This window comes from Psittacula echo, assembly GCF_963264785.1.
Source record: "Psittacula echo genome assembly, chromosome: Z".
Taxonomy (NCBI): Eukaryota; Metazoa; Chordata; class Aves; order Psittaciformes; family Psittacidae; genus Psittacula; species Psittacula echo.
The window spans coordinates 67,258,472-67,402,650 of NC_137742.1; the positions used below are offsets into that span (position 1 = coordinate 67,258,472).

The window sequence follows — 144,179 nt, forward strand, 5'->3', positions numbered from 1 at the left end:
GGAAAGGGCATAGTTCCAACATGAATACAAATATTAGTAAAGGCTGAGGTTATAGAGTTAAAGGATTTTTTAACAAAGGGAATATTGTCCTGAGGATTTAAATGTCAGAAGTTTATGTGAGAAAATACCATTTCACTCAGTGAAAAAAAATCAAGTTTTCATACAACTAGATGCAAAGATTATGAAGTAAGGAATCCAGAGGAAGGCAGAACGGATGCTGCAAGAGTCAGAATTGGAAGAGAAACATCAGAGGCTCCAGAATGGAGAAAGTGACTAGAAAGGAGAAATCTGATAATGAAGAAAAAGGGCTTATCAGACATGGTATATGAGTCTGGCTATCCAGATTTCAAGGCTAGTATAAAATTTGGCCCAGGACTGGCCTGACTTGCCAAGGCGCACTACTAGTTCATGCTCACCTTGCTTCCCACCAGGAACCTCAGGGCACCTTCTAGTCAGACCCCAGGGTGTGCCTTTGCTTTTAATTACTGTGTCCCAAGAGCAGGAATTCATGTTTGCATTTGTTAAACCTCACGCAATTCTTTACAACCCAATCTTTACATGTGTCAATGGATCTCTATACAGTGGTCATCCTTTCCTGTATATGCACAGGTCTTCCCATTTTGGTGTTATACACAAACTTGGAGCAAATGCATTCAGTCCTATCATCTTGGTCAGTTATAAGGATATTGGGTACCACTGGTCCCTGTATTCACCCTGAAGAGCTCTTCTTGTGAGTCTTAAACAGTTTGACTTTGAGCCACTAACCACCATATTCAATTCAGAGAGTTTTCCATACATCTTGTCTGTATCTCAATAGCTTGTCAGCAAGGACATTGTGGGAGGTTGTGTCAAACACCCTGCTAAAATCAAGCTAAGTGATGTCCTCAGCTCTCCACTCATCACTGAGCAAGTTGTTTCACCATAGAAGGTGACCAGATTAGTCACGCACCATTTATCCTTGGTAAATCTTGCTGGCTTTTCCCATTCAAATTCTTATCCTCCACCTGCTTGGGTATAATAGCTTACAAAAGAACCTGTACTACAATTTTGCCAAGGACAGTCTTAAAACTTGTAGCATCCTGAATTTGTACATGTTTTGATCTAATTGCGACTTCCTGTAACTGGTTTCAGTTTAACACCATATATATTGGGCACAAAGGAAGTGCCTCCAAAGTCTGTGATTAGCACTTGAGGGCAGGTCATGCAAAATGGTACAGTAGAGGTAGATGCTCCAATAACTCATTTCGTCCCTAAGCAGCTCTTTGGTGGTTTATTTGGGTTTTAGAACATCCTATAGTATAGCTCATGAAAAAATGAAAGGGAAAAAGATCAGAAAAAACTTATCTAGATTGCGAAGAATGGCGTCATTACGTATGTCAGGGCAAGTACCAAACCTCTTCCATTTTCCCAGTGACCCCATATGTGTCCAATACTGTTGCCCACACACACATGCATACAGAATCTGAGCACAGTGATGTCCTGCGTGACTGTAGTGTCAATATTTTCACCAGTCTGCCCTTTAAGGTGAACATACATATATTCTTTGGGGGTTTTGTTTGTGAAAATGTTCAGCTGTGTGTGTTTATTTACGTAGGCCATGATGTTTTGATTTGCACCTTAAGATTTCTCTGTTGATGAGCTGTATCTTTGCCTGAACACCCTAAAACGCCAAGAGATAAGAGAAATATTTGTTTGATAAATTCAATGGAACACATACTTTAGTGCATTTCTCATAGGGCAACACTAAAGAGGTCTTACAAAATACCAAAACCTTTGCTAAAAGAAGAAATAGGTTTTGTAGAATAATAAAATAGTGAAGGAATAAAGTTGTCACTCATATATATCTACTGTAGTATATCCCTGCCTTTACTTAGAGGCAAGGTAATTTAATCTTTTACACCATATATTTGAAACACATAAAGTAACAGAAAGGTTGCATTCTTTTTCAGAGGAATGTGAGTATTAGCTGTTCAACAGACAGACAGATTCAAGACGCATGTTGGCACAATCAATATTATTTTATGAATACTTAGTTTATTAGTGTCACAAATAATTAATTCAATCCAGGTAGACTCCTTTAAAAAGCAATTTACTAAGCTGTCCAACAATACAGCAATAGAATAGTGGGAATACACTTTGCTAATAGGCATAATTTAAAAAACTTTAGTTATTAGATTAAAAATAAGATACTTTTCTTCTGAACCTGCAGATCAGTTGTAGCAGTCTTCATAAAAATTCACAACTATTTAATGCAGAAGAACAAACATAAGATGTTATTTTAAATAATGAAGATTTTTAAAGTGTAACATACTAGAAGAGATATTTCCTATCTAAAGGAGGTGGCAAATGAATGTAATACTTGCTTCAGAATGATTTAAACATTGCTCAATAATTGATGTGCTTCTGGACTAACATGGCATTACAGAGAAGAACTAATTCAAAGGCAATTAGTAGTATTAGATGCAAGTTTTGCTTTGGGGACTTTTATTATTTAGAAGCTAATTTTTATCATTAATTTAAACTCAACAACTTAAGCTTTGGTGGCTGTGACTGCCTGCTACATACAGACTCTTGTGGACATGCATATTCTCAAGTCAGTCAGTCCTTGCAGCTCACAGACACCAAAGCCAGAACAGCTTTGTACATTCAAGCTGTCTCATGAGTGTGCAAACACATTTAACCCTGACACCTCCTCACTATTGTAGTTAAGATAGAAGGGAAGAATGCAGAGTCCCAGCTTTGTCTTGCACTTCAGTCCCACAGAGAGGCAAAGGTTAAGAATGAGAAAAATTACGCAGACAGCCCTGTGTGGCCCAGAGAAAAACATGCTATTCTGTGGGGTTCAACACCCCTTACATAAATGGGAGAAAGCTCTATGAATGAGATCATTTTGACTTCCTTTACTCACACGTTAATGTGGGTTTTCTTTCCTTTAGTTAAAGCAGGTCAGCCATGCAGCAAGGTTCAGCGGCACATTGTGAACTGCTTCCGAACCCCTGGTGCCTGCACTGCAGCTCAGGTCTGAAGGACGTGATTTGGGCAGGCTTTTCCTGTGTTGCAGCCAGTGTGCAAGGGTCCAGCACTCCACAGATGGCTCACAGAGTCATCCCTTCAGCGAAGCCCTCCACTGAACAGCCAGGGAAACTGGCTGGGGTTTAGACCACCTTTCAGGAGCTTATTAAAATCAGATATGTGCATGCCCAGCTTTCACCAATAGCACATTAAATTTTCATATGGAAGCTCCCCAGCATTTACAATTAAGTGCTGGTGATCACATGCTAGTGAAAGTGATAAGCTATCAGACAGATGCTCTTTCTGCTGCTGTTTGTTCAGTGGCTCTTTTTTAATGCTTGGATTACTTTGCCCTCACTTTTTATCTATAGTTTGCTCACAGAATTGTGTACACTCCAGAGAACTGAATCCAGTTTCTTCTGTTCCCACAGTAATCATCAATTCAAGCTGAAGCAAAAGGGTTAAATTAAGAAGCAAGTAAATGGTGGTGTAAATTTCTCATTAGCAAATCAATGCAAATCTGTGAAATTCAGTGTCACTGAACCACAGTCAGCCCTGCATTAAGTAAAAACAATTTCCATTAATTTCTGTGGAAACAGTACGTTTTTTACTCTGTGTTTGATCCACTGGGCCAAATTACCTCTATACTCTTGACATCACTGTGAATTTGAATTAATTAGGGAGGTCAGCATCTCTGACACAGTGAATGTAAATCTGTATAATTCACCTGCTGAGAAGGTAATAGAACTAAAGTAGCAAAAAAAAACAAAACGGACATACCAACAAAATAAACTTGGCTACCATAACATTTTTGTCATTCCACTGAACCTTGCTGGTGGTGGCAGCTACCTTCTCAAAATGTGTGCTGCATTAACAGATTCATACACCCAATGGATGTGATGAGAGGCTGGGAGGTGGGAGACAAAGTGCCCAAAGCTGCTGGGCACACAAAAGAAAATCCCACCTTTGCCACCCTGGAGCGTGCCCTTAGCTGGCACTGCTTCAGGCCAAATAACACTGCTTAGGGAAGAAAAGTGGCAGGACCTCTCTGGAATATTGAGTAAATATGTGCTGAAAGACAGCAGGTTATCCTATGCATATTAAAATATTTTAAAACAAATTAGAAATAGCTAGGAATGAGAAGAACCAAACACACTCCCCAAAACCTGTAAATGTCCTTCAACCAACTAAAGAGCTATCCCACAGCTCTCCACCTGATGCTCTTGTATGCCCTCTCCTTGTATGCCAGGGAAGATGGTTTCTCTCAATGCTCTGATAACAGTGGTGCAATTTATTGTTTCTGGTGCAAGAAGGAAAACCTGACACAGGCATCAGCTGGTGCCGGGGTGCATTCTCAAACAGCAGTCAACAGCAGCTTGCCACTTCTGCATCCACAGTACCTGCATATGCTGATGAGAGTCCTGAATCCTCTACAGTTTAGTTAAAAAATAGCCTTTACTCAGTTTTCTTCACTTACAGAACAGTTAACTGATTATTTTACTTTTTCCTTTGAGAAATAAAATGCATGTTTAACTGTCTGAAAATCTGTAACGTTTTACACATACATGTGCACATATACACATACTTACACATACATATATATCACAGAATCATTAGTGTTGGAAGGGACCTCTGGATATCCCAAACACCCTGCTAAAGCAGGATCACCCAGAGCAGGTTACACAGAAACATGTCCAGTGGGTTTTGAATGTCTCCAGTGAGGGAGACTGCACAACCTCCTTGGGCAGCCTGTTCCAGTGCTCTGCCACCCTCAGCATAAAGAGCTCTTCCTCATGTTGAGGTGAAACTTCTTGTTTTACTTTATGGCCATTCCTCCTTGTCTTGTTACTGGGCACCACTGAAAAGTCTGGCACCATCCTCTTGGCACCCACTTTTGAGATATTGATCTGCGTTGGTGAGATTCTTTCTCAGTCTCTCTTCTCTAGACTAATTGACTGTAGAATGCAGGCCCAGCTCCTGCAATCTCTCCTCAATAAGAGAGATGCTCTAGACTCCTGGTCATCCTTGTGGCCTCCATTGTCCCCTCTCCAGTAAAATTAGGTCTAGCTATAAGCTTTTTAATGAGCCTTTATTCCATTAAATTTTGCATCAGGTCCAATTTTCTCCTTTCAAAAGACACCTTACAGATATTCTATCACATTGCAAACCCACTGTAAGAGACTTAAATTCTCATTAAATGGATGCATTACTCAGTTTAGGTCACTTTCAGCAGTAATGTTGTAAAAAAAACCCATCATCTGCTCTTTTTTTAATTATTTATCTTTCACATTGTCCAGATTTGCTTGATATTGTTTTGTGTTTTTAGCACTGTTGTCTCTGAAAGCCAAATGAAGTATTATACCAGAGTCCTAATATTGTCTCTGAAAACCCTATGAACAAAGGCATATGTGAGATGTAAGCACTTTGAAAAAAATACTATATTCAACGTTGGAATTATATAATGGATCAGATTCCAGTTGGTCTCTTTACGCAGAACTATTTCTTACACACACACGTGCAAGTAATACTAACATACTTTTAAAGGAGATTTGTGGATACGATACTTACCTCTGTGTACTTGCCTGCACAAAAGCCTTACAGAACTCCTATAGCAGCTAAAATAAATTTGTGAACAAGCCAAAACAGGAAGATGGCACCTACACCTACAGGTGTAAATGCCACTGAACTGTCTGCTAAACACATGAGGACTCACTCACTTTTCCTGCAGGTGACATCAGTACATGTTCAGGCAGTGTTATCTGGAGTTAGCGCTGTGGTCTGAATTGCTGTCATGTAACTGTCTGAAAGAAAAGCTGGAACTGCAGCACTGTTCCTCATCTGACACTCACTAAACACACTTTTTGGAAATGGTAGAGAAGTGCAACAAATTTCAGGACTGCAGACGTGAGGACACACAATCTGGATTCAAATTCCTGGCTCTGAAAGTTTTAGATTTCAGATCTGGATCGCAATCTAAGCAGAGAGTGTTGTATTTGCTGTGGCCAAAGTCTCATGTGAGCTGCCAATTTTATTTCCTATTAAAATAGCAGCAATTTTATGAAAGCAGCTGTTCTGGAGAGGGCCTGCGTTTTTGGGGGTTGGTTTGTCTGTTTGTTTGTATTGTTGGCTGGTTTGGGTTTTTTTTGCTGTTCTCCACAGTTACTTCAGCTGATTTGCCTTTATCTACCTTGCACCATACTCAAACTCTGCGAAATGTACTTCAGTGTGCTCTATGTAGTGATTGAGAGAGGAATCTGTGTATCACCAGCAGCCTGAAAAAACTCATCTCACCTTCCCACTTTACTCACTGGTAGGCCTATACATCTGAAATAGCGAAATGGCAGAGAACTGTGTGGTGTAGTGTCTACACTGGCAGAGAGAGGAACAAATATCCTCTGCCTCCCTCATGAGAAACCACATCCCTTCAGCCGGGAGCCACAGGAATATCAAGAGCAACACACACCTGCTGGAGGCTGTAAGACCTCAAGTGTGCAAACCAGCAGTTAAAACCTCAGCAAGTCTTTGCAGATCCACTCTGATGGATGATGCTATTGAAATAATTTCAGTCTAAGTTACAGCATTCTGAATTGCTTTAATTTCTACTAGCTTTTGATGGTCCCCTCTGGGGTCATTATTCTATTAGGATTGAACTTTGTAGTGCACATGGTCTCTACCCTGGTATGTATTGTACATATTACATCATTCAGCAATGCTTCAGAAATTAATTAGTCGCTGACTTCTAGTGAAGTTCTTTAAATCTAACCACCTATTTTTGAGTAACTTAATTAAAAACTTGTTAAGAATTTCTTCCAATACTATGTGGAAAACAGTCACATCTTGGCCCTGTCCCATTCATTACTAAGAACAAGAACTGAAACATGCTGCTGCCGCTGTGAAACCAATGCATCACTTCTTTTTTGGTTAAAAAGAACTGGGTTTGTTGAGCCGTGAGAAAGGAAGGCTGAAGGGAGATTTGACTGCTGTCTATGGCTACCTAATGAAAGGATGTAGAGAAAATGGAGCCAGACCCTTTCAAAGCTAGACAGGGGTAAGAGAAAAGATGAAAGTATACAAGCTGAAACATGAGAAATTTCAGCTAGGTATAATAGAGACAATTTTCACTGTGAAGATGGTAAAATACTGGAACAGGGGCCTAGGGAGGTATGGGATTTCCATCTTGAAGACAAGTATCTTCAGCCCTGAGCAACCTCATTTAATCAAACCTTCTTAGAGCTGGATGTTGGAGTTCAGACCTCCACAGGTCTCTTCCAGCAGAAGACAATATACAAGACAATACGCAGAACTAGATTAAAATGTCAAAATATCCATAACTCTAAATGACTTTACTTCCCCTTCATGCTGGATACAAACACAAAATTCATTTCCAGGCTTGGCTTCTGTATGCCTTTCCTGGCAAGGGAAGTCTTGTCTTACAAACCTCTTGACAATCAGATCAGTGAGAAAAGGGTGATTAAACCAGATTGCCCTTGTGGTATTGTCTGCTTGGCTTTCCAAAAGGCTTTTGACAGGGAACTTCACCATGCCTTTTAAAGAATCTCACCAGCATAAAAATAAATATAGAAAAATCACTGGCTAAAATACAGGAAGTTTAAGGAAGGAATAAATGGGCTGTTGTACAATGGAAAGCTAGCTATGAGTCTCAACAACAATCTAGAAATAGAAAAGGTTCAGAGAAAAACAACAAGGATAATTAATAGTTTCCATACAGGGGAAAAAAAAAAAAAAAGTAGGCTGGGAGTTTTTCACTAGTGTGGAAAAAAGATTATTTACAGTGGAATATGTTAAAGCCTATAAAATCATGAGAGTTATAGGGGAAAGATGACTAGGGAAGAAATTGGTTGTTGTTGTACCCAGTACAAGAAGCCAGAGTCATCAAATAAAGAGGCATTGAATCCAGGAGATGCAGAGGGTCTTAATGGAATGGACAATGCATGTGTGAGATTCCCTAGTAAAGGAGGACATTGTGGATACAAAATGTTTATATTGAATTCAAGAGGAGATTGAACAAGCACTTTGCAAAAAAAAAGTTTGTAAATGATTGCATATTAAAAACATGATAGAAAATTCCTTGGCTGCAAATTGTCAGAAGATGGGGGGAGTATTAGCATAAGTATGTTCCCACTTTTGCTTTTCTCTAGGCAGTTGCCTGTGGCTCCTGCTGATGGCTGAGCTAGCTGGAAAGTGGTTGGGTTTATGTTCTTTGACCTTCCTTTATGCAGGGCACAGAGAGGAGTTTTGAATGAGTAGATCTCCACACTGTGCCTGAGTGCAGCTTGCTCACCCATGGCCACTGGCTTTCCTGGCTCCTGATCGATTCCCCGGTGCTTTGAACTCCCAGGATTGACAATGTACATATGTCCTCCTGGGCAACATAAGCACATCCGAAGGTTGCTGCATGAATCCTGGCCATGAAGCTAAATCTCAACAGACTTGAGATAGCACGGGTGGGAATGTGAAACTACTGGTGGCCTCTGCTATGCGGCCTGAACCCTCCTATGGCAGGAGCAGCTGGATTTCCACGAGTGCTCAGGAAAACTTTGCAGGAAGCTTAAAATGTGTTTCACAAGACAGTTGTCAGATAGTTATCAGATGCCTAACTCCTGCCTAACTATGCCTAACTATGGCTGCAGTGTGATAGCACTTCTGAAAATACATAAGACACATATCTACATCTTTAGGTGCTTAAATCTCCCTCGTGTGCTGATCCCATGCCCTCCAGAACTTAAAAATAACTTTGCCTAATTGTTCTCTCCTATTTGACCCTGTGTGGTTTGCGTCCTGCTCCATCTGCATAAGCTGACAGGGCAAATGAATATATATTAATCTGAAGTGAAAAGCACTTACTGCAGATGGAGCAGGATCCTTTGAGGTACGTTCTGATCTCAAAGTTATGGAAAGACACAGCAATTTTCATATTAATACTATGTTTTAAATAACAGAGAAGCTGTGAGATTATCAATTCATGGCCTAACAAAATACGAATCACACTGTTATATGCCAGATTAAAGGACTGCAATCTGTAATTTTTCATGGTTCTTTATTACAACTATACTCTAGTGCTAAATACTATTAAACAGGAAATTGCTGGGGGGCGAGGGGAAGGGTGTTCCTCAGCACAATAAAAGAGAAAGAAAGGAAGAAGGCAAAGTATGGGGAGGCACATCTCTGTGTTTTTGTGCAGCATCAAGCTAAGCAGGCTAGAATTTTTGGTGGGCAGGGTAAAATAATTTAAACTCCAAACAAAAGAGCTCAGAAAGACAAAAGACAGAGCAGGAGGCATGTCAGACAACAGTATTGCCCTCACTGTGTGTGCATGTGCTGAAGGTACATCTGATCACCAGACGATCTTGCACGCATACATATATATTTAAGCATTCCACTATTTTTTCCTCTCAGATAGCAATATTGTTATCAGACACAGGCATTTCCACATTTGGCACATTCAGGATTCATTCCCATGTCCTTGCTATCTTTTTCCTCTGTTTTTTTCCATTGCAATATGCGGTACTGTAAGCTCAATTGTTTTGCTTTCCGATGAGGCAGAGAGATATTCTTGCCCAATTCAAGGGCACATTCACTCACATTTTCAAAGCAGGTGATTAGCTGTCCCAGGCTTCGCAAAGACAGTGGGAGTTGCACAGCTAACTCCTTGTGCAGGTCCTTGAAATTATTCTGTCTTGATAAAACTAATTGCAGCAGCTGACCTTCCTTCCCAGTGTCCCATCCATCCAGTTACCAGGCATCAGCACAATGCACCACCTGCCATGCCAGTTATCCGGTGGCCATTATTTGCAAAACTGCCCAATTTTTTTTTTTCCCCCTGTACTTAGAACACAGCTTCAAACTCAAAAGCTGGTAAATGAGTTATGTTATGACCTTGGGTCTGATCCTGCTCATCTGCCTCAGTGGTAGCCCACAGCTTTAAAGCTTTAAAAGAGGTAAGAAGGGCCCCAGATGCCCTCCTTACCTTTTCGCCCTTGTGAGAAGCAGCCAGCCAGGCAGTACAGCTGCGTCTCCATTTCCTTTGCTGGGGCTGAGGTCAATGCAGCCCAGGGCAGACATGAGGCAGCTCTGTGCTATGCTGCAGTATGGAGCAAGCTGGGCACATGTAGCAACAGCATCCTAAAGCCCTGGAATTAAATTTGCCAAAGCTCTTCCCTCTGCCTCCTGAGGTTACAGCTCAGAAGGAGCAGAAGGTGTGGAGGAAACTCTCCTGTTGCTCTCTCGGTCAGATGCAGTCTGCAGCACTCTTTCAAGGCTACTTTGGGATACAGTAGTTATTAGCTGAATGTTTACTGGATCACTTCAGATGGAAACAGAATGTTTTCAGAGACACTACAAAGGGCACTTGAGTAGCAGTGCAGATCAGCCTGTACCAAATACTCAGATTCAGAATGTTTGTGTTCAGCCTTTGTGGCTTGACTTGACCCTGCTCAAGTCAGGATGTACTCTTCCCCCAGCTATTTATATAGCTGAAACACATAAAGCTTGTTAGTGCAGAGAGGGCTGGATATTTCCTTTTTCTCTTTTCCAAGAGAAGCATTGTTCTAAAAGAAGAAACAGCTTGTGTCTGAAAGTAAGTAGGTTAGCAAAATAGCTGGTGTCAATGGGCAACAGTAGCACTCTCACCATAGCTCATTCATTTGGGTGGATAAGTAAGAAAATAGCAGTCTGACTTGAGGTGCCCAAGCTTGAAAGTATTGGCTTATGTTCCTCAACTGAGTCCTCTCATGCCCTAATCCAATTCATATTGACCTTTCTACACAGCAGACTGGTGAATCTTTAAACTGGATGTTTGCTGTAACAAACAAATAAAAAAAATCACCACTGCAACTTCAGTGATGGTTTTCTGAGCTCAGGACTGTGGTGCTTGGTATTTCCTAACACTAAATGTATATGTGCATGAAAGGAGAAAAAGATCCTCAGCAACCACACCAATCTCATTTGAACATTAGATTATTCACTTTCCCAACCAATCAATAATTGTTATAATTAAAATTGATAGCTGCAAATAACATGACAGAGGGCTGCTGCCAGAATACTGATTGTGTATTTGGCTTGGAAAGATAGGCAGTAGCATGGAACACTTATTTTCCAATTTGTTTTAGCTGTTTGCAAATTGCTTTAGCTGTATCCAGCTGATTTAGACCTTGCCTGGAGGCACACTAGATTAATTGGGAGCCACACATTCATTGCTTACAGAATGGACTCTGTAATTGGTGAAATTTGTTAGTGCCAGTTATAAAATAACTATATAGTTCTGCTTTTTAGTTGTCCTTTCATTACTCTTTCAGGAAAGAGGAAAAACAATTAGAACCTTTCAGACAATCAAGATTGCTTTTAAGTCTTTATGTAAAACCGCCAGTATGACTACAGTCAATATTTTATGCAAGCAAACGTTAGTGTGAATATGGTATTGATTTTTTATGAAACTGAAAAGCTCTTCAGCATACACAAGGAGGATTGGTTTGGTTTTTTTTTTGTCCTTGTTGTGGCTGAATTTTAGATAATGAAGCCATTATGTTGTTACTACCCAAATCTTTCAAAAATGACTCTTTGCTCTTTTTTGTATCTTAACTAGCTTACTTATAAAAGGTAGAAAGAAATCGTTGTTTGTTGGCACCCAAAAGCATTTAAAAAAAACTATGGCCATAGCTTTTCTTATATCCAGGCTCCTTTTTTGCCTATGTGCAAGAGGGACACGTAAATCCTACAGCTAAATACATAAATATAATGGACTACTTCAGAGTTTTACATTCTTGTGATTATTGGTGGATTTAGGAGTGAAAAGCCATGACCTAAGATTATTTGAGTTTTCCTTGTTCATAGGTTTACCCGAAACCCAAACAAATTATGAATCAGTTACTTGCTATTCTTTATAACAGCTATGACGCCAGAAATGTTCTGCATCGTACTTATGGTGCAGAGCATGGTACAAGAGGCTGGACTATTCAGAAAGAGGGCCCATGCCTCTCACCCCATCTTTGTGAGAGGAAAAGATACTGTTCTGTTCACTGCCATCTTTAAGGTTTTTGACTGCTCTGGGTACACACACAATAGGGCCATGCAGAGGAGATTCTTGCAGATACACACCATGCATATAACCTTTGTCTTGCACATAATGTCTGAGTCCATTGACCAGTTGCAATAAAACCAGATACTCCAATGACACTAATTTCACAAGTATTGGTAACCAGGCAAAGGAGAGAAAGCCTGTTAGTGGGCTCATGTAGGAAAAAAATAAGAAGTTCAAACTTTATGGAATATCTGTGATTCTAAACAGGCAAGAAAGCCATTGAAAATTGGTCTATATTAGCTACGCTGGTCACAGAACTATTTGCTGTTCTTCAAGTCTCTCTTCCTTATTGATTAGCTAGCAATTTGTTTTTGATGGTGTCAGAAGATAGGAGTAATTCAGCTGTTGATTCAAGTGGAGCATCCAACCTTGAAGCTATCACTGGGGACTAATGGATAGTAACATAACATAGTAAAATAAGAAGCAAGCCAGGGGCAAAGCATAATCTGAAAAACAGGGTGTGTGTGTGTGTGTGAAAGGACAATGGTGAAGTGGTCTGTGTCCCTCACTGCCCTGACAAAACCTTCTCCTGAAACCAACGTCATGTGTTTGCTTTACAGATTTTCATATAGAGATATTTTTTATTCTCTTCCTACTGACCACTGTAAACTAGTCAAATGAGCTTTAGTGTGAGTTAGAGGGGTAATCATATTGTTGATAAATGTTGTCTCCATTAAATCAATGACTTGCTGTGAAATTTGCTTTCTTTTGGATCTGCTACCAGATGCTGCCAAGAATCTGAATCATCTCTGAATGAATTTTGTTCTTTTAAAGCAATAGGGGGAAAGAAAAGAAAAAAAAAAATCCCCAAGCTGTCAAAGTTGAATTCCTGGAAGCTTATTTTTCCCTTTCAAATGAGCAGCATTTGGGGGGGGGGGGGGGGGAAGTAAAACACGAACCCCCACCCCAAGAATGTTACTAAATGTATATAGCACTTAATATGTGTCGTGAATTAAGCCCTGCTGTAGCTCAGAACCACGCAGATGCTCTTCCCACTCCTTCCTCCCCCCGGCTCCCGGAGGGATGGAGAAGAATAGAAAGAATGTGACTCCCATTGGTTGAGATAAGAACAGTCCAGTAACTAAGGTACAACACAAAACCACTACTGCTACCACCAGTAATAATAATGATAAGGGAAATAACAAGGGAAGAGAATATAACCACTCACCACCCACCAACTGATACCCAGCCTGACCCAAGCAGTGATCTCACTCTTCCGGGTAACTGCCCCCAGCTTATATAGTGGGCATGACGTGCTGTGGTATGGAATACCTCTTTGTCTAGTTTGGGTCAGGTGTCCTGTCTCTGCTTCCTCCCGGCTTCCTCTCCTCCCTGGCAGAGCATGAGACTCAGAAAGTCCTTGGTCAGAGTAAAGATTACTGAGCAGCAACTAAAAAGATCGGTGTTATCAGCGCTGTTCCCAGTCTGAAAGTCAAAAGCACAGCCCTGCACCAGCTACTAAGAAGGAGAAAAATGACTGCTACTGCTGAACCCATGACAATATGAAAGTCTAGTAACAACTTTTAACTTAGGAACATATGAAATACTGCCTCCTGAAGATTCAGATGAGAGCACATCTAAGCTGCCTGCTGAAGTATAATGCCTAAAAATATAGCTGTCGAAGCAAAAAAATCTAGAAAGGACAGAACTAACATGTCACATGATGGAAATATCCTCCTCACAGAGAAAAATATTCAAGATGGCTTCTTAAACATGTATCGAACAATTAATTAGGAGATACGGCTGGTGGCTAGTAATCTAATACTGCCATGTAATGGGCCTGGAAAGAATGTCAGAGCTGATCTACTTAACTACAGCAAACAATGATAGAGAACAGGACCAAAGGTTTCAACTTGCTGACATGAGAAGAAGTCCAAATGGAGCCACGTACTTCTGGTTTGCTGCATACAGTCTTCTGGCTGGTAATTTTCTACTCCGCAATAAAGTTCTCTTTCTCTGTAAAAGAGGGACTCTTCTTTACTCCTGTCTTCACATGCAGACAGAAAAGACTGGCTGTTAGTGTACAGCAGTTGGAAGCTAGTGAAATCATTTTCCTTTGGGGCAGCAGATCTGCATGTGAGTAGAGGACATTACAATGGCTTCTATAGAAAAAGTTGTCACAGCCATGCTTGGACTTTATTGCTGTCTCACGCTTTCTCCTGTCTCATCTTCTGTAAATTGCTCAGATGTAATAACTCTCACTATCCTTTGGATCATGAACACCCCATCTCTTGAAGCTGCAGACCTGTGCCACTGAAGAAAGCAGAGCATGCCGAGATGGCAGCTCATAAGCTGGCAGCATGTGAGCCTGTAGCAAGCACTCAAGTGCTTTAGGACAGCCAGACTGGCTCCCAGGACATGTACTCCATGTTAGATGCGCAAAGAAAATCTGCTTGTCTAGTGCCGGAGCTTTATTTACCAGGAGCCATTGCAGCTCCCAATGTCAGTGCCTGGGGGCTCACCTTCACTTGCACACTGACTTATGAAATGCCACTGCTCCTTATTCGGCTTGTGTGACCTTGCTAGACCTATGACTCTCCAAATGCTCAGTACTGAGCTCATCCTTGGGGTCTTTAGAGCAGACTCAGATGTTTTCAGCTAGGTCACTTTTATGTCAAAAGCCTCCTGTCCTCCCTAGCCATCAGGACCAGCTTTTATCATTCCCTCACCTTTCTGTATAAATCTTGAATGATTTGCCAGGCCCATATACATACTGCTCTTTTAGCATATCCACAACTTAGAAGAAATAACCCTTTTACAAGTGGGATGGGTTTTAAAAGCTTGTGTTCAAAGTGTCAGGTGCAGAGATAAAACTCAAAATCTGAGCAGTCATCAGTATCCAAATAGCTATTTTATCACCAGTGGGTTACAAAACAACCCCCTAACCAAATTAGTATCAAATCATTCATATAGCATTTATGTGTGAACCTCTAACAAAGGAGAGAGTGGGTACACGAACATCAGAGAGAGAGTTCTGTGTGCATGTATTCACGGAAAAAATAAGGAGCTATGCTGAACAGCAATTACTGCTCAGCCCCAAGGGACTCAATTCTTATCTGAGTTGCAGAATCAGCCAAGCCTAATGGGAAGTGTTCCAGCACCAAAAATAAATAAATAAATAAATGGGGGGGGGGGGGGGGGAAGTGGATTCTGTTTTGCTATTTTTAGTGATTTCTTTCTGTAGCAGTTTATTCTGCACCTTAGTTCTTTAGCGAAGGCACTTCTGAAATGGGGACAGAATTTTGGCAGATAAAAGAGAAAGCGGTCAGCTGGTTTTAGCAAAGCCACAGACCACTTACAGAGGCTGAGGATTTGGCAGATTCTCTGTTAAAGGAAGCCAGCTTCTTTCTGAGCAGGAAGATCATGAATTAGCACAGAAGATATGTGTGGCAAAGCTTAGTATTAAATTGCTATGTTTGGTGTATGGCATGGGGAGACATATTGTGTCATTGACATTTTAATGACCTTTTCTGTCTGGAGCTCTGTTTAAAAAAGCAGTGGCTTGATGAGGCTCATTCCTACACACACGTAAGCTGACTTAGTGACAGAGCTGGGAAAAGGTGTGGACAAAATGAGATTGTAAAAGCCTTGTTCTGGCATGTGTAAACAATGGGAAAGTAGAAACTTCAAATGTCCCTGCTGTTCACCCACCCCATGATCTGGTTCCTCCCACTCTCTTCTGGGGAACATGGAGCCCGAAAGGAAGGAGGCTGAGTCGTGTTTCTGAAGCAAGTGTCAGAGAAGACCACTGTTGAATAGGGACCTTACCAAGGACAAACGTTCTGTGTAAGGAAGGTGCTTACTTTGAGCACATGTATTAAGGGCCAACTCCTTTTAAAGCTAATTGCAAATCTCCTCCCTTTCAGTTACCCGTATAGGATGTAAAGAACTAAAAATTCCTCCCTCCCCTCAAGTTATTTCTAGTGTCACTGTCATTTCTAGTCTCAAAACACCAGTTTATACTACTGAGAATAAAGGGGGGAAAAATAAGGAAAAAAAGGACAGGGTTTTTTTTGTATGGCAGCCTGTTAACTATGCAAGAGGTTTTCCAATCAGTCAAGTCCAGAGCTTTTTATTCTTCATCTCATTTCCACTATTCTGGTAGCATTTGCTTTGAAACATAAAGACAAAATTCCTCTTTCACCTTTCATTTGTCTAATTAAGAAGATATCAGTAAGGGTCTTACTAAAGCCCGTTCCCCGCATACTATTCTATTAGAAACAAAATAACCAAGTTCTGTAAGAGCAGAAACTGCACATCCTTCCTTCACAACCGTAAGAGCACTACCAGGGCTGGGGAATGCTAGGGGCTGGCAAGCCCCATCCCACCAATCCCAGCCAGGGAGCAAGGCAGCTGGAGTACAGCCCCAGCCCAGGGCGTCAGGTGGCCCTGGGGTGGATGGACAGCCATGGGCTGAGCTGAAACAGGGTCCTAGACCCTTAAGCTGGGGTTGGGGAGGCTCTACGGGAGCCTGGGCAGAGCGGAAAAGGCTTAGTAGTGCCCTCAGGGCCCTGAAAACAATTGAGAGAACTGCAGTCATTTACTCTTCCTGTCAAGATGCATGCTTTAAAATTAGTCTTCTGAATTAAGGGTTTAAACAGGCTTTCAGAGAACCTTTGCTTCCTGATTTAGTGCTTTTTTTTTTTTTTTTTTTTTTTTTTAAACCAGGTATTGCTGTACCATTCAGCTTCATTAAGAAATCCTGGAGCATTATGCTCAAAGCAATAAGCACTATTCCACCATCAGCAAACTCAAATGATGGAAATCATGTAATTCACATGCACCATTATACCATCCAAAATGGCTGCAGAACGCTGCTGAAACGACTATGAAGCTACTGGAACTGAACTACAGGTACTAGCATGGTCTGTAGGAGTTCATTTGTCTGCAACAAAATCTGCTTTCAAAGCTCCGAGAGCATCTCTCTACAATATTATAGTGGAGAATAACAAGCTTTCTGCATGATAAATATTGTCAGGCTGCAAGTAAGAATTACCTTTGTTAAATCCTTAAGTTTGCTAATTTATCAGTCCAGACAAGAAGTCTCAGAGTTACTCTTGAGGTTGAAAAGCACATTTTAGCATGTTTTATTTAGCACATGCTGCACAAAAATTACTAGCAGCCAGTAATTCATTGAGGATTTTAATGGTGTCTGCCTTCCCACCACCGCAACATGCATAACATCAGCTGATGTCCCCTCTCGTGAATGAAAACCTCTAGCATGTCTTGGTAATAATAACATTCCTTAAAAGAAAACTTACAGAAAAGACTGAAGCTATGACGGGGAAAAAAAAAAATCCCCCAAAAAACCCCACCCAAATAAAACCCCTACATCAAATAGAGCTGTAATTCACCTTCAGTAATGTTAAGAGTGTTTAGTACAGAAAACTAGGTGAAGGGCTAAAATGGAAACAAATGGAGAAAATAGAGCTCTCTTTCTGAGGGAGAACAAAGCTGGTCTGTTAATTAATGACTGCATGTCTCCAGGTTATTCTGATACAAGGAGATACAGCTTCAGACTTCCTGTGTCTGGGCTTGGTATCATTCCTAGTTTTTGATGCATTAGGTGGTTTCAAAATACCTTTTAAAACAGTTTTTTACCATTTACCTTAAGCTCCTTGTTAATAATGGTTTGCTCTAGCTACTCATAGCATCTTGTCCTATCATCAATGTGACGCTATAGCTATTACTCAGAGGGAACTATAAATATGAACTAATCTATATGAATTTAAAGTGAGACATGTTTTCTGTCCCAGACACTTCAGGCTGAAGAGAGACAGGATACATACATCATAAGATACAGAAAAAAACACAGGTCAAAGGAGAAGCATGATAAAATGAAAGAGAAGGAAAAGAAAAACAGGGATGAAAATCTGAGATCACAAATATTTGCAGGCTTTTAGCTGCATAGAGTGAGTTTTGATGATATCGAATGTGAGAAGGCTTATTAAGTGGGCAAGTGGGGTACAGAGGGGAGAGAAGAAAGGAGGACTGAGAGAGTGTGGCAAGCAAACACTAGAGTGAAATTTGGAGGCAGAAAGATGAGGATAGTTACATTTGCCAGTTGTGATAAAGATAGTGACAAGACTATGACGCCAGAAGGAAATACGAACTAGATTCCCTGTTTGACTATTTTGCTGGTTCCTTCAGAAGAGCCAGGGTGGAGAGCTGCAGGAGGGCATTGTGCTTTTCTTTATGTCAGTGTTTGTGCTATCAACAGTCTCTGGTGTGTTTCAGGAGATTCAGGGGCTCTCTTAATTTCATGTCCTCTGGGGACACTTGCCCTGCCAGCATTTGTGAGAGTGACAAGTGGGACTAGCTCAACCAGTGCACCTTTCAGAAGTGACGGGGCAATTACATGGCACAGAATTAGCTCTGTGAGTTCTCAGGTGTTCCCTAAAGCCACCACGGAATCTAAAATTAGAAAACTGGAGAAATATTATTCCTAGCTCCCATTTTCCCAGCTCTAGTCCAGCTCTGGTAGCCAGCCAGCTCAGTCACTTAGACCCCTGTCCTGCTTCAGGACAAAAACCTCCAACCCCTTCTCTGTTCATGTCCAATTTTTCCCAATGCAAGCACCACAGGCAGTAACTCCCTGGCTGTTTCTTTGGGTTTGTGTGGTAGGCTGCTGCTGAACGACCTTTCATTTCTGTAGCTGCATTCCACAGACAGGCTAGAAACTCAAGTAAGTGCAATGCATAAGCCTTGTTTCACTTTTGCAAGATATCCAGTAACATCTGGATGAAATATAGGAGCAGGGTCACAGATTACTGCTGCCAGAAGAGCAGCGCTAGAAGTGTCAGCTGGAGGTGTCAACAAGAAGCATAAGCCCTCCTGTGGAAAAGAATGCAAATATATTTGTACTATGCTGCTTCAGCTGCCCCTTTGCAAGGACCAGCCTCTGCAGCTCTTAGTTTCCAGGTTTGTAAATTGTCATCGTATTACTGCTTCAGTTTCATCATCCTTTGGATGATTAGAGCTGAAAATGATCATAGCAGCTGCACGTCAGTGCTTGGAGATATGTGTGGATCTCTTTTGGCTTTGGCGAGTGTTGAACCAGGGAGTCATGCTCACTGTTGCACAGCCTCTAAGGAGGTTGCACGGCAAGTGTTAAACCAAAACAAAAGCTATAACAATAAAAGGAAGACAGTAACCTTAGGAAGACAATAAATGTCAATGGATGTTAGTTGCTCTTACAGACTTCAAGGATGTAAGAAACCTATACCGTTAATTGCAATTTTAACTGTTGCTTATGCTGTATCAGAGTAATTCCTTCCAGTTACTTACAACACTCAACCTTAAACCACACTAAAGCAAAGTCACCAACAGTGTGAATTTGTAAGATCTGTTTGCTGCAGAAGCATTAATGGCCGAGGCTGGAAAAAAGAAAATAAATGGTACATTTCAATACAAAAGTCATCTGAGCCTTTACTATAGAAGTAATAAGGCATTTATTATTTCAAGAGCCCTGCATTCACAATATCCCCTTTCGAAAGAAAACACCCCTTCGTTCCCATTTTTTATGAGGCTAATTTGTAGTATGCCACCACTGTGAGACTTCCGAATGTGTTCAGAACAAGACAATAAGTGTAAGCCACAGATGAATGATGTGTAGTAAAAATCAATAAACCTTATAACTCGTCACTAAGGGAACTGATTTTATGCCTATAAAAATAAAACAATTATAGCAATATTAATGACAGATTCATCATAGTAATATAAAAAGTCCAACTGTGCTTGTCTGTTGGGAATCTTTAATTCATCCTTCTGTATTATGTATTCACAAGGTAGAAGAAATGGAACCAACTTCAAGAACAAGCTTTAACTTGCAGTAATTCACCCTGTCAAAAAAACAAACCCAAACCCAAACACAACAGTAAAACTTTAAAAAACTGTTTTGACAATCAGTATAACAAGGACAAGAAGGAAAGGATAAAAGTTAAAGCCTTGGAAACCTGACCAGCAAATCTAATTTTTTTTCCATATCATGATTAGTGATTTCATATTACTGTGCACGGTGTTAACCGCACTGTAACAAAACAGGTGGCATAGCCACATAAAATACGTACTCTGTGCTAATGCAGGTTAAACACAGCAAAGGACTTTTTTTTTTTTTTAATTGCCAGGTCCTCCGTTTTTAGGCATCTATTCATTTTGGAGGTGGGATAATACAGATAATAGGAAAAAAATTGTCTATAATTTACAGCACACAGAGCTGCCCTAAACCAGTCATTAGATATTTAAGAAAGTTTCTAATAGCATCCAAGGTGTTACTATGGGCCTTACTCAAGCCTGTCAGGGTCAACTTAAACAGGCCCATTGTTATCTGGATTGGGCCCCACTGTGCCCACTGGTAGAGGCCAGGCCAGGTGGGGAGGCAGGGATGGCTGCAGGTCCACACCAGTAAGTGAGCCCCACGGAGGGCCTCAGGGTACACACACACTAGTACCTGTGTGGCAGTTGCAGCCTCTGCTGTCTTTGCCTGTGACACATCTTTCAAAGTGGGCCATAGGCACCACGGAAGTATAAAACCAACCTTTTATTTATTATGATTGCCAAATTGTTTAAGGCAGGTATAAAAATGAAAGCATTCAATATATGTTTTACATAAAATAAACTAGATTACAGCATAAAACAAGTAACCAGACAATGGCATTAAAGTCTCTCTTCTAAAACTGGGTAATTGTAAACATTAAAAAAAAGACTGCAGGACTATTCAAGTAATAGAACAATCACAGGTGTCTTCTGGTATGCAGGCTATTAGGTTATCCACCATTCAAGATTATCAAAAATGACATTTCATTATTCACAGATGCTCTTAATCTCCATTTAAAATCTATACATTATATACAACACAGTTTTTGTGGTACTAGAATCCCCATGCCTTCCAAAGGTATATTTTTCACAATACACAATTACAATGAAACAGTGAATACAGTAACATTTTACACTGATGCATCTTAATAGGAGCCACCAAATAGACGTCTACGTTGTACCAAAGTGTCATCACAGTTAGCCTCTCTGAGAGCTTATGGGAAATACCAGAAGGGTATGCAAGGTTCAGGCACACTGATACATAACATTATTTATTTACAATTGGAAAGAAAAGAAAAAAAAAAAAAAAAAAGAGAAAAAAAGAAGGAAGAAGAAAAGAAACAAACAGCCTTTTGTGGTTTCTAAACGCTTTCTAAACATCACAAATACATATCTCCTTTTACTGTGTGGTTCGCAACTTAGCAGCAGACCCTGTGTGTGAGCCTTGGTACTGATACAAAAAAAGTAAAGAATATATATATTTTATATATATGTATATATATATGCATATATATATATATATATAGAAAAACAGAAGTCTAATTACAGCAACATTTGTTACTCTGTGATAAAATCTGCAATTTACAAAAATGAAATGACTGGTTTTTGCCTGCCATTAAGGCATTTCAAATTAACACCATGGAACTGATGTCTGTAATAAAGCGCTTCCTCATGTGATCCAGTCACATGACAATGTACATTTCCAAACTCATCATTCTCTGAAAAAAGAAAAAAGAATGTTTTAGTATGCAGTATCCTTCCCTCCTAGGTTTTTTTCTGCACCTTGGATACACCACAAAATGAAATCTGCACAGTACTCTCAATCCCAAGAAGGAAAGACAGCAAGCCATGTCCTCATCCCTCCCCTGCCAGGAACAACACACTAATTTGTGCCAGAATTTATCTTCTGGGTTCTGACACCATCAGCTTCCCCAGGGCTTCAAACCTTTCTCTCACAAATAATTCTAGCTACAAGCCTCAAACACTTGCTTATTTTCAGAGTCAGCTTTAGAAAGACAGCCATAACCATGGAAAGTATTAAACTCAGGCTTAACATGGCAGTGATGAAAGAAGCCCTCTGTTAAGGATATCGTGGCTTTTTCATTCAATATGGGATCACTGTAATACAGAAGAGTCTTTCCTCTTGAAGACGGCTGGTTGGAATAGTAAATTCTACTGAAAAGCTAATAAATAATTTAAAGGTAAATGTGTGGAATGGGCATGTAACTTAAATATGATGTCGCCTCTAGTGGTCTCCCAAGCAAACTGCTCTGAAAGCAAAATCAGCAAACCAGGCAGACTTGCAGGATAGATAAAATCCTAAGTTTTCCTGGTAGTACATAGAGCTAACTGAACATTAACTTTAAACCCCTCTAATTAAAAAATTGTATCTTAAATTATATTTCATAATAATTTGTTTTCTCTTAATACCATCCTTAAAACATAGTCTATGGAAAATCTCAGAAGACAGACTACTTGTTCCTTGTTAATGATCTATGTTACAGTTAAAGGCTACAACTAAGGACAAAGTGTCACCTTAAAGAAAATAAAACTACAATTAATCCAAAGTCCCAGGTTTTAATTCACCCTTAAAAACTGTGTCATACTGCAGACCATCAGGCTATAAAATCTATGATTTGCCTCTTCGTCTCTATATCTGGCAAAGATATATAGTGTAAGATTTACTGGCTATTTACCTTCTTTGTGCAGGAAACATACCAGATGCAGATGCCTGCGCAGCCACCTGCTGAGTGGCAACAAGGGCAGCAGAGGTCAGTCCTGAGTGAAAGAAGAAATGAAGGAATGTTGACGTATTTCTGGTTTTAATGGATTTTTATGCTCGGAAGTATTAGGAAGCATCTCTTAAGGCAAATAGACAAAAAATCCCACCATCAGAAAATGGTGGAGTTTTAACACTACATAAATGGCAAATATTTCAGGCAACAGTGTTAAAACACAGTTTGCCCAGTATGATCAATATGCATTCACACATTAAACTGAATTTTCCTTGACATATATTTTACACGAAAATACAGCATTGCTACTTCTTGTATTCCTTTCCAAGTACTGCACTGCATGATGTTAAGTGGTTTGTGTGAGTTCCTGAATAGGAAGCTCAGCAGAAATAATAGGTACCAGGAAACAACAAGAATAAAAAGTCACAGTGAATTATAGAAATGACATGCCAGCTGCTCAGAATACAATACTTTCATAATAATTTACCATTTTTACAGTTTTCCTACTGAACAAGCATTATGCCTCCCAAAAGGCATACAGAATCACTGAACTAAACTGAGAAATGTCAAGGCTTTTACACAGGAAAAGTAACTGCCGGGGTACCAAGTGAAAGTAATGAATTAATGTCATTTAGCCACCAATTGTGATAGCATGTACCTTGCTGCATGGGAGCAAATCTCTTTTTAATTCAGCTAGAGTCCAGAGTTAGAGAAAACCAGTCAAAGACTGGTATAAAACCTAGGGAGAATGAATCGTATCTTACTGTGCTACTTCTTCTCTGACTGCAGCTTTGTGCACTGCATTTGCCAAAATACAAAGAGTCTTCTTTCAGGCAGTCAAATTATAACAAGCTGAAAGCCTTGTGACTGCAACGCCTTGTACATAAAATATGTTCAGTATAAAAAGCCTTTGTCTTTGCTACACTTCTTCCATTGCTTACACAACCCTAATTATACAAAAAGGGGGTTGTTTGGTTTGCTTTTTTTACTGCCTTTCAGCCAGTTAATGTCAGTTTGAAGTAGGAATCAAAACATTCACATGAATGACAGCCTAACTGGTGCATCTGTAATAATGCTCTAACACTCAGTTTCGGAAATAAAGCTTGGTATTTCTCAGGCATAAGGCTATTCATTTAGTCATGTTAGTCAACTCTGTGAACTTTCAAGCCTTGTTCCTAAATGTAAAGCACTTCTGATTAACAAGGGGATCTCTATCCAAAATGCTTCACATTGTCATGATTTCCAATGTCAAGGTAATAAGTTGATGAGGCAAGCTAATCCCACCACTGGAAATCATCTGCTCACCTTGAAATGGGTCATACTGTCCAGGCATAAGGGGGTAACCCATTCCAACATGTGTGTGATGGTGCGTATGGAGATGCCGCTGGCTAAAAGGAGAGTGACGGTCTCGTTCCCTTTCTGCTTCCCGTTCTCGCTCAGCTGCTGACTTTTCCACAGGCTTGTAAAAGAAAGTGTAAGAAAACTGATGTAGGATTTAGAAGGGATGAAACAACAGTCAAACCACACTTGCTTTTGCCTGGCATCAACCTTATGAATTCATATGATGAAGCAGATCTTCTCTGAGTAAGTATTTTCTCTGCTATATTATTTGCATTTGATTCTAATCTAAAGCTGGTGTATCTGGCTAATGAAAGATATTCCAAGGCACAGTGATTTTGAGGCAACAGGCTGCAGCCTGAAGCCACCATGATGACTTCTAGTTTTGGGCTTCCTTAAGCTTATCTGACTTGCCAATACAGGAACAACCAAGCTGAGCTGCTGAAAGCTGACGTAAATGAATCCTCAGACCTCTAATGCACCCTGGGGATCAAGCCAGCCTGAATAGCAAGAAAGCCCTTTTAAAAATAGAATCAGTCAGTGACTTGCTCGCAATTAAAACTAGCACCAGCTTATCTGAAAGCGAAATTACAGTATTCACTCCAGTAAGAAAATCTTCAGAAATAGGGGCTGGTAGTCTGCATTTGGAAGATACAGCTTCTTGGGAAATATATGGAGGGGATACTATCACCGCCCAACCTGTCATTTCATTATCTGTTTCCAAACAGGAGCTTCCTGTTTAACTGCAATAAACTGCACCAGGAGGTATCTCTGAATCTATGTTTCTGTATGAATCCATTCAAGATAGAAAGATTCTGAGCAAAGAACTGTGTTCGATGTGTCACTTCCAGTTTATGCCACAGAAGCACCCTGACTATGAACTGCTTTTATTTTAAGCCGTACTATAAAGAAGAATCATGCACTCAGAGCTTGATGCCAGATTGTGTGCTTCTTAAAATTATGTTCTCTATCCCTTCCCATATGTACGACTCTTCAGTAACAACAGATAAAGTCTTACAACAGGGGACTTGCTGCGGTATTGGCTGGCATGCTGCTGGAGCAAATCCAGTGCTTTGGACTCAGTGGCTGATTTTGCATTGATGCTTGGACTGGTATTGACTTTCTCCATCTCTTCTCTCCCTGACATCTTCCCATAAACTGGATAATGAAATCCTGGGGAGAGATAGGCCCCTGCAGGTAAACAATCAATACCACACTGAGTTATTGGTTTTATATATTGGTTATATCAAGGTGGGAGGAGGGGATGCCAGGATAGAGGATAACATCAAAAATAGATCACATGACTATCAAATGGCATCTTTGCTCTTCAATTTCTTCACCCTAATTTACCCTGATGAATGGAGGTTATAAAGAGGGTTGAGCTGATAGCCACTTCAGACATTTATGAGTCCTCTTTAAGTGAAAGGAATAGTAACTGTAATGGTTCTGACAGTAAATGCTTAGAATATTTTTATAGGCAATAAACTATCTGTCAGTCTAACAGCAATAGCAGACTGTCAAGGGCTAAGAAAAACTGTAGCTGCTAACTGTGACAGTTCATAAAAGGAACATCTTGTATTAAACAGTTTCATCTACAGAACTTTCTCTAGTGGAAGCACAAGCAAAACAAATGTCACCCATGAAGCTTCTAATTTACCCTAGCTACTAACAGAAACATTAAAATGCAGGCTTTACTGCAGTTTGAGGGTGTAAATCTTAACTAGCATGCATGGGAAATTTCAGAATACGTACCAGGATAGCTGTGCATTAGGACAGGAGAGACTGCACGGTAGGCTGGATGGCTGGGATCGTACATCTGTGGATAAGGATAAGCATGCAAGTACTGGATATAGGACTGATGCTGACTCATTGGTGAGGAAACTGCTACTCTAGCACCCCGAGAGTCCTTCCAATTTACAGGAGTCTTACGATCATCGTTTTTTATCTTGCTCTCATCCACTGATTGAGAATCAGAACGCTTGACCTCTTTAGGCTCCTCTTTAATGCTTGCTAATGAGACAGGAAGGTTAGGTAGGGAACTTTCTTTGTTAGGTGTTTTTCTAGGGCTGTCTTCTTTTAATTTTTTCTCACGATCAAGTTCTTCAGATTTTTGCTGATCAAGGTATTTGGGCTGATAGACATAATGATGCCATGTTCGTGAATCTGGATCCTAATATGGAGGAGAAAAAGCAATTTTGTTCTGAACTTAGATGTTGAAATAAGATCATTATCGATATTTCCCCTACTTCAGCTAATATTTTTTAATAGCTGTTTTAATAACATATCCCTGTTACATACAGGAAAGTTTTCCTTGCTACAGAGTGCCTTGAGCTCAAAGCCAAAAAATATTCCTGTGAAGGAGCAAGAGACGATTAACAAAATTTAATTCAATTGCTTCATCTTATATCCCTCTTCATGTCTTTAACTACATATAAATACATATACATTGTATCAAAGTTCTGAGACCACACTATTCATAGAACATTTTAATTAAATCCCACAGAGAGATTTTTCCCACTAGAGAGAAAAAAATATCTGTGAACCACAAAATTAAAGCTGGCTAATGATATGCCAAAGCACTTAGATTACCTGAAATAATGAACCTGAAAAACTGATCTAGCTGGAAAGATGCTAATGCGGCCTTTGATATTAAAAACATTCAGGAATCAGTGGAAGTCATATATTAAGGCAGACTTCTTCAGCTGACAGTCTTATTCCAAGTTTGTAGAATTACACATGGATCAGTTTTTACACGATCAGGACCACATGGTTTAAAGAACATGTACAAGGTATCATAAATATATTTTTGCATAATATATTACATACACTAGTGTATAAACATCTTCTAGAACTAAGTAGGTGAGTTCTTTTACAAGACTACACCAAATCAGTACTGAGCTATAACTAGAACACTTTTTTTTTCTAATACAGAATATGCAAGAGCTAATTGTAAACACTGTCTCAGATTTATGGCACATGCAACAGAAACATAAGCATAAAACTGGACATTTGGGCAGTCTGGTTCAAATGCCCATTTGAATCAGCAGAAATCTTCTATTTGAGGCTGTACCATCCCACCTCCTTTACATGTCCCTAAGAGTGAAGTCTGGGATGTCCTGTACACTGGAACATGCAAGTATCAAGCACTAAGGCTCAGGTTCAGAGCATGAAGGTGGTTGCATTGCCTCAAATGAAGGCAATGTGACATCTAGGAAGGCCAGCATGAAGCCACTGGATGAAATTCTGGTGCCACTGAAGTCAATGGCAAAACTATCACTGACTTCAATGGACAAGAGGATTTCATCCATTATATAGGTCTGTAGGGGCTTGAGGTTGGTTGAGGAGAGATGGGGAACTTAACTGCTTCAAAAAGGTCACCTTGGGTTAAGATAAAGAGCTGAGTTTCAAGCCAACTCTTCAAAGAACCAGTTCACCCATCTTTAGTAAATGCCAACTGCCATTTAACAAAAAAAAAACCCACTTCAAAACATCTTTCAAATCTACTTTAACTCCCCTCACAATGAAAGCCGATTATTTTGCTTGAAATTTCACATTTCTGAACTAAGCAAATTGCTTTACAATTTACATCTAAAAGAGAAATCTAATTCTATTTTATTCATGCATGTAATTTAATATAGTCTATTCAGCCTGGGTTCTTTCACCACCTTGCTAGATTTTTTTTTTTCTTTTCAAATAGCTCAACTGAAAGGTCTGTTGGTCTATTCAGAGACTGCAGTACTATGAAAAAAGGATGGTGGATCTTTCTTGGCTGCAAAGGTAGAACATAGCAGATTCAGGGACAAAACCTCAACTTAAGGATAAATCAAGACACTCTTGTTGCCTTTCCAGTAATCTCACCTGTTTAAATCTTGTAGTTGGATCTACTCCCGTTTGCTTCATGGAGTCCATAACAGATTTCATCTCCACAGCCTCTTTTATAAGCTGGTGGTTTTCCATTTGTTTGGCTTTGAAGCTGTCAGCCTGAAGCTGCTGCTGGTGATTGGAAAGGATCTGTGATTTGCTTGTCTCCTCACCTTTGTTAGGAACCGATGACCCTATTTTAGTGTTATTTTTGCTGGACTCCGGAGTTGAAGGGGCCTTTGAAATAGTGGCAGACGGAATATTCTTCTGCTTGTTGTCATCCTTCCCAATCTCCTTCAAGGGGGGGTCATTCTTTCTTTCACAGTCCCTCCCAGTTTGTGCCATTTTCTGTTCTGCTAGTCTCTGGTCCTCATAGTATTTTTCATACTGCTGCCTGTAAGCAGGGTTAGAGGCCATTAAGGACTTTTGGTCCATATAGAGCCCATAGGCATACTGTCCATAGTAAAGTGACTGAGCAAGTGCAGGGTGTCTTTGCGTTATCACTGACTGATGTTGTGGCTGCAAATTAGAGGAAGTGCTTTCACTTTTCTTGGCATCTGACAGTTCTGCCTTCTCTTTCTTTTCAGCCTCTTCCTCAGCCTCTTTTTTGATCTTCAGTCCCTGTGGGGTACTGCTGTTCCCAGCTGCTGGGGCATTGACCTGTCCAGAGTGCAGATAACTTGGGGAATAATAAGGATCGTAGCCATGGTAATAGGGAGAATGGGACTCTTTTGCCTGAGCCGGTTGTGCTGTGGTTGAAGAATGTCCTTTTACAATACCGTCCTTATTAGAAATAATATCCGACGGAGAGCTGGCCTTTGACCTCATGCCCTCTGACCTGCTGTCAGAGCCACCATCATCAGCTGCATCAGAAATATCTGAGTAAGCGGGGCTGTTGGTTTTAGTGGCCGTGCTTTCTGCACCATTTTGTGTCAACACATGCAGTGACGCCATGGCAGACTGTCCATTCACCAAAGTGCTGCATTCCATCCTGGAGGCACTCCCTATGGAAGGGCTGGGTGCATTGTCTGTGAACGTGTAAACCTTATCAGCTTCAGCCTTAATACTTGCCATTCTGCTCTCCTGAGACTCTGAGAGTCCATTAGCTAGCACTTCATTCTTGTTGAGATGGTCCTTTAAAAAATGTCCAGATAAGTCTTTCCCAGACCCTTTTGAATCTTCCAGCTTTCCCAGCTTAGAATCCATCTTGGGGCTTCCCATCTCTTTGCTTTCTTTGTCCTTCAGCTTTCGCTTCTCCTTTTTCTTTTTGTCTTTGAGTGATGTGAGAGCTGGGTTTACAGTGCTTGGCTCTCCCATAATTGTGGGCTTTGGTTGAATAGGCTTTAGTGGAGGGCTCTTTGGTGTAGCCTGAACAATAGTAGTTGTTAGAGACGGCAGTCCCGGTACTGTCCCCGTGGTGGTGGTTGTAAAGGCTGTAGTAGGTATAGCTATTAACTGGGGAGGAGTCGGTGCTGGTGCTGGAGCAATGGGTCTGGTTGTTTTCAGTTTGGAAAGGTTTTTATCCACTTTGCAATTGTTTGCTTTCTTGCCTTTATCACCCAAACTCTTCTTGTCAATTAACCCTTCAGCCTCCAGTTTTGGCATTTCGGTTTGCAAGCTGCCATCAACCACCGAGCAATTATCCAGTGTGGCTACCATGTTAGAAATTACCGGAAGGCTGTTCAATTCACTGTTGAGACCTTTCTTTTTGCCAGAATTCTTGCCGGTTTTGGAACTGATAACTGAACCGGGGCCGTTGCTGGTCAGTTCCCTTTTTCCCCTGGGGGTCCCTGGGGTAATGATGGAGGAAGGAGATGTCGGTGCTTTCAGTGGATCAAAGCCTGGCAAATCTGTGCTTGGTTCACTGCATTCAAGGGCCACATTAGTCAGTGCTTCCTCGCAGTCTGAAATTTTGTCTTCACTTTCAGGCTCAAACTCCAGTTTGTTTTCTGGGTCTAAATGTGCGTGAGCCTGATGGTATCGTAGTCCATTAATGTGCTTGTACTTTTTGTTGCAGTTGGGGTGAGGACAGTCTATCAGCACGGGAGAAGAGCAGCCTTGATCCAAAAAAGTAGTCTCAGGTTTCCCCTGCGGGGTGGTGGGAGTGCTTCTAGAGTTAGTACGAACACGTTTTCCAGATTTATTGTCCTCAGAACTGGAGTTTAAATCTAGCTCCATTGGAGGCTTAGTTTTCCTCTTATTGGTGGCTGAGGGGCTGGCTTTGACTTCATCCATGGCGCAGTTTGGGGGTGTCCTGCGCCCGCTTGAGTTAAGGCTGCCCCTCCTGCCCTTCCCATTGGCACCACCGCGGTTCTTATTCTGAAGCCCTCTGGACTCCGCAAACATGCCATCATTGCCAGGTACTGCTGCAGCTGCAGCGGACCTTGCGCGCTTCCCCCTGCCACGCCCTCCGCGCATCTCTAGGTCACTTGTTGGCGACTCACAGAACCTGAATGAACAAGAGCAGATTTTATCAGCTGTGGACTGAATAAATATCAAAACACCACCACTTCCCACAACAGAATATTTGTACTTGTTAAAGGAAAGATACCCTTCTGCCAAACTAAAATATTACAGTCTCAAAGGGAAAGTAATCTAAAAAGCACAAAAATGGTAAGAACAAGACCACCTAATTAGAACAATGGAAAGAAAATTTTTCCAAGCTTACTGAAATGCATTTTTAAATTAAGTGCCCTCTGACTCAATCCCATGTATTTCCCCTTCCCTCACAAAAACACAAACAAAAAAACTCCAACAAACAAACCAAACTTCCACTCCACATTTCAGTGTAGGCAAGGGGCAACTGGCTCATACTTGAACAGGGGAAGCTCAGGATAGATACAAGGAAGTTCTTTACTGTGAGAGTGGTGAGGCGCTGGAACAGGCTGCCCAGAGAAGCCATAAATGATCTGTCCCTGGCAGTTCAAGGCCAGGTTGGACAGAGTCATGGATGACATGGTGTGAGATGACCCTGCCCATTGCAGGGGGTTGGAACTAGATGATCTTAAGGTCCTTTCCAACCCTAACTATTCTATGATTCTAATTACTCCTTTCACTGGTGCATGTTTCTAATTATAAGCAGTTGTTTTTTATTAATCTCTGTGCAGTGTCTTGACAGAAACTGAGGACTAAAATACAGCCAAGAAAAAAGAGGACGATTTCCCACCTAGGAGGGGCCCAGTCATGCTTTGTGCAGTCCAGCAGTGTTCCCACGTAAGTCTTGTTCCTCCATGTAACATTTACCACCAGGACACCTGCCAGCAGAAGTAAAACAAAGTATCACAGTCAGAGCAATAATTGGGGTAGGCTTTTTTGTTTGTTTGTTTGTTTTTTTTTTTTTCATTATTTCTCTCCTTCCCTGTAAAGCGAGAGCTTTTTTCTCATTTGCTTTCAAACACTGTGGTCTATATTCTGCCTTTTTTCTGGTTTCAGTTACCTCAAGTTAAAAACCACAGGGAAGACAGCAAACGTCAAGTAACAAGGAGAATGAGTGTGCATGTGTATGTGTGTAAGAGAGAGTGTGTGCCTGTGTGACTGTGTGTGTAATCAAGATACAGCCGACAGAAGGAAATGGGTTTTGCCATGTCCTGCTGTAAAACAGCAACACTCACCTCTTAATTTTGCTGTTATTGAACATAATTGCTCTCGTTTGGCAGCCAGCCAGCATAAACTAAGCACCAGTTACAGTGTTTAAATCAGTAGGTGACTGAGAAGAATCTGTTTTGAACAGTATGATAATGATGCTTCTATTTATTTGAAATTGCATATATCCAAACACACAAACATACACACGTATGCATTGCAGGCTGCATTCAGCAGATTTAGATGGAAATGTGTATTATTTGCTTTGTTTCTTCTTCTATGGAAAGCAAGGGAACTACTCATGAAACAGTCACCACACAGTAAATCTAACTGGAACTGCAATACAGCTACATAGAAAGAGAGATCTTTTAAACAAATACACTGTAAGTTAATTGTTTTTCCACTTGTGACTGTTATTAAATCTAAATTCATCTGCTCACCTAGAGAAGACCTTGAATTTTGATTTATTAGAATTCTACATATAAAATGTGTGCATGGTAACAATATCATATGTAACAATAAAATACACATGGGGGATGTCGTTCAAATGTTTTCAGGTTGCCATCGAACACTTCTTCACATAATTTTTCATAGGGTTTACAGACTAGATGGCATAATTACCCCTTTAATGCTTTCGCTTCTACAGATAAACATAAGGTAGTATTATTGAACCAGCCATCTCATTAGAACGTACACTGAAATCATAGAAACACAGAATGGTTAGGGTTGGAAAGGACCTCAAGATCATCTAGTTCTAACCCCCTCACCATGGGCTAAACACATGAAGAAAACACATTTCATTTAGCAAAGACAAGCACTGTGCAAAACGTTTCCAGTTCATGAGAGGTGTGAAGACACTACCTCACAGCTGCCAGCCTTGTGACTTGATTTTCCCCCAAGCTTTCCTTGTTGAAACTGTAGCATTTCTACAGCAGATATAATGATGGCGTGGTGCCAGAATGCTTCCATCCCGTCTTTTCACTTTAATTTACCAGCGCCATTCCTAATTTCCCGCTAAAGAGATCCCCCCTCCGCCACACAAAGGTAAACATGCAACCAGCCACTGATTTCCTCAGGGGCCTTTTAACAGCGGGGAAGCATTTGTGTTGTTAGTGGAGGTATCGGGGAAGAAGGGATTTCCTTGAAAACGCTCTGTAGCAGATTTGAAAATTACTCCCCATATGGTTATATTGCCATTATGATAAGGCGAATGGAACTCCGTGCGCTGGGGCGAACTGGTTTGAAGGGTGAACGACAATCAGCTCCCACAGCCAGGGTCACAGCCAGACGCCGAACACCTGGAAGGATCACGGTTAAATAGCTGTGCCGTATTTTTATGACCTATCCAGCTTGGCAGCCTGGAAAACAAAGCAAACACGTTTTACCCTCGCCCCTTCGACCGAGACCTACGCCGGAAAGGCCGGGGAGGCAGGCGCCGAGGAGGGCCCGCTGAAAGAACCCAACCCCACTCCCACCACCGCTGAGGGGCCCTCTCGCCCTTAACCCCGCGGGGCGCTTCGGCCCCCGCCGCCATTGGCCCGCGCAGCTCCGGCTGCTGATTGGCCCGCCCTGCGCTGAGGTGTCGTCGCCGCCAATCCATTGGTGGCCGAGGCTAAGCGAACTGTGGGCGGGCTGGGCTCTGTCGAGGAGCGGAGCGGAGCCGAGCCGAGCCGAGCCGAGCCAAGCCAACCCAAGCCAACCCAAGCCTAGCCAGACTGGCGCCGGGCACGGCAACGCTGAAGCCGCCCTCTGCCGCCTGCCAAGCCCGGACGGTGCCTGCGGAGTGCTGAACGGGCGGAGAAGTCAGGCCGCCGGCACGGCAAGTTCAGCAAAACCGTCCCCGGTCTGAGAGGGGAGAGGTCGGGCTCGGTACAGCAAATGCCGTGCCACATCTCCCGAGTGACGGCACGTCTGGAAACCGCTACACCAGCTCGGAAGTGTGGGACTGACCCTCGGGGAAGAGCGCACGGCAACGAGTTGCGTTTCTCGCAATAAGCAGCTCCAGGCTTTGTTCCCACCTGCCGCTCCACACCAGAGGAGAAGGAAGAAGGTTACCAGTTTCTCTGGTAACCTTGAAGCGTTCCTTCCACCTAACAGCTTGTCAGCTGACTCCATAGCTCTCCGAGTGAAAACCACGGGTATTTCCCATCGAATGTACCCACCTCCCGGCACCAGTACCATTGCTCCCTCCTGTCCATTTACCCACTCATGGTCCAATCTCCTCCTCAATGTACGACCGAAGGAGGGCTCTCTGGCTTCCTATGAGTATTAACTGTGCCATTCATTTTTCCTCAGCCCGTTCACTTTTATCTTCCTGTTAAAAATGTAATTAGGGTTCTTCTAGGTTTGGAGTTCTTTTTTTTAACTCAGGGTGGATTCCTAAATAAAACTCCATCTTCCTCAGTATTTGTAGGCTTGTCTATCTACCTGCTTTAGTTATTTATTAATTTAGATAACAAGCCTAGGGATAGTCTGTTACCTATTAATAGAGGGCAGAAGGTAGAAGGTGTAGAGCACATAATAATAACCCCTGAAATCAGTACATATTTCAGCAATTCTTAGAAGACATTCAAATGACCTTTCAGCCTAAGAAAGTCAATACTTCAAAAGCAAACACAAGTGAGTTCCTCCCTTAAAGACAGTAACATTTAGCATCTCATTAAGTTTGTTAGCCTTAGCAAAGGCCACACTATGCAATTAGAAGGGAAGATTAATCTCCATGCTGTGTTACAATAACTGGCAAGGAATAGATTTCATTTCCCTAATTAACAGCTTACACTCAGCCACTGGTAAGATGGCACGAATGGCCAGCAAAGGTAGCTCATTTAATCTTATGCAATTATCACAGAAATGGGTTAAAAAAACCTAAGTAGCATGGGAGGTAAAACTGACCCCTAAGGAAACATGCAACTGAAGGCTTATTAGACCACAGCATTGGAAAATTAAAATGGAGATGAGAAATCCACACTATATACCAGTTGCAGTACTGAAAAGATTATTCTTGCTGCATCCAGTCATTTATTTGATTCAAAACATTTGTTCTGGCACAGAGTTCAAGCTCAGAACAAGAACCTTTGCTGGGACTTCTCTGCGCTGTCTCAGAGGCTGTACACAAATAGTACTACAGCAGCCTTCAGCTCACCTCCGAGTATTGCATCTGAGTACACTGGACAGACAGTCATAGGTGCACTAACCCTCTCAAATTTGTTCCAACGCCTCTTTTGAGCTTGTATGTCTGAGGCATAGCTCTCCACGTACTGCCTCCATCTGATAAAAGCAAGTAATGTATCACACACAGGATCAAACCTCACTAAGGCTGTGTCAAGTTGTAAGAAGTCCCTGTAATGAGACTTCCCATTACATGTAACAATCAATCATTTAGCATTGCCTGAACAGGAGTGAAAATGCGAAGACAGTCTGAGGAACCCACAAGTTTCATACTGTCTGAATAAAGAGATGTATTTTTACCTAAAAAAAAAAAAAAAGCCTAAGAAACTAAACTCTTTAAAGTAACCATTACTGAAGAACTGGAGAAGAAATCAGATGCTTGTAATGCAATGAGGGTGAGGGTATCACTATTGTGAATTTCCAGTTCAGGACATCTGGCCAAATACCTATTCCTATTCTTGGGAGGTCAGATCAAACAATAATGAATACATTCAGAATACATGCACATGTTTCTTCCAACAAGTCAGGGTGTCAACTCCAGAGTTTCACCAGTTACCATAGCAAAGTTCACAAGAGCTGGATGTAATAAAGGAAAACATCCCAAATGATGGTGTAAATTTCTTATTTTGGTTTATCATTCCATTTGCAAATTAGAGAATAGAATCATAGAATAGTTACGGTTGGAAAGGACCTTAAGATCATCAAGTTCCAACCCTCCTGCCATGGACAGGGACATCTCACACGAGACCATGTCTCCCCCAAGGCTCTATCTAACCTGGCCTTGAACACTGCCAGGCATGCAGCATTTGCCACTTCTTTGGGCAACCTGTTCCAGTGTGTAAATGATACAAATTAGGGTAACTATTTACAGTTACAGTATATCTGAAATTAGCAATAACTTCCACCATCCTATCCTAAATTAAAGCAGACAAGAATAATAAACAAAAATTTCAGACGTTTCTATGCATGGTACTTGTATCATTAAGAAGCAAACACAGTAAAGTGGTGCACGTTACATGTAGGAATTACAAAATGGTGTCTAACAAAAGAAAATGGGGTTGTGTTCCCAGGAAGTTTCACAGTTCACTTACACTAGTCAATTATCTTTTCTGCCAAAATCCATACCACTAGCCATATGGTGAAAGTTGATGTTAACTAGTGCCCACCACAATGAGGTCCTCCCTTAACATCAAGGGGAATTGCTTTAGCCTGTTAGGAGCAAGAAAATATTCCATATTTTGGTGTTTCCTTCACAGTGCTTGTAACATAACATTATGTCATCACAAATTGGAAATTAACTACTTAAACTTGTTGTTCACTATTTGAAAAAAGGAGCCATGCTCTTTTAAAGTCAGCCTAATGAATGCAGATGTGCTATATAAAAGTATTGTAATCACAAGGCATTTTCAGTACCAAGCCAGGGCACTATTCATGTTGACTGCCTTAAAACCACACTTATAGCACTCACATCAAGCTCATAAAGATCTACACAAATCTAACACGACACATTCTTGCAGGTGTTCCAACTAAAGAACAAAAGAGTGAATGATCTATTCCAAACCAGACAGTAATATTGAGTCTTTTGCTTTCTCAATTCTGTTTTCTGCAATGAAGATCAGCCAAGAATTTTTATTTTGTATTCAAAACTTTGAGAATGAGATCATGTGGTTAGGAATCAAATTATCACATTAATATTTTAAACACAGGCCCCAGTTTTTAAAAATACTGCCTTTAGAAAACAAATATATTCAAATTCCAATATAAGTAGACATTACACAATTAATCAGACTGGAAAGCCTGACTCAATGTTTACAGCATAGGCTGCTTTTGTGTTCAGCTCACAGCAACTGCTACAAAATTCTGCTTTAGTTCAAGTCAATTAATTACCCAGAAAACTCAAAAGACCAGTTATCTGAATGGGTGAATGGATATGCCTTCATTTTTGTAAAAGTTGCTGCTCCTGCTGTTCTTAGCAGAGAATCTGCTCAAAAGCATCAGCAAAATTCTGGAAAAAGCGGATCTGCACATAGTCTTTCTGAACACTTCTGTAACTGACTTGTTGAAGAATATTTAAATGATTTTGCGAAACCAGGAATCATTTGTTTGCTTTTCAGTCACCAAACATCACTTATGTTTAAAAATCCACATAAGTCACTTGGAGTCCCACTTGCTCAAAATTCCCATTTGTTTAACAGTTCTGCCTACTGCCTTTACAATTCTGAGTATAATTTTAAGGCAAATCTTGCTGATGCCAGGGGAAGATCTACCAAAGTATACTGTGTTTTGTAGTAACTTTTATAAAATTATTTCTTAAAAAGTTTAATATGACAAGTTCTTATAGCAATATTCCTGTGGCATAGAAGCTCTTCAAGGATCAGATGCAATTCTCAGTATTGAGAAGGCATCACATCATCACTTGATGTAACGTTACAACAAAATCAATTCCTCATATCTTTATAATTATTAGATTCACAATTTGTTTGCAAACCTAATTCCATCTGCCTTTTGTCACAGCCTTGCCAAGTACAAATAATAGAGACATGCCCGCGATAGCTAAACCACAGTAAGTCTGTCATAAGTGAGTACACCACCACTACGGATTAAACACACTTCATTCTGCATCTGGCATACCAGAATTTTTAATCCCACATATATCTGTTTGATATCATTATTCTAACAGCAACTAAAGTGTACGAAGTGCAAGATGAAAATATGTAATTTTAGGATTATCTCAAGCTTTTTCACTGCCGTTGGTTTAGTAAGAGCAGTGTAACTCGTTTGGCTCACAATATCCACCACATCATCATCAATCCCAGATCCACATAAACACCTGCAGCTCATCCAGCCTGTAAAAAACACAGAACAATGTTTATATTAGACTTGAAATGCAAATGGCTTATTTCTCCCTGATTGCTTCCATCAAGAAAGTAATCTAAAATTAGCAGTAAACATTCTACCTATAAAGTCTAGTCTTCTACATTGAATACTTATCTTGTAGACATACAATTTATGTACTACTTTAATCACCCTCTCTGTCTAGCACAGCACAAGAACTTAACTGTATGTACAGCAGGTGCACATGTAACAGACATCAAGATCAGCAAGCCTGAGAATATAATGACTGTCAGGTGGCCTGGAAATAAATGCAAGACTATGAGGTGAGGTTTTTTTATTTTGTTGGTTTTCTTCTTTGAGAGCCCTACTGCTGTGCTAAATGTTTGAAAAGTCACTTTAACCACATCCTCTAATCAAATCATCTGGAGCACAGACCTGCAATTAGTCATGCTGGACACCGCACTTTATCTGAACAAATACTGTATATAGCAATGAAGTTGAGAAGCTTGGATAGCATTAAGGAAAAGCAGCATAATGAAATACTGCTGGTACAGTCATAAACCTTTGAGAATTTTAGCTGTGGTGTTAATTTAGTACTTTATGAAAGCATAGTAAGCTTAAAGGTTAAAGGGCTGAGAGGTTAAAACCTGCTGTTTGAGGTAATTTTGCCCTGTTGGTGGCTAAAGCAGGTTGGGATTGTTTTAACAGCATAAACTACAGCAGGTTCTTCGACAGCATAATAAACTCAGTTCATACACATGTGATTTTCCTAAGAGTTCTAAGTAATGTTAAATTTAATGGATACTTTATTCTAATGGCACGCCCTTTTTGTCCTTCTTCATTATGAAGTCATCGGTACAATGTATTTAGAGTATCAGCCACCACCTTGCTTGAAAAAGCTGTTATCTTACACCTTCAGTGATACACAAACAAAACATAACATTCCTGGACTTGCATTACATATTCTCATTTGCATTCAGGCAAGAAGCAGCAATTAGTATCGCTTAAAGCCAGGGAGCTGGAGACACCTTTTTTGTCCCACTCAATAATCACTGTAATATATTTTCTTAATCTAGAGATTTATCTCAGAGCATATAGAAGAATAAAGACTGAAATAACTGAAGGCCTGTTTCCCTAGAAGCCCATGTGGTTAATACAAAAAAAAAAACAAAACCAAAAAACCCCACACAGCCACTTCAATCACTGTCGTGTCTCCTGCAGCCTTTGTTCTGAAGCCTGATGAGCTGTATTGATTTGGGAAAATCATTCAGCTTCTTGGAAAACTAGACTCTAGCTTATTCACCACCATCTATTTTGCTCTCATGAAGACAGCTGGTCAATATTCAGTGGAACAGTCAGCTAAAAGAAGCTCTAGTTTCTTCTATTTCTCTTCCATCCCTAGTAACATTATCCTTTTCCAGCTTTAGTGTAAAACAGAACAGCACATTAGGAACACTTGTTCCTGAGGGTGAGCTGAAATGGTAGTGCCTCTGGACAAAGCTGTGACTGAAATGATAAAGGCAGGCTGGCTCTGGAAAACAGGGCAGCTTCTAATCAGAGAGCTTATGTCCCTTATCAGTCATAATAATAATGTCACTATGATTTTTTCAGTGTATGTTTCTTCTAAAGACAGTCTGCCTAGCAGATAACCAGTAAGCAAGACCTAGATACAAATGGAGAGCTGAAAGAAAAACAAATGGTCCTAATCAAATACAAGGCTAACTATTACATTCATTAACAGAGCAATAAAAGTCTCAATGAAAACTGGGTAATACCCCAGAAAGTACATCAGATTGGGTCCCCAACGGCTTGTAGGTTTATCCATAACTGAATAGTTCTACTAAAATATGAGCTACTTAAAATGGTGATTTTGAAAACTATGAAGCCACAGTGACCAACATAATTTTCTCCTGTCAAATTTATATCAAAGTGATTAGACTTTGGCAGGACTAGGGAAACTTTTGGATAAATTGCTGTTACACCTCCTGAATCACAGACCACATGTTTGCAGTGTTTACCAAAAAATGTGCAGTCAATGTTATTATAAGCTAACCGTAGATTTCTAACCTCCGGAGTACAACTAAAGATTTGTTTTTGTACAAATCTTACCTTTTCTTTGGCCAGAGTAACTGAACCACTTCACTGTTCTATTGAAGCTCAAGAATAAAACAATCTTACTTTATTTCAGCTGACACTAAAAATGCAAGTTGAAAATAACATCTGTGTGTTCTGAAGAAAACCAAATCTGTTTCAGAAATATTTTGTTTTGAGCAGATTTTTTTCTCTTCTACTTCAGTAATCATAACTGTGATTCATATAGCCTGACACTGAAAAATGTCATATAGTCTCAATTTTAGAAGAAGGAAATGCTGTTCTGTAATCCCCTTAATTTCCCACTTGCTTCTCAGGAAGTGTTATTTCAGCTTCTGTATTCCTGCCGTGTGGAACACATAGATGCTCTTCTGCCTTCTACTACACTGGAAGAAAAAGAAGACTCACAATCCACTGCCTCTCCTTGTACTCTAGGACGATATGTCACTTGAGATAAGCAACCAAACATAGGGCTTTTCAACTCGTCTGTCACACTCACTTCCTGCAGTTCATATTAATTATAAGATCTCTTCAGCTAGTATTTCTCTCCCAAACTCTTTCTCCCTCAAAAGCAAGTAAATGGCAAAGGAAAACAAGACTGGAGTGTAGGGATTGCTTAAATACAAGAACTAAGAGAAAAAAGGGAAAACCAAAACCATTATTTTTCACCCTGACAAGCATTTAGGAGTTCCTTTAATACTTATCTGCCTCATCTCTATTCTTCATCTCAAACACCAGACCACAGAAATACTGTTTTCATCAGCAAACTGTTGAGAAACAGCTTCCAAAATAGAGAAGCTGGTACATATTTATGTGTGTATGCATGTGTATCTATTAAAAAAAAAAAAAAAAAAAGGAAATAAAAAAACCAACTTAAGGAACGCATACATTTTTGGCTATCAGGACATCTCACTAGAAGCTTGCGTCCCAGCTCTGAACTCTGCCACTGCAGGAAAAATTCACTTAGAGAGTAAAAGCCAAGCAAATAACAGATGATAAAATGCACCTATAAACCTTCAGGTGTCTTTGGTGATTAGCTCCCCAGTGCTCTACATCATGATAAAGAGCTGCCAGGTGCAAATTGTGGTACAATTATTTATCAAACAGTAAAGCAGCTAATGAAACATAAAGGAATGAAGACAGAAGAGGGATAATTAGTAGAAAAGAAACAGCATGGATAAAGAAACAATTCCAAGCTGAAACCATGAAAATGCTTCCAAATCTGTACACTGCAGATACCAGAATTGCAGTCGAGCCAGGCAGACAATTCTTTCAACCTCAAAGAGCTGCTGCTGATCCATGCACCTCACTGGGATTGAGAAGCAGAATCTCTTATAAATTATGATGCTTTATTTAAAGTCAAAGCATTTATTTGCTTTTGTGCCAACTTTGGATCCTTTTCATCTCTAGCTACCAGGCCCAAGACAGAACACACTCCTGTAGCTCTGCTGGCAGCCAGCTGTGGCCTCAGTAAATCATAAAGCCTCCTAACAAGCCATTCTTTACACAGGCCAACTGTAGTTACTAGACATGGTAACTTCTCTATTATTCCACTCACTGGAATTTAAAATAGCAATTTAAAGCAGTGGCTGAAAACACTGAAATCTACTGAACTGAATTTACATTTCTCTCTGCATTAAGCTTCCTTTATTATATGAAGACTTCATTGTCCTCAGCTTGGGAAAAAGGTAAGTAAACACCTGAGACAGAGACATCAAAGACACAGGGGAGGAGAAAAAGACCTAGCATTTGGGATTTCTTTTACAGAACTCCCTCAGGCTTTCTTACTACAGCTAATAGGAGACAAGTACCTCTTCTTATTTTGCTGAGTTCGTGAGACAAGGACACATCTTCTATGTTTCTGAAGGTAATTAATTTATAAATTATTAATTAATAAAGATTAATTAATAAAGATCTTAATACAGTAATACCCCACTATAAAACGTCACAGTAAAATAAACAGCTGAAAGTGGTGTATAGTCAAGCATGGGATCTACATTAGAGTGCTATGAATACTGTAACTGTGAATAACAAGGAACCAGTTCAGTACAGTATGGTGCGGTCCACCATTCCACTTCTTTCTCGATCTAAGAAAATCAGGCCAAGGACCTTACACATACTGAGGCTCTTCTTCCTATACAACTGCATTTCACATTTGGAGTTATCTTATTGTAAAGTCTTTTGTTGCTATAGTTAGCAGATTAAAAACAAAACTATGCTTGAAAGTCCAATTTCTAGATTTGAAAACCACAAACCAAATACTATAGCTAAATGCTACATCATTTTTACAGTTCTCATCCCACAAATTAGTTTCTTTCCTTCAAAGAACAGTAGATAGTGCTGTCCTTCCTGTTACAAAATTCTTCTAATTTTGTGAAGGAAAAGATGCCCAGAACATTTTACAAATATTTCAGTAACACACTTAAGATACCAGTTCTGTTTTGTAAACAAGCCTAATGAACTGACTAATAGTTCTCCTTGAGTAGAAGAAAGGTAAAACAGCTTTTGTTAGCATCTAATGAAGCAAAGTAGTCATTTTCCTGGGACAGAACAAAACTGAACTACTTCTCAACTAACCAACTTCAACAGATGTCAGTTCTGCAGAGCCCATTCACTGTGATTTTCCATCCTTTGTTTTAAATTCTCTCCCAAGTGCTTAAACTAGTGTCCTCGGTTTAGCAGTAGCAGTCATATTTTTCTCCTTCTTAGTAGCTGGTGCAGTGCTGTGGTTTTGACTTTCAGCCTGGGAACAGTGCTGATAACACCGATGTTTTTAGCTGTTGCTACGTAATGTTTGCTCTGACCAAGGACTTTCTGAGTCTCATGCTCTGCCAGGGAGGAGGGGAAGCTGGGAGGAAGCAGAGACAGGACACCTGACCCAAACTAGCCAAAGAGGTATTCCATACCACAGCACGTCATGCCCACTATATAAGCTGGGAGCAGTTACCCGGAAGGGTGAGATCACTGCTCGGGTCAGGCTGGGTATCAGTTGGTGGGTGGTGAGCAGTTGTATTATCTTCACTTGTTATTTCCCTTATCATTATTATTATTGGTGGTAGCAGTGATGGTTTTGTGTTATACCTTAGTTACTGGACTGTTCTTATCTCAACCCATGGGAGTTACATTCTTTCGATTCTCCTCCCCATCCCGCCGGGAGTGGGGGGGAGGAAGGCAGGGAGTGAGCGAACGGCTACGTGGTTCTGAGTTACTGGCTGGGTTTAAACCATGACAGTTCTTTTCGGAGCCCAACGTGGGGCTCGAAGGGTTGAGATAACAACAGATCTGACCAGAGTGTGTCTAATCATATTTGTGATAAGCATTCATTGTTTTGGATTAATAGTCACCCACCACAATGCTGATTTATTGGCTTTCAAATTTGTTGCTCTTGATCTCACAGTTTCAGCATGTCGTACCTTACTTACAGCCGGTATTGGCTGTGTTAGTGTTTATCGGCTGGGGGACTTGGGCTAAGCTTCTTGTTTCATTGTACTTTATGGTAATGGCTTGTAATACAACAGACTCATTGATCATGAAACTGATCTGGCTTGTGTTCCCGGTGTGGTCACCACCTCTATACTTTGGGAGGTATATAATAGAAGTCTTAAGTAATTACACATCTTTTTTCCTCTCCTTGGGTGGTCAGCCTATGAGGGAGACATTCCCACACACCCTAGTGACAAGTACAGCAGCTACTCAAACTCTGACTTCAACAGGTAACGCAGCTACTCCAACTCCAAGCACAGCACCTACACCAACCCCAGCGACAAGTACAGCAGCTACTCAAACTCCAACTGCAGCAGACAGCACAGCTACTCCAGCTCCAAGCACAGCAGCTACACCAGCACCATTGACAAGTACAGCAGCATCATTTGAGAGTTCTGAGGGTTTTGAATGGCCTTTGGGTACCCTTGAAACCTGCCTGCTGATTGTGATGGGGATCACCATGTTGGCACACATACAGAGTGTGGTTTATCCATGACCATTTCATCTGATCTCGAAAGTTAAGCGGAGTCGTGTTTGGGCCTTATCTAGGATTAGATGACGATATAGGAGCACCAAGAGATTTTCCTCAATGCTGGACAGTCATGAGTGGCAGGGTGTGTGGGACAGTATGGGCAAGTATCTAGTCCACTGGGCCCCTCCAGTGCTTTGGAATCGTCGGAGATGGAAGGCAGCTGTATGGAGTCCCCAACGACAAGATACAGAAACTGCTGAAGGGGAGGGTGAATTATTTTGAGCCTGGTGGGTACATGACACCTCAGGCCATCAGGGCAGAGATGCAACATACAGATGGACTTATGATCGATGGGTGGACTTAGCAATGGACACTATTGCCCAAGTTATTCACGAGTGTGAAATGTGACGCAATTAAGCAAGCCAAGCGGTTAAAGCCTCTTTGGTATGGAGCATGATGGCTGCAGTATAAATATGGGGAGGCCTGGCAGATTGACTACATCACACTCTCTCTCTCCTGCTCTGAAAGACTCTTAAAAGAGATGGAGCCCAACATCATGGACAGAATGGACTCAGCAGCTTTACAGGGATTGGTCCATGCACTAAGGAATGATCTCTCTCTCTCTCTGTATATATATATATGTATATATATGAGATAAGAGTGATGATATATTGAAAATGTGGGATCTGAGCATGACGTGAATGGTGTGAAATAAGGGGTGGATACTGTCCTGGGTTCAGCAGTAGCAGTCATATTTTTCTCCTTCTTAGTAGCTGGTGCAGTGCTGTGCTTTTGACTTTCAGACTGGGAACAGCGCTGATAACACTGATGTTTTTAGTTGCTGCTCAGTAATGTCTGCTCTGACCAAGGACTTTCTGAGTCTCATGCTTTGCCAGGGAGGAGGGGAAGCTGGGAGGAAGCAGAGACAGGACACCTGACCCAAACTAGTCAAAGAGGTATTCCATACCACAGCACGTCATGCCCACTATATAAGTATGGGGCCGTTACCCGGAAGGGTGAGATTGCTGCTCGGGTCTGGCTGGGTTTCAGTGGGTGCGTGGTGAGAGGTTGTATTCTCTTCCCTTGTTATTTCCCTTATCATTATTATTACTGGTGGTAGCAGCAGTGGTTTTGTGTTATACCTTAGTTACTGGACTGTTCTTATCTCAACTCGTGGGAGTTACATTCTTTTGATTCTCCTCCCCATCCCTTGCGGGGGGAGCTGGGGGGAGGAAGTCGGGCGGAGTGAGCGAGCGGATACGTGGTTCTGAGTTACTGACTGTACTTAAACCATGGCAACTAGTAAAACATCTAGTTAACCAGCTGGCCTATTCCAGCTGTTCATGAATACTGATGCAATGCAAAAGCAAGCTACTGGCAAACTGATCGTCCACTAGCAATCAGTACACTTTCTGGTAGGCTTCACTTCTGCCAGGAACTGGTTGGAATATTTTCTTGTAAGCCTCTTTTTCTGCAGGCTGTCTTAATTTCTCCACTTACTAAGAAGAGCCTGGACTGCTGTGATCTGTGCTGCTACTACAACTTCTCTTGGCTTTTTCATGCACTAGAGCTGATCAACTTTTGACCCTCATGGGTTTAGAAACAAAACTATTTAGGCTCTTGAGGACAAACCACTGTTGCATAAAATGTGTAAAATCTTCGGGTTCTAGGAATCCTAATGCAATCAGTTAAAATTCTCTACATTTCTCTTGGCAGTGAAACATCACTCAAAGGATCATTATAGGTATGCTCTCCCTCGTTAAAGTACAACCAGCATGATGACAGAAACACATTTCTGTATTTTAGGAGACTACTTTCCCATGTCACTAAAAGACAAAAGAAAAGAAAAAAAAAAAAAAAAAAGAAAAGAAGAGGCTGGACTTTCAGATATGATTTAATTCTTTCCTTGGTCAGACAAACAATACCAAGATAAAGCTTGCTTTACGCCAAAATCTACACACAAATTTCTGCATAAAGTGCTGACTGCACTTTGGCCTTATCTAAAACGTTGGCCCCTGAGGCTGATAAGCTCTGATCCCAGGTGGCACATCCAGTCCCCTCAAAAGAGGCAGGAACATTATTGCTTTGCACTGAGGACAACAGCCTGAAAGCCAATTAATCAAGCTCCCTGACAGCTTCTACAGCCCCCCCACATTAGGCCTAAGTTAAACTTCATGGCTCCTATTGTTCACATTATTCTCTTTTTCTCTGATGAAGTTAGAGCAAGTCCAAGGCTTCAATGACAAAGAATGGCTATTATGAGCAGCTCAGAGTTTATTGACTCTGAGCTGTACAACAATGGCCCCAAAGCCTTTTCCGTAAAAGTAACATATTTCTACTTGCTCATAATAATCGGTAACAAAGATCAGCCCCTAGACACATACTTATGTGAAAGAAAGGTATAACATTGAAACAGCAATACTCATCATCTTTACATTTCCTAAGATAATTTTATGGACACCAGGAATGATGACCTTTCAGTCTCACAGAACTGTCATACAAATACTGGTATTTGGTATGGACCAAATGTTCCATAACATAACTTGTGTATTAGAAAACCAGTGACCAAAACAGACGTGATCAGAAATATCCCTTATGAAATCGTGCTAATGCTAACTGCAGACAAACAGGTATATTCTTTAGTCGCTCTATAGTATTTCAAGACCAATACCACATTGTGCTCAAAATGGAAAAACACTTTCAGAACTAATCATGGTATCATTATTTTTCCCTAGCACTCTCCTTAGGTCTGAAGAGCATTTAACTGGGAGTCCTACATGTCTGACATGGAAGAATACTGACTTGTCTTTGAAAACATTCACCCTTAGTTATTACTATTATTTTTAAACAACTGTGAATCACTTCAGTTGCATGCATCTTAGTACCACTAACAGGTCATTTACAGAGTCATAACGGGCTGCCATCAAAGGTGCATAAACCTTTTTTTTTTGTGTGTGTGTGTAAGAATTTCAACATTGCATAAAGTCTTCCATATCTTTTTTTCCTATTTATCAAAGTTAAAACTGGAAAGAAAAACCAACTAGAAAGCATTTTTTAAGGAAGTTCCAGTGGTATGAATGGAACTTGTGATCAACTAGCAGAAACCAGCTGCAGTAACTCCAGAGATTAGTTTCCCTGGATATTGAAGAAACAGAAGGAAAAGAGTGGCTCTTTTTCATTTCCATATATTTATTTAATTAATTAACTGAGCAATAGTCTTAGACCATTATAACTTAAGCTTTTAGGAAAGGATAATCACATTTTAAATTACAGAATAGAAACTGATAGACATAAGTGAATACTTATTTACTGTCTTAGAGGGTGACACCGTACTTTCAGTTGAACTGCTTCATCCACATATTTTTAGTGCACTGACTTCACGATTGGACTGAACTGGTAAGAGATTCAGAGAGCTTTCTGGGAAGGTGCTGGCTGAAAGCACATCAGCTTCCTTCTGCTAAATCCCCTGATACAGCAGCTTGCCTTTTCAGCTGTCATTCAGTCCCATGTGGCTTTTCATACAAAACCAGAAGAGATCAAGTGCAGGCTAAAAACTTGTTTCAAATGAAGGCTCCTCCTCCCTCCCTGGCTTTCAGCTGAAAGCATATTTACACTCTGAAGAATGAGAAGAACTCGTAATTTGTAGTCCATCAAATAGCTTGTTTTCAGATTCTGCTGAAGATGCAGTGTCAGAGTTATTTAGGTGGACACCTGAATAAACAGAACAGTAAGTACTGGTAATGCTGAAGTGGCATAATAAAAATTAAAAACACAACAGGCCTTTCAGTTTATTTCTGTAGATCAGTCACAGTATTAGTTACTCAAGTGTTTATCCCTATAAATAGTCTCTTCTTTCATTTCTTAAGAACAATGCATGCAGCATTAAATTTCTTGTCTGTATGGAGACATAAAACATGGCTGAAACTGGCAAAGCAGTGTGAAAAGGTGCATGCTGCAGCACCCTGGACTGAACATTTGCAGTGTACAAGGATTCCCGTTTACAGTGCTGTCAATTAGCTCTCATAGGCACTGCATTCAGCCTGAGCTTTTTTTTTTTTTGAAGGGAAATAAATGTAATGCTATTCTTGTCAGCTTACAAAGCTGAGAAGTAATGCTGCTATATTTAAACAAATGCTGTTTTTCATGGGTGCTCTGTAGGATGAATGACATCTGATTTAGAAAAAAGACAAGTGATTTTGCTGAGCTTTCCAAAATCAACACCCATTTTAGTTGAACAAAACAAGAGGCTGCTGAAGCACATTTGTCTCTCTAATGATGTATATTCACTAAGTACAGCCCATAACCCACCTACTCAACAGCAGCTTTAGACAGCTACCCTCACTCACAGATCCTTCCAATTTAATAAACAGTCATAACCGACAAATCTTTAACCAACAGCATGGCAGTAGTTATTCTTTTAGACTCCAGGCCCAAAAGAGAAATTTGTCACTGCTTAAATAAATTTTACAGATATAATAGATATGGGCAATAAAGAAAACAGGGCTTTTATAAAACAAAATCGACAGAGCAGAAAGCTGTTCCTCTAGACTGTGAGCATGCGCGCTGGGCTTATGTGTAGTGAGGAAAAATAGACAATGAATGTTAGGAAGCATGAAATGACAGCCTTCTTTGCTTTTCAGGGAATGTAAATTTTATTCACAGAGCGTAAATCTCAAAGTCATGGTTTTCAATCTGCATGCGTGATCACACAAAATTGATTTCAAGGAGATTTGGAAGTATTTAACTCATTGCTCAAAGATGCAAATCCCATCTTGTACAATCATTATTGTAAAAATAGAGAGGGGAAAAGGGTGATGTTTCAAGGGCTCTGCCTATACATTTTCATTTTTCAGATAGTCACAGCTCATTAAGCTGCCATTTCAAATACGCACCTGTCTGTATTGAAGCACCCAAATAAAGCTGTGTATGTTCCGTATGTTTTAGAGCAGCTTAAAACTCTTAACGAATAATACAGCCTAAATGAAAGACATTCTTGAATATGTTTGCCACAATGTAAATGCACCCACGCTTATGTTCCTTCCTAAGTGAGCGGGAAAACATCATTCATATCCTTCAGTAAACATGGCAGCAGCCCTAATGTGGATGCAGTGCTGACAAGTTTCTGGAAATGCATATAAACATTCCTAGACTTTGGCACATATGCTGCATCTCACAGTGGTTTTCTTGTAATTTCTTGTAATCTTTCTTGATACTTCGCTGCTTATCACAAAACCAAATCAGGTAGAAAAACTGCGGTTGTTAAATTAAGAAATTCCAAACCACAGATTCTTAAGCACGCTGTGTCAAGTTAATACATGATAGGATTAAAAATATCTCTGAAGTTCTGACTTTCAGAAACTGCTTTTTGTAACAGAAAACAGATCTGTTCTTGAACACAGATGAGCTTCCCCCATGTCAGTACACACAAACTGACTCTGTTTAAAACACAGAGGAAACTGGTTAATTTCTATCTCAATAAAATTTATGAAGCAATAAAAATTTTGTAGTACAAGCTGTGTGGTTTGCTTCACTTCCTTGTCACATGAATTAATGAGGAAAATTCTTCCCTTCATTCTGTTACACAGACTTGTGCTGGGGAGGGCACCATATATTGACCAAAAGCCCCAAGAGCCTAATTTTGATTTCTACTCTTCACCCACAGCTCCTTTGTAAGTTTGCCAAGGAACATTTTTATTTCCCATCTTTGTGATGATAGTGATTGTGAACAGGATCACCGCTACACTGCGAACTGTGCTTTGTAATATGCTGTAACTGATGAGGGGAAAAAAAAAAAAAAGCAATGGTATGTCTGAACTAGGGTAACTATTACCAGATCATACCAGTATAACCCTTCATCCTCTATGTATGATACTGAAAATGACAGCTAATTTAAATTTTTGCAACCTTTAATAGGAGCAAAAGGGAGGGAGGGTGAAATGTACTGAATGTCTGAAAATATATGCCTGCAACAAGCAGGAAGAGAAAAGACTGATAGAGATTTTATGCATAATATTTATTCAGATTAACTACAGCCCTTCACTGCATGTTTTATAGTCATTTACGTTCTCTCTGACCACATGAAGCAAGCTGCTTCTGACAGGCCACAAAAGCAAGGCTTCTGGGAGTGTTCTGTTCTTTCTCTTCAAATCCTACAAAGCATTAATTTCCCCACCTGTCTCGTCTACCACAATAATCTTTTTCAGGACGACTTCGCTCAGTCAGTAGCTAAGCCACTACAGCTAATGGTTTCTGTCAGGAAAGAAGCAAGTGAAATGATTCCATCATTATATTACATGGAATAATCTACATACCTCACATGGACCTCCCCTTTTTGTGAAGTACCAGCATGATGTATCAAACCCCTCTAAAATCCAGCTCCATCAGTCCTAAAGTAAATGTCGCACCATTTAGCCAATGCATTTTTTTGCTATACCTCTGCAAATTGTGGAGGTTCACTAGGCTGAATGTTCACACTCCTGTAGGCTGGGAGACAACTGCATAGAAAGACTGCTCCCATGCTCTAGGTCCCCCATGCTATTTGTATAATAGTTGTCATCTTTTAACTCACCTACCTGTCTCTGTGTTTCAGGACACACTATCATCTGAAGATGACCATCTGAAACCACAAAAGTTAAGTAGCAAAAATAATACTGTATTTTTCTCTCCCTTAAGCTTTCTGTGCAATATTCAACAGCTGATTAAGGATGCTTAGAGGGAAGGATGGAGTAGAATTGCAAAGAATCAGAGCATTTCATCAGGAAAAGAAGGCAGCACTGACAGAAGGGTGTCAATGGTGAAAAGATCAGACCTCTGTATGTATCCACCCATGGGTTCCTTTTGATGGACTACATCCCTGAGCAGCAGATAACCAAATGCAGGAACAACAGATGTCAAAACAAGAAGTTTGTAACACTTCAGTAAAGTGTGAAAGGAATGACAGTTGGCTGCCTTTCTCAATTCTTTGGCAGAAGCCTCTCTCCTCACCCAGAAGGCAGCAGAGGCTGTGGCACTTCTTCCTCACAGTTTCACTGTGTTCAGAGGTTCTACCAATGATCTCTGGGTATTTTAGTCACCTATTTACTTATATTACAGAGTCTGGGTTTCTTTCTCATAGACCCTCCTCTGTGACATAGACAGAAAAGACTACTAGACATCACACTAAGACCATACCTTTGTTTTAACTGTTAAAGGACAGAAGGTCATGGAGGTTCTTCTGCTTCTTATGCGAACTGAAGAGAAGCAGGACTTTTGTCTGTTGGCAAGACGATGTTTCCTCCTGGAAGACCTTTCCTATTCTGGTTTAAAAGCTTCTGCAAATGTCTTTTAGAGAAAGAAATGATGAAATTACCTATGGAAACTCCACAGAAGGGGAACATCTTGCTTTTGAAACAAAGAACACCAGTGGAGATTTGAGCACTGAAGATTTGCCAACAGGAACTGGTATCCGCTTAACAAAGATCTGAAAACACCTAAAATAGCTAAAAAAATATTTAAAAAAAGAGAGTAAACTAGGTTTTTAATAAACATCATGGAAGACATTTGTAGAGACTACATCTACCCTCCTTCTTTTAGAGATTCTAGACAGGAGTGTAATGTATTTGCAAGCCAGTTCTTCACTGGCAAAGGTTCATGGTTAGATAATCAAATGAGCACAGACTGTTCTCTGACAAAATTGTGTGGCTGACCAACTGAGAAATTCGTATGAAATCTTTAGACTTCATAAAACCTCCAGAGTGCAAGGAAGACTGCAGAAAGAACCCAACTGAATGATGAATCAAAGAGAACATTGTTCATAAAGCTCACTATTACTCTTCCTCTGTCACAGAAGAGTCAGCTATAGGAAAAGCAACACAGAACTAAGAAAATAGTAAATACTATTACTAAGAGATGGTAGGAAATAATGAGGAAAGAGTGAGAAAGTGGAAAGACTAAGAGTGAAATTCTGTCTCTTTATGGCTGGCTGCCAACTGTCTTAAAGATGCCATAAATAAAATATACCTGGCTGTATCTTTGAGACCTTGAAGAGATTTTTCTTTTCTCTCCAAGCCAAACTCAGCATAAAACCAACACTCCACAATGAAACAAACAAACAAAAATGCTAATGCATCTTTACTGCTGGAAAAATACTTCATTGAAAATAGTCTGAAAAAATGAAGAAGAAGGGCAGTATATCTTTATTACTCTCCAAACTGTAACCAACAGCTGTCCTCACAAAAGAAAGATTAGTGTTATTTATGTGCCTCACTGAGACTCAGTGGTATTCTTGGATCTTAAAATGCTGTACTATGTTTATAACACTGCCTTCCCTCATTCCTCATAAGACAGCTTTGAAAGATTACATTTCAAAAAAACAAAGGTTACTGGAGAAGCATCCTTCAAAATTACGAGATATTTGCTAGCTAGGGATTGGTGTGAAAAACTGAAGCTTAAGCCAAGCACAGGGGTAACTTTCCAGCAAAGAGTACCTGAACACTCTCCTCTTTTCTTCAGCTGTATAGATTCAGCAGTTGGCATCTTCATTACTAGGATGTCCATAAGAGTTGTTCTCTGTTCCACATTTGGTTCCCATGAGTCCCTGATTAATAGCAGTCTGCTATAATTTATATATAGCCCTGGTTTAGGTAGCACAATTTTCTTTTTACTGCAATTTAAAAATATTTCACTAATGCTATTCAAGTAACTTTAAATCTAAAAAAAAAAAAAAAAAGAAGGTGACACACTGTGTCCTAATTTCCTACAAAATTCCTGTGTGAGAAGTAGAAAAACCAACCAAATTAATTATAAACTATCTTGCTCTTATAAGCACTGAACTATAGAGCTAGGAGGACCTCAAGTAACTGTCCAGTTCACCCACCCACTTCTGAAGCAGGGCCTATCCTAAAAGATATTTGCACAGAGTTTCCTCAAATGGAAGACTTCACAAGCTGCTAGACAACCTACTTCACAGACTCATTATCCTTGCTGTTAGAAACACTTTTCTAATGTCTCACTTGAATCTCTCTTACCACAATTTCAGATCATTATATCCTGCCCTTTCTGCCATGGTCACAAAGACAGACCAACTTGTGATAAACAAGATCTCCTGACTTGATGCCCTCCCCAAAACCAACTCCCCCTTCCCCTCCCCCCCAACAAAAAAAGCCCCAAGCAAAAAAATCCTCAACTAATTAGCTAATTTCAGTATTGTGATATATTTTCTAACCGATGCTCTGAGTTAGTTTCTAATCTAGACTGACCTTCTTCAGTCAAGCATTGGGTTTAAATATTGCTGGGGGCAATATAGAAACTTACTAAATCCTGTGATTAGGAACATAATGCTATTTAGTAGTCTATTTCCACCTAACGTGTATTTCCTGCATAAACGCACTGTGACTGACCCAGACATTGTCATAAACACCTTATACTACAGCAGTAGTTAAGTATTACATGTTTTTCAAAAAGCATTTCAAGGAATGGGTGAGGAGGGTAGATTTTTAAGGACCAAAGAGGAAAAAGACTGTTGCACTACTTTTTGGTTTGTTGTTGGGTTTTTTTTTTTTGCACTACTTATAATAAAAACCTCTTGTGAGGTCTTCTAAAACAACAATTCAGCAGAAAGTGAATGCTGAAGGCACTGGGTCAGCCCCTATAAGCTTTTTTTTTTTTTTTTTCTTTCCAGAAAGGCAGCTTTCAAAGAATCAATTTTAAATGTTTTCTCACCCCCCTCCCCAGTTATTCTTATATAAAAACTTTCCCTCACAGCCCTTTCTCTTTGGAAATTTGGTAACCATAGTTTCTGTGTCCTGCTGAGACTTGATATGTACAGCTGTATTATACCTGCTATTAAGCTGCTGATAGCAGTGTTTCTGTTGCAATTTATGAGAAATGTCAGTTGAAGGCAGAGAGTATTGTACACACTATATTTTCCCAGCTGGATACCTTCGTGAACAGAAAGAAAAGCATGAATACAAATGCACCATATGTTTGGGGGAGGGTAGGAAAGAGACTGCAGGAAAAGAAGACTGCAGGTTAGATGTGATGTTGGGTGGTCTAAAGCCGGTGGAAAATGAGCATGTGAATGGGAAGGTACCTCTAAGATTATCAGAAAACACCCCAAGTTCTTAATGCAGCCCTTGGTGCTACATCACCAATACAAAGGACCTGCTGTAGACTCCTCAGTTGCCTCTCTCCCTTATGCATATAAATTGAATTGTTGCATTTTGAAAACTGACACATTCATCTGTTTGTTTCTTTGACCCAGGTCTGCAGGCTGTTGTTTAATATTTGGCACGAAGGCATTTTACTCCTGAATACAGATTAGCCACTTTAGCAGTAATTATACCAGTGGGTCTTAGGGGTTTCCACCCACCCAGTAGAAAGAAAACCAAGTCACCAACCACAGGAAGTGCAGTCATGTCTCATCATGCTCTTCAACGGCAGTTTACTTAACTTCAGTTTTAGTGGTATCATACAGCAGTACATTTGTCTGTAAAAGCGTTTTAGCCTCTCCTGGGTAACCAGGATAGCAATTTCTGTATTTTTTCTTCACATTGACAGTTGAATGCAATAGACTTTACAACAGACGAACAGTTCAGCAAGGAGAGAATAGGATTTACAGAAAAATACTGGATCTGTCTCTTAAAAACATCATGGGATCATAATTTTTTCTACATCTGAAAGTGTTGAAGATTACAATAGAAAGCATTCACCAAAGTATTCAATTTTTAAGCACTGCCTCCCTGCAGATCAGAGTTTCATGGCCATGACCTTCTCTGCAGAGTACTGTACTGAACAGAAAGTTTGCAGGTAAATAGTGTAACAAATCCCATAATTTATGTCTACTTCACAGTCCACACTGTGCAGAAATATTCACCTGTCAGTAAGGAACTACTTCAGATATAAAAGTCACTAGAAAAGAAGAGACAGATTATTACAGCAGCACAATCATTCATTAAGGAACATATGTTGCTCAAATAGTGTATGCACCTTCCCCTGAGTTATCAACTCTTGTCACTAGTAACTAGCTTCCAAATCTGCAATTAATCTTTGTCATTCTCCAAATCACCTCCTCCATTAGAAGCAGGCAACTGAAAATAATGAAAGTCGCAAACCTACTAAAGTTAAAATGCTCACAGTCAATCTGAGGATAGAGCCAATTACCATTTAAATAACAACAGGAAACTCTTTGAAAGAATGCCCTTTTGATCTCAGAGATTCAAATGCTGAACAGTGAGAATCTGAGTTCTTTAAATTTCCAGGGAAAAAGCTGCAAAAAAAAGAACTATGACCCAGACTGTCAATCATGTGCTTAAATCCCTAGCATTTTTACTGTTAAACATAGCTCTCTTGGCATGTAATTAGTGGTGATGTCATTATCAATACCACAGTTAATAAATGCTTAAGTAACTCTTTTCTTGCAGGTCACTCTGGTGTGGAGGTGCAGGGAGTAGCAGGAAGCGAAAGGGAGACAGACCAAGGGTGCAATATGAGTTGTATTTTTCATTTTTCCCCTTGTGGAACATTAAATTTAGGATTTCCTAGTTTTGATCAACTCACACATAGCTGTTAATACAGATTTTTCAAATTTGAATGCCTTATTAATTTCAAACACAAAACAGTGTAAGGTCAAATGGCATTAAAAATCTCATTTGGATAGAACTATGAACCCTGTGCCTTCTGGGTGGAAAAGGCAAACAGTGAAACAGTACTGAACTGCAGTTCAAATTCCTGTCATTTTTTAATCCCTTCTCTGGAGAGCTGTGAAGGAATGATTCTTTGAAAAGTGCTTTAGCCTTTGACAGCCTATGGAGTTTGCTGATGTCACACTTCCTAATTGACACAACACAGGGTCTGCTACAACATTTGTTTTACAAGCGCACATTTCACAGGAAACCAGCGATTAATTTCCCAAAGACTTACAGGCATACATTTCCAAAAAGGGAAAAATAAAACTGCTACATATCCATACAAATCAAAATCTACAGAATCGTGGCAGCCAGCCAGCAAAACTACTCCAGGTCTGCTTTCCCATCTGCTTGGCCCGTTAACTGAAAGAAAATAAAATCAAATTGCTCCTTCTGCAACTAATTCTCTGAAGAACTCCCTAAAAAACAACTTCCATGACACGATTTTAATAATGCAGAATACCTTACAATAATCAGTAAACCTCCTAGCACTGTCCTACCACAAAAATGGGTATTGAGCCAAGAACAGTCCCTCCTCCCCCAGAACTGAAAGGGCACTGTGCCAAGTCATTTATTACTGATCACAAAACAGACTTCTCTTGATCCTTCCAGTAAACTAAGCCTTCCAGCAGATAAACATGGCCAAATCTTGATACAGAAGGTGACAGTAAGCCCCCTCCTGTCTGCCCCAGCCCTTCACTTGAGGCTACAGCCCCTGGAGCAAGGAGGGCAGAAGGAAATGTGTCATTGATCTTTGGTCACCTGCAATCACAGTATTAATGTAAATGAAATTAGTGCTGGCTCATGCAGGTTTGTGAACTTGCTGGCACTGGGGAGTGCTCACAATTCCTGCTGTTGTCTCTGCTAAATGGGAGGTAACTTACACAGATCAACTGTCTGAGCAGTTGAGGTCAATAATGCCTTCAGCTATTTTCCTACTGGAGCCCTGACAAGTGATTCTCAGTTTATGGCAGTGTACCACGTCAAAATAATTACGTTTTCTTTTAATACATAAATTAAACATTTATAAAATAAAGTCATGCACAGCTTTTGTCTGTCTACCATTGCAGTGGTATCCAGTAATTAATAAAGGTTTTTACTTCACAGATGAAAAAATAATTTGACTAGAGGCACTTTCAATGGCTGCCCATAAATCAGCTCACTCTCAAGAGTTCAACTCAAGAGTTATTGTGTCTATTGTGCATCTTAAGGTTCAAAGAAAGATTATTCATGCATTCATTCATAGCCAAGAATGTATCCCAGCAATGAAATTTACCCTTCAAAGCTGACCCAAGCTTAACCACTGGATTGACTAAATAATTTAACTGCTGAATGATATGCTGTATCCTTTCTCTGAAGATTGTACTTTTGGTGAATTTACTTAGGTTTAAACCAGTGGTATGTTAATGGCACATATTCCAAAAGTGTAAGCAGCTGCTGCCCACAGACATTGCCAGACTGAATAATAGGAATGCAAACAAATTTCCCCACGCACAGTTAGGTTTTTTTAAAGTATTTAAAAATTGTAGGGTTACAAAATTACTTTTGTGGAAGAAAGAGGCAGAAAATAGATGAAAGCAAAGCTGTTATTTACAGAGAGCCCCTAATAACTGAGTAATGTTGCCAGTGTAAGAACATTAATTCTGTTACCTCCTTTTCATACCCAACAATTAATTTTCCTTTCTGTGCAAGAGAGTTTCTGAGACTAGATGTAATCATGAAAGGAATAGTGAGTGTTCTCCTCACATACTAGAAAGAAGAGTCCCAGCATTAACTTCTCGCCTGTTAGGAGAAGCTATCCAGTGCAGCTAATTCAGTGAACATTCCAGCCTTTCCTAGATACACTAAGCCAATACAACCAGACTGAAGATTAAGGAGAAGGGAAACAATTACATTGTGTGTTACTGCCAAGGATGCAAAGACTCTAAATCTCCTTGAAGCTGAAAACAAATTAGCAGCTTTGCCTGCATCAAGCTGTCTGTCCAAATGGAGGTTTCTTTTCACAACAGCATTACTAACAGTGATCCTTGAAGATAAGCTTTGGGGGTATAAAAACATTTTCTGTAAGTTATTTCCTGCCACTTGCTTGTCTAGGCCAACAGAACCATCTATAACCCAATCACACCCACTGCTCTGAACAAACCCAAGCGCAGATTTACTCCCGCCCCTCAAGAGTTCCTCTCTCCTCTTATTTTTAATAATTTCATGTGCCACTTGCATGGGCAGAGTCAAAGTAAGAAGAAATGGCATTAGTCTGAACCAGAGTTCATTGTTTTATAAAAATGCACCATCACTTGCTAAATCTGAACCTCTGTGCCACCTTTAATCTTTATCTGAGGGAGTAACTGCCTCTCGGTTCTTGTGGAAAAACCTCCAGATGGGGTACCATGAAATAAATTACTGAAATGCTACACAACTTCACTCCCACTGCCAGTAGGAATGTGTTTGCAGGGGCTGTGTAGTCAGTCAAAATCTGTTGCAAGTCCACTGGCATCTGCAGTTTCTCTGGTCGGCAAGAAGCCATACCTCGGTATAACACCACAATGGTTGAGGATGTCAGAATTTTGAGCACTGGAGAAAGGAAAATTAGAAGAACCTGGTCTGCGCTGCTTTTGTGCCACACATGCACGTACACACACAACACTGAGGAGACAGTTCTGAAATAAGATGTGAAGGTTTGCTGTGAGAAGTTTCTGAAAGACTTAGGCTGGAAGGAAGTGCCTGCGGTCCACTGAATGCCTCTGCCCTCAAACACTCAGTCCTCAGAAGCTGGCAGCTCTCTATGGACTTCCCAGCCTTCCACCAGAATTTGCAGGCACAATTTTGCTGACACCTTTTCTCTCCCCACCAGGATGATGTTCAAACACTTTCCCAGCTATACCTATTTCTAACAAATCCTGACTAGCCAGCCTAGTGAGAAACAAACTGCTATGCCACTGTGTTTCAAACCCAAGATCTTTCATCTTAGGTAGCCTTCTTCTGCTCTGGAAGAAATGGGGCCTACCTGGGGCTCGCAAAAATTGGTGAAGTTGAAAAAGCTCAGACATCAGTTCCTGTCAAAGAACTAAACTATACTTGCCACTTCAGAACCACACAAGTCTGACACACTTAAAAATACTGAATTCTTAATTTTTATAAGACTACCAAGGAAAACTTTTCTTTCCTTTATGCAACAATGGAAAAATGAAAGACTTTTTCAAGAGTGTGCAGACCATGCTGAAATGTAATCCTCTCTTTCAGGATTCAATAAAAATGATCTGATTTGCATTAAGTAGCAAACAGCAGCTTCTACTGGCTTTTAGTTCAGGTTTTATCACCTCTAAATACAGGTCCTTAGCTGGGAATATCTGCAACTCGGGAACAATTGTTTGATGTTTGTTTGTTTGTTTGCTTTGGTTGGTTGGGTTTTGTGTGTGTGTGTGTGTTTTGGTTTTTCTCTTTGGTTTTTTTTTATTATTTCTCAGGCTTATAACCCGTGACACTTTACTTACTCTGAAGCTAAATGAAGCCTACCAATGTCCAGTGGTTATTCTGGATGAACTATCTTGGATGCTCACATACTTGTACTGCTCCACTGTCACAGGTCATGGTTTGGACAAAATTCCTCAAGGAGCAAGTATTAATTCATAGCAAAACTTTCTCATAAGCCACAGAACCTGCAGTTGTAACTTTCAGGACTTTAATAAAATTGTACAGAATAACCTAGAAAGTTGTGTAATTTTTTTTTTAAAATCCATAATACACGTTAGAAGTAAAACTCTGCTAAGGGTTGACACCAGCTTATATCTTCCCCAAGGAAAAAAAGCTCATTTAGTGAAACCTGAGACTTTCTTTCTGTTTCTAAAGCCTCCCAACTAGAGGGGGTCACACAGCCTCAAGCTTTAAAAGATCCACAAAAGCCAGCTGTATATGAATGCAAGGTTAAGAAGCACAGGTCCAGTCACTGTAGGGGAAAGTAAACAGGCAGTAAAACGTAATTACTTGTTTCTACCTACTTAAATGCTAAACTATAAATGACTGGGTGAAAAAACAAAGCAAAAACCCTCTAGATTAACTGAGGCCTGATCTGGAACTGCCCCCGCTTGAAACCGATTCTCCACAACCCTTGTCCTCAGTGTTAGGGACCAGCTACAGAATCACCAAGTACTTGCAACTAACTTCAGTTCCATTTTATTAATGGAGATTTTTATCCTATTAGCCAAGTCGTTAGAAAAAAAACAAATGGTCTCATCAGCCTGATAATGCCCATAGAGAAACAACAAAACTCAAACAAAACAAAATCACTTAAAAACTGGAAAACACCACCCCAAGCAAAGTCCCAGTAAACCTCCCAGCTAAGCATAACAAGTAACTGATACCTATTAAAACAAAACCAAACAAAAGTAAGGGAAAAGAAGGCTTATCTTACAATTTCTTTTTTGTTCTGATAAAATCTTTAACAAGGGTGGTAAATTCTGCCATTAAAACTTAATACCATAGCCTTCTATTTCAATAGCTATATCCCCTTAAAAATTCTTTGTGATTTAAATTTACAAATAATAGATTTGTAAATACAAATCAGTGTTACTTCTCATGGACATGCAAGTGTTTCTGCTTTACTTGATACCCCCCCAAAAAAAAAAAAAACAAACCAACCCAAACCAACTCAAACCCACAGAATTAAAGCAAAGTGCTCTAATACTGACCTTTTGGGTTTATTCCATTTGGTTTTGGTGTTTTTTTCCCCTAAATCTCATGGCATTTGGTGATATAAAATTGATGAACCTCAATTGTGGTTTCCACTGCAACACTAGTTTTAGTAAATCTAGACCTAGTTTTTCAGTCTAAATCAAGAAAGCAATTTCCCTTGAGCTTTCCTTTTTATATATATTCTTTGCTATCACACTCAACCTCTACCTTTCCTGTTGTCTTTTTTTAGAACAAAAATATAAGCTGTAATCTTTTAATAACCCCAAGGGCCAAAGAATTCTTCACTGTTCAAACTTTTAAATGGAGGCTTTCCTTCTGCTTTTTGGATTGCCTCTTGTCACCAAGAGTTCCAGACCAGTAGCTAGTTACGACCACATCACAAATAACTGGAAAGAATTATGAATATGCCCTCAGGGTAAGTTTCCAATGACTGTTAAGAAATGAAAAGCTGGCTGTGAGACCAGCCACTGATCTTACACAAGCAAGTTAGTCCCAATGGCAAAAAGAGCTTTTCACTATACAGTCTCAAACAGTGGGAAAATTTAATAAAAAGAAAAATTATTAAACTGGTATTAATCTGTATTAGTGAAAACACACAGTTCTGCAACTGTGCGAACTTCCTATTGCTCACCACTGCAGAAAACCAGCAATAATTAAGAGTATAACAAAACTGGAAGACCACAGCTTGTCCTAAGTAGTTAAACTAGTACAAAGTTAGAGTGACTGTGAGAACATCTTTAAATAAGTTAATAAGTTAATAAATGGTTAATAAATAAGTTTAATCCCTGAACCACATCAGTTAAATATACCATTTTAGTTGTGTTTTGATTCCATACTCCATGGTATTTATTTTGTAAGAAAACACTTGCACATATACACACTTCATTAGCAATCTTTTCTCCCTCCTTCTATCTACACATCCAAACACCACATGTTGCAAGTATTTTTTACTGGAATGGTCTCACTTCTAAGCAATCTGCTGCTATTGAGATTTTGCTTTTGAGCAGTAAATGCTCAAAACTGTTGCTTTTCTTAAAGCAACTCCTTCAGTGTTCATAACCTCACTGCTTGAGCAGGCTCAGTTTCACATTCAAATAGCTCCAAGCAAATGTTTCCAATTTCAGTTAGCCTCCTTCCTTTCTCAACGCACCCTTCCTACCCCCATATGCTTGTTTGTAAAAGGGATAATTTTCTATGTATGTACAAGCAGTGCAGGGGAGTATTACTTTGTAGCAGCCTGGCAATATAAAACTTTTTATGTAAGCACTGCCTGGAATTTGTTAAGTTTTTTCATTCTCTGCTTTAGGTTATATCAAAAGAGTTGAACCTAGTCTTCTCACTGAGCTGTAAAATGTGGCATTTGCCAAGTTCCATTAGAGAAGTTGGCCATTCCTATCCTGGCTAAATAAGATCCTTTGGATATTTTTGGTCAGTTATTGCAACTGTACTCTGGCTATGCTCTGCTTAGCATTACATCTGCATCTCTAACAGTGAAGCAACAAGGCAAGCATTAGGCAGTAAGCAAATCACACATCCCTCCATGCAATAGCCATGTACAGCCTCTCCAAACAAAGCTGTAGGACTAGCACTACTTAGACCCTGCAGTGTGTGTATGTTCAAGGAGGAACACTGACATTTAAATACCAAATGAAATTTATACACAGATTTCCCTAAGTGATCTTCTTCCAGTCGTGGTCCGCAGTTTTCAAAAATCTTCTGAAGCGATTGTGTTGGGCTGGAAGGGAAGAGGTAATGAACTAGCTTGACTCCATTAAGAAAGCCTGGAAATTAGCAGTGTTTGTACCTCATTTTTTTTCTTCCCTCTCTCCCCCACGTTCACTAGTCTGTGATGTTTTCCATCACCTACACAAATGCTTTAAATTACTATTTAAATGAATGAGTAGTTGAATATTTCTGGAAAAATTAATGCTTTGAAAAAGAATCAGAATTAAACTCGAAGAGGTCAAAAAATCTCCCATCTGACACACAGCTCTGCCAAAATGGAACATCCATAGCCTATTTTGCATTTCTGCTTCACTGAGAAGGTGTATACTGACATGATTTATCTGCTGTTTGCTGTGAGCAAAGAGCCTGCAAAGGTTTGGTTACCAACAGCCCAGCTGATTCATGGTATCTCATTAAAGCCACATCAATTCAACCATGTACACCTGGCTCATAAGAGCCAGTCCCAGTGGTTTAAAACCATTTGAAGGAGCTTTTGTAACTACATGGGGTTGGGCTCTATTTGCTTCATTTATTTTACATTAAGTTAGTATCAGATAGACTGCAAATGGCTTTCTAATTGGAAAATTGAAAGTGTCCGATGGGGTAATGGTTAGACTTGATGATCTTAAAGGTCTTTTTTAACTTAAATGATTCTATGATTTGGTCAAAACCAGTCCCCTTTCTTGTTCTCTCAGCACAAATATTTTGTGTTACAGCAATAAAATACATCAAAATTAAATTACTGCCATACTGGATTTGACCAAGTAGTCCATCTAGTGCTATCCTTGCCTTTAACACTGCCCAGTATTACATATTATAAATGCACAAGAAATACTGCAGAAGCCAGTTACAGGACAACGTCAGAATTTATGTCCCTAAACAAATGCATACACTGATAAGGTCAGGTAAAATACCGGGATGATCAAAAAGACCCCTCAGTGTACCTACTGCTAAATTCGTATCACAGTCCAAAGCCTACAACATTAAACTCTTAGAATTTTTCTCAGAGAGCCTGTGTACATCCCCAAATTCAATCTCCCAAACTCCTTTCGTAAAGTAGGTAGAGCTTCCATAAAATACAAACATTTTTATGCAAGCCTCTGGCTTACCTTTGTGAGTTATAGCCTGTTCCTCTTTTGCTACGAGGTCTATGTAACACTAGGTGTCTGACTCCAAGTGCCTTGGACAATACAAAGGACACTTGAGGTCTATGAAAATTCACCTATCTCAGGCTTCTTTAAATCCACTGATTTATTGAGTCTGATATCACAGGCAGTAGAAAAATTAAACATAACATCTCAAAATATAAACACATATATAGACTTTTTCAAAACAGATGATATTTTTATACTGGCTGACACTCATTCTTGTCACCAGATAACTCACATGACAGTAGAAAAAGCTGGATTTCAGGTGTTCTGTTAAAACAGGTGACAAACCCAACCCTGTCTTCTCCACAAACCACTTATTTGTAATGTAGACATGACAAAGCCTGATTATCAAGCAACGGGGATCTTTATGCTTCTCTCCTATAAAAATACCCACTGTCTTTCAATTCTGAAGTGAATATGGTGGTTAACAATGCCAAACCAAAACCTCCTGTATCCAGCAAGTCATTGGACTGTATTACAAGAAAGGAGAGAATATAAATGCATCCAGTCTGAAAGCTTACTTGTTTTTGACAACTGTATCACTTGGTTTAATAAAGGCTATTATCTCTCTCTATAAACCTTGCCTGATCCCAAACCAACAGTGTGATTTAATCGTATTTATCTTAATTTCATAGAATCATAGAATGGTTTGGTTGGAAAGGACAGTAAGGTCATCTAGTTCCAAGCCCCTGCCATGGGCAGGGACATCTTCCACTAGACTAGGTTGCTCCAAGCCCTGTCCAACCTGACCTTCAACACTGCCAGGGATGGGGCATTTCCATTAATTACTGTAATGTTCTTTGATAAAACAGATTTTTAAAAAAATCTCAAATGTCTGCATTTGCTTGCTCACATATTTGACATGGCATTACAATTTTAATTGTTTCATCATGCCTTTGTATTTGTGAAAGTAGGAAAATGTGGCTGTTGAACCACAAGAATTGCTAAGAGGAATCAGAGGCAGTCAGACTACTTCTCATTCTTCTATTTCTACATACACATACACACCCTTACTTACCACATATGTACAAACACATACATAACCAAAGACGTTTTTGCAAATCAACCACTTATTAAGGCAGGAAAGAATTCATGTCAGATCTTTGCAATAGGTATGTTTTCAAAAAACACCTATGCATATTAGTTGCAAAAGCGGCTGGGTGGGAAACCCATACGCAACAAGTACTAGGCATGCCTCTTTGTCATGTAAGTGTTCTCCTTTCTTCTTGTTTCTCTTTTCTTTGCTGAAACTTTCTGCAAAATAGTGTCAGAATTGCTGCTGGGATAAATTTGGAATACCCTGGAGATGATCCGATCAGATTTCTGAGTTCCAGCAGAGTCCTATTTCTCACGTTTGACAACTAGTCTCAATTCATAAAAATCAACAAGCTAAACCTAGTAAGAAGACACTTTAGAAAATACAACTCATTTTCCAATTATTTGCTACTAAACAACAAGAGCATGGTCTACTCCAGCTGCACAAAGAGGAAAAATATCAGTGCAGCAACGTGAGAACTCTAAGAGTTCATGTAGTTCTCCACACAAAGGCAGCAAGGTGACTGATGACTGTCTTCCACACAGTTTTCAGCCAAACAGAACGACATCATCATCAGAACTAGTGCTTCCCACACCTAAAGGCAGACTCTACTGCTAGATGCAGAACCAAAACCAGGACATGACGCAACTGTGTGTGAGAAGCTAAACAAAAAAAACAAGCAATAAGCAATTTAGAAAGTTGGTTAGTGGTTTCCCTTTTTCCTAGGTCATTTTTATTTCTTCCAGGCAGTAAGAAACAATTACTGCTTTCTTCAGAACTGTTTTCCCAGAAGATAATTGCACAATTTGGTAAGTACCTGATTCTAGATAAAGCTTATTTCTTAGTATAGAAGTACAGACTTCTAACAGCTGTTTCACAGAGTACTGTAAGAACCAACCAACCAAAAAATACACTCCAGTAACACTACCAAGCTGGTTTTTGTGGAGTATTACTGTAACTCGATGGTAGTTTTCGGTGCCAAACATCTGATTCAGCTGCCAACTTTCAGGTTGACATGCCCATAACCATTTCTCATTCCACTACTTCAGGGTAGCCTCAACCAATTCCTTCAGTATTATCATCTAGAGCCATTAACACCACTGTGGACACATTATCAAGTCATATCAAACATGGCTGTATGCACATAAAAATGTCTACAGCATACGTATATAGAAATTAAAAACTACACAACCTACTAGTGCAACTGAGAAATGTCCATGTGATAACTAGCAGTCTCAATTATATGAGTAACCAGCTATGGTTAGTTACAAAGCCCTGTAATAAAATGTGACAGACTTCAGATGCCAGCTTTCCTCTACACGCCTTAAGATTGAAACATGCTGGGAAAAATAGTGTGGTTTATTAAATCTGTCGATCAAGTGAACTGAATAGACTGGCATGGAATAAATGAAAAGAGCTGTAGTAAAAACACTCTTTTCATCTGCCAGTTTTGTCTGAAATCCAGTGCTGCTTTTTTCCCGCCCTTTGGAGTGATTATCTTAAAAATATGAATAATAAAACCAAATATCATTCTTTTCCTGACCTTTAAGAACTAATGCAACAGAACATGGCAACTTGTTTAACACTCCTAAAAGAAAACTGGTTATTTCAGATACCAAAACATTCAAAACATGAATTCTCAAGTACATGTCTTGTCCTTTTTAAAGCATATATTACATTCAATAATGAGTTCTATATATATGATTTCATCTTTCTCTACTCACTCTACCATTCTTCTTATAATAACCGTGATCATCCCATCCTTTTGTATGTGCATTCCCACAGCTAGTTGCTGCAGCATATTGAAGGCTGCTCAGCAGCACATTTGGTTCATAGTTCCCATGTACCATAGAGTATTCAAACATGCTACAAGCCTATTCTAATCACCTCACAACTCATCTTACTAAAATCAGATACAAAGTAATTTAGATATCTCAAAACACACCAAAGTTAGAAATGTTCATACCTTTACTTCTTAGAATTGTTTTATGTTAAAAACTCATCAGATATATAGACAGCTAGATAGGTATCAGTTTGCATGTAGATTTTTAATAGGTTTGGAAAGCAGTGAAAAGAGTGAATATGAAACAAACATGGGCATCACAAAAGACATTTTTTGTTTCAGTCGGTCATTATGAACATCAAGATAGTTTTAGATGTCACCAATTACAAAGATTGCAGTTACAGTATTCTGGATTTACATCAATTTAGGAAACATCATGTTCTGGCCTAATTGAAGTCAAAATCATAACTAGAAAATTGAGTATCTGATAATCTTTCTTCTGTTACAAGATAAATAGAAGACTCATCTGCACCCTGTTTTCTAAAATTTGGCAGAAATGGCTTCATACAAGCTGCTATGTAGCTACTCTCATGAACATGTCCGAAAATTTGAAAACAGATAAATATATACATATATGTGTGCCTTAAACGTCAAAACTTAATTAAAATGCAAAAATGATCATTAGGAACTTATTTTTTTTTGTAATACAGCATTGATTGTGAACACCGGGGAAAAAAAAAAAAAAAACAGAGTAAAATTTATGTTATTTTCTTGTTAGCAGGGCTCTGAATCAATAAACGACAAAAGGCACAGTACTACCATACAATATAAATTGTATCAATTATCTCCAGTCTCTTAATCTACATTCTAACTATATTTCTAGAGTATTTTAGAATCCCATTTTATCTATTATTGTGGTCACTCATAGCTGTAGTGTTGCCAAACAGTATTTGTAAAGCTGTGAAAACAGGCACATTTTAAACCACTTTGTTTAAACATACTGTCATTGAACTCTTGTTTCAGAAGATTGTTTTAGGCAAACTGGGGAAAGGTTAAGGAAGTTAATTTCTATTAACTAACAAGAGTTTTTAAACCAGTAGAGTGCTGAGACACTGGTAAATGGCATGGCACCTTGACCACAATGTTTTTTTCAATACTTCATTTCTGGTGCCAAACCTTTAAAAAGGCAGGCTTCTTAAATTCAGTGGGGTAAGAGCTTCAGTTTATTCAGCAAGAATAACACTATTAACAGCTACTGCTCTTTCATGTCAACACAGTTAGTGCCCACACGTTCCCCCTCTGGTTAAAACAGGCCAGTCAAGGAAGATCGGAGCTGCTAAGGGCAGTCATCTCTGCAGTGATATTTTTGAACAGAATTTATACTGTGCTTTAAAAACAATCTAAAAGGATCAATCTACCTTGTGAATCTGCTGCAGAAATACACAGAGAGAAAGATGGATGGATGAAAGCACATAAAAGCAAGTAAATCTGACTCTCCCTATTGATTTTTGAGATGACAGTGTAGAGCACTTTGGTGAGGTCTTATATATCACTGCGAAGGACCAAACGCCATTGTGTGTATGACTGAAGGATGTCAGGATTTATCATGATGCAATGCACTGTTGTATTCTTTCATTATATCCCTTTGTAAATAATCTTGTTTTCTTTGTAGAGGGAGGTAGGCCACTAAAAATTAAATAAATAATCCTCAAAACAAACATAAGAATAATCAAAGGAAGACTCTCAAGCAGCTATTACTAGAGAAATCCAATATTACTGAAGCAAAATTGCAAAAGTTTAGTGTACACATGCAGTATTTTTAGCATCAAATGGAGAAAGCTGGTATTTTAATAATAAGCTTCTGAAAAACAAAATGGAAAAATCTGCATGTCACAGCATAATCTCCTTCCTATTTACTTTGTTCTAAATCATAGCAAATCAACGTTTAATATTCCCCAAAGCTCTCCAGCACTCCTACTTGGCCAAATGCCTTCAAAGGATATTAATGAAAACACTCTGGTTTAGACAGCACTTCTTCAACAGATGGAACACTTCCTTTCAAGCAAGAATGCTTTCCTCTTAAAGCATGTTTCAAATAACCAGAATGCAAACAATAAACATATCAAAATTAATTTCTGCAGGGTCTCAGGGACTTCTATTTTATGTAATAGTGACATTTTTTTATCATCGTTTCTGAATTGCAAAATATTCAGCTTTCAAAGTTTTCATCTAAACTATTCATATATCCACTCCCATCACATATACCCCCCTCATGATTACATTTAAATATCACATTTATGCTATTCTATTAGCTATTTCTCCATATGCTTTTCTCAATATAGCAACAGGAAACAATTCTATTTTAATTAGGGTTGCCTGGTAGGTCATTTGGAAAATACAGTTACTTAAATAATGGAAAAAACTGTAATGTTTTAAAAAATCAAAATTCACTAACTGAGCTACAAAGCTGTGACTGCCATTGTACATAATTGTGTGCCAACAGACTATCAAGCCCTTAGTTAGCACTATGGCAGATAGAGCAAAGTCTCCTCCTCATTAACATATCTCATAGACAGACCTAATGGAAAAAACAATTTACCTTCTTCAGTTTCATGCCACACAATTCCTTCCAGGTTCACACTGGTCCCAGGCTCACAGGGTCCAAGGCATTCGGGTTCTGTTACTACTCCAACCTCACAAGTATTTACACCCACTGAACGAGTCCGTACCAAAAGCTGCTCGACTGGTGCTGCAATATTGGATGAAGATGGGGAAAAGTAGGAAGGCAGAATCTGAGGTGTGATACTGCTGGAAATCGGAGGTGGAGGTGCAGGTACTGTAAACAGGGGATCAACCTGAAAACAACAGATAAATTTACTATAATGGTGCTGTGAGATTTAAAACAGCACAAAACAAAAACAAAAAACCAAACAAAAATACTAAAAAGTTTTGAAAACAAAAAAAGCCCAGTTTGCTGAGATCGCATTTGTGTATGCAGGGATTTGGTGTATCAAGGGTGATTTCAGTCTTATGAGTTTAATATTTTGACATCAGCCCAAATGCTGCACAATGAAAAATTACCTACAAAAATATCTATCACACTAAACAAGGCAAATTGCTAAGTTTCTGCAAGACTATTCCCTCTTGTCATAGACTACTAGTATGAAATAAGAATACAATTTAAAACCAAGGATTAAGGCCACTTTTTTCTTGGCGCTGACAGAGACTGATTTATGGATGGAAATTAATTTTGCAAACTGGGAACTTCATTTTCTATTTAAAAAAAAACATTTATAAAGACAGTACAAAGACATACAAATGCCATTTTTTCATGTGCATCACGGAGAAATTAGCACCTGAAACAATTCTAATATACACATGGCATCAAATATAATCTCTGGTCATCCAATCATTTAAAATACATTAGGATCATCCACCGAACAGCTTACAGATAACGTTTACATCTTTCTGCTTGAAGTAACAGATGAGGACTTTTACAAGAAGGCAAACAGCGAATTTCTCAGGGTTTTCAAAATGCATTTTTGGAAGAATGTAACTCACCAGACAACCAGTTTGTACACAGACAGTTCACACAGAGGTCATATCTATGTATGAACTGAAGAGGTTAACTTTCCCATACGACTTCCAACATACCCAGCAGATCAGCTGTATACAGATTTGGCCTGAGGGTTCTTAGCATTTTACTGTGGCCATAAGGTTCTTTGTCATATAAGAGATAGCTAAATAAAGGTATGAGTATGCCCAGTCAGATAGCTTAACCACCTAAAATTCATGTTTATTTGGCCCACTGCATTATAGGTATCTGTCCTCGGTTCAGCAGTAGCAGTCATTTTTCTCCTTAGTAGCTGAATGCAGTGCTGTGCTTTTGCCTTTCAGCCTGGGAACAGTGCTGATAACACCGATGTTTTTAGTTGCTGCTCAGTAATCTTTACTCTGACCAAGGACTTTGTGAGTCTCATGCTCTGCCAGGGAGGAGGGGAAGCCGGGAGGAAGCAGAGACAGGACACCTGACCCAAACTAGCCAAAGAGGTATTCCATACCACAGCACGTCATGCCCACTATATAAACTGGAAGCAGTTACCCGGAAGGGCTAGATCACTGCTTGGGTTGGGCTGGGTATCGAATGGTGGGTGGTGACTGGTTGTATTCACTTCCCTTGTTATTTCCCTTATCATTATTATTATTGGTGGTAGTAGTAGTGGTTTTGTGTTAGACCTTAGTTACTGGATTGTTCTTACCTCAACCTGTGGGAGTTAAATTCTTTCAATTCTCCTCCCCATCCCTCCGGCAGTGGGGGGGAGGAAGGCAGGGAGTGAGCGAGCAGCTACGTGGTTGACTGGGTTTAAACCATGACAGTTCCTTTTCGGAGCCCAACGTGGGGCTCGAAGGGTTGAGATAACAACAGATCTGACCAGAGTGTGTCTAATCGTATTTGTGATAAGCATTCATTGTTTTGGATTAATAGTCACCCACCACAATGCTGATTTATTGGCTTTCAAATTTGTTGCTCTTGATCTCACAGTTTCAGCATGTCGTACCTTACTTACAGCCGGTATTGGCTGTGTTAGTGTTTATCGGCTGGGGGACTTGGGCTAAGCTTCCTGTTTCATTGTACTTTATGGTAATGGCTTGTAATACAACAGACTCATTGATCATGAAACTGATCTGGCTTGCGTTCCAGTGTGGTCACCATGTCTATACTTTGGGAGGTATATAATAGAAGTCTTTGGCAATTACACATCTTTTTTCCCCTCCTCGGGTGCTTGATCCGTGAAGGAGACATTCCCTTACCTTCCCAGTCCCCCCCACCAGGCCGTTTACAGCATCATTTGAGAGTTCTGAAGGTTTTGAATGGCCTTTAGGTACCTGCCTGCTGATTGTGATGGGGATCACCATGTTGGCACACACAGAGAATGTGTTTTACCCACGACCATTTTGTCTGATCTCAAGAGTTAAGCAGAGTTGGGTTTGGGTCTTGTCTAGGTTTACATAACAATATAGGAGGATCAGGAGATATTCCCCGAGGCAGGACAGCCATGAGTGGCAGGGTGTGTGGGATAGTATGGGCAAGTGTCTAGGCCAGTGGGCCCCTCCAGTGCTTTGGAACTTCACCAATGAACAAGTGCAAAACCCAGAAAAATTAGTAAAACACTTAAATGAGGTGTGCTGTCATCCTGGTCATGAGAGAGGGACAAATCATGACAACGTGCTGGGGCTTGGCCTGTGCTTACAGACCCTCTTCAACACTATCCAGCACCTTCAAAGGCAAAAAAATGTCTCTGGATCTGATGGCAAAGCAACAGACAGCGCAGCTACTCCAGGTCCAAGCACAGCAGCTACACCAGCCCCAGAGACAAGTACATTAGCTACTCAAACTCTGACCGCAACAGACAATGCAGCTACTCCAGCTCCAAGCACAGCAGCTACGCCAACCCCAGTGACAAGTTGAGCAGCTACCCAAACTCCGACAACACTTACTGCAGCCACTCCAACCACAGTGACAATCACTGCATCTAAACCAGAGGACCAATTCGTACCAATATCGGTTGCCTCTGTATGCAGGGGGAAAAGCAAAAAAGAGGCAAGAAAGATGAAGAAGCAAGATGAAGAAGCAATGGCAATGCACTTACTACCCAGGACAGCATCTGATCAGGAGTCATCATCATATGAATCAGAGGAAGAAGAAGAAGAAGAGGTGACTTCTCAACCTCGGACCTCAACCAAGCTATGGAATATGCGACAAGATTCTACCCGTCATCCAGGGGAGCACATCATCACCTGGTTGCTCCGATGCTGGGACAATGGGGCTGACAGTCATGAACTAGAAGGTAGGGATGCCAAGCAGCTGGGATCACTTGCAAGGGAAGGGGGAAATTACAAAGAAATTGCAAAAGTGAAACAGTCCCTCAGCCTTTGGAGGCAGCTCTTGACAGCTGTGAAAGAAAGGTTTCCATACAAAGACGATGTTGTCAGTCATCTGGCCAAGTGGACTACCCTACAGAAAGGCATCCAGTCTCTGAGGGAATCGGCCATTGTAGAGATGATCTATCACATCAAGCCAAATGCTGGGGCTGCACCCACAGATCCAGATGAAGTCGAATGTACACAACCCATGTGGCGAAGACTTACATGGAATGCACTGTCATCATATGCCCATTCACTGGCAACAGTAACCTGTAATGACATAGTACCACTAACAGTGGGTGAAATGATTCATAAACTCCAAGAGTTCGAAGACAATCTCACCCCTTCCATCATTTCAGCTGTGGAAAAACTGTCCCAGGAGTTCAAACAATCGAGAGATTACCTATCCAATCTATTCAGTACCGACACAATGTCTCAGCTATTAACAAAAGGCGTCCCACTGTTTGAGAGAGAAGATATAGAAGGTATACACCACGGGCTAACCCTATGGTTTTACCTGCCGTATCACAGAGAAGACATGACGAAGTGGGATGGAAAACCTACCTCAGCTCTGGAGGAATGGATGCGTGAATTGAAGAGTAAAACAAAGGTCAAGGCTGATCATCCCATGAATGCTGCAGCTTCAGTCTCTGGTGAGCAGGTTCCCAGGTGGAGTGGAAGAGCTGGTTTTACTCCAGCTCCTGTGATAAAGAAGACTAATCCCTTTCTACAAGACATAAGTGTCCAACGTTGTGATGACTATTAGAAGGGCCCTGCCTCCAGCCAGGTGGAGGTAGGGGACAGTTGGATTTACTGGACTGTGTGGATCAGATGGCCTGGCACATCAGTCCCACAGAAGTATAAGGCTCTAGTAGATACCAGTGCACAGTGTACCTTGATGCCATCAAGCTGTCAAGGGGTGGAACCCATCTATATCTCTGGAGTGACAGGAGGATCCCAAGAGTTGACCGTACTGGAGGCTGAGATCAGCCTGACTGGCAGGAAATGGCAAAAGCACCCCATTGTGACTGGTCCAGAGGCTCCATGCATCCTCGGCATAGATTACCTCAGGAGAGGGTACTTCAAAGACCCAAAAGGGTACCAATGGGCTTTTGGTATTGCTGCTTTGGAGACTGAGGAAATTGAGCAGCTGTCCACCTTGTCTGGTCTCTCAGAGGATCCTTCTGTTGTGGGGTTGCTGAAGATCGAAGAACAACAAGTGCCAATCGCAACCACAACAGTGCACCGGCGGCAATATCGCACCAACCGAGACTCCCTGATTCCCATCCATAAGCTGATCCATAGACTGGAGAGTCAGGGAGTGATCAGTAGGACCCGCTCACTCTTTAATAGCCCCATATGGCCAGTGCGAAAGTCTAACGGAGAGTGGAGACTAACAGTAGACTATCGTGGCCTGAATGAAGTCACACCACCATTGAGTGTTGCCATACCAGACATATTAGAACTTCAGTATGAACTGGAGTCAAAGGCAGCCAAGTGGTTTGCCACTACTGATATTGTCAATGCACTTTTCTCAATTCCTTTGGCAGCAGAATGCAGGCCACAGTTTGTTTTTACTTGGAGGGGCGTCCAGTACACTTGGAACTGACTGCCCCAGGGGTGGAAACACAGCCCTGCCATCTGCCATGGACTGATCCAAACTGCACTGGAACAGGGGCAAGCTCCAGAACACCTGCAGTACATTGATGACATTATTGTGTGGGGCGATACAGCAGAAGAAGTCTTTGAGAAAGGGAGGAAAATAATCCAAATCCTGCTGAAAGCTGATTTTGCCATTAAACGGAGTAAGGTCAAGGGACCTGCACAGGAGATTCAATTTGGGGAATAAAATGACAAGATGACGTCACCAGATCCCCACAGATGTGATCAACAAGATAACAGCAATGTCTCCACCAACTAAGAAAGAAACACAAGCTTTCTTAGGTGCTGTGGGGTTCTGGAGAATGCACATCCCAAATTACAGTTTGATTGTAAGCTCTCTCTGTCATATCTGACCCGGAAGAAGAATGATTTTAAATGGGGCCCTGAGCAACAACAAGCCTTTGAGCAAATTAAACGTGAGATAGTTCATGCAGTAGCCCTTGGACCAGTCCGGACTGGGCCAGACGTAAAAAATGTACTGTACACCGCAGCAGGGGAGAATGGTCCTACCTGGAGCCTCTGGCAGAAAGCTCCAGGGGAGACTCAAGGTCGACCCCTTGGCTTTTGGAGTCAGGGATACAAAGGATCTGAGGTCAGCTATACCCCAACTGAGAAAGAGATACTGGCAGCCTCTGAAAGGGTTTGAGCTGCTTCGGAGGTGATTGGCACTGAAGCACAGCTCCTCCTGGCACCCAGGTTGCCCGTGCTGGGCTGGATGTTCAAAGGCAGGGTCTCCTCTACACATCATGCAACCAATGCGACATGGAGTAAGTGGCCTGCACTAATTACACAACGAGCTCGAATAGGAAATCCCAGTCTTCCAGGCATTCTAGAAGTCATCATGGACTGGCCAGAGGGCAAAGATTTTGGAATGTCACCAAAGGAGGAGGTGATGCGTGCTGAAGAGGCCCCACCATATAATAAACTATTAGAAAGTGAAAAGCAGTATGCCTTGTTTACTGATGGGTCCTGTCGTATTGTGGGAAAGCATCGGAGATGGAAGGCAGCTGTATGGAGTCCTCAACGACAAGCTGCAGAAACTGCTGAAGGAGAGGGTGAATCGAGTCAGTTTGCAGAGGTGAAAGCCATCCAGCTGGCCCTGGACATTGCTGAACGAGAAAAGTGGCCAGTACTTTATCTCTACTGACTCATGGATGGTGGCAAATGCCCTGTGGAGGTGGTTGCAGCAATGGAAGCAGAGCAACTGGCAACACAGAGGTAAACCCATCTGGGCTGCTGCACTGTGGCAAGATATTGCTGCCCGGGTGCAGAACCTGGTGGTGAAGGTATGCCACGTAGATGCTCAGGTACCCAGGATTCAGACCACTGAGGAACACCAGAACAATCAACAAGTGGATAAAGCTGCTAAGATTGAAGTGGCTCAGATGGACTTAGATTGGCAACATAAATGTGAATTATTTTTGGCCCAGTGGGCCCATGACACTTCATGCCATCAGGGCAGAGATGCAACATACAGATGGGCTCATGATCGAGGAGTGGACTTAATGGGACTCATTTCCAGAACAGCCTTATAGACATTTGGGCCAAAGAGCATGGCATTGAGTATTGACATATTATATTGACATAATATTGACATATCACATCCCCTACCATGCACCAGCCTCTGAGACAATTGAACGGTACAATGGGCTGTTAAAAACTAGACTGAGAGCAACGGGTGGTGGAACTTTCAAACATTGGGATACACATTTACCAAAAGCCACCTGGTTGGTCAACACCAGAGGATCTGCCAACAGGGCTGGCCCAGCCCAGTCACAACTTTTACATATTGTAGAGGGGGACAAAGTTCCTGTGGTGCACATGAAGAATTTGCTGGAGAAGACAGTCTGGGTTATTCCTGCTTCAGGTAAAGGCAAACCCACTCGTGAGATTGCTTTTGCTCAGGGACCTGGATATACTTGGTGGGTAATGCGGGAAGATGGGGAAGTCCTAAGTGTACCTCAGGGGGATTTGATTTTAGGGGAAAACAGCCAATGAAATCAATTGTATGCTGTTGCCTGCTATGTAGTACTTTTATAGCCCACCAACTAGATGTGTTCAGGTCACCAGCGACTGGCGCTGGCTGACCTCTCTCCGACCATCATCCCAACAAAGAATGAACTTTGATGAAACCAGACAAGTTCTACAGTAAAGGAATGATCAGCATCAGCAGGCAACGATCCAACACTGCACACAGCCTCTCCTGCTCTGAAAGACTGTTACAAGAGGTGGAGCCCAACATCATGGACCGGACGGACTCAGCAGATTCGTAAGGACTGGTCCATGCACTAAGGAATGATTGCAATCTCTGTGTGCGTGTGGATGTATGCATATGTATATATATAAGAGTGATGGTATATTGAAAATGTGGGATCTGAGCATGACACGAATGGTATAGAATAAGGGGTGGATACTGTCCTGGGTTCAGCAGTAACAGTCATTTTTCTCCTTTTTAGTAGCTGGTGCAGGGCTGTGCTTTTGACTTTCAGTCTGGGAACAACGCTGATAACACCAATGTTTTTAGTTGCTGCTCAGTAATGTTTACTCTGACCAAGGACTTTGTGAGTCTCATGCTCTGCCAGGGAGGAGGGGAAGCCGGGAAGAAGCAGAGACAGGACACCTGACCCGAACTAACCAAAGAGGCATTCCATATCACAGCACGTCATGCCCACTATATAAACTGGGAGCAGTTACCCGGAAGGGCTAGATCGCTGCTTGGGTTGGGCTGGGTATCAAATGGTGGGTGGTGAGCAGTTTTATTCACTTCCCATGTTATTTCCCTTATCATTATTATTATTGGTGGCAGCAGTAGTGGTTTTGAGTTAGACCTTAGTTACCGGACTGTTCCTATCTCAACCTGTGGGAGTTACGTTCTCTCAATTCTCCTCCCCATCCCTCCGGGAGCAGGGTGGAGGAAGGTGTGAGAGTGAGCGAGCGGCTGCGTGGCTGACTGGGCTTAAACCATGACAATATCACACCAAGAAATCATTCTTCAATACAACAATTTTTTTTAATGGCTGCTTTCTAGGTGCTTTCAAAGAGATGATCAAATGTCTTTACGCTGTTTATAATTTTGAACCCCTTAAGAAGACTCATCAGAAAAGACATAATGACTGACTGTATGATGTCATACAGGTTTTGTTCCAATGTGTCTTAATGCAGACAGAAGTTAATTCTGCTTTGCTTTAAAGCCAAGCTGGCAAATGGGCATACAAATAGAAGAGTATTACTCTTGTATTATATATCATTTATATCACAGATCAGCTTACTGTACCACATGACCACTTTTCATAAGGAGAAAATAAAATGGAAATTAAAATGAACTTTTTAAAAATTGTCACAATTCTTCTGCTTTGAGCATCATTCATGCATACAAACTGAGGGCCAGCATTTTGTGCACACAAGCTTTAAGTGTGCTAAATGCATAAAAAAAAATGTTTTGTGTGGTCTTTGTATGACCAGCCTGGATTCTGATCTCACACTAGGACTAAGGAAGAAAGAGGAGGGACCTATAACCACATTCTTCTCTAAACTCCTCTTCATTTGGTGGAGGTTCCTTTTATTTAGGACTAACATAATCTTCAGGTTAAGAGATAGAACAAGGCGGGGAAAAAAAATCAAAGTAAAACATGAATACTAAAAGCATCCATTAGGAGTAAAAAACTGCCAATACCAGCAAAACTCTACTGAGTAAAGCAGAGCACCTGTGTCATAACAACAATGCAGTCAAGCTATCATAGCTTGATTATTCTCTTTATGCCATCACAATTGCAGGGGTAAAGCACAGGCAAGAACATTTTGCAGAGCAGGCTTGAATGCACACAGGTGAGTCAAATATCAACTGACCCCAACAGCAGCTGTTACTTGCAATTTTTAATAGTAAGCATAACATAAAATCATAACCATGTATGCCTAGAATGGAGGGATATGGATTCTACGTGATACAGATTGTCTGTCTGATGCCAAGTGGAGGCAAACAGTTGGATGGCACAGAGCCCTGCTCCTTGGCGCAGGCTGCATAATGGGTCTCTGTCAGCGAAACAAGGTCAATGTGTACCCCAGGCTTAATTCTGAGGAATTCTTAATGTATCTTACTTCAAGCTAGAGTAGAACCGGAAACTGGCAGGTAAATAGAGCCTCGTGCTTAAGGAAAGCTAAGCCACATCCCCTTTGTTTGACAGATCACATGGTGCTTTGTAAAGCTGTGCAAAACCTCCTACTACACATGCAACATCATTCTTCCATAAAATATACTCGTCACAAAGCCACAGAAAAACCAAAATGTTTGCTATTATCACAGTATACTAGCCAATGTTTTAAATGAATGTGGACTGAATTGGCAGATGTGTCTTCCATTTTCCAAGTATTATAAACAGTGAGAGGGAGCTAAAGGAAGCACAGATCTGACAGTGTACCCTACTAAGTTCTTTGTTACAAATATTTGTACTCAGTTCAGGTTTATTTAGACTTGCTAATAAATTTTCATGTTGTCCATGAAACACACAGGACATGGCCAAAGAGCAGCTACTGCTGTAAAAGGTGCTGTTGCTCTGTGAATTAAAACAGTACCACTTTGGTAGAGAATTAAGTGGACATTTACTGTCCCTGAGGCTCATGTTCACTACACAAATATGACTTTACTAATTAGAAAAAAATATGCTAAGCTTAAATATCGCTACAGTTTTCCGTGTTTTAAAATTATCCTGTCTTGTTTGATAATCCCAACATCAGCACAGCAAAGTGGTGGTTCTCAGCGATCATTGTGGTGACACAGTTGTTTCCATGAATTCTACAAAGGGCAATGATGTAAGCTATTAGAGGCAAAGAGACACAGGAAGGCCATCATCTCCAGTAGAAAAAAGGCACATAAGACTAACATCTGGTGGTGGCAGTCTGTCAGACTGAGGAAAGTTAATGTCAAGAACAGATGCTCTGCAGTTTCTCACTGTTATTTTTGCATGATTATTCCCAGGTGTTAGCACATGCTGAGCAGTAGTCTTGCTGTTTATCACATGAGAGATTCCAGTATGAGACTGAAAATCTGAATCCGAGGAAAGCTATTTACATAGATACTCTCTTTATAAGCATAATCAAAGGGCTCCAAAAAAGACAGAAATATTCAAGCAACATTTTCTTCATTCACCTAATTCCAAGAGCTTTTGGGAGCTGATTAGTGACAAAGGCTGCAAAGCTGGAGTGTTTTTCATGGCAGCTTTTAACTGCCAAGTGCTTGATTATATCAGAGAGCTACAGCTCTCAGCAGTAGAAAGCTCCCAGAAAATGAAGAATGCCTGCCAAGCAATGCAGTGAGTGCTTCATGGACCTCTCCTCTATCTGAACATGAAAAATAAATAAATAAATACATAAATTTGGTGGCTGCATAACATTAGTCACTATGAAGAAAAGCATGTGGAAGAGAGAGGACATATTATCAAGACCTTCTAATAAGCAGAATTCTCCCTCAGCTATTCAGGCACTTTACATGCTGGAATTAAGTTCTGCTCATCTTCCTGATGCAGTGTAAGCTTCTAAAATTATGTCTGAAAATTAACATTTTATGTCCTTTGTACGCAATTTCCTGACAAGCAGGAGAGAACCCAGTGTGTAATGCTGAGCTCTCAGAAGAATGTACACAGAATTGTCGGGACTTTCCAAGCCAGAAAGTGCCTAACTTCATACGACTGCAACCAGCCATATCATGTTCCCATTCCTGCAGGAATGGGAGAATTTTAAGTCTCTATGGGACAGAACCTCTCACATACTCCTGTAGAAAACTCATCTGAATGAAAGAAGAGCAAGATACCAGAACACCTATGGCCCTATTTGACATGGTACTAACCTGACAGAATCAGATTTACAGTAGTATTCAAAATAATATCACTTTTCAGAGGGATTTAAACATTTAACTTTTGATCATATGGTTAAGTGGAAGTATTCTGTATCCATGCATTTCATTCATTCCAACTTTCAGAGGGTACATATCTTCAGTGCGAAATGTTTCTGTCATAAATGACAAAATGTAAGCTAGAAAACAGCTGCTATGCAGCCAGGCCATGTGCTGTGACCCAACAAAATATGCTATCATGTACATAACTATGTACGTATGTGTAGTTCCACCTCATTAATGGAGGTGTACCTTTGAAGGCATGTCTCAATGATGACACAATCTACCAAACGGGGTCGCACACTACTGCAGTATCACCCATCAGGTGATTTTGAAATGTACGTCAGAAGCCATTTAATCCATCTACCAGTATACAGCCTGGAGAAAGGTAGAGGAGCAGGTTTAAGGCTTGGGATAAGCCCTTCCAAAAAAGCACTTTTAATTTTTTAAATTGAGAATAAATCTACTGTAAGCATCCCCAGTGGGAAAGTCTGCACTAGTAGAAAGAATGTAGAAAGAAGATCTGAATCCCATTATAGGATATATCTAAAAAAGCAAAGCCTGACCCTTTGCAAAAATAAATTCTTCCTTAAAAAAGACACCAACATAAAGACTGAACGGAATAAGAAACCTCCAACCTTGAAAATGACATTGACAAGTTCTTAAGAGTTATGAATCAATACTTCACAGACTCACTATGTCTGAAATGAAAAACAGGAAATAAAGGAATTCAGCCCTATATGGAAGTTTTGCTTTCTTTAGATTTCTCTAGATAAGGTGAAAGGGAAATTGTTTTGGTTTTACATAAAAGTATGCTTGTCCCTACATTAATTTTCTAAAACAACAGTGACCCCGGAAGACCTCACTCTAATCTCATGCACAGCATCATAAATCAGAAGTAATTCTAATGAAAACCATGAAGGGACTTTGGAAGAAAAAAAAATATGGGAGAATGCAACACGGGAAAAAAGCCTGTATGCTTAGGAGTGTGTCCGCATTTCTAGACATCTCATTGATGTTTAAAACTTTCCTTGCTACAAACCCTGCCTTACAAAGAATTTGCGTATCTAAACCCTAAAGCTATTTCTTCATATTCTGCGATGTAATGGAAACTACCCCTATGAAGAATCTCAGTGTAATCTGAAAAATCTCAACTTAATCTCAATTCAGTATTTCTTGTATCTAAATTCACATATGAGGCTGCTCAGAAGCCTTCTGACACCATACTCCACTGATGTTTTGTTTTCTTAAATAACCTAGTATTAATTTTGAGATGAGAAAGATTTAACTATACCTTTGAAATACCGGTCATTATTGAAAGGTATTTCATTTATTAAAACCCATGCTTATTACCTAATAAAGGCATTTTTGGCAAACAAACATTCTCCATCAGTTTGTTGGAAGAAAAGGTCAGTGCCATGAAGGACATGCTTAGAAAACAGGAAAGGAATACTACAAGACACGGATGTAGAGAAGAATTTTGGACACAGGACAAACTATCGATTAGAAGCCTTATATTCAAAATACAGAAAAGTCAGAGCTACTAAGGAAGTTACTTATTTTTGTCAATTTAGTTGAGGAACACAAGAGCTTGAATACAAAAGAAAGATGAAGGAGATTGACACTGCCTAAATGTCATTCAAAATTTTAGACTTTAAAACCTATGTTGGAGAATAAAAACAAACCAAAACAAAAAACCAAACCAAAAGAACCAAACAAATACAAAAAACCCCACACTTGTGCTTTATAAATATTGCAGTATGGATGAGAAACCCGATATTTAATTGTATTGAACAGAAGTTAACACAGTAGTATTTGCTTGGAGATAACCAAGTATTTTCTACTCTCTACTTCTTAACTTCTGGACTTCAATAAATTGAGTAGCTGGAGAGAAAAAGGGGAAAAAATGTCAAGCAAAAAGAAAGACTAAGCAAATCTCTCATGTCTGGAATAACTTCAATACGCTGAGTATTTGCTATTAAGCAAAAAAAATCATTTAAAACTCCTTCTGTGATACTAATCTTGTATTACAGTGAACAAGGAAAAAAATCCTCCCTTGTACTCAGGATCTTCTATGCCACTCCCAGTAACTGCTGAACCAGCACACACAGGTCTACAAATTCAGAATCTTTTGACAGCTACATGTTCTTCCTACATGTAGACCTGCAGACCTCCTCCAACATTGTGTGCCTGAATCTACAGCACCACCACGGACACCACAATGTTTGTATTTTTTAGGACAGCATTAATATACTATGAAAACCATCATGAAAACTCAACGCTTTGAGTATGTTCTATTGCAGAAACAATGGTGCTAAACAACAAGCAAAGAAAATTTCTTGTCCTCTCTTATATCTTCTATTCTAACTTGGACACTTGGGATTTCCCAAAGCCATTCAGTCATTTTACTGTGGGGAAGATTAGCATTTGACAGCTGGCAGTGATATCCTTCTGACAAGGGCTGCATCTGTGAAACACTGTATGTCAACTAAAGTTTGGCAGAGTCCCGGGAGGATGTCCAGATCACCACCTGCAAATTTCTAGTAAAGACAGTTCTCCTCTTTCACCCCAAGAAAATTATTTTCATTGAGATAATTTTGTCCATATGTCTTTAGAACACCTTTCTCCATTGAAATATCATTTCTCCTGATCAGTTTCTCAGTCTGCACTTCCAAAATTTTCTTCAGTCAGCTTGGGTGCTTTGCTAACCTTTAATACAGAACAAGCACTGAAATTTTCTCAAGACGCCTATCCTGTCTACAGACATATATATTCCGCAGTCAAGAAACAAATTTTTCTGAACAGTCAAGAAAGACATTTCTCTGGTGGAATATCTGCCTTTTCAGGCATTCTGGAGTGCTAAGGCATAAAGAATCAATACAACTTTGTGAGTTTTTCCAGGAATCCACAGTGTATAATCAATCCAGTGGCAAACAAGACTCAGAAGAGAAATAGCTTCTTCACGCCTCTTCAACTTCCTCCATGTCGAAAGCATTGTTGCCTTTTACCCCTTTGCTGACTGCTGTACTTTGAGAGTGTAAAGTTGCATACTTTAGGATTCAGTTGCTTCCTCAACTCAGTATATTTTTATTGGAAGAAATCAACTGAACTATTAATTTATCTTCCAAAAGCTTGTCAAAGAATCTATATAATCCTCAAAAATAGAACTGAGCTTCCCTGAAGGTCTACGTATACCAAAAACTTTTAGTTGCCTACTAGATTCTTATGGATGACATTTTTTAGCATGTACTGAAAATTTATCATTTGACTTCATGGCCCTATATTTATCAGTGTCTCTACAGACCACCAGATTTTTAATTTACCTAGCTCTTAGGCTTTTTGGGCAATACAGGTGGATCTTTGGTTAATAAATTCCTGTATTATCACCCTGGTCTCCCACTTGGGCTTTTCAAGAGGGTGTAGGATCCCATATCAAGTTAATTTTTTTCTATATTCCTTAGATCAACTTTATGGTATCAGCTACAGAGACTATCAAGTGCATGTTACCATGTCCAAATTTATTTAAAGAACAAGACCGTATTATTACTTTAAAGAATGGAATATACATATTCATGACTATTTAGCAGGTCACTAAAGAAAGCACTTGTAAAATGACCATTCAGCTTTCCTGAACTGAAAAAAGAGCTGAAGCATTATTATTTGGCTATCCCTGCAACTATCTGCTATTGAATATCTATAGTTGATAGCAAAAATAAAATCTTTACTCGCAAACTTACCTCAAAAAAAATGAGGTATTTACTGTTTTACTAGGGGAAGAAAAATTATGGTAAGTCACTTTTTCCTCTCGGTTGGTGTACACCTTTACTCTGGTGTAAATCCAGAGTAGTTCCACTGAGATATAACTATGGACAGAATTTGGAGTGTTGTGATTGATGGTCTACCGGTGAGAAAAGTAATTACTAATTCAAATCATTTTTCAAGAGCTCTAAAAAAAAATTCTGAAAATAATACATGTGCAGAGAGGATTTTTAAGAGGAAAACAATCCTTGTGAGGACAGATTGCCAATACCTATTCCCTCCAAATAGTGTTTGGGTTGGTTTTTTTTTCTCTGTGTCTAAGCCAAACATAGCACTGACGCAGAGTCCAATAACCCCTAACAGTGAGACTGAACGATTAAGGTTACCGTATGAAGGCAAATGAACTGAAGTCAGCAGGGAAGATCGTTCTAAATTTACATACCTACTTGCCTCAGCTCTGAGGCCATTCAGTTTTGGCAGAGAGAAGAACCCTGGTTTAGTGTTTCATTAATTCTCTTTCATGACACCATCTACACTATCAGCACCAAATCATGTGATTACAGGCTGTGTTACTGAACAGACAGCCAAATCTTGCCCTTTCTGTGGCTTAGAAACAGGTCACTTTGAGATCTCTGTTCTCATGTCCCCCCCTCTGATATTTTTCCCTTTTAGTTTTGCCTTAGTACTTTGGGATCCTCATTAGCATGCTCTCCGAGCCCATAGAGACAAAAGTTTACATTTACAAAGTTTCAGTAAAGGCTTATCATTCCTGTCTTGCTGAAAAAGAATGGAAGCATGCAAAGACCCGATTTCACCCAGAAAATCCCAGACACCATTGTTAAACACCTTGTGTTTCAATACACCAACTTAACCTTTAACGTCCTCCATTCCCACATTTGTCTTATAGACCATTTTTATAGCCTAACATTGTGATCAACACCCGCTGCGAAACCTCCCCTTCTGTTCAAATACAGCAAAACAGATCAGTACTCCAAATATGCCACTTTTTTTTTTTTTTTTTTTTTGTGGTATATTCTGCAGTTACTGACACTTACTTCTCTGCCCTGCCCTAGCTGTACATATTCTTTCTATTCTAGAAATGCATGATGATCTTATAACAAACAAAAATTTTTGTACACTTGATAGAAATTAAAGTATTTTGCTTAATTGAAATAAAAAATAAACCTAATCTAAGCTGTTGTGAAATCATGAAATTACTCTGGCAGCTCTATCAAACTATCTAGACAAGTACAGATCCTTTGAAGAAATGAAACTGCAGTTTATCAAGCGTGATTTATAAGCAACGCTGATTTAGCTGGGAGATAACATTGCTGTCTAATCAGCAGTAGTCAGACAACAGCCATGTGAACACATCAATTAAGGGCCACTGCCAAAACCCCTTGAGATCTCAGAGAGTAACAGCCAATCCTCTGTTTTACAAGCTACCATATCAAAAAGAATATTAATAAAAGGAGGGCAATGTGAAAACTTGTCAGAGTAATTCATGCACCAAACCAAGTCATTTTTCCCTTCGCTCTGCCTTGAACCGGTCCATGAAGAAAGCTGGCATCAGCTACAAAGCACAAAGTAGCCAGTTTCTCAGAAAATGTTTTTCATTAACATATGGGAAGTTGCGAAAGGCTGCAAAAGCTCTATTTGGTGGATAACAGCAACAACTTCTATGCATTCCTTTCCTCAATCTATCAATCATATGACCAATCATTATTCAGATATTTGGAAATGAACACCCATGCACAGAAATGTTTGATGGCTTTTCTCTCACTCAAAACCAAAGCTGTTTCCTATAATAAACAAATTAGCCAGCCTTCAAGGCATCCATTTACCCTGTTTCACTAATGACTTAATAAAACTAAAGTAGAAATACTACCAACTCATGTTCAGGTTCATTTCTGTCTTCAAATGGTTAGGAAAAAAAAAAAATCTTACTGACTTCTATGAAGGGTGCCTGACTTGAAATTTACTGTTCTTACACACAAATGAATGGAAACAAAAAAAGAATATACCTCCAAAGGGAGCAGTTATTCCTCTGTACAAATGTAAACATGCCTATTGAGGTGGATCTCAAACAACCTGTTGCTGGCATTTTAAATGCAGCAGTATTAACTGGATAGCCTTTAAGCTTGGCCCAATCACTGTCCAGCCATCAATTACCCTGTCTGGACTCTACTCAAGAGTCTAAAAATAGAGAGATAGCATGGCTGCAAACAACCTGTGTTTAATTCTAGCAATACCAAATTTAAGGGTATGCAGTTTGGAAGAGATAATTTAGTCTGTGGGGACTTTGCAGGGCTGCTTTTATATAAGCTATCTCAGGTACTGCCACCGATTAACCTCTGAGCACAGACGGGACAAGAAGCAGGAAACTTTCGGACCATCTTTGCTGCCTAAAGCCAGTAAAGTGAAAATTGCACCTTTAGGCAGATACATATTCTTTGTCAGATGAGCCAGTTTCCTAAGTTTCCCACTTTGCTGTGGTCTTCCAGATACTCATTCCCTTCTCTTGTTTTTACCCAGAATATTACATATACATATCCTACTGGAGGATAGCATTGTTAGTCAAATTGACATAGCTAAGAGGGTCATAATCACACATGGAAGGACACACAGACGGAAGTGTTTCAAGCAAAATATTCACATTGTAGAACTGCCCCTTTAGTTAACAGCTGGAAAAGCAATTTTAACTGAGCTTACAGTCTTATATCAGTCCTTGGGTTCCTATAGCTGAACATAAGCACAACTCACATCTAGCAAAAAAAAAAAAAAAATATCCCACAACTTGTCTCACACTTTTGGTGGGATTCATCTTGATGCCAGTTAGTTCTCCAGGGCCCATGGAAAAGTGTGACAGTTACAGCTGAGTTTGAAATTGGCTCCTGCACAGGTGGAACCACAGGCTAAGTGTAGGGTTTGCACCGAAGGGGACAGACAGCACTCACACAATCATTCCGCCAGTACAGCCATACAGATGGCAACTCCTAGCAAAGACATGTAAGATTTTAAACTCACATTGATGCCTGACAGTTTAATACTGCGTGTGAAAGTCCTTTGCTCACTTAGGTTTGCTCTAAAGAGCAATGCAACTCTAAAAGTAAAAGCAATGCCTGGAGCACACCAGGTCCTTAAAGATCTATCAGCTGTAGCTCAACAGCTGACACAATGTTAGAAATACTTTCTATCTTATCCTAGACATGTTTTGTGAGTAAATCCAGTGTTTTAAATGAAGAGATTCTCCCTGGCATATATTCAAAAGGAGTATGTTTCTCTTACATGTCCAAAGAGACAGCATGCTATGAGAGTGAGACTAAAATATCTGAAGTTTTTCATTTTCAAGTGTTTTCTCCTTCCATCACTCTATAACTAGCAATTTTGCAATTCAATTGTTCAAAAGCTAACCTGGAAAAAACTTTTATCAGGCAGATATCTTCCAAAGCAATAACTTCATGAATGCATCATAAAACAAGTGATTCAACCATTGTTCAGCTGATAATGGCAGAAAAAAAAAAAAAAAGGAGAACAAAATTACTGAAAAGAAGTTAAATTTATTAAAAAACCATGGTTTTGTTCATTTGGCTGGGATAGGAAATTTGTCTTCCAAAAGTTCTCTAACATTGTTTTCGAATTCGAATGAACTAATACATTTTAATACCAAATGTTGGACTTAATGTGCCAAGTGACATGAATAAAGTTTGACAGCAGTGGCCTCCCACTATCTAGCAAATTAAAACCCAAGGCTGTTTCAGACGATTTAGATCTATTTTTAGACTGTATTCAGAACAGGGTCAAGGTTTTCTTAATTTCCAGCTTTTGCTTCTCAGGGAGCACTGAGCAGTCTCTATACAAAAATCTGTGACCTTTGAGATGTCTCATACCAGTCAGAGATCTCTCATATCATAATTGAAAATTTTGATTTAAGAGCATAAATAAGTAACACAGCACCTGGATAAGTGGGATGCTATTAGAGAAGTGGAAACTTTAACTGACTCTAATGACTCTTAGGAGATACAGTTAAGAGCCAGCCTAACTCACTGCCAATAAAAGCAGGACAAAAGAGCAAGTGAAAACGAAACTTTTCATCAAGCAGAGAGCAGGACTTAAATCTATTAACTTTTTTTCAGTGGTGATCCCTTACAAATGCTCAGGTTCTACATGGCACAGTTCTCAAGAAAGTGTCAAAATGATACAGAGTGCTGTGAAAGAGGGAATGTATCAGAATACAATAATTGGATGATAGCCCTAATAAAGAGCTCCTGATGTTGCACAGCAGCAGAATCTTTTTTCCAAGCATCACCAGTTACTTTTTAAATTCACCATTAGAAAGGTTTTCAGCACTGTGTCAGGCTCTAATCACTTATTTGCCTTAAGACAATGTTAATGACTTAGCTAACCACACAGTTTTATAGTTCTATAATGTACTGTGCTGTGCAAATCAAATCAGTATTTATTACACCTCTGTTACCTTTCCTTCTTATTGGACTGACTAAAACAAATACTGTACTACAATAAAACATTAAAAGCTCATTGGTTTACAACAGTTTTGAGTAATTAACACAATATTTTAGTTCAAAGCCTATCTGCAAACAAAGTAGTTCAAAACATTACTCTCAGACACTGAAGTTAATGGCACACTCATTTTCTGAATCTGAGCAAGCTACTCCACCTAAAAACATAGAAAACGGTATCAATAATAAACTACACTAAGGGGATTATGACACTAAAAATGAAGCTTGTGTTATTATTATTACCACTTTAGGTTACTGAAAAGGGAAGAAAAATTTTCTTCTAATCTTTTTGTTTCTGGAATTTCACTCCTTTGGGGCACTAAAACCAATCTAGTCAGTTTTGGTTTTGTACCTGCAAAATGCCAAATACAAATCAGCTCGTATTTTCACAAAATTATGTGTTCTTGCAAGGTCTCTTTGACATCAATAATGTTTAGGTGACAAGCTCTGATACTGTACTCTTAAAACTGCATTGAGAACAAAGCTTCCTTTATCACTGGAGAATCAATATGAGTAATGGCCAAGCAGAAAAGACTGGATCAAAGATACCTGAAGATGCATTGCTTGTGTGCTGAGGAAAGAGAAAGAAGAAAAGGCACACACAAACACATTGGAAAAAGCATACACAAACATCCAAGATACAGAAACAGAACTGCCTTTCAGTTAAGGCAAAGAGCTGAAGCTCTTTCTTACATTTCTTACATTGCAACCTAGCTTTTCTACAGAGAAAAAATGGCAAAAAGAATCAGATAAACACAAGCTCCTTTGATCTTGATAGGTATGATACAGAAAAGTCTTCACTCTTTTATTAAAATTAGTATCAAAGCACTTCAGTTTACTGCTTCATGAAAAGAACACAGTATCTGCTGTTCTGTCCCCAAAAACAAGTGAATATTATTTCACTCACAAATCATGTTAAAGAGTCTGATGATAATGTAGGAAGAGCTGCAGTTAGTGCTTATGGCATAGTACAGGTAATTCCCATGCCATAATATAATTTGCTGTGTGGTTCTAAAACCCGCGACTGTTGGCATCACAGGCACATTTCTTGTGGTCTGAATTTAGTCTCTAAAAGCCACTTTTGAGGGAGCTATTCAGTGTGGTAATATATTGGCAATTTTCAATAAGTCTATGATCTCACCATCTCAATTTCACTGACTATAAAATAGGGATAGTTTCTTCACCGCCCCTCCAACCTCCCTTCCTTTCCTCTGGGTATTGTGAAGCTTATGGCCAGACAGTGTACGATATTTAATTAGAACTTAAAACGCAGAACTGATGCCAAATTTTCAAAAGAGCTCACAAATCAAAAGAAGAGGCCAGATGTTCAAAAGAACAAAGCACAGTGACTGCACGGGTTTCCTTCAGATTCTCATAATGGCAAAAGGAGGTGCTAGACAGCTCAAAAATCTTACCATAGTTGTAGATGTTAGCCACATTAAAAATCTGCCCTTCAGAAATGAATTTGTAATGTCCCCAAGTCCTTTGAGATCCTTCGAATATGAATGAAATAACCATGCATTGAAATATTTAACTTCATTCCTATTTTCATTCATGTAAAAGGAATTTAGTCTCCATTCTGTTTAGGAGCAAGGAAGAGACTGTTTCTTACCTTGTTTTTTCCTTAGCATCACACAGAAAGCATTCTGCTTTTATTTTCACATTTGTTCTAAGCAAAATTAAGAAAGAGAACTAAAACTGGGGTAAGATAGAATGCCAGTGGATAACTGACAAATTAAGCTATGTTTCCTTCCCTCACACAAGCATTCACTTAGTCCAATACATCACATGAGCAGAAGAGAAGAGGATGTATTGGCTTTTACTGCTACACTCACATTTGCATGAAAAGGAGCAGTCAAACGAAAATTAAGCACTTCAACAGCTTAAAAAAGCACTGGTTCAGAATACTGTACTTCAATAAAACATTCATTGTTATTCAATGCTTGGCAAATGACATTGCCATCACATACTGGTAGAAGAACCGTGAAGAATAAATGCTATCTGAAAAAGAGGCTTGTACTTATACAGCGCTAATGACCATCTAAAAGAGCGATTCTGCATGGTTACGTCCTCTTTGAGATTCACAGCTGCACTTCCACAAGAGCAGCCATATATTATAATCTGCAGCCATTTTAGGCTACCCTTGAGTGCTGGACAGCAATACGGGCAGTAAGGAACTGTTAATCTGTAAAGTTACACTCAAAACCAAGTTTATTCAGCAGTGGTGACTGAGAAGGAGGTGTTCATATTTTAATATTGGCAAGACCTTTGCTTGTAACAGCAGTGACACACTGGGAAGAGATCTCCACACTTCATTTCATTAGACAGAAAACGTAGTCATTAATAGATTTTGATTCCTATCCATTATAACAGTGGCACAGAGTAGCACAAACGCCATTCCTTTAAAAGGTCAGATAAATGTATTTTAAGATTATAACATTCACGTTTTAATTAACACGAGAAATTCATTTATTGAACAACATGCTGACCCTATGAACATCATTAATTAACTGATACACAGTGACTTTTCAGAAAGACAACAGCTTGGAAGCAAACATTATTTCACCGTACTTTGAAACTGTTGGATAATCAAAGGCAACATAAATATCCACTAAATTAGACACAGATTTTGTGGGCAAACTAGAGAGAACCTCCACTTTCTAAATGCCCACGATTTACAGCACACCCATCACAGCAACATGTTTTCTCCAATTATGCACACTTTTTCAAGATCATTTACATGGGAGCAACTATAGGTCTCTACACAGTAAGTATTTGTGGCTTACTAATACAGCTTTTTGATTCTTTAGTGAGGTTAGACAAAGCAAAACAGTTTTGAAACACTTTGTCACTATTGTATTCATTTGCCTCATATATTAAGTATCTTTGCCTTATTCTACAGCTACCTAAAGCACATTTCTCAGGCCAGGTCATTTAAGCTAGGCCTCCACTGCCTTGTAAATGGCATCAGTTATCATCATGGTAACTCCCATTGTATCTGTATGTATAGATTTGGAAGAGGAAGCTCTAAAAGAGAGATGTGGAGCTGGTGCTGCTGTACACATATAGGAAAGACAGTGGGACTTACATAGATACATAGTAAAAAAACCTCAAACTTGTGTCAATATGGAAAAGCCTGAACTGGTACAAGGGCCTCATAAAAGGTCAGGATGACCAGGCAACAGCACTGACTAAAAAAGAGACTATAAAGACTGACAGCTGGGGAGAAGGCTTTGCCCGTGTGTAGGAAGATTAAGAAACACGACTAACAAATCTCTAATCAGGCAAAGCAACCCTTAAAGATTTACACATCCTGAAACACAAAGACATTGTCAAGATACAACTTTGGCATGTCAGCACAACATGATTAGGGTGCCCTTTAGATTAATTATCCTCACTATATCCTCATCATATTATCACAGGTCAAAAGTTTCCTGCCCAGATTAAAAGACCCTTTCCTGAGCATGTGTAGTAAGAAATCAGTGATGTAGCCACATGCAGATTAGCTGACCAATTGCTAAATGGTGGGAGGGCTGCAGGCAGTTACTGACCTGAACTGCATAAATGCATGAATTTTGTATGGGATGGTGTGCTAGCTTTGTGGGATATCACCACCTTTTCTGTGCAAACTTGGAATAAACAAATGTCTTGTCTCTGCAGATCCTGTTTTTGGGACAACAGTGCCAGTTTAAGCTGCCAGGAATTTAACCAGAGGTTAACTGTAACCAAGATGATGTTCTGCTTTCAACATGTGGTACTGCAACAGCCAACATATATATATATATACATCTCTTGTGCTTTTTAGCCATCTCTTGCTGAAATTAAAGCATCTTGAAATCCAGGTTACTTCAAGCATAAGCATCTATATGAAAATGCTGGTGTAGTGAAGAAAACCCCGTCAGTAATTAGATCTTGCCATAGGCTTCTCTACACTGTGAAAACACATCTCAGAGGAACAAGCTCATACAAAATGTTTGTCAATTTATATTGGTTACTGAAAAGCTACATTTCAGCATTAAACACAGCACTTGCAATATCTGGCTAGGGCCATGGAAGGACAAGGCAGCTAAGATTCTTAAGCCACTCTGTGTCACAACTTCAAGTGGGCAACACAGAGACTCAGTGTTTGCTAAGTGGCTGTCCTTCCCTCGCTGAGGGCTTGCACTCTCTTGCTTCCTCTTCCTTTCCAAAGAGACGCTTTTTTATTTCCTCACAATGGGATAGCTTATGGAAAATTGGCTAATGTGCGTTAAATGCCGGACAACAGCATGCCATTTCTACACTCACATCACTACCTGGCTCCCTCAACAGTACAGATTTGCACATAAGCACAGAATCTATCAACTTACATCACTTGCACAAAGAATCCCATGTTACCTATCTCCATAGGTTACCATTAACTACTTTACCACATATCCAGGGCAATCAACAGACTCATGAGAGATCCCCAAAAGACTGTAGCACTCAAGAGTGCCATAAAGACAAGGCTGTTCCTGTCTTGTGCCAGCTCCAAAAAATATGTTTCCCAGGGTATGGTGGTAAGTGTGGAAACAGAGGGAAAGAAAACAAATTAAAAAGTTCCTTTTCATGACCAGAAGACAGATGTTGCCCAAACTCACCCCAGAGAGCTTCCTCTGAAGAACTGAAGGGTGAATTTTCATCTTATTTAAGTGAGCTTCATTCATGTGAAGTGACTCAGTTCTGGCTCCCACAATTATACCTGTAAACCATGTCCTTATTCTGATTTTTCTTCCTAGCTACATCCAGAGCACCTCATGCCAGACAGAAAGATGAGAAGTTTCAAATGTTGCTAAAGAAGAGGTCTAGATGGAGACTTCCAACACAGGACAGCAAAAGAGACAAATATTTTAGCAATCAGGTTTGTACAGGCACCATTCTGTTCCTTCAGGTTCATGAAAGCTTTTTAAAAAGGAAATCCCTGTCAAGTGTTCCAGATACACAGCTTACCTTGGAGATTTCTACATATTTTTGTGGTTTCACAACACATTTTCCTATTAATTTGGAAATACTTTTCTCTCGCTGGTAACTGGTTGATAAGTCCACAGAAACAACAGGGAAAACTGACAGAGTATGCCAGGGAACCAGAAATCTGACTATATATACAACTTGTCAAATGAACAGGAGAGTCTTGAGGAAAAGCTTCTCCCTGTACTACACCTCTTCTACGAACATTAAATACAGCACAAAATTGGAAAAAAATAAAGCAGCACTACAATGTGATATTAAAATTTAAGGAACAAACACAAACAAAAGTAAGAATAATCACTCAGCTTTCAGAAATGAGGAGACAGAATTACACATACAGTAGTGATGGCCTTCATGAAGAAAGCAGACAGTGTGATGCAATAAAGTAGAAAGACTTTTAGTGCTCATTTATCTTGATTTTTTTTTTTTTTTTTTAAATAAATAAATAAATAGATTCCTCTGGTTAACCAGGAGATTGCAAATGTCAGTCTAAAGGCCCAAATAAACTCAATATATTTAGCCTGGACTCATCACACATCTTGTTGCAGCTGCAACTGAGCTGAATTGAAAGGAGAGTATCAAACCCACTTACTCATCACCAGCCCACCTCTCCTATTCTGGACACCACTGCCTTTCCCTTCACGTTGTCCATGTAACCCCATCTTTCACCCCAGCCACACTGGACCGGGGTAGAAGCAGAACATCACTGTGATCATCTGGACTTTTTATTTTATTTGACAGAAGGCAGCTAGGGAATGACCCACCCTGTAGAAAGTAAGAAAGCACTCATCAGCGATGAGTACTGGTAGTATTCTAGGAAGACGTCAGTATAACCTCACATGGGACTGCAGCTCGAGTTTCACTTTCACAAGCCTAACAAAAGTGTTCCACCAATACCTGCAGGCTGCAGCACGCTCTGGCAGTCTTTGCACTCCTCCACTCACACCAGTTTCACAGCTACAACTTTACTACACATCCAGATGCAAAGGCTACATGCAGTACAGCCAAGACATTTGCAGTCTTTTGTTGTTGTGCAAAACCTGTTCTGAGAGAACTGAACAAAAATGTGACCATTTGTGTCAGAAATCAAGAAAACAAGATTTACTATAGTCCACTTCCACACCAAAAAACCCATAAAGATATTGAAGAATTTCTATAGTGATATACAAGGAGTTAGTCTTACAGGTAGAGGAGTAAGTGTAGCCTGACTTAAACCAAACCAAGGAAATTACATTTCCTTACTCAAAGGACCTGCAATGAGGCTTTGCTCTCATTCGCCAAATCAATGAATGCAGTAATTCAACTCTAAAGTGGGCTACTAGTTTATTTTTACATGAAGCTTTAAATCTAAACAGAGAGTCAATCTCAAAATAACGAATATGTCCTTCTTGCTCATAGCCTAGTCTCTCAGTGAATGCTTTTCAAATTTAGTAATGACTAAAACAAATCAGCCTAATTACCTGGAAAACCTGGTACACTGACTTTCAGTTTCCAGACCATATAAACTTCTCCAAGTCAAAACTCTGAAAATACTGAAAGTATAAGAATTAACACCAAAGGTGACACATTCTTCATCCATGGGGCTGGTTTTCATTCACATAAGTAAGTAGATACAGTGCCTTCTTTGTGTAATAGGGTCAAGATCAGATCAAAAATACCCATGGGCCATACAATGCAAGCCAAATAGGACAGAGAAAAATGTACTCAGACCTCTGTATTTAAACTTAAAGGTTTATCTTCTGCAAAATACTGAAAACTTGTTAGTGCAGGTTAAGCACACCGTTCACTCAGTTCTGAACGTAATACTGTATTTGTATGGATTATAAGAAAGGGGAGCTCCTATACTACCATAAACATTATCCAGAACTATTATTATCTTAGTGAGTTAAAATCATTTCAGCAACTCCCTTAAAACAAAAAAAATCTTGAGATTATGTATTTTCTTGGTCTTCAGTTGTTGGTTTAGAATGCACATCTCCTTTTGAATTTACTGAGACCCACATTCAGGACCACATTGCTTAATTACTGTTTTTCACTCTTCCAAGGAGACAGAGAAACTAATTAAATCTATGAAGAATTTGGATATAGTACTAGTGAGAAAGAAAACCCTTAATTTTCTATTATATACTTCACTACATTGATCAAAAATGGAAGACAGCATGAAGTGAATTTGCCTCTAGGTAAGTAAGCCTTTCATACCCGCAAGAAAAGAATAATGTTGTCTTGAGAATTTATGAAATTTCACTCATTATTTCACTGCTATCATTTTTAACCTGCAGTGCAAAGACCATCCGTGTATCTGCCAGAAGAAGTAATAACAATAAAATTATATACTTGTAAGTAGATGCAAAAAAATATTACCATGCAGAGGCTATGCCTTAAAATTTCCTATTGCAAATGTCCTATTACAGACTGGTTTTGTAGTTATGCCAGTCACATTATACAAGTTCTTAAATTCAATGCGAACAAAATCACAATACCAGAACATAATGTAAAGTTCTAAGGGTCACTTAGAACACTGCTTTCAATCACTTAAAATTCAATGTCAACACTCATGTTACTAAATAGATATCAGATAACAGACTGATTTAATGTTCCAACGGAAACAGTAATTTCACTGCCTAGGGAGAAAACAAAAGGACATAATCGCACACAAATATGTATATAATTAGGCTGCATGTAAAAAACTCAATTCTTAGATAACTTTCAAGGCAGCATTCTCCTTGCAGAGATGTTAGTGCTAATGTTGCTACTCATTTGAAAGCAACCAGGTTGTGCCTCTAAATGTAATGGCCTGTTCGTTGCAAATACAGGAACAAGCACTTTTCCATGTACTTTCTATCACCTATTTTCTGGCTCAAGAAATACACCAGGAACACAGTATGAATAGTATGAATCTTCCATTAAGAAGAATACTGTCGTTAGGGTTACTACTTGGTAGACTGCAGTTTGAGAAGTATTTTTAATTGCACAAGTTACTGGCAAAGGTTTTCATGTTTGTTTATATATAAGCAGAGAGTAACATTTCATATATGGTCAGTAAATTTCAATCAAGCAGTATGAAAAAAACCAACACATGGTATTGCTAAGAACTTAAAAGGCCACACCTGAAGCTCATTAACTCTTTTCCTGTCCCCTTACAGAAACTACACAATATAATATACACCAAAAACTTTCCTATTCCTGTACTAGATTTGAACTATAAACAACTGACAAGTTCTTGGGGGTTTTTTTCCTGCATCTTTTGATTTTTCTTTACATAAGCTTGCTACTAGTCAAAGGGATAAAAACCAAAATGTCCATTTTATTATAATTTAAAGGGGATCAAAATAAAAGTGTATTTTATCCTGAGACAAGGAGGCACAAAAGCACAATGTCATCAGTTCTAAGTAACCTTAAGTTTGATGGCTTTGTAATGGAAAATAACTGCAGTGCTTGAAGGTAGCTGACATGGTTTTAGGCCCTTACGACTTTAGTACAAAAAGTGTAAGAAAAGCAGAATAGGAAAACAGGACCTGGGGATGGGGAGTATCCCATCCCAAGGGATAGGGAGCAGTTAAACTAACTGATAAGTAGAAGGACAGGATGATTGCTATGTCTGTAATGTTACTTAAGTTGGTGCTTCAAAGACTGCCAGAAGTTATGAAGATTGTTGGGAGAAGTTAACGACCCTTAAAGACCACCATCATATTTTTGTATGCATGTGAGAAACTTTCTGGAAAATGATGTAATCCATGTGTAGCCTCAGGGATATGTATGTGTGCCCAGTGACTATATAAGAATGGCCCGTATAGCAATGCGGGGACACACATTAGGAGGAGCTATCCCCCGTGTCTCCCGGTGCAGCAATAAAGAATACCTGCTTGTCAACTTGAAAATGTTGGTGAGTTTGTTCCTGGAGTTTTCTCCGAATCAGTACTGACTTCAGATGACCTGACACAACTTGCTCAACTCAGCTATGTATACTACCTCTTTCATGCAAAGTTACTACGGCCACTGAAGGTGGAAAACAGGCTATCTACAGCCAGTTTTACATTGGCCAAACATAATTCTTCAGAAGGTTCATAATCTGATCAAATCAAATCGCCACACAACCATAACATATTCTAAGAAGGCTTTGCTTACCGAGCTACTGGCAGCACGGATGTTTTGTATGAACAAAATGTTTTCTTTCCCATGACATTTTTTCTCCTAGTGTACATTCTCCCTATTCAGACTTCATAAATTAATTTTCATGGTAGGGAAACTACAGCAACAAAGTCACAGAAAATTCAACTCAAAAGGTAAGAAGAGGAAGTCCAAATGAAGAAGCTTAAACAACCTTTAGTGTAGCAGTTACTCCACTTCTGCTATAACGTTTTCTTGACTTTGATCTTTAAACCAATGACTCATGAAAATATCTTCAAATTTACAGGCCACCAGTAAGTGGGTCTTTAAAAAAATATTGTACAACAATAAAGCAAGAATCACAAGCACTTCTTAATCATTTGAGCTGTCAACTAATTAATTACGATACTGAAACAAAGGCTAGTTTAAAAAACTTGCCCTTATAAAGGGGAGAGGAAAAAGAAAGGGGGAAGGGAAGGTCTTGTGAGCAAGCAAAACTGAGTATCAGGGAGAAAAGTTCAAGAAAATGTATTATGTTTGCTCACATTACCATTTCTCCCCCACCCCATTCAGACAGAAAACAAAATAAGGCAGCTCTTCTTGCCACCAAATGGTGCCCCTTGGCTGGAAGCAACTCCAGTTGTCACGTTCCTGTTAGCACGTAAAGCGCACCAACACTTCCCTCTCTCACCCTTTTGTTCCTACTTAATGTGTGCACTTTGCGCAGCAGTCTTTCTTTGCTGTTAAACAATTCAATTTTTCCTTGCCTCCTCTGCTTCAGGAGGAGGCAAAAATAGCAGGACTTTGTCACAAAATATAAAGCTCATTTCCTGTACCTTAGCACCTCACTTTCATCTCCTTGTCTCTTATTTGGCTACCAAATAGGTCTTAATCTGTAAACAAATGATTTGCTGTACAACTAAACCATTCAGCCTTTTTTTTTTTTTTTTTTTCCTTCTTGCTTTGGCTTCTTGGCTGCTGTCCAATGTGGAGGCTCATAGGTTCTTCTATTATTTACTGCTGGTTAAAAGGCAATAAGCTCATTTAGAGTTTATAGAACTATAAGCTATAAACAAAAGCATTTAATGCTTCTCTGATGCACTGTGGCTTTTGCCAGATAAATTAATTATGTGTGGTTGTGTGTGTGTGTGTACACATACGTGTGGATGTGTGAGGCTGTTTTTTTATGTACTGGCCTGGTTAAAAATTCTGAATGTCTTTAAGTCAGTTATTGTAAGCTACAAATGCATAGTTTTGGTGTTTTTTTTTTTCCCCTCCTATTTTGTCCTTGTACTTTTTTCTCAATAATTGACAATCACAGAACTGCAATTTACCGTGGCTACAGAGCTGAACCTCAAAGACTTTGATGTTGTATGAAGAAAAAAGAAAAAGACATGCTGCTGAAGCATTTCACAATGTTTGCATATATCGCTCCCTTGTAGAACGATGTTGTGAATCACAGAGGCCTACTAGGCCAAGCAAAACCTTCAGAGAAATAAATAACACATTAGATTTCTCATCCCTGCAATTAAGAGTCCCTCACAACCCAAGAGAAAACAAAGTAACACAAAGATAATTTTCCCTTACCTCTATTTTTACATTTTTGTTCTTGGTGAAAAATAAGTTCTCAGGGATTATGAACCAAAACACAGCCTGTCTGTGTGTGTTCGCTTTCATTCAGATGTTTATACATACAACACAGGGCTAGCAGGCCACCACTTCAATGTGGGATGGTAAACAGAATGAAATATTTTTTTAGATGTGACTATAAATAAGTAAATTATTGTAAATGAAAAGCTAAATTTACAGTTGTAAATCTCATTTAGAAATGACAGGTACTTAGCAATATCAACTTCAGCAATATACTTTCAATGAAATTCTGCAAGCCTATTTAAAGTCTATTACGGCTGCTGACATCAATCTGCCAAGCTACAGAGTGCTAAGCTCCACTAAGGATTTGCACCTATAAATTTAGTTACTGGTATACTTGAATTAAACACACTGTGTTTCTCCATATAGGCAACTACAGACATGAGGCATTGAGGTGGACAGCCAACACAGCAGAATTGTCACAGATCCTCTGACACCAGTTTTGCCTGAACAAGGTCTGAAGTTCAGACTCCCACTTGCATTTAGATTCAAGTCCTTTCCATAGTGTTTCAGTCTAGATTTCTACACTCTCCACTCAAAACTTCACTTCTTCCCCAATCAGTACAAGAATAAAGGCCATATTCTTATTGCAGCTGATTGTAGGAATATGAACACTGCAGGAAAAACCTGAAAACTCAATTTATATAAAATATTTTAAAGGTATACCCAGGTACTCATGTACAAGTACAGACATGTACAAAGGGACACACACAAACAAGTTTTAATTAACTGTAATTATTAAGACTCACCAAAGACCAAGTGAGTCTCTGTCTCCCTTCCCCCAACCAAATGACAACTTCTGGAGGTGCAGATTACAGGTGGCAGGCAGGCTGGTGGCAGGTCAGAATGTTAGTCCTCAAAAACTACTTAAAGGTAAGCAGGAAATTGAGCAAGCAAGGGGCAGCGAAAGGGAGAGAGAAAGGATGGGGGAGACAGAGAGAAAGGATGGGGGAGACAGAGAGAAAGGATGGGGGAGACAGAGAGAAAGGATGGGGGAGACAGAGAGAGACTGAGAAATGGGAGAGAGGGAGAAAGAATAGGCAGGGAGAGAGGGAAAAAGAGAGGGGAAGAGAGGGGGAAGGGAATGGGGAAGCGGAAGCGGAGGCGTGGGGGAGGGGATGGAGATGAGGGAAAGGGTTTTGTGCCTCAAATAGTGAATTGGCACAGCATTCACAACCAAAATTTAACCTCACCTGTAAGTATGTCCTTTTTTATTTCTTTTAATTTAGCGACATGCACTGTATACTCAATAATAACCAACCGAGAAGGTTTTGTAAAATTACACAGTAAGAGGCATTTTAAACCTCTAATAAATATTTCAGTTTGAGGAAAAATGTAAGTCTTGGAAGTAAGTTTTAAAATAGTTGGCAACTTTTCCTCCCAGAGTAAATCTGAAGACTCAAAAATAAATATTCAAGAGCATTAATTTGTTTCTAGTTATGTGTGCGCAAGTAAAACAGCAGCCATAATGTGGAAATTTGAATCACATTTTGCAACTAATTGGAAGCAGATTAGAATTCCGCCTCAGGGGAACATTGTCAAACTAGAAGCTGGAGCAATGAAGAAAGAGGTGAAAGCATCGTGAAGAGCTGACAGATTTACAGTGCTCAAGGCAATAAACAGGTACTAGATGAAAATGAATGTGCTTCACTGTACTGAATGCAGTTTTCAGTCACATCTCAGCAATAACAGCATACAGCCATGAAACTATTATTTTGAGAGAGATGGTGAAGCAAAGAGTAAGAACGAACAAAACACTATTCAGGCAGCGTGCAGAAAAAATGTAAACCATACAGTGGCTCAAGTTGTTACAAGAACAATCAAATTGGTCATACTGGACCTTGTTTTGTAACCTGGACTCATCTCAAGTAGGGCTTACGCAGATGTAATGCAATGAACTATTGACTTCAGTTGAGAAAGGGCTGTAAACCCTTGCTCTCTGTGAGCAAGAGTCAAAGCATTAAGTTCTTAAGAGGGAAAAAAACCCCGCAGAGATTTTACATTTTTTAAGCTAGGAATAACACAGAACCCTGCAGACAGATAAATCACAGAGAGGAGGGAAATATCCTTTTTAAAGGGTGATAAGGAAAGACTGGAAGGGAATATAAAAATCAAAATAGAGTGTAGAGGCTAATGTACCAATGCTGTAATGGAAACAGCCGCTTGCTTTCTCCTTCAATCTCTTGGCATCTGGTGCAGCATCACAGGAAAGACTGTTAAAAGATCTGAACATGAAATGTAAATATAGACTATTACCCAGACTCAGTTGCTGCATTTATAAAATAGTAGGAGCTCTTTTTTCATGTGTGCATGTTATATGTACACATCTATACACATATGCACCTCCCCCATATATATGAGAATATATATTGATATACATACACACATACACATATATAAACCTCTGTTTAAAAAGCAACTAGTAACACTAGTACATGACACTGCATCTTACTACTGGCTGAAGTGGGTAAGAACATTAATTTAGATTTTTAGTAACGCAAGGTGTGGAAAACCACCTTCATTCTTCTCAAATTGCATCAGCATTTTTCCTTCAAATTCCAGAACTCCACTGCAATTCAACACACACTGCCTAACATTAAACCCAGAGCAAAAAATTAACCAGTAAAACTTCCTGTCAAGCATGTTCAATATATCCAGAAATATTAGATCCTTATCGTCAGCGTGGGCTAACTAAACAACCCCCTGAACATTTACTAAGTCAAGAGTTAAAACTACTAACAGCAAAACAAAGTTCAACTGAGTAACGAGGTCCATTTCTAATTGTATTTGCTTCTAACTATTATCTTTAGTCACAGAGATACGGATCTAGTTTCATTCTCTCCTTCAAAAAGGAAGAATTGGCAAGAACATGAAATCCCAAAAAGACTACTGCCATTACTTCACTGCTATAAGCCTATAATAAAGCACAGATTTGATAGCACTATCCATGTAGTGTGGTGAACCACACACAAACAAACAGTTCTCTATGAAGAATGAAACCCCTTCCAACTCAAACATTATTGTTGCTTTTAATATAAGCCATCCACAGAAATCAGCCAAGGGGGTGACAGGAAATCCAAAAATAATTTGGTCTGGCCCTGAGCATTATAAGAAAGGCGATTACAAGTTGGTTTTCACTCCTCTTAGTGGCTGAGGGAAGCACTGAAGACTGTAAAAGCTGTGATTATCTAATGGACACTGATGGTACCACTCCTATGACAGTTGTATTTTTTCAACCATTCGGCACAGCAGCACTGAAATTCATCAGTAAAGGTGGGATCTGAGTACTGTGAATTTATATTTGTTTGTTGGGTTTTGTTGTGGGTTTTTTTGAGGGGGTGGACTTAACAAAACCCTTGAATTAAATCAATGGCTAATGAAAATTACTAAATGTGTGCAAAATCAAACTGCCTAGTGCACCTAGTTAAAGAGGCCAGATGTTCCACAAGCTTTCCTGGGAAACTGAGCCTAAACATGGTGCTTTCTTTTGTCAGAATGAAGAAAGCGAACTCTAGGAGTTTACAAAAGTGTGATCCATTGGAGCTTTAGTCTTCTGTTGCTAATTGAGGCATGAACAAAAAAGCCAGTTTCTGAGGGCAAACTACAAACATATACTTTTTATATTCCATTGCCACATGATAAAAAACAGAATCAAGCTGACTGGTAGAAATTTGACTGGCAACCAAAGACCAAGCTATTATTTCAAACTGTTATGGGAAAGCAATAAAATTGCTACCAGGTCTCCTCATGTTACTCTTCAATAAAAAGAAGCCATCAGGGAAATGTAAGGAAAAGAAAACACATCAAAACCTCTAAAGTTCCTTTAAGTAAATATACACTTCTGTGGCATAATGCCATCTGCTTCTTGGTTAACTTGACAAGACAATTCAACAGCTAGAATACCTGTGTTTTGAAAGCACCCAGTAACCACAATCAGTAGATTTTACTTTGCTCTTTTGACTGTAAGAACTGCATCCACATGCTAATAGCGACATATACTTCAAACACCCACACAAGGACGTTTTTCTTATGTTGTTATTTGGTGGAGATTCTCAGGAGACAGAAATACCTCACCCAAGCTGTGTTTGTGTCCAATAATATGATCTAGACTAGGAAGACTCAAACACTGAAAGGAGAAGGTGGGAGAAGATAAGGGAACCAAATGTTCGGTATCTTCTTTTTCTGAAGACTGGCAAGTCAGAATGGTTCAGGAAGATTCATCATAAAGGACACACAATTCAACACAGAATATCTTCACTTCAGAATTACTGAAACAACGAGCTTCACATCTAATTCCCAAAGGCTTTGATCTGAACAGCCTCTGTCAACGTTACAGGCAGATGCTAGAAATGTTGATTCCTTCGAGATTTAGCAGTATTTGCCAACTTACAGAAAAGGCAGACGTACTAAAAACTTCTGTCACTAAAATGTAACTTCTTTACTTGCAGTGTTGGCTTAAGACTTCAGAAAATTTAATCAACACCATAGCTAGCCTGCAGCTGGAAAACCAATATATACAGTCATCAATCCTATTTCATTTCATGAAACCCTACACTCTCACTTACGTTGTTTAATCAAATAGTTTTCTATATAAGCATACATATTATGTATGTGCACATGCACATGCAAACAGAGGCATGAGAGGAAACCACCTATTCCCAATCCCCTGAATTTTCTCCCAGCTCTTTCAAAAAAAGGGAGAAAAAAAACCTCCAAGAACTTGCTTGTCAGTCAGGTCACTCTGAATAATTTTACAACCTTCCATTCAAATGTAAAGGTTTTGTTCCAATTGCCAAGACCATTTAGTCAGAATTGAAACAGAAAATGCAATAGAGTCTTACTGAAACCCTGGCTACAGCATAATCAAAAGTCAGTCTGATCTTCACTGATACTGATACTTCACTGAAGTAAAGGCTACTACAGCCTTAGGTAAATTGTGGTTTTAATTCAGGAGTGTAATATTTTTTTTTTTTTGTTTAAATCTTGGGATTTAAAATCTCATTTTAAGAAAACTCGTCAAGTCCGGCTATGAAAAATTGTTACCTTTATTAAAATTAGCTTATTTTAAACAGATTTTTAAGCAAATTTTAAAAATCATAGCTGTATTACTATTCATTTTGGTGAAACGCTGCACCATGAAAGAGCTACACTGGTCACAAACACCCTGGTGCAAAAAAGGGGGGGCGGGGGGGAATCAAACTAAACCGGAAAAACAAATATAAGAAACTTTTCTAAATTTTAAAAGCTATTTACCTTCTGTGCTTACATCACGATTTTGAAATTTTCATGGAACACTATTTTGCTGTTCCTCACCCAACAAGGAATGTTGTGTACGGACCAAAATTTTTAAAAAATGTCAACACATTTTCTGTGATTATTACTAAGAAATATAACCCCTTGACACATAAACACACTAAAACAAACACTGGTTTTCAGCAAAACTATGGCCAGTCCTTCAACTGAGGTCACTACATTCACAGATCCACAGGTGTGATCCCGTCTGCGGACTCACGTATTTCAGTTGTAAGAAATAAAGCACAGTTGCAGTCAGACAGCCTCTCTATCCTTTCAGGAAAAGGAGTGACATCATCACCACGTATATTAGAGCATTATATAAGTGCAATATAAAGCTGGAACAGTGCTAAGCGTATTACATAAAGAATAACCTGGTTGTTGGATCATCTGTATGAAGTATCTTAGAGCAAGGCAAGACTATAAAACTTGGCTATATTCAGCAATCCCAACTCGATAACATGGAAGAGATCTGAAACATGCAGCTGTCGCATTCAAGAAGTAAACACTACTGTATCTGAGAAATACAGAACACGCGGCAGTGACACAAAGCTGCCAAAGTAGCTGCGGACGTAATCTAAACTTTTTTCAAGGGTGCATGATCGGAATCCAAAATGTATGTGTTTTTATCCAAAAGAGATGTAAAGGTGGAGTTCGTGATAGCAAAAATGTCAGTATTTCTGAGACTGTATTCCTGTTGATGGTTGTAAAAATGTGCTCAATACCTCATGTACCATGTAAGATGTGAGGAAATGGATTTTTTTTCTACTCTTTCAGCCTACTTTTACAGAAACAAATTGCATGCATAACTCAGAGCAAATAAAGGGGAACCTGCATACAACATGTAAAGGATGTGTCCAATTAACAGAAAGCAGGCCACAGAATCTCCCACAAAAAGTCGGTACTATAGAGACCACTTATTTCTTAAGGGGGAAAGAAATGGAAAATTAAAAAATATTTTAGCATACAAGAAAAAGTGCGCATTTCAGATTTATGATTTATGTTGCTGTCAATAAAATAACTTTCCAATTATTAAGGCCCTGGTAGGAGAAGCTGGAATGCATTATGTGTTAATGATCACAACCAGGGGTCCACACTTTACTCTTTTGTCAGAGCTACAGCAGATCCTCCCCGCGGCTTCACCATTAACATGTCTGTTTCCTGTCAGACCACTCAGAGATAATGTCATTTATCTCAGGGAGGCACAAGACCAGTCATTAGCTTCACTAAAAGACCTCAAACAAAGGCCGGATGGTCTTTTATCCAGGGCTGCAGCCAAGAATCTCATTGCCTAACAGTTCAGAATTTAAGTTATCTTTAAAAGAGTCATTTTCCTCCTATCAACAATTCTAGAACACTTCTCTGAAGAGCAGAAAAGTCTCTGCATGGAAAATTTTAGTCAATGGTTTTATCATAAGCAATTAGGTGACTGATAAGAGCTTGCTAAAGTTATCCTTTGAAAGGCCGCTTCCCCCTCACCCGACTCCCCCACCCCCGCTTCCTTTTACCTCATAGGGAAAACCTGACAGAGTAATTCACGTTCTACCTAAATAGTACGACCTTTGAAGAAGTGACCCTTATTGTGTTGGCCTGCAGGAGGTGATTCACTGTTATAAATTCTTCAACGACTGAGCTTCTGGAAATCTCTTTAAATGAAAGTGAAACTGGTTAACTGTATGTACGAACATGTGTTTTCACAGTCTCTCCTGTATTACTGCATTTCAGAAAGCTTCTATAAAGTGCCACGTGAACTTTTTAAATAATGATAATAATAATAAAAAAATAGAAGGAAAAAATATGAGCAAATTTCAGCTATTCAGTTCCTGGGTTTATGCTGAAAACTAGGAACAGATGGGACTTTCCATGCTACTTGAATCTGATTATTGAACACCTCTATGGTTATGGGAGATTTTGCTTAGCACTTTTAACATACATTTCATTTATTGGACTATAAAATGCTACTTTGGAAAAACAAGTCTTTATATAGCTGTAATTAAAACAGCCTTACAGGAAAGCCCTTTAACATGGAGAACACGGTTAACCTCATGACACCTGGCCAATCAATCCTTCCCTTTTTACTGGCTATTTATGAAGTTATTAAAATCGTAAAATTACCAATGCCCAAAGTGAAATATTTTTCCAGTAGTTCTGAGTAAGGTTATCAGCTTCTCTATTTTATAAATGTTCTAGACCAGCCTCCATTGTGCTACGCTAACTTTGCTTTGCACAGGAATTCAATAGTGGCTCTGGTCATACATATTAGCAGAGGTCAGCAGGTTCACACGAAAAAGCTTTCCTCGGCCAAAGGGCAACACCCCTTCACCCAGCTCAAAAAGCACCTTCACACTACTAGACAGCACTACAGAACTTTAAGAACCTTTAACTGTGCTTATTGTTAGACACCCATAGTTATCAATGTTTTAAACAGCTAAATCCCTTATGTAGTTTTCAAAACAGTTTGCTGTCAAACAACAATAGACTTTGTTCTTTAATTACAGCAAGTGACCTCCTTGCCCTTTTATTTCACAGTGAATAAACTACACAGAAGGCCAGCAAAAGTACACGAAAAGCATTTCTCAGTAACATAATTAATCAAAGCATGTACTTAAATGATTTACATCAATACGTAAAATGCAGTTTCCCGATGAAGTGCAAAACATCCTTAATCTGCAATATTAAAAAGTGAAGCTAAAGTAAACAATACCAGCCAATATGTTAATTTGCTGAAGACGACTTTCAGATGCGAAATGCAATCATAATGAGATGCAATAAGCTAATACAGGAGACAAATTCAATCCTGAAGTATCACTAGACTGATCCATTTAAAAACTGCAACTAAGACACCTCTGATTATAGCTTTGTATCTTCTGCATTATTTTCACATATACTGATTTTCACGTCAAATACAATTTTCCCGTATCTCAGCGTAAACTCTGACTGAATCCCAAAGTCTCCCTGCAATGCTCACAAAGCAAATTCTTCCAGATACTCTGAATGCTTTTCAATGTAGCAGCTGTGAAAGGCACACAAAAAAACCAAAAAAAACCCCTTAGCTAAAACAGATGAAGAGTTCATGCTGACAAACAGTCAGTAACTGTGCTAAAAACAGCATGGAGGAGAAATGGAAAAATAGAGACAGGTTTTAACACCAAAATTCTTAGGAGTGGTTAGCCTACCTGTCAAAGCTACTTATTCAGACATGTCACTGGTGGCTTAACCACAAAATGGGCTGCACAAATATAGCTCAAACATCTTAGAATTACAGCATACTTTGACTTTATCCACATATTAGGGGAGTGGCGACTTTTACAACATGCGTGCGGTTTCTTCATAAAAGAGCCAACAGAACACAGTCATTGATTTAATTAGGCTTCATAAGATCCAATTTATCATGTTTTACATGCCTTTCTGCAGCAAGGAAACAGAATAAATAGACCAAAAATAGACACTGAACCATACTGTGAAAGCTGAACAGTGACTAAAACTCCTGGGAATCTGCTCCAAGCTTTTCACAAATTGTAAACAAATGCAGTATTAGATTCCACACCACATACAAAAACCTGCAGATTTTGAATCAGCAGGCATGAACTCATTTGTATCTAAGAGGAAACATCCAAATTCGTGAGACATGTCTTTCACAACATTAAGATAACCAGAAATTGATTTTTAAATGTGGGCTTGTTATCTACAGACACACAAGCTGCTTTGTGTCAAGTACAGCAGATATGTTTTAATGTTTAGGCAAAGCAAGAACACTTAAGGAATCTGAAACCTTCCTAAAAGTAAAAAATAAAAAATCTTTCTGGTGATTATTAAACATCTGGCGGGAGGAAAGCCAGAACAAAACATAATACACTTAAGTTTTATTAAGAGTGCCACAGGCTGTGCTTAAGGTTGCAACCATTGCCAGCAACGAGCGTTATTATTGTGAGACACAAAGGGATGTTACTTCAGACAGTAAGCAAGCACACCATTGTGCCAGACAATGGCCAACACTGCACGACTCTAATGTGTGAAGTCTGTGTTAGAGTCGGTGTGTGCCAACAGCAGTGGCTGTTGCTGGAAACGCAAGCTCCAAACCTCCTCCTGGAGCAAGAGCCACCAGACAGCTTGTACCTCTGCCTCTGAGCATTCCATACATGTTCATTCTCAATCTGCATGCCGTCCCATTTACATCGTACATAGGATTACTGGTGTGTATAGGGATTCGCCATGCAGTTTCCTGTGTGAGCATAGTTAACACAAAACCTGCAGAAACCACGCCACCCTCTAATCGCTGTTGCCATGACAGCAGCCTTTGAGATCCTGAAATGTTCAGATTGCCAGCTAAACAAAATTGTTGAATGTGAACATTTGGCTGAGAGATTAAAAGGCTAAGGGGGTTGCAAAAGGGCAGTACCTCCCACATTCCAGGCAGCCACTGAATCCAATCAAACGGCTCTGACTCTTTAACCACAGCCATTGTGAAGACCGGATTAGGGCAATTTATCTAGATAGTTAAAACAGATTAGAGAACTGCAATTTGAAGACTACTGGCAACAGAAGTAAATGTCTACTGTACTAAGTTAATAAAGAGACCATGCGATTTTAGGACACCTTTTCACTGCATACAGAACTTCTCATAAATCAAAAAGCACAAACATAAACACATGAATTACAGCAACCTACAACAAGGCTCATTCAAATTCATCCCTAGATATGCTATCTTAAAAGCAGCAATATGCATACATACGAAATTTAATTTGTTCCTTGCCTTGAACAGAAGCCCTTGAAATTATCTTCCAGTTTTAGCAAGTATCAGGTGTCATAAACACCCAGATCTAATCCTCCAGCAGATTTAAATAGTACAAAGCCTTCAACATGACCAAGATACAAAAAACCCAGTAACAGGTCATAGAAAGACATAAATTTTCTCTGCGACCTCCAGCCCTCAGAGACACTTGCAGAACATACAGTTAACACGGGCCCAAAAGTTTTCCCATCGCTGGATGTCCGTTCTGGGAAGTTGTAAAAGCAATTAATTTAAGACCAACAGCTGACAATAAAGTCACAATCTAATACTCTGAGATTGTTTCCTGGACAGGGAGACAGACAATTTGCTTTATTTTTCAGGCAGACCAGGTTATCTTTGTTTTACCACCTGTAGAATTCATAGGACTTGTAATCTCAGGGCAAACACTTGCCCCAAGGTCTCCCAGAAGACACCTTCTGACCTACAGACAGAAGAATTCCCACTGACACCAGAACCTCCTTGAGCCAGCAGTTAACAAAAGCCAAGCTCTCATGCCACCCTTCCCAAAGAAGAGTCATGGCCACCTAGTCTTACAGAAAGCATCCTTCATAACGTAATAGGAAGAAAAACACACACTCTCATGGGATTTCTTTCATACATTTCAACCACTCAATAATGAGTAGCTCACACCTGAGAGCTGTCTCAGACAGGAAGGCTCCCCCAGACAGGAGACGAACTGCTCCCCTCTGTTCCGAAAGCTGCTTTGCACACTCACATCTCAGCACAAGGTGCATTCCCCTCCTCCCAGCCCTCTCCTTCCAGGAAGAAGAGAGGCACCGCCTGTCTGCTGGCTTCTTCATCCTTGTTCTCCACACCAGCTTCTGAGGCCTCTGGGCTGCTGTTATACCACAGGAACCCCCCTGTACAATAAGCATCCTGTGTCTCCAACAAAAAGCAACAATGGAGCCCACGTCTCTGGCAATGCCTTCTGTTTTGCCCCCCAAGAACAATCTCAGCTTCAGACAGGAAAAGGGTCCCTTTAGACTCTGGGAGAGGAACAGTCATGAATGCCCACTGGTGTTGTGGGAAAGGGTCAGCACAATACCTGACTTGCTGCTCCCAGAGCCTAAGCTATGCACCCCCCTTGGCAAACACACAGATCTCCACCCTGCAAACACGTGCCATCCCACTGGTACCAACACTGCTGCCTTCTGCTAAAACCAGGGACAGCTCAATCAAGGCCATTTCCAGGTCTCTCCTTCTGGGTGAGTGCTATCAAAAGGAACAGACAAAACAGAAACGTTCTCCAGGGTCCAAGGACAGGGACAGAAGATAAGGAAGAGCAGTACACTCAGAACACGGCGTCTTCTGTCTAGGGAAGAGGTCTCGGTGTTTCTTTCTTTAAGGGAAACTGGAAGAACAGATGTATATCACAAATATACCAAAGAGGACAAAGGAGCCAAACACTGAGTTGTTGGACAGTTATTAGAGACACAGAGACACACAGAAGAGCAGATGTGGAGATGAGCTTTGTCCTACCTTTTCTGTTTTCAACTTCTTGATTCGCCTGTGGCTCTCCTCCTCCTCCTCTTCCTTCTTTACCAAAGTAGAGTTTCCCAGTAGCCCTGAATCCGGGGTACTTTTGCTCACTTCCCCCATGGCAGAGGAGGTGCATTGGAAGGGGCTGCTTCCTCCACCACCGCCTCCCTTGGCCCCGAAGCCATAGAGGTGCCCAGGGGGAGCCTGGCTGCTGCTACCACCCCCACTGCCGTTGGGATGGCCCTGCTGCAAGTCATGCTGCTTGTCCTTCCTGGATTTTCCCGCATCCTTATCCCTCTTGGAGCCTCTGCTGCCTGGGGCTTTACCTGGCTTCTCCTCTTTGTTTTTCCCACAAGAGGCAATGGTGGTGCTGTTGCTGCTGGTGTTATTATTGCTGTTTGGGTTACTGCTCGCGCTTTGACCCAGTGCTGAATTCATGCCAGTTGCCTCTCCAGGGCGCCCTTGGACTTCCTGCCTCTTGCCAGCACTGCTGATCTCAGGAATCCCATACAAGGCAGCAGAAGGCAGAGATTTATTAGCATCCTTAGAAGTTTTACTCCTTTTCACTTTTGATTTGCTAGTCTCTTTGTGAGAGGAATTCCCCTGGGGAGCTGATGGCTGAACAGAAGCAAATTTTAGGCCATCAGCTAAGGCTGAGGTAGCATTAGCCCCACTGGAAGCCAGAACCCCGCAATCCTTGGAGCTGGTGTTGCTGCTGCTGGTGGTGTTAGTAGAATTATTCATCTCAAATTTCTGTCTGTCCTTCTCCAAATCAGCATCCAAATCAATAATTAAATTCCCAACACCGATTTCCCAATCATCGCCACTGTCGTAAGTGTCAACCGCGTTTGGATCCACACCTTTTCCTGCAGTAGAAGTGTTCAATGACATCCTGAAGATGAGATCTCTAGAGTCAAAATCCGATGAACTTTCCTTCGGAGATGTGAGGACATTCGTTTATCTCCGCTGGGCTCTCTTAAGTTCAACTCTTCTTGTCTCCCTCCCCCAGGTGTGTCTACATTCACAACCTGCAGTCCACATCCACCTTGCCCTGTGAAGAGGAGAAAAGTCGAGTATTTATTGTCTGAGTGTAACCAGAATATAATAGGACTAATAAAAAGGGGGCCAGGTAGGGGCAGTCAAAATTATTCACCATTGACACATTTCTCCCTCAAGTTTGTTAAATGGGAGGCAAGGGCCGTGATGCTTTTATAGTGAGCATCTTTAATCAACACCCACAACCTGCCTTAAAAAGTCATGTGCACAAAAAGGAAAAAAAAAAAAAAGAACAGAAAACCAAACAAAAGACAACAACAACAACAAAAACAAAATACCCCCAAACTCCAGTATTTAAATCCACAAAGCTCAGGAAATAGAGTTTTAGAAGTGGTGCCTAGCTGTTGGAGCACATGTTGTAATCTAACCCGTTGGACCACCACCTACGCACAAAAGGGGGAAAAAAAAAAAAAAAAAAAAAAAAAGAATACAGATTCACTCTCTGCTGCATTCCATGGATTTTGTGGGTTTAAACCAGACCCTTGAAGTTTCGTGACTCTCTTGTATTATCTTTTACCCCCATTACACTTAATCTCTTGGGGTGGGGGGAGAGGGAGCGCTAAGGGAAGTGGGAAACCTCATTTTCTTTGCCACAATACAGCTTCTGTTAAAAAACCAACAACCTACAAACACAAACGTTTACTGGAAAATATTAAACTCCGTAGGTTAAAAAAAAAAAATAAAATGTTTATTTTCTTTAAAAAAACCCTGTATTCTCAAGGTAACAGTTCTAAAAGCAGTTCTAATGTACTCCTAGGTCACACAATTGTTAGGTCTGTTAAATATAGTATTACTGACTGTACAGGAAACTGATTAAGACATACACTTTACGTGATCTGCACCAAGGTGGCCTCAGTGACCGCAAATGAGTGTGTGTTTGACAAAGCTTAGTTACAACGATTTTTAAAGGGATCTCTCCCTTCTAGAGTCGACTGTCGAAATATTTATATATATATATATGCATAATGCTTACCTTTAGTCCTTTATCATTTTTTAATTAAACCAGCAAATCAAAATGCTGTTCCCACTCGTCTCAGCAACAACTCTGTGCCTCATTTTACTTAAAGAGCAAGTGATCAAGAAGTAGAGCGCAAGTATCATCTCAGCCAGTATAAATCGGTCAATAACATATCTCCCCCTACTTTGGCACACGGATCAGAAGTCCTTTTTTGTTTGTTTGTTTAGGGTTTTTTTTCCTCCTTGTTTAAAGACCAAGAAAAAAAAAAAAAAATAAAAAAAATGCTGAGCCTCACAACTTTACCAGCTGGTAGGTAACATTCAGAACTGAAGCATCAAGGACCAGGTTTTTGTTTGTTTGCTTTTCCTGAACAAGCACCGAGAGGTAAGAATCATCAGAGTAATTTAAAAGAAAAAAAAAAAAAAATAATAATTGTTTCCCCAACTTCACACTCCGTCTTCAGCCCCGGACCTAGGAGCCATCCTCATCAGTAAGTAATGATCCCATGAAACAAACCTACAGGCGCCCGGGTGTTACAAGACAGAATGTGCTAACATCGGGATAAATTAGTGAAAGGGAGGAAAGAAAAAAAGAAGAAAGGACTGAAAATCTGGGCTGGATTCCGCCTGTTAGTTGGGAAGTGGCATTTTTTTCGCCCGTCCTGACAGATCTGATTTCATGAAGTAACTTGAGGGGAAACGAGGGGAGGGAGAAACGAAGGGGGAGCGAGAAGGAGGAGCGGGAGGGGGGGAATCAGTGATCTAATAAACCGGTTATCAAAACATTTTGTAGGAGTGGGGGAAGGTCAGCGTGCTCTCTCACGAAGTATATTTTCCCAGAGATACGATTTCGGAGGGGGTGGGTGGGGTGTTTGCTCTCTGTCCCCGTGTTCCCTCCACTCGCCTCAATCAGCGCTTTGAAAAATAGTAATAATAAAAAGAAGGGGGGGGGGGGGGGGGGGGGGGGAAGCATAGACAGAGAGTTCCAGATTGCTATCTCGGAAAATAAACAACAATAGTAATAATAATGAAAAACCCCGGGAGCTGGGGCTAATCAGTCACGCGGTAAGTAATTCGGCAATTAGAGTCCGAGGAGATAAAGCAGACGACCTTTCTTCCAGGACAGATCGCTCCCACCTTGTCTTGGCAAACCTCGCAGCCTGCTCCAGGCCCCCCGCCCTCCCCAAGTCAGGCTGTCTCGGAGCTTTAGCTTAGTATTTTTAATTAGCCGGCGATGGGAAGCTAAAAGCCGTAATGAATTGCCAGCTGCGGACGGCGGGAGGAGGGGTGAAGGCAAAGCGAGGGGGGGAGGGGCGCTCGCGGCAGCAGCCGCCTACCCCCGAGGCGCGGCGGTTCCGTTACAACGTCACGTGAGGCCGGCGGGATCCATTGGCTGTCGTGAGAACGGGAACGGGTGACAAGTCGTGTCCTGGCAGCGCGGGGCGGCTCCGCACATGCACAACACCGCACCGCGACGGGCCGGCGGCACTGCCACGCTCCCACCGCCGTTGGGAGAGGGGGAAGGGGCGTCCCGGGGGTGCGGCGGCGGAGCAGAGCGCTCCCGGGAAACCACCCGCACTCCCGGTGTCCCGGGGATGCTCACCACCACCCCCCCTCGGTGGCCCCCTGCCCGTGCCCACCGCTCCCCGGACGAGTGGGGCTCATGCTTGTCGGGAGCTGCGTCGCTGGAACCGCTCCCGCTTGGATAGTTAATACCGCAGAAAGGCACAACGCTTTTACGCCCCCCAGGTGCACCATCAAGTATGATTTGTGTGGCTACAGCGCTCTCGCCCTCTTATTTCGCTCAAATAACTCATTCTGCTTGTGGGATTGTTCTTTCCTTCGTCTTCTTTTTAAAAGCCAAAAAAATATCCCTAGTTGTCTCAACTCCCAGAACTCTTTAGCACTCCCCTTTGCAGAGAAAAAAAAAGAAAAAAAACCCCACAAAAATCCCCTCTAACTGCTAGAGACACACCACGCAACCGTACTTACGGTCTGTATTGGATCGAGTTGACCTTTTCCTTCTAACTGCATTGAGTGTTTTTGTTGCAGCCGCTTTTTATTTTAGGGAAGAAAAATAAAAAAAAATAAAAACCAAACAAAAAACCACCACCCTACTATCTTCCAACAGATTTATTGTGTTTGGAAGAAGAGAGCACCAGATAACCGTGAACCTTCCTTTCTCTCTATAAGCGAAATTAAAGCAAACCCGGCGGCGGGGGGTGGTGAGAAGGGAAGGCAGGACCCGCACCGGCCCCTCGAGGGCTGGCCGGCGGGCGCAGGGGCCGCGGGGCGGCCGGGGCGGGGGAGCGCGGTACCTGAGAGGGACTTTTCTTTGTTCACAATGCCATTACCCTGAAGGCCAATCAGGAGCCAGCTTTTATGAAACCGGGCTCTCTGATTGGTCCGTCGCTCCTCCTGCCTGCCGGCGAGGGTGAGAGACACACGCACACTGTACACACAGGCGTTAGGCGCGCCCCCCCACCCCACCAATCCCTCTTCCTCCCCACCCCCCAGAAGAAACCTTCTCCCATCGCTCTGCAGCCTGCAGTTTGGGCCGGGCTGCAGCCGGCAGCCTCTCGCTGCAGCCAGATACAAATTATGTTTCCCATTTCAATTACTTCATATAACATTTAGGGCATAGGAAAAGGTGGAAAAAAAAAAAAAAGGGAGAGAGATAAAGAGAAGAAGGAGGGGCAGAAAATCAGAAAACCAGGGTGGAGAGGAGCTCTGCCAAGACTCACACGTTGGGAGGAAGACTCCCTCATTTCGTTTTAATTTAATTTCAGGGCAGTTTTCGGAGCGATGATGAATGATTTTTCTGTGCCGGTTTCAAAGAGGCAATTTAGAACCTCACTCATAATTTTTAAATGCCCCCTCATTCAAAATTATAACAGCTTGAAGCCAGCGAGAGGGGGCTGCTGGTACACATGTGCAATTATTTTCGTGCTTAGTGGAGGAAAAAGCATGCACTGTCTGGAGGAAGGTGCCGAAGGCAGGCGGAGGGACAGCTCCCCATCCCTGGGTGCTCGTGGGGGAGCACCCAGACCAGCCCCTAACCCTTGTGTGCCCTTCCCCCCACCCCCACCCCCCGCCTATTTTATATCATGTTCATTCTCACAATATGACTTAAGTTGTGCGGGTCAGGTTTTAGTCTTTCTTTCCCCCCTCTCTTTCCCCTTTCGGGGGGGAGCGGGGGCGGGGGTGGTCAGAAAATAACCCTTTTGTCTCCGGGCTGCTGATTTACGGCTGCGGGCGCTGGGGTGTGAATGCCGGCGACCCTGTAACTACCGCGCGAACATCCTTTCACAGGAATTAGTAACACAAATCTTCCCTATCGGGCTTTGTGTGGCTCGAAAATATCCCCCTTAATCATTCCCTTTGTTTAGGTTGGGAGCCATTATGCTACACCACTGCGTTAAATTGCGTTTAACCCTTCGCAGGCGGGAGGGTGGGGTGGTGGAAGGGAAAGGGGCGCTGCCCGCCGCCGGGCCGGGAGTCGGGCTCCGATCGTTCTCATGGCCCTGAGCGCTTTTTTCTTTCTTACATTTTCCCTGGTTTTCCCCTTTTTCCCTTCATTTCCCTGTGAAAAATCGATCGGGGATGTTTTCCCTGCCAGACACGCACTGCTCAGGTCAGGGTGTCTGTCGGGAAGTTACAGTGTAGCTTTTACCGCGTTCCGCACACCCGCGACAGGGTAGGCAAATGCATTGTCGGACCTCCTCCAGCCGAGCGGGACGCGAGGTGCCCCCGGCGCCTAACTGTGCGAGGGACAAAGCGTGCTCGCTGCCGGGGCACCAGGGACCGACACAAAAGATCGGGAAAGAGGCGAGTGGGGGTAAAAGCCACCGTAAGCAGCGTCCCTGGTCACCATCATCCCGAGGGCACCGAGACACACTCCCTCGTGAGGCCCCGATCCAGGCCGGGGACAGCCAGCTCCGTTCCTCCCGGTGTAAAAGCACTTTCCCTCAGTGGCTGATAGCGAACGGTTGGTTCATGAACAGGGGAAGTTCACTGCCAGGGAAGCTCTGGAGCACATTAAATTTTTAAGCCATTACAAAGGGAAAAGACAAATTTTAATGAAAAATAGAGGCACCGAGTGTGAGTGCCGCAGACGAGAAACGCCATGCTGCAAACGCGTCCCTAACTTCCTGTCGTGGCCTTCCAACAACACTCGGATGATGGGATGGAAGGAGCTCAGCAAGGGGCTGCAGACACGGCTGGAGCACTGGTGAGGCCCACTCATGGCCAGGCACTAGCAGTTTAGGCTGGGGAACACACACGAACGTGCTGATGTTACAGGTACTGAAAATCACGGATTCCCCGGAGTAACTTTTGGGTGATTTTATTCAACTGGTTAGCAAAAATGTTCAGGTCAGCAACGACAGGCCTACTTTTTTTTTTTTTTTTTTTTTTTTTAGGTTTACTGAGTTGTGGATCGCTGTTCCTGTTTCTTTACAATATGTGTTTTTCATATTTAGGTAATGGCCCTGATTTTTCAATATCGACCTCTGTTTAGACATGTTTCACTTTGGGCTGCTTCTCATCTGCAAAATTACAGTCATTTTCACATTATTATACAGTGAGTAGGAGATAGTATTTAGCAGTGGGTGGGGGAAGGGGTTTTATGGGAAGAGATCTGCTACGGTCAGCACATAATTTCAGCCCTAAGAAAATTGCTTCTGAATAGACAGTCTGTTAACTAGCCAAACAACAGCCGCTGGGAGTGATTGCAAAAATGCCTCTGCTTTATCTGCGCTACAGCATCACTTTGATTTCTGAAAAGCAGCGGTCAGTGGGAGAGACGTTTCTCTAGCCAGAGCTGCCAGATGGGCAAAAATACAGGCTTGTGACAAAATTCAGAGCTGAGACTCTCCCTCCTGGCTTTTGTGTACTGCTACACGGGGAAGGGGCCACCCTAAGGCACTTACATGAGTTACGGAAGCTTTATTCACCCGTTTTATTTACCCGTTTCTGTGGCAGAACAGCCTGAGGGCCAGTGGTGACTCTTCAGACCCCAGTTCCCAGGAATGGCTGCAAAAAGACCACTGACCTCACACCACCCTGCCCAAGGGGAACTGCCCCAGCTGCAGAAGGAGGCCGGTGCCCGCCGTGTGACTTATTTTCGCCTTCATTTATGACCGCTCGCCAAATTAAATTACAATTTTGCATTCATGCACGTTTTACAAGGCAGACAGAGCGCCAATAAATTAGTGACGTTTGTCCAAAATAGGAAATCTGTCTTTAATTAATGCAGCTGCAGACCACTAATACTCCTAACGCGTTCCCATTCACAACCCCCGTCCGCCCCTCCCCTTCTTCCTTTTCCTACTCTGGCCAGACACGCACATCATACACGCTACTGAAGACCCTCGTTTCCTCCGGCCGAAGCTCCTCACAGCGGCCGCCTTGTGCCTGGCCCCCCCTCCCGGTCCTGCTCCCCCGCCCACCAGCGCTCTGGGCGCGGATCGGGCAGTGGCCAATCAACTCTCCAGAAATCGCTTTGCCGAGCTCTCATTGGCTGAGGCTGGTCGGGGGTCTGTGGCTGTCTGTGGCTGACTGCGGGGGCAGCGGGTTAGTCCCACCACTGGCTCCCCGAGATACGTGTGCCCGCAGGCGGGAAGCAAGGGCTGCCACGAGTACTTACTCACCTACAAGTACGGGAAGGGCTGTTTTCCACCCTTGCCTGTGACTGCGTCCACTAGTAGGACCAACTGCAAAGTGTAGTAATGTCTAAATGAGGACGCCACATCGTCCTACCGTCATCTGCAGCTGAGTCTCAGCTACCTCCCCTCCGACGACCTCTTCCAACCGCACCCTTTGTTCCTGCGTTTCCTGGCGCAGAGATACGCGTGTGTGCAGACGTGTTCGGTATCGCACGCAGGACGCCCACGACGGTGACACCGTCCCACGCTTCTTAACCGGGCACTGAGCACAGGACAAAAACTATTTCAAGTTACTACTTGCCAGATCGATTAGGTAAACAATAGGTAACATTTCTCTTGTATGCAACGTTTTGCACATAAAGAGTTTCCTTACAGCAGACTCGAAAGCAGTCCCTGGGTAATTCAACGTACTGATACGAAAATTTTGGGTTAGCACATCCTTAAAATCCTCAGAATTTATCGCATAGTCTTGTGAATAAACTTCTAATTGATGTGCACAAACTGCCATCTCTGTGGATTAGTTGTGGATGATTTATTATGGCATTGCAGACTGCCAATGATCCACAGACCAGTGTGGAAACGTGATAAAAACATACAGTCAGGTTATTGTACACTTGGCAGATACTTACATTAGATACTACTTCCTTTTTCTACAGAGGCAATGCTAATAATGTTTTCTTCTTCTTTAGAACAGTCCACAGACTCTTTTACATTTATCTGAACATTCACAAGGAGTCTTAGTTTGATATCTGATCTAAAGGTCAGTGTCTCTGATGTTTCAGCACACAAATACAGGTTATATATGGAAACAAAGTACTGCTGTGTTGTTTATAGAAGAGCAACAAAAATGGCCTGGCAACTGCAGGAAATGATTTATGAAAGACTCGTGTGTGTGTGTGTGTGTGTGTGTGTATTTATTTGGGGATAGGGAGAGAGTGTAAAAGGTGCATCTCATCTGAGAGCACGGGGGGGGGAGGATAACCAAAGAAGAAACAAACCCCACCAAATAAACAGTTGAAGATTGTTTTTAAAAACCGTAGTAGTGTAATATGCTAATCAGTGAAATAAATAATGTCCCAAAGGAAGTTTTTAAGTCCCATTGCACAGGGTTGAAAATTAGGCTGGAAAAGGCACTAAAAATAAATACTATGGGGAATGACTCCATTTTGGCATTAGAACTGGACTGAATGACCTAGTAAGTGTTTTCCATTTTGTATCTTAACTCTTCTGTGAAGTTCTGCTGTAGAATTTGAACTAGAAACCTTTTACCCTAACATGAATATGCCTTCGGTTCACTGTGTAGATGCTCAATTTCTCCTCAAGTAATTTAAACAACAGCTTATTTATTTATGTAGTGCATTAAGTAAACATTCAGATAATATTACGAACGTGTTTCTTGCTTAATAGGCTGTGTGTGATGAGAAACAGGCAATACATGTTAAAATCCGTTACCGCCTTTTGTCATAGTACTCAATTACACCGTGTGTTTTTTACAGCTACTTTCATTCAAAATAGTTTAATGTTTTACAATCAATTATAATTTTTAATAGAAATGATGGATGCAGATTCAGTGTTTTAGACGAGCAGCATCCTTGTTAGAGCAGTGCTAAGGCGGAAAAAGTTTAAAAGGCCAGTGCCTGGGAGCCATACTTAGATTTTCCAAGACAACAGATGAGCATGGGGAAGTGAAACTGAGGCTTAGGGAATAGGATTGGATTGTTTTATTATAGAGAAGGCTAGGAGTCATAGGACAGGGAGGGGGAAGATGAGTCTTGAAGTGGAATTTGCGGAGATGTAGCTGGTTAGATGCAGGGAGTCTGCAGCAGAAGTGGCAGTGGGAAGGTTTTGTCTAGTAAGAAAGGAGAGCAAGAAGTATGATGGTGGATGAACATGAGAAATAGGCCAGAGATTAGATCAGATGGTACATACTAGGAGGAAGATAAAGATAATTAAAAGGCAGAGTGTGTACTGGTTGTTGAAGGGAGTAATGAATCTGTAAAAGTTTTCAAAGCCAAGGTTAGGTGTGTCATCCTTGGGGGAGGAATGAGGAAGCATGTTGCTACATTTTTGACAGAAGGGGAATGACCCTGAAAACTCACCAAAGAAGTTATCGAAGAAGTATGTGTTTTGGAGTTGGTAGATGTAAAACTACATCTGGTAGATGTAAAAACTGAAGAGATGTGGAAGGAGAAAATAAATGCTCTGGGGCAAGATGAATGCGTGAGAGAGATCTTGATAATCAGGCCAAGAGGCATTTTACCAGATGAAGCTTGTGGGTCACTGGAGCTGCAAGTGAAGAGAGTATCCCTAAGACTTCCCTGTGTCTACCAGAGCAGGCAACCATGGCCTCTTGGTTTCCTGACTGGCCTTGTTGCTGTTGTCTTATTTCCTTTGCTGTACTGAGGCAGGAGGAGAGAAACACAAAGAGAGTTTTGTACCTTCAGCTGCACAAGAAGAAGGGACCTGCTGGAAAAGAAGCATGAGGAGATGGAGATCAAGGCAGTAGGAAAGAAGGAGATTGGGATTTGAGACCAGGAGAGTGAGGCAAAAAGGAGGACAGTGTAAATAAAAAAGGAGAAGGATGGTCTTATTAGTGCAGAGGAATTGGAGCGGTTTGTTCTCATCTGTGTCACCTCCCTTGGGAAGTTCATGGTACTTCTGTCTGTGGCTTGGCCATCTTGACTTGAAATGGTAACTAAAACAATGCATGAATGTAAAAGATTCCTTAATTCCTCAGCCAAAAATAACACGGCTGTTTTTTAGTGGAGAGAGAGCCTGGATCAGATGAGGTATTACTCACTTTCAAGGTTGACATTCTCTATGGAACTACCTGGAACGTTGCAGAACTGCATTCTTGATGTTCAAGAAGACCCATCCAGCCTTTAAATATTTTCCGCACAGGTAGGATTGCAGAAGTTTAGTTTAAAAAGAGAAGAAGCCTGATAGATTAAGAAAATGGCAAGAAAAGAAGCTCTGAGAATTAGAAGTTCAGTGGAAGGAATATCAAATCACGAAAAATTTTAATGTTGTGAGAATTTCCCACAAAAGGCAATAGATCACCTGAGAATCCGGAAAATTTTATACAGTATTGGAAACATTTTCAGTGATGTCTTACCCTGTGAATGTATGGTATGTGTACAGTACTCCAGTGGACTTGTTCAAGTACTCCTTGGTTCAACATCTAGGAGTTGAACCACTGCAGAGGTTATGAAACTTAGCTGGTGTTCCACACCACAGCGTGATACAAGATAATAACAATTATTATCATTCTTCTTCTTTGGGAAGAAAGTTACAATTGTAGCTAAACCGAGTGCATTGCTTGTGTTTTTCTTTTAAAGCAGCGGCATGGACTTGAGCTGGCACTGTTCATGTCAGTCACAAGGCAGAGGTGGTCTGTTCTTGCTGGTGAGCCTCTGCACAATCTGGGCTTTGAAACCCATGGGTCTTTTCATCACAATGCTTCTACTTCCTGTAACAAGGATTACTTATCTCTCAGCGTGCCCTGAGGACTATGTTTGTTAAGCATATTGAGATCAAGTGTAATGTGATTAACAACATCTGCATTAGACATGTGTATTGCAAATAAGTACTGTTGAGGCAGACCTTCCACTGAGTGCAACTGATCTCTTCTTTGGGACTACAGAAAAGGCAGTCCAGAGAGTCACACACAGGTCCCAGCTTTATCCGCCTTACATAAAGATGCTCTGTGCTTCCAAGCCTTTCAAGTGGGGATGGCAGCAGACTTCTTTGTCTTAAACCCTGAAAAGCCACTCGGATGTGAAAAAATACATGATGTACATTTCATAGTTCTGACTACAGAAGTCTTGAGAACTTAGGAGATGCTCAAGGGATCCTTCTGGAGCCTAAGGTTTTCTGTGGTGTCCTGAAGGCACAAGTGCTATTTTTTGAACTATCTTCCCACAGAAATACTAGGAAAGAACTTGGAAGAAATGCTGAGAGGATCACTGCTTCTACAGAGTGTATTCCAGCTCATAGTCATGCCCAACAGAAGATTTTCAAATTGTACTTAAAAGACAATGATACTTATGAATTACTCCCTACTCTGGACCATGAAATAGTATTTGCAGAGTCCATGATCCTCCTTATCTTTCTCTCCGTATTTGAACTTTAGGAATTAATGACATAATTTTTATTTTAAAATTTTGCTTCTCAATTTTCTGCTTCTATAAATGCACAAATGTAATATCCTCAGAATCAAAACACTTGTGTTAAAATTTTGCCCAAATAAAGGTTTTATAACTTTTAAACAGTGTTGCTGGTTTTTAATTTTAATGATGGTGTTAAAAAGTGTCTGTAAATACACTGAGATTGATAAGTATTAAAATGCAGTGGTTTTCATTTGGAGAAATGAATTTGTGTGAATTGTTTCTAGCTGTAAATGTTTTTATCTAACACTCTGTATTTTGCTGGTTAGAAGCATTCCTCTGAGGTCAAATAAAAATTTGTAATCAAATGCAGACCAACTTTCTCTTGTACTGCTGTTCAAAATGGTGAACCAGTTCTGAAATATAATCTGTTAGTATACTATTAATTAAAACAGCTAGCACTGAGGTCAAGGCTTTTTGAAAAAAAAAAAAAAAAAAATGCTCTTTTTCAGGAGACTGCTCACTACATTTCTTCTTTGTTTTTTGTAAAAATACAGGGTTATAATTTGTCTTTTTGGGGAAAATATTGTCGACAGGAATGCATTGCAAGTGCATAAAGTGGACAATGACTTCTACGTGATTATTTTGCAAGTGTGAGAACTGTGTGAGAACTGTGCCAGTGTTAAGCACTAACCTTACCAAATCCTTACTTCCACATGCTTCACGGTGAGGAAGAATGCCAGTGTGACCCTAAGCAGAAAATGTGAAGCCCTGAGTATTATCTCCCAACATTTTGTCATGTTCACATAGTTCAGAATGATCAGAAAGTTCCAAGGGTACAGTGTTGTATTCACGCTCAGTGTCAGAACAACTCAGATTGCAGATAATTGTTCCTAAATTCAGTTCTCCAGAAGGTATTTATAAAAAGAGCTTTGAGTAAAATGTGATTGTGTTCCTTTATTTCTCTTCATTTTAGCCTTATTAAAAGGAGAAACTATGCATCTCTAAAGAAAAACATGAAGAGGACACCCCATTGCCATTACTTTGGAGAGCCGAGAGGTTGGGAATGAAAAAGCCATTGGTCTCAGTTTTACTACCACAATGGCCTTTTATGAGAGGGATTAGATATGCCTAGAGCTGGTGCAGCATTCAGTGCTGTCCTGGACAACAATCTGGAAAGAAAGGCGGTAAAAATCAGTTTGTCATAAGGTTAAATCACCACAGACTAACTAGATTGGCTTTTCAGATTGTTTCTTATTTGGAGAAATGAGGAAAAACAGAAAGAAAGAGAGAAATATGGCTTAAAAGCTGTTTGGTTGGGATTTGTTTTTTTCCTTTTCCCCTTTTTTTTTTTTTATTCCTCGGTATTTTTTTCGTTTTTTTTTTTTTCCTCCGAGATGTAGCATTCAGAAAACACGTTGAGCGAATTGAGGCATTAAAAAGATCAGTCTCTGGTTGCTGAATGAAAGACTGTTGTGCATGTGACTCACATACTAAACAGAAATCTGCCTTCAAAGCCTATTTTACTGCCTAATTATATATACACAAAATGTAGCTGTCTGTTTCAATCAAATCCTAGGAAAAAGACAAAACTCCTTTTAAGATGCAATTTTCATGGTTTTTCATAACCTTAAAACACATGCTACTAATGCAAAAGGGTGAAGTACAGCTGCAAAGTCCAGATAAGGCACCAATAATTGTTTTCTTTTCTCTTAATTATTACTTTATAAAGACATTATACCTCCTACTAAGAATGAGGAAAATTAGTTTTATCTTCTTTTTATACTTTTTTTTGTTTGGGTTTGGTTTTTTTCTCTTTTAAGGTGTTCTCCCCTTCCCCCTCCAAAATCTTGTTGTTATGCATTTCAGGAGCAGCCAGCAGCTATGGAAAGTACTTTTAAGCAGCCTCTGTTAATAACAAGTTTTCAGAAGGGATCTAGGAATTCCAACCCTCTGCAAGCCTTTGTATTGCACTGAGCACTCCATATGAACAAAACCAAATATAGACTGAAAGAATGCACCATAAAATATAATTGCTGGCAATCAGCTCTCTTGGAAACTTTCAAGCTGGATGACATGTGTGAGCCATTTCTTTTACGAGACAAAAAAAACTCAAGCTGATTTCAGCTCTTCCTGCAGTAATATGAGTATGTGCATCTGTGGTGTATATACATACACACATATATGATTTTTCTTAATAATTCAGATTTTTTTTTAATAACTTCAACTGTAAAGTTTGATAAGCCATTACTAATTTAAATCGTTTTGCAGATAGAAATCATTAAAATGAAGTGATGTTTTAATGGCTCATCCAATACATATATAATTGGTCCCTAAAAGTTTCTTACTCTGAAGACATTACTGGATGTCTCCCTGGGAGACTGAAGTGGTAGAGATAGACATTTACTCTGCAGATCACTGTGCCAGTGGAAGAGGTACTGCCCATCATCTGCCTGGGGACAGAACATCATATTCTTCCTGACTTGAGCGCTCCCTAGACTATTCCAGCCAAAATGAAACAAATTAGCAAGACTGTATTCTCTTCACAGAAAGTAGTTCAACACAGGCAGAAGTGAGTTTGAAGGGCCTTTTACTGGAAGAGGTGACGTTTAGTGATTTCTTAGAAGAGGCAGGGGAATACAGTGATAAACAAGTCACAGTAGACTTAGAAAATATTTCATCTACAGTGGCTGTTTACAGCCTAATAGCGATATCCTGGAGCTGGCTCTATTGTTGTTAAGCCATTGATTCTAGTAGAATATTCTTGCTAATTATTAGAGGGAATAAGGTCAAAACTGATCACTGAAAGTTTAATTCAAACCCACATGTTCTGTCCCAGTCACTCGCCATGCTTGTGCTAGCAAAGAACCTGATCTTTCCAAAACTGGGCAATGTCTGTTAATTACAGAATTAATTAGATAAGGCCCCCGACATGTTCTGCCGCGCAATGTACGTGCATTCAGCCAAAAGAAGTTTGCTGGCAAACCTTTCTCCCACCTAATCAATGTCTAGTAATTTGAAGTCTGACATAATGCAGCGACTGGGGTGAATGGGTAAGGTTTAGGAGTCCCGGTTGATGTGGCAGGCTTGCAGTACTTCTGAATGTCCCGGCAAATGGATATCCAGCCCACATGGATTGTGTCTTCTCTCTCCCAGACGGGTTACAATGGAGGCTTGTTGGACATAATGACTGTACTTTAGCTAGACAATAGGTATGCTAAGGAGATTAGCTGAAGCTACTTTCCTTACCTGCCTGGAGGGAGGGAATTTGGAGAACAAACACAGAACAAAAGACTTTTATGGATCTAGTGAAGTTACTGCGAAGTATGCAGGGGTGTGACTTTACATCACACTAACTGCTGCACACTTTCTCACGCGGGTATCCTTTGTGCAGGGTGAGGGTGCAGCTCAGCCAGACACTTGAGCTGCTCTAACAGCTTGCTGCTGCCAAAAGGGGCAGTCCTATTCTTCAGGCCCTGTTTTCCCACTTTTTCTCCAGCCTTCTTCAAGCTGTGTGGTCTCATCCTCTCCGTTGCACAGCTCTGGCACTCATTTGACCCCTAAGTGAATCCGTGGAGTTTGTTAAGCCAACAAAAACCTGTTGACTGTTTTGTGGGGTTGGTTTGCTGCTGGCTCAGTGAGCTGAATCAGCGCACTCTGCAGTCAGAAGAGCGGTTTGTCACCTCTGAGGGGATCTCTGGCAGCATGCAGGTTAGCTGGGAGCAAGGGAGAGGAAGTTGGGGGCTGAACAGGCGAGGACCACCCCTTTTAGTTGCAGTGAACCATTAAACTGGGTTATGCCATTTCATCTAACTATACCATAAGGACAGAGACCTGCCTCTTCTCAGACTGCTGTCCCAGCTGCCATCAGCAAATCTGTGGGCTTTAATTGCCACACACCTCCCCACCCCCCTCCCATTTTAAACATAAACCAATCATTTTGCTGGGAGCAGACTAAGATATACTCATGAAAGCACCTCATTCAGAGGGCCAGGTAAAAACTGTTGGTACCCTATGGCTAGAAACCATTTTGTCTGGCATGGCTGCAGTAAAAAGAAATGGCCTGCCTCTGTCGTCAGAGAATCCGCAGTGTGAAGGATTTAATGCAGAAGAATGACTGTGCTATAAATTCACATCTTTACAGTAACTTCCTCACTGAAGGAAAAGAAAAAAAAAAAAAAAAAAGGAGCAAAGAAATCAGTTGTTGAAACAGGGACTTAAAGAGATGCATGGGAAATCCTAGGCAAAAGAAGAGAAGAAATAAGTTGCTTTCATAGCAGAGGAGAAAGGTTTGGCTGTTAGATCAATATACATAATAGATGATGAGCTGAGCTGAAGGCAGTAAATGGTTGGGAAGACAAATGGTTTGGAAGAGTCACACAGAATATTCTGGACCACGCCATTTGCTACAGAAAAATGTTCCAAAATGGTAAGAAATCAGGAGTAAGGAAATAATTACAAGAATTGCTGTTTCTTGTCTTGGTCTATGTATTTTTGTGTTGAGTTAAATTCATCGACTGATTTTAGAAATCCTAAGTAAATCTCCGCATAACTTCTTTCAGATACGAGGAACCTGATACAAAGTCATCTGATCTCTTGCCAAGTTGCCCACTGACTCTTTCCTTGTCTCTGGGCAGGCTTCTTATTTGTTGAAGCACCGCATGTCTGTGTGAGACTTGCCTATGGGAACTACTTTTTGCTGTATCACCATTCAGCTTCAGCGCATCAGTGTGGGATGCATTCAGTAGCACACATGGAGCCACAGATTCGTATTTTTTCACAGAGGATTCAACAGTCTTGTTCTTCTCTGTGAATTTGACAAACCAGAACTTTTTAGTGAATTTTCTTGGCACATTCACTTTGTCTCTTCAGCTCTGAAGTTGAGCATGAAGAAGTATCTCTGAGAGGTACTCCTGCTTCTGGGACTGGCATAAACTCACTATTAATTCTAGATCTGTAATTTCATATCAGTCATCCAATTAATCAATAAAAAAAATTTAAAAAAAGTTATTATGGTGGTGGAACTTTACCTAACTGTAGTAATACTACCAACCCAGCATAATACTATGGCATCACCTGAAGCAAATAGGACAGGTACTAAATTGCAGGTACTGCGATTTAGTTTCATATGAAGCCATAGGTAAGCCCTGATTTCCAGGAGCAGTGTTATAAATGCAGTTTAATATACTCCAAGCCTGCAAGGCCCTGGTAGTTGACTAAACTTGCATTAATAAAGTTTTTGTGAGCAAGTATTCTCAAACACAGGAAAAAAATCCTTCTTTCTTCTTCTTCTTTTTTTTTTTTTTTTTTTTTTTTTTTGTTTTTTGTTTTTTGTTTTTTCTGTCCTACACCACAAGCCCACAAATAGTTGAAAAAATACCAAGGAAGTGTGGTTTATTTCTACAACAGATATTCATAAATACCCCTTCAGAATATGTGGCAGAAACCCAAATATTGTTTAGCGGACGAATTGCTTAATACACAGGTAGTATGGACAAGTGCAAGTGTCACACATGAAGTCTGTGGCAGAGCTAGGAGCACAGTAGAAATCATTGAACTCCTAACCATTTTGTAAGAGGACACACCAGGGCAGAGGTTTGGGAAGAAGGCCAAATCCCTGCCATCACAGAAAACCATACAATAAGTATTTTAGGAGGTGCACAGAATACATATTCTACATACTACTGAAACATCATAGGCCACAGAATTCATTTGCAAGTCCTAGAGCAAGTATGAGACCTATATCCAAACAACAAAAGCCACACCTATAGTGTGTCCCAGGAAGGCATCAGACTTTTTGTTGTAAGTTGTTGTTGTTGTTGTTGTTATAAGTCTCTGCAGCAAAGGGGAACTTTTTAGAGAAACCTCCAGTATAGCCACTGGAAAAAGACTTAATTCTGCAGAGGAACATCGAGAGTAAATGCCAGTCAGGTCTAAACAGAGAATGTTTCCAGATGTCAGTTTGGCATAAAGTTGTGGCAAACACACATGAAACAGATGTCTCCTAAATTTCATTGCTACTAGAAGAATCTACTGCCATCACCTGTGAGCAGTGCCTCTGATGGTACCCAAGAGGAACATTCTTTTCTAAGTGCAGGGAAGTATTAGACCTCCTCACTGCTTTCTGCTCAGGTCTGCTATAAAAAGCCCACTCTCGCTGAGGAAAAGCTTATAAGGAAGGAGATAAAAAAACTTAATAGTGTCTGAAGCATTTCAGAAATGTCACAATTCTGTGAAAGCCTGTCGGGTTTGGTGCTAGGTGTCCTTTTCAGGATGAGGGTCTTCATGAAGATGAGATACTACTTCCCTTTTCTATAGAAAACAGCCTTTCTTGTCAAGGACCCTGAAGTGATGGTATCCCTCCTGCACATCATAGAAGTCATGTAGAAAGTACAGGAATTTCCACGGAGATAAAGTTTGTCTTCAATCTTCAATGCTCGGCCCATCCAGCTCCAGGTAGGAGCCTTTTTTGTGCTCCAAGACTGTGTGAGAGCATGTTTTACTTACTTCTGTGACTATGTACAGCTGTATAAGTCTGCACCTTATACAGATAAAATCAGAGCAAGCCCAGATTTTAAATGTTCACTGTAGAAAAAACCTTTCTGTTATCACTGAAAGCCAGAGCATTTGATATTGCTGGCCATTGCTATGCCACTGCAGAATGGAAAAAAAATGTTCATCTGCCGCCTTTAATTTTATAGCTCAGCAGTTTACTTTCCATTCCTGTTGCTGAATTGCTTGGTTTCCTAATTTTTTTAAAACATGAATCTAGTGGGTTTGACATGTCAATATACTCTCAAGGCAGAATTAATTGACAGTAATCCTTATGTCACCATAGGTTTTTCTCCTTGGGGTTTTTAGCAGGAATTATTTGTTCTTTAATTATCCTGTTATGACTCCGTAACATAATAAAACCAGACATATTTAATGGAAGTGTACAGGAATGGGCAAACAAATTCTTAGACTCTACTGTGTAGAACATAAAGTCATAGTGTAAAATGCATCTTTTACACTTGCAGCAACATCATAGACTCACAGAATATTTAGGGTTGGAAAGAACTTTAAGATCATCCAGTTCCAATCTCCCTGCCATGGGCAGGGATGCCTCAGCCTGAAATATGAAGCATTAAAGTATGTGCACATACAGAAAGAAGCGAGATTATGAAAAGAAAACTGATTTTAAATACTTTTTAATTAATAACTTTTCTGTCTTAAAAGGATTTTATTACCTGGATTTCTAAAAATCACAGAAACCTAATTTGAGTTATATAAGAATACATTAACGCATTTTTAAAATACATAGATATGTTTAAAAAAGGGGAAAAAATCTAGCGAGCATTTTAGTGGTTATATTTAAAACTTCTAAAGAATGGTTTAAATGAAGGAGACAGGAACAAAGCCTTAAATATAGATAAGCTGACAACAACGTAGTAGGGAATATGTCATTTTATTCTGAAAGCTTGCTGCAGCACTGCTAACATATTTTGTTACAGTGGTCTCTTAGTCGTTCACCAAATGTCTAATTTCAGATCCGCTTCACGTGCTTTCCTTGCAGGGTTTAATGTATGTGATTAATTTTGACTTGGCTTAATACTGCTAGGAATGTGGCAATGACCTCAACTGAACACTGGCAAAGTGATTAATGTTACACGAACAGGGATATTTTTTACTTGGGATCCTGAATAAACACAGACATGCTGTGTTCTGTTACAGACCTTTGCTCAATTGAAAATGTACCGTGGTTTCAAAGAGTAATGTTTCAGATGCCATAAACAATGTTAAAGGAAACATGGCTCTTGTTAACGAAAATGCTGTTTCAGGCTAAAGTCCCAGTGATCATAAAAGATATATGATGCAATAAACAAAATGAACCACAGGCAAGACAGGTCCATTCGATGACTAACCACTGATTGAATTTTCCACCACTCATAGACATTCTGTGAGATAAACTATTCGCAAAAGGTCCCTATTAAATATAAGGTTGTCATTTCTGTATTATTTTTATAGTGAGGTCCAAGAACCGTGTGAGTGTCCCTTATTGGTTGTTTGTGGTTTTGAATTTTTTTATGATATGGAAAGACAGGCAAACAGTTGCTATGATTGTCAAATGTCTTAAATCAAGTTGGGAAAACGCAATAAACCACAGTTTCCATGGTAACACATTGTAACCTAGTACCTCTGGATTATGAACCAGCTCACATCTATGATCATTATTTGTTGACAAGCATAAATTGAACATTAAAAGCATTAATTTCAGAGATAAAATTGGAATGTTGAGCTAAGTAATAATAATGTTTAAATATTTCCAAGGTAGTGGCAGCAAATCAAGGCTAGTTATGTTACTATTTACGTAATGCTAATAAGCTAAATTAAAATGCTTTTATTTTCAAGCCTTTCAGGAAAGATGTAACAAATATATACATCTTGAAACCTACAAATAGTAATTGACAGTATTCCATGCTGCTAAAGGAATACAATAGGACTAATTATGCAGAATGGCATATAAGACATTGTAATCAAATAATGTAATTTTGATTTGCAGTTGTTTGACAAAAACCTGTAGGAAAAAAAGAGCAAATATTTGAATGCCTCTTTACTAACACCGTCTCTCTCTTCTGCACCGTTTTGTCTGTTACCCATCAGACCAGTAGGTCACCAACAAGCAGTAAAGCAGAAAAAGAGAAACAACCTTGTTGTCAGAATTTATGTATGTCTGTCATCACCACATACATTTCAAAAGCACGAAGGTGATTGTTTTGTCTGTTTTTTACAGCTCAGTAGGATCTGACCAAAACAAGCAACAAGGATAATGAATCTGTTTCTGAGTGCTTCTCACACTTACTGCTAGTGTTCACAAGATTGTCTCAGAGCAGGAATACCTGCAGCTGCAGGTCTCCATTCACAGAGGCTCCAACAGCCACTGCAGGATTCTCAACACCAAACATGTTGGACCCAGCGCACACTCTCCAAAAAGGTGCTCTGCAACCCCACGTGTGTGGCTTTTCGACACACACGTTAATGCCTGTGAACATTTTTTAGAAATCCTCTGGTGGCTTACCAGCAGGCAGGAATGGATGTTCATCTTTGTTGCTGAATCAAAACATATAACTTTAAGTCTGTGTGTCTTGAATATTGCCTATACATCGTTGCTGGAGTTTAGAGCAGATCTTGGAAAGATAGATCCTAAATATAGATTTGTAATCCCGTGGACCTGGGACCATATCCTAGGGGCCTACTTACAGAAAATTTATTGTTCCACTTTTATTTTAAAAAATATTACTTAATATTTTACATATATAAAATACATTTATATAAAATTTATATAACGTTTATATTTATATAAAAAATACAACTTAATGTTAGTTAAAAAAGTAAGGTTTGACCAGTACTAACCAGTGGAAAGGGCCAATTCAATAAACCTACACAGCAGCTTTGGGAACAATGAAAGCATGCAGCATGGCACAGCCACTCACAGCTTAGAGTCTAGTTATGTGAATGAACAAATCCTTCCTAAAATGCAGATTTTTTGGTTTTGGGTTTGTGTGTTTGTTTTTTTTTTTTTCCAGCTAGATGACAACAACTTTGTAGGCATTCCTCTAACATTTTGTAGAAAGCTTTTGCCAATAGCAGAAAGGAGTGCATACAGAGATTTGCCTACCAAAACACACCTGCTGCTTCACAATCATTATTATGTAAATATCCACTTGAAGACCTTTAAAAATACAAGCTTCTTGGGCTTCTTTATATAGCAGAAGTGCTGTGACATATTTTAATGTCTAGAAATAATGCAGTAAGGGCTCTAATTCTGACCATCATTGCACCTTACACATTTTGACATTTTCTGTAGCTTAGGGAAAAATATGGAATTGTCTTTCATACAAATACAGTGGAGCTGGAATTTTATATTTGAAAGATCACAGACATTCCCAGACATTGTCTGGGTACCTGAAGGGCAACAGTAATCCTTTAAGGGACTGGGGGAGAGTTGAAGTAAGAAAGCTAGTTACACCTATTTCTGGAAAATTTTGTTGGGGCCTGAGATTCTTATAAGTTCAGTGATTCACTGGGTGATGTGTTGTGCTTTAAAAGAATCTTCAGGACAAGGAGAACAAAATGATATTTAAACATCAGAGGCATGTAGTTATTTTCACCTTACCAGTTGCCTACCATAAATAAACTTAATGAGGGTATAAAGAACCAGCAATTAATCATTGCCATCCTAGAGTGGGCACGCTCAGACCATGCCTTTTTTTTTTTTTTTTCTTTTTTTCCCTGTGAGGTGAAATGGCATCAATAAAAACGGATGGAAAAGTAGAATCTGTGTGCAGCAGGTTAGCTTGAATCTCTCTCATTTAGACAGAATAAGCATCCTTCCTGGATTGTTCTTCTTGCATGAGTACCTACCTCAGGTGCTAGATATTCTTGGCTTGGCACCTCTGCTTCGAACAATGCCTGAGATGTGTTTCAGTTTCCACAGAAGGAGCCTTCTTGCTTTGTGTTCTGCTGCTGTCTTTGATCTCAATACCATCTGTCTTGCATATTGCACCTTCTCTGTAGTTTGCTAATTATAAGGTGACTTTAGAGGTAATCAAAGCTAGAATTTTTTGATAGAATCTGAATTCTAAGAGTGATAACTGAAGCGTAGTCCTGTCTAAACAAGAAATCCAATTATCCTGTATGTAGAGAGATAGCACTACAGTTCTCAAAAGAGTAGTACTAAGTGTTCAAGCATTGCAGCAACGGACAAAGTATAAAACCCAATTCAGATTAGATGGGTATATATTTTTTTCTCAATTATGTTACTAAGAAAAGATAGTTTAGAAGATAAAGAACAATAAAGTCTGAACTTGGTAGCATCAAGCATAGGCTTTCTTCAGAAACGACTAGGCTGTTGAAATCTTTAGGGTTATTCTTGATCTATATTGCTTGAAGGAGATGCTTGTGATTTCAATGACAGGATCAAGTATTCTTCAACGCTATTCAGCAGTGTTAGCAGTCACAAAGTTTAGTTTCAGGGACTGTGGCTGAGATACCTCTCAAGGATCTGGTGCTGCCTTTGGAAAGGCTGTTTTGGCAGAGAACATAGTTACTTGCCTTGTTTTACAGCTTGATCTGCTTGCTCTGTGGTGGTACAAATTCTACTGGGTTTCAGCACTGAAGTGAAGTTAGCCTGCGCCTGCTACTCTGCTACTTTTTTTTTTTTTTTCCTTTTTGTCGAAAGTGTGCCTTTCTCAAAGTCAGTAGAGTTACCTGGAAATGAAAGCAGAAGAACATAATTGTGCATTGGAAAACACACGAACATCTCTTTTGCCCATTATATTCCCAATTAAACACATCATTGATAAATTATCTGCCGAGGCCAATGCAAGGTCATGTAGTTTATGCCACTTTATCAGAATACTTTATAGTTGGCATATCTGATGAGCAGGCGATAACACAAACAGAAAATGTATATGGACATTGTTAAGGGACCAAAGCAAAATGCACAGGAAAGCCTTAGGCTCCAGGAACTGTTTGCCACATAATGCATATTTAACAACTTAAAAAGTTGACAGACCATAACAGATCTATTGAACTTCTCTCCCTTCTCTTCTCCTTTTCTGTTCTTTCCCTTTCTTTCCCCCTCTTTTCATTTCTTTTCATTTCTTTCAAACTGCATATATACCTTTATGGGTATTCATAGCTCTGTCTTCACTTTCAATATATTATGCCACATATGCTTATAGTTTTATGTCAAAATGACTGTGAAATTTGTTAAGCAGAATTAATAAAGATGAAGTATCTGCTTTCTGTATTAGCTATCATATTTAAAGCTCACGGAGTTCAGTGAGAATTTGTCACACAAAACCAAAATAGAAGCTGAATGAAGTGAAATGCAATTACATCATACACAAGTTTAAAATTGGCCTTCTGCACCTTGGCCAGGAACACCTGTCTCTCTGATTCAAAAGTAGCTTCATCTATGTTACAAAGTATTTCAGCTAAAAAGGATAATCTATGTGAGTTTCGGAAACTTAGAAGTAATAATACAACATAGAACTCCAAGGTGTTTGCACTGCTGCTTTGTCCAAGAGACAGTAGAAGGGATGAATTTACTAGTGGTAAATTCATGTTTGTTCGTGTGATGTTTTAAAATGCCACAGCTTCATGTGGCAGCCTTGTGCTTGTCATTGTGCCCCTCACTGGGGGTTGAAAAAGGGCCCACAAGTGCCTTGCTAAGCAGCCTGAAGTATCTTCCCTGGTTACAACACAAACCCCTATAGTGCACAGCCTCAAGGCCTCACCTCTTGAACATCAAGAAGTCTGGCACAGCAGCCATACACTGCTGCTCACAACCTCCTTCCGGAGTCCCACAGGCACAGTACCAGCTGACAAAGCTGTTTGGAAGTCCTCCTTCCTTCACTGTGCAGGCCTGCCTCATGAACCACACATTACAACCCTAGTGGTTTATGACGCTTGCATTTTCTCTAATGTGATTATGGCTATTGACTTGAACACATAAAGGATATGTTGCACTGGGAGGAAAATACTTCTGTTTTCTTTTTTTCCTCTGTGCTTCACAGAGAATATTTTTTACTCTGCTTTAATTAATTGGCTCTTGGGTTGGATTTATAAGGTAAGTTATGTGTTTGCCTAGCTGCAAGCAAAAGAGCTTTTTTCTTTAACTCCAGCTTCACAGAATGTAGTAGCTGTCATACAGAACATTTAATTTTCTGAACTTAGTTTTGAGAGAAAAACAAATAAACAAAAACCCCTACTTGAGATAGTTGAAATTATGGTCTGTTCAAATTAGGTGGACGAAGGAAAGGCTGCTCTACTGGCATGCCCTTATTCTACCTCCTCTTATTGTTAGTAATTCTATTCCATTCTTACCTGGTTATGCAGGGGCACATTAACACTGGCAAATGAATACACTATGGAAAAAACTCCCTCAAATGCAAATCAAAGAGGAATTGCTGATACTGAACACAAGGAAGCTTCTTGTATTCCTACCCATCTGCTGAAAAGGAGCTGCCAGCCACCCTGACAAAATCTACCCTTCCTACAAAAATAAAAGCCCTATTCTAGCAATTACTGCAGAAATTATGTCTTTCCCATCTCGTTGGATGAAATCTGGTATTCAGTAAACCCTTAACATTCAGACTTATTACTTATCTGACATTATATTTTTGAAATGCCACATTTCAACCTTTAAAATAAAGCAAAGAGTGAAGGCAGATTGCGTGTATGACTCAAGCACAATTGTTGAACCCTTAGACACACTTGAACCCAGTTCCAGGTGTGCATGATTTTTCCAGAGGCTTATCATCGCTCCCAAGTGAGTTCAATGACAACAGTAAAAGTCCAACACCTTGCAGGGTTGGACAGATAGCAAAGGAGCCATAATTTTTTAGGGTTTCTATTCTGGTTGTCTTTCTAACAGCTCTTCCCCCCAGTAGGAAGTGTCATTTGTGTGACAACACCACCAATCAAAAGAAACAAAAGAATCTTCAAATGAGGATTAAAAATACTCCAAATAGACCATACACCAAAATATGCGTGCATACACACACACACTGAATAACTATTAAGTATGTTTTAAGTTTTGCTAGTATTCAGTTTTCATTTTTGGACCAGGTCAAAGTCATGGAATAATAGAATGGTTAGGGTTGGAAGGGACCTTAATCACCTAGTTCCAGCTGCCCTGCCATGGGGGTGTCAGACTAGACCATGGAGGTTGGCTCTGTCCAACCTGGCCTTGAAAGTCCTTATAAAGTTGTTTTTAGAGGGTATAGTGGGTAGTTCTTAAACCTTTTTCTTTATCTATTAGTGATTTCAAGGTGAGCATAGCACCATACTTCAGAAAAATGACAATTATTATTACTTTTTAATAGAGTGAAGGTATAGACAAACAGGAGAACATATTATGTAGTAAGCATTTCTATCCTCTTTGAATACCTACCAAGCCAATTCACAGGCAAGACAGAGATCTGTGCCTCAAGCCAATGCATGCAAAGTGCATTCAACATTCAGGAATATTTGCTTTTGAAAGTGCGTGCAGTTGTTTATGTTCATAAGCCATTTGTGTTAAATAGGTATTTGTATTGCAGAGAACTGCAACCATCGAGACTGCCAAAAAAACCTGAACAGGTTGTCAGGTTCAAAATCAAAACTTTTGTATCTACAATACAAGGCATTTAGACATCAAGTGTGGAAGAAGGCAAGCCTGCAGAGATGCAAAAAACACAGGATACAAATGGCAGCTTCTGTTCTTTGAACTGCTTTCAGGAAAAATACACTTATTTGATGAGGTTCTATGTGAGCAGAGTGAGAGAAAACTTTTATATATGTCATGTCATGTTATTCATACCTTTTTATTTTGTTTTGTTTTTATCTAACACAGCTTTATTTTACTTCACCCTTTAAATTAAGGTAATGAAAACTAAGAACTGGCACATATGAACTTGCAATGTATTTAATACTTTGACTTTCCAGGGCTCAAATACCTCTGATCCATTTGTTTCATGGTGTTAGTTGACTTAACCTTTTCAGATTTCTCCAAACAAAATAACTTGAGCTGCAGCAAGTTGTTTGCCAGGAATTTCAACTCTGGAAAGAATGGGGAAAAAAGCCACTTAGCTCCTGTAGTGCGTTGGAGGAAATATATTTACTCTTATTTGTGTTAGACTCCTGCTCACCTGACTTCATTCTTATTGCTATGCCTATTCTGCCTGTACAGTATGCTTTCTTTTCCAATGCTAATCGTAGTAACTTCTTTTTGAAATGTACAAGGTATGATTAAAAATAATATTTAAAACAGTATTCAATATGAATGTCCTTTTGCTGTAAGGTGCAGTGTAAATATAACAATTCCTGTCAATAATATATGTTTGTCCCATGGAACAGCTCTTGAAGGTATGGTAACTTACAAAAAGATCCCCTGTATTAGCAGGCTTAGGTTCTTTACACAGGTTAATTTAAAACATGGCTTCTTTCACTTTGACACGACACTGTGGCTTTTTGTTTTCTTACAAAAGGAAAGAGATCACAGCAGCTAAGGCCCACCAGTACAGACAGAGATGTATGACTGCTTGAAGTTCAGTTAAGGAATCTGGGAATGCAGAAGTCTGCTTGGTATATGGGGCTTTCAGAAGAAGCACTTCTCTGCTGAAGTACAGCAATGTGTCTGTCCTCAGTTTGAAAATGTCCTGGTTGTTTATATAGCTGCTTGGTTTTACTCGTGAGAAATCTCCTGTGGGCATCTGAATTTAGCTCATGTGGGAGCATAGATAGTGAAAAACAATTCAGCTTTCCATTCTGTTGGAGAATGAGGATGCCTCTGCAGTTAGGTTCATGGGAGAAGCAACTTGTAAGCCTATCCAAACTTTTTCAGTTTAATCAGCTGTTGGAGAAGCAAACCAGGAGAACAGTAATCCGTGTTCATGTGGTGTAAACGCGTCTGGAGGGGAAGGACATGTTATGTTGAGCAGTTCTAAGACAGGGTGCTGGGACACGCTTCTAGTCATGCTTTGCCTAGAAAAGTTGGACCAGATGATCCTTGAGGTCCCTTTCCACCTGGTATTCTATGAATCTATGAGAAAGGAACCAGCCATACTACATAGCAGTTCAGCTTAGAACAAATAATAGAAGCTATTACTTACAGGGTAGAAGACTTCAGCAGCTCTGAAAATGAGCTGAGGCTTATGGGGAATAGTCAGCTGAGCAACAAAGCTGGGTGACTCTCAAATAAGATTCAAAAGATGAAATCTCACCTCCGTATTTTATTGTCTGTGATTTTGGTTTGGGTTTTTTTTTTGTTGTTGTTGTTTTGTGGTTTTTTTTTTTTTTTTTTTTTTTTAGATGTTCTTGGTTTTGGTGTTTTTGTTTTTGTTTTTGTTTTATGTAGGATGGTTAATACAGGAGCACTGTGTTCAAAGGGGATGTTCATATTCAGGAGAAAACATAAAAAATAACCAGAAGAGAAATTTAAAGACTGGAAAACAAGCCTCCCTGTGAAAGATTTGGGGTGTGCAGTCAATTTTGTTTATCACAGAAAGGCTAAATGGGAGCATTGGTCATAGTTGCAAATTCCTACAAGGAATCAGAAATTTGGTGATGTGGAGCTCCATCAGAGACATAGCTGCATAGAATGTGTTGGTGATACACTTAGGCAAAACCAGATCATCTCAGTGCAATCTTGATGGGAAGGATTCCTTTTAACAATAAAGGTCATTAACAATTTTTACTGTGTGCAAAGGTCTTCCATTGCTGGTCCAAACACCCTGCCCCATGCAATGAGGGAAATACATGCCCAATTCTGCACATGACCAATTTCTTCAACTTTCTTGCTCTGGGCTTTTTGGGAAGCAGTACTACATCAGTGTGGGACAGGGCTTCACTTCCTGATCAGCAGTGACCTTTTGAGGTAGAAAATGCCTGTGAAGACATAGGGCATGCATTTCCTGCTAGACCTGGAGAAGGAGAATGGCAAAAGGCAATGCAGGGCAGCCACTTGCTTGCATATTCTGACCCTGCTGCCATGAGGAGCAGCCATCATCCCATCCACAGGACATGCTGGACACACCAGGACATGCAGGGATCTGGCAGAGCTGGGGAATGTGTGACATGACCACTGGACACATGATACGTGGTATGTTTGCCATCCTAACCCTGCATATCTCTCACCGTGTTATGCAGCATTAGCTTCCTTGAGTGTGACAGTAATCTAGCAATCATCCAGTTGTTGCTGGACTTTCCAGCTTGAGGAAACAACATGAGTATTTCTTGTCCGTGTTGTAGTAGTGTTTTTTTGTGATAGGGACGCATGACCCATTAAGAAAACAAAACCAAATACAGAGCACTGATTGATTTTGTGTGAGTCACTAGACAGCCTTCAAATCACGATGACATTGAAACAGTAGTGACCCTGCTGGGATAGGCTGTTTCTAAATGAAATGTCCATGTTATCTGAATCTCTTTTTGGATAGCTTCATTTCAAGTGGACAGACTTCACAATATCAGCCCTTCAACAGCTTTGCCTGAGTCTCCACATTATCCTCAGGTCAAATTAGAAACTTCATTCAGCGAGGCATCGTGGCTGACTGAGAGCAAAGAAAGTTAGAGGAAATAATTTCAGATAACGTCTTCTTATGACTGTGAATTCTGAGGTTTTGGGTCTCCAAAATATATGTATAAAAACACAACACACATGGAAGGAGAGAGAATTTTGCCAGGTGGTATGTCTTCCAGCCTCTTATAGCTCCAGAAATATTCTAAGACAGATTTTATGGTGAATGTTTTCCAATTTAGCACAATTATAGCAACTGAATATTTGACCCATTTTCCTTGGAGGAGCACTTTCAATGGGTCTTTATACAGCAATAGTCTCTCTATTCTTGTGAAAACTGTGGACTTGGGGTGGTATTTTTTTATTATTTTTTTTTAATTTAAAGACTGCCACATTCCACTACAAAAAAAAAAAAAAAAAAAAAAAAAAAAAAAAAAAAAAAAAAAAATTGATTCTCTGCTACTTTTCAGCTGGATGATGTAAAGTCTTATTAATAAAGAAGCAATCCATGATCAGCATCTGAGAATTCTTTATGCCCTGTGCTAGCAACGTTTTGATACTGTTCGCCCCTCTCCCTCCCTCATCTGGCTTCCTTCACTGCCTGGTGGTGTCTGCCATGTTGCTGTCGAAGCCCTTGCTGGCAGGCTGCCCAGCAAGCAGCTCTCCTCTAGATTTCAGACTCTCTCCAGGAGTTGCCTGCCTTCAGCATAATGGGCAACATTGAAAGCAGCAAGGCGTTCGGTCGGTGAGGTCGGAGTGCCTTTCATTCCTGCTGTAATCAGCCAGTGTAGCTTTTCCTGAGACCTGGGGAGAGAGAAGATAGGAGGTCAAAAGAGCAATTACATTTCACGTTGACACCAGGAAAGGCTTGGAACACAAAACTGAAAAGAAAATAACATAGAGCCTCTCTCTTCCACATTCCTTTTCTGGTCATTTTTATTAGACCGGTGCAGTAACCATGTCCGTTATAAGCACTATAACACGAAGAACCATTTTCCTCTGGTGGATGAGATCTTTCTTTTCAGACATTTAGAGCTGTCAGTGTATTGCAAATGAATGTAAATGAGAAACACCATGTATAACCAGATACAGTGAGTAAAGGCTATTAATTATGTTTAAAATGTTAACCCTAGCCAACAGCAGAGTAAGTAGTTGCACTGATTTCATCTGTAATCAGTCTATGAATTATCATAACTTTATTTAATATTAAGATGATAATTTAGGAAATATAATTTAGAGGGAAATGTCAGTAATTTTCTTCTGCCATATTGTCATTACAAAGCTGTCTTTACTTGACTCTACAGCTGCTGGGCCTGATTATTTTAATGGCATTTATTCTAGTGACCAGTGTTCTATTGTGGCTTTTAATTGCTATTACTGCATAGCTGAGATCATTGTGAAATGCATGAAACAAATCATGTTTGTTTTGCAGCTATCTTCTGATGTTTCCTTATATTTTTAAAGCATAGTCTGAGAAAGATTTAGCCAAAAAAAAACCCCAAAAAAACCCTTGAAGCATGAATCTGAGACAGCTCTTTAGGCAGAGCAACCTGCAAACTAATGTTAATGTAGTGTGATAGTAGAAGAATGTAACTGATCCATTTGCTCATTGCCCTACCCTGTCTTTATGAAAGCTGAATTAGCTTGGTGTTGACAAAGGATTAAGAAACCTGGTAGTGACATTCCTCACAGTAAATAAAACCTCCCTCATTCCACATTTCACACTGAAGACAACCACTTCAAGAATATTCACTTCTTTGTTTCCAGCTATAGAATGCAAACATGGCTTTATTCCACTGTTTCCTGAGAAATGAAATGTGAGTACAATGTCTCTATGCGACAGAACACCTAGTATTATTCACTCCTCTGTTGAAAGCACTCTATCATTAATGAATTGAAAAACATTTATTTTACCAACCATGACAAGCAACAGGATTTTTTTTTAGTTCTTTGCAACATTACGAGTGCATGAGGAGAGGAAAAGAGGTGCAAAATTTCACTCAAGGTCCTTTGAGAGAGCTCAGGTCTCTGCAAGTATAATACAATTAGTAGCCAAAGCTTAAAAATCACATGTAAACAGAGCATTGCTCTAGGCTAGGTCCTAAAACTTAAGACCTCACGATGGCAAAACAAACTGAGGATTCAGGAACAGCTGAACCAACACCAAATAGGGATTTTGTTAGATGGTGAAAGCTGTTCACAGCTCAGTGGACTGTAGCCCTACCAGCTCTGATATCTTTCTGGCCATGCCAACATTTGACCCTTTGGGAACAGTAGTTAAGATTCTGTTCTGAGAGTTGGCACCATTTTGTCTTCCATTTTAGTGATGTCTGCTGGAGGCAAATGCTATTCAAATGGTTGACATAAGCTTTTATAACTGTGTATTCCCCCCCCCCCCCCCAAATGGCTAGCGCTTGCTGGGGGAATGAGTCTGAAGTGGGAGTTCTATGGTGTGTATCATCAGTAAAGACAGAGCCTTAAAAGGATGGTTTAGGATGTTATTGTAATGGAAAATTCTGCTCATTTCCCTTTTCCTTAAGTATGAGTGAACTTTACTAATCTATGGACAGGTCACAGGAAAGAAAGTATTCATATAAATGTTCCACAGAAAATAATCCTGCAATCATAATCAGCTAGATTGTCTGTGTGGAGGAAGAGGAATTAAAGGAGTATAAATGTTAACTTTCTCACTGCTATTTTAAAAATCATGCACAATTCTTTCAGAATATGACATGATGCACCAGTTTTCCCTTTTTAAAGATGTTTCCCTACCATGATGACATTTTTGAATTATTAGAGTTATACATGATACACTTTGAAAATTTGCTCTTTCAAGCAGATCTACTGATTGCTCCCCTCTGCATTACCTGTTAAGGGATAACCTTATCAAAGAAGATGCTGCATCAATAAGTGATCTTTATTCTGTATTGTTTGCATCCTTAAAACAGGTGATAAGGCAAGGCTATCCTGTAGAAGTGAGAGGGACTTAACTTTATGTTGACTCCCTCTTTATTAAAGATGGACTCAACTGAATGAGCTGATGTTATGCACAGAGATGGATATTATGCAGAATGGAGAAAAATGCAACACTGGTAAATTATTGTTAAGTCTGCCTTACCTGTGTGTTTCCATTCCTAGTTTATTTATAAGTTCTGTATAATAGTATACCGAATTTTTCAGTCATGTCTAATTTATAAGAAGAAAGAATTCATGGAGCTCTTGTGTCATGAAGCCTCATCATTTATTGAAAATCCTAGGCTGCAGGCTTAGGCACCTGTAAACTGGCAGCGCTGCCAAAATCACAGCCATCCCCATACACAGTTAATGTTGCCCATTCCCTCCATCGTGCTGAGGTGCAACATTCCAGAAGCAGCATTTGTGAAGCAGAGACTAAATGCAGCTGAGAGAACTGATCCATCAGAAATGCATGGGGACAGTTGGTACTAGGCTGTCTTTTATCTGTATCTGTTTCCTGATCCCAGCTCATGACACAAACACACAGGTAATTTTGCAGGCTCCATTTAAAAGGTGACACCAGGCCAGAGAGGAGCAGCCAGCATACAAGAGGGCAGAGACCTCTCCAGCAGCAGAGATGGCACAGCTACACCTCAAAGTATGGCTTTAATACCATGGCATACTTCTGAGATCTCTTCCCTCAACTCTTTTCTATATAATGGAAACTAACAGTATTGCAAACAAAATGAAACTATTAATAGCTAAGTATATCTGACAATGGCATTATAACTGCTCAGAGAGGTACTCAAGTGTGGCTTTTTTTAAAAAAAAAAAGTAGTGACTTTGATCCAGCTGCTTAACAGCATACATTAAAAGCTGTAATTTTCTGATAATTGCATCCTCCTTAATATGTCTCATGATCAAAATGGAAGCGTTCAAAATTTTGGCCTCAATGTATGCAGATAAGGTGGGCAAGGCCTGGATGTGGACGAGCTGCAGAGAGGTTAGATGTCCTGGCTGACATCTCTCAGTGACTGTAGCAGAGCTCATTTACTGAGATAAGCATTTGGGGTGGCTGACTGATGAATGTGCTTCTCCAGAAAAGAAAATCTATTAGTTTACTCCCAGTCTCTAAAGTTGCTGTAAGGAATAGTTTAGGAAATTACAACCTCACCAACAATACATGATGCAGTTCAGTCTGTTAAAAAATAGAATAAAACCTTTCCTATAAAAGTAAGAGAAAAAAACACTTACCAAAATTGTTCAGAACAGGAAAAACACCAACAGTCTATGAAATGTGTGTATGTGCTCTGCTTGTGGAAATCTATGCAATATGAAACATATGGTAATGCCACATGGAAAGAAATACTAAAAAAAATTGCTAAAGGAATAAGCCTGTCAAGGGGAGAGTTAGTGATGGACCTCTTTGAACAATGTTAAACATTTCAATCTAGACTTGCCCTCATTTTGTAACTTCAGGTCTTAGTGATGGAAATTATTAATTTCCTTTCATTTTACTTTATTTTCTGGTACCTATCCAGACTTCTTGGAATCCTCTAAAATACCCAATCAGAAAATATAGCATTTTGCAGTAAAATAATCTTTATTCATTAAATTGCTTGTTATGCATTTTCCTGTTAGCAGATTCTCACAGAACCCTAAAGGAGGCCTAACTATAGCACACCATGAAAAATCAGCTAAGTCACCCATAGTCTTCAGCTCCTTCTTTTCCAAACTTGCAGACTTTCTAAATACCTACGAATATAAGGACTTTGCATCATGCCCTGACGAGCAATGAGTATACAGCTTGGGACAAGGTAGAAACTCTGACTAAACTACTCCAAAATCATATTTTCTATCATCAGAAACTGCTCTTGAAACCAAACTGAATTCCTTTGTGATTGATTGTTACCTGATTCCGATAACAACCTGTAGAACAACTATGATGCAAAATCACCCCTAATAATTACTCCAAAAACATACCTAAAATCTCCATTTTAACAAACCCTAAATCTCCAGTGATGTCTTTCCAACAATCTCCATGAATTGCTAGCAAGATCTGCTTTAACATAGCCAGCCACCAGTGCTTGTTCTCACTGTTGTCATTCAAAGCAATTCCCTAACTCTGATCATATAGAAAAATCTTCATCTTCTAAGAGCAAACCTCCAGAAGCACTATAACAAAGAGCATGAGCTCACACTGATCTCTCTCTGCCATCCCTCCTGTATATTGTCGGGGGCCAAACTGCCATCAACACCGTAAAGACTAAAATAGAAAATGGTCCAGCTTCTGCTGCCACAATTCTTTTAGTGCTTCAAGTCATGGCTTCATATAATCTCCTGCTTTCTTCACTGAAACTAAAAGACAAGGTAACCTGTCTGTACTACAGCTTGTAATTACATTATGTTTTCTTTGATGGTGAAACAAGCATAAGTTCTTCCCTCTGTCTGTTGGCTGCCTATTTCTACCTGCACACCAAAGATTACTGGCCCTCCAACAAGGGTGGTTCAGCAATCTGGAGGGGCCGTGCTGTTCCCTAAAGAAAGAATTGGCATATCAGAAAAAAAGAACCCCTAAAACCCCAAAAGAAAAAAAAGTAAAAATGAAACAGACACCACCATCCCCCCAAACCCCCAGGAAACCCAGACAACTGGGATTTACTGTTTAGAGGATATCTCCAATAGTTAAGTGGAAAGCTTGTCTTCAACTTCTTTGTTGTAAAAGAAATTACACCTCTGAAAGAGAGAACCTGTAGAAGAGCTTCTGAGGAAAGTGCTAAGTAAACCTAGGAGAAAGTAC

At 40.1% G+C, this 144,179-nt stretch overlaps 1 protein-coding gene across 2 annotated transcripts; it reads right to left on the bottom strand.

Annotated features, from left to right (window-relative positions):
• Nucleotides 1–22,616: 22,616 nt before the first annotated feature.
• Nucleotides 22,617–113,906, bottom strand: ZNF608 (zinc finger protein 608; the record flags this gene model as incomplete). 2 transcript variants are annotated; one of them, XM_080637578.1, is made up of 8 exons in its annotated part: nucleotides 22,617–22,702; nucleotides 23,965–24,118; nucleotides 25,016–25,188; nucleotides 25,750–26,167; nucleotides 27,856–30,307; nucleotides 31,025–31,112; nucleotides 68,136–68,391; nucleotides 113,598–113,906. In XM_080637578.1, 8 exons carry the CDS (start codon nucleotides 113,637–113,639, stop codon nucleotides 22,617–22,619), a joined length of 3,669 nt encoding a protein of 1,222 aa, XP_080493704.1. The 2 variants fall into 2 exon arrangements, with proteins under 2 accessions (XP_080493704.1, XP_080493703.1); XM_080637577.1 differs by lacking the exon at nucleotides 113,598–113,906 and adding an exon at nucleotides 109,593–110,483.
• Between the last annotated feature and the right edge of the window lie 30,273 nt (nucleotides 113,907–144,179).